The 133,132-nt window shown below is 38.4% G+C and overlaps 1 protein-coding gene and 1 non-coding gene across 6 annotated transcripts; one reads left to right on the top strand and one right to left on the bottom strand.

Moving 5' to 3' along the window:
• Nucleotides 1-16,049: 16,049 nt before the first annotated feature.
• HOMER1 (homer scaffold protein 1) lies at nucleotides 16,050-127,045 on the bottom strand. Of its 5 annotated transcripts, none has more exons than XM_045197841.2 (9): nucleotides 126,974-127,045; nucleotides 85,031-85,187; nucleotides 81,402-81,533; nucleotides 77,974-78,066; nucleotides 64,408-64,547; nucleotides 32,948-33,104; nucleotides 30,870-30,980; nucleotides 30,108-30,188; nucleotides 16,050-20,230 (listed from the first exon to the last, which is right to left on the bottom strand). In XM_045197841.2, coding segments are annotated over exons 1-9 (1,062 nt in total). In that variant the 5' UTR covers nucleotides 126,976-127,045; the 3' UTR covers nucleotides 16,050-20,041. The 5 variants fall into 5 exon arrangements, with proteins under 5 accessions (XP_045053776.1, XP_053768225.1, XP_053768223.1 ...); XM_053912250.2 differs by lacking the exon at nucleotides 126,974-127,045 and adding an exon at nucleotides 116,897-117,179; XM_053912248.2 differs by lacking the exon at nucleotides 126,974-127,045 and adding an exon at nucleotides 89,393-89,893.
• LOC112307578 (U6 spliceosomal RNA) lies at nucleotides 24,951-25,058 on the top strand. The gene has a single exon (XR_002975064.2). It is a non-coding gene; the product is annotated as a U6 spliceosomal RNA (small nuclear RNA).
• Nucleotides 127,046-133,132: the final 6,087 nt, after the last annotated feature.

The following is a 133,132-nucleotide window of genomic DNA, read 5'->3' as shown; positions in this document are numbered from 1 at the left end:
CGGTACATTCAGTAGAGCCCAGGACTTGCTGCGTCCATGCTGGCTAAGCAAAACATGCACCGATGCTACAGGGCTTCTGTGGGGAGACGGGTCTCTCTCCTCAAGCATTTACCACTAGGATCTCCACTCTACACACTCATCTCGTGCCCTTCCACCAGCCCAAGCGTCGGTCTGAAATGCTGCTCTCATCTACCACCATCTAACGTCTATCCACGGAGTGCTCATTTGGAAAGCAGATGGGCAATGTGTGTGGCTCTCCCCGTGTGTCAAAATTCTTAATCAGAACATTGAAAGAAGGAAAATAAGATGTGAAAGGAGGAATTACAGAATTTGATTTAACCTTCACAATTCTACAAGTAGTACTGGCCATTTGAGGTACAAGAAAGAGGGTACTGAGTTGTCCACGGTGACAACTACTAAGTGGCAGAGAGATTTGCTTAACACCCTCCCCCCCATAACCCCCTGTAGCTCCTTCACCTTCACTCAGCCCTCTAAGGTCCAATTAGTGCTCGGCTTTCAGTTCAGATTGTCTTCAGAGCTCTTCTCATCCTAACTAATCTCTTTCCCACATCTCTAAATGATATCGGTGTCATGACAATTCCCAGTTTTGTATTTTAAATATTTTTCTGGCCAATAACTTAACCTCTTCTCAGTTCACTACCTCTGTTATGTATTCAGCTGCCTGGTGATGTCTTCATTTGTGCCTCATACTTGTCTCAAATAGAACATGTCCAAATAGTTCCCGTACCCACCCCTTCCCGGCTTTACTCTTCTTTGACAAGTCATCCAGTTTTGCGTTTAGAGCCTGGAAGTTATCCTTGCTGCCTTCCTCAGCCTTGCCCTCCACATCCAATCTTCAACAAGTCCTATCAAGCCTGCTTCCAATTGCATCTGGCACACATCCACTGCTTTTTCTGTCTCTTACTACCCTCTGGTCCAGACCATCTTCACGTCAACTAGACCAACACTCTAGCCACTTACCTAATCTTTTCACTGCTGCTCCTGTCTCCTTCCGACTTAACTCTCCACCCAGTCAAAGCGGTGAGATCGCGGCGCTCTCCCCTGTATAAGCCCCTCCAGTTGCTTTCCATTGCACTTAGAATAAAATCACAAATCTTGAGTAGGCAATTCATAAAAGAAAAATAAGTTACCTCATTAGTAACGAGGAGAACATGAACGAAAATGAGATACCATTACACTTTCAAGAATGGTTAAAACTGAAAAGGTTGACAGTTTGAATATTGTCAAGGATTTAGAAGAAAACTTTCATACACTGCTGGTGGTGGTGTACGGATACAACTATCTGGGAACACTGCAAGGCATTAGCTACACCAGTGGATGTGTGCTCACTCTGTGACCTAGCTGAAATATTTGGGTCAGGAGTCACCTGCAAGAACAGCAGCATTCTTCACAGTAGCCAACAACGAAAGTCACCTAAATGTCCACCCACTGAGGAACAGGCAGTTGTGGTGCGGTGTTCCTGAAACGTGGTGCCGCACAGTAGAGTGCTGCAGAACAATAAAAATGAGTACAGCTACACAATTTGGATGAGTCTCACTGACAAAGTTGGGCAAAAGAAACCAAAAAGAATATGTGATTCCAGGCGTATAAAGTAAAAAAGCAGGCAAAACTAAACTGTAGTGTTTAGAGTATTGTTTAGGCAATAAAACTTTAAAAAGCTAAGAGATGATTACCATAGAAATCATCGCAGTGGTTGGGTCACCTTCGGGGGAAGGGGAGCTGCTGCATGACTAGAAGGGGCGCGCGGAGAGCTGCTTCGGCGGGACTGGGCCAAGGCGGTGCTGGGGAGGTCCGCTTCACAATAACTCTGTGAGCTTTACATTTATGTTTCTGTATTTTTCTGAATAATTTCACAAAGTTTTTTTTTTTAAATCCTAATGTAAGGTTTTTTTTAAAATAATTCTAGAAATTGCTTCTAAAATACAAGCTGCCAAAAACTTTCTCTCCACAAAGTACTTTGCATGCTTGTTCCACAAAAGAAGAGCAACAGAAAAAACAGTTCATCTCAGACTTCGGCCCTACAGCGTTCCCTGCACCCTGTGCTTGGCTGCGCATGTGCGTGTGTTACACTTCCCTAGGTGTTTTACTATTTGAGTTTCTTGTGGGGAAGCAGGCGGGAAAATCTTTTAAAATTTCATGAAATAAAATGCCACAACATAGCCGGCATGGTAGTTAAGGCAAGGGCTCCTGAGACACCTACCAGCTGTGTAGATTTGGACAAATTTCTACGTGCTTCGGTGTGTGCATCTGTAATACGGAAGCGATGATTTCTGCTTCATATGGTGGTGGTATGGATCAAATGCATAAGTAAATGTTAGCTATTATTCTGAAGATAGAATACCAAAACTACTCTCTCTCACACACAAACCACAAAGATTTGAGTAATTTAGGAGGAAGGACGTCTGAAACTAGACTAGATGCTCCTGGACAATCTGAAAAGGCAGCAAGAATCATCTACATTTCCTTCTTTAATAGAACAATTTCATTCACAATTCACAAAATGAGTATTTTGCAATAAGCATTTTAAATTAACAATAAACCTTACCTTTACGTTTACTCTTTGTAGGAAGAATTGGGTGCAACTGAAAAATTCAGGGATTTCTATTTGCTGACTCACTTTATGTGGAAATGCAATGCTAAAGGATCAAAAAATAATCTCGGGTGTGTTACAATGACATCAAGCATTCAATGAGTAGTTGGGATGAATGTGGTTTTTTCAATTAAATTATTGCTTCAGTCAGTATTTACATGGTGAGTTGATTAAACTTTGGGTCAGGTTTGGTTTTTTTTTTTTTTTAATAAAACGTGACTTCTGAAAAAAATCAAAAAGTAATCCAAACACATTGTCAATGAACTTTCAGTTAAACATGGTGGCTTGAAACATTGATACTCCTTCCTAAATTCCTAACATGGCAGTAAAGGAGTAAAAAACAAAAGATTATGCACAAAAAATAAGATGTATGGGACGTAACTGACCTGAGTGGAGGGCTAACCTGAGAGTCTGCAGCAGCGAGACACGGAGAAGCAAGGCAAGTCCCAAGGGGGTAGCTTTGGGAGGCACTCTGCTCTGTGAAAGGTAGGGATGAGATGTAAGTGTGAAAAGCAGAGAGAGAAAAAGTCTCAAACAGAAGCAACAGAACCAACACCCAGCCCCACATCTCCCAGGCCCTCTTTTCCCCGCTGCAAGATTCTACAGAGGTTCATCTTCTGGATAAAATGAGCCAGAGAAGCTCAGGACTTAAATAGCAGGTATGAGAGGAGGCCAGAGTTACTGCTGAACACCTGAAGATTAAGTTACAATCTTTTAGAACCACAAGGATCCTCGACTAGGCCTCTACACCCCAGTCCCCAGATGAATCTAGAAGATCCCTCTGAAGAAACTAAATGGCCCCAGAGAAAAGAGGATTAATTCGGCTAATCAAATACCCGATTAATGCCAGGAGGAAGAGAGAAGTGGAGGGAAGAAAATTAGTGAATTATACAAGAAACTTGACGCAGATCTTGGCCCGCAAGATCTGCTGTTGAGGTTTCAGTATTCCAATACACATACACACGGACTACAGAGGTCCTGTGGGGGAAAAGGGACGGCGAGGCCACTCTCTCAAGAGGAGAGTCCTGAGCGCCTCGACTCCCTCAAGGGGCGAGTGCCCCGACTACTGCCTTGACCAAGCTTTTTTTGGTTTTCCCGGCCCCTTACATCAAAGAAGGTCCTCTTTTACTATGCAAACGTTTGTTTTGGGTGGTTATCTTTGCAGACACAGGAGAGGGTGTGGCTGAATACATCAAAGGAGGACATTTGCAATGTAAAGGGAGAAGTAGCCCAAACGGCTATGTCCATACCTGGAAGGTCTAGCCCAGATTTTAGGAAGATAAAGATACTCAGTAAACATTTGCTTGCCTCAGGGTGAGAGAGGTTTTTTTCTTTTTTTTAGCAAGAGTAAGTCTCATAGCAGTCTAAGTACAATGCAGGCCTGATTTCCCACTGGAGAACTTATCCATGGACGTGGGTCCTGCCCACCAACCTCGCTCCCCACTGGCTTTTCTGAGTGGGGGCTGAGCCACATTTCCCATGCTTGGAACGGTTTCCCACAGAAACTTACTGTTTTCTTTGCCACAAATTGAGTTGGGTGTTCTCCCATGCACAATAGAAGGATTTTCAGACGGGCCTCTGAGAAGCATTCCAGGCAGGTGAGAACTCAGAAATGCTCCCTTGAATGGGCCACAGGGCCCACTTTTGGTGGAGGCGTAGAGCAGAAGCCAGAGTGGAGAAGTCTGCAGAGCACATGGAAGGTTAGAAAGTGGAGAAAACTCATGAGTACGCCATTCTTTCAAAACATTTTCAGTGAAAAGAAAAATCAACTGATAGCTCTAAGGATTAAGAGTGCATTTTTTTTTTTAAGGTAAGAGACACTGGAGCATGCTTGTATGCTAATGTACTGATAAAAATAAGTAAAATTGACTTGAAATAACAACTGTATTATTGTTTCTTAGGTAAACAAAAAACTACATTTATAATTAATAAAAAGAAAATGGAGGAGAACATTAATTATCCAGTTCAGATATCCCAAACATCTGTGATCTCAATGATAGGCACGATTTCAATTCAAAGGATTAGAGCAGACGAGGAGCGTATGATTTACTTTCAAGCACACACCTCAATTCTCCATGGGTATATAATACACATGCAAATAGTCACAGATCTAGTCTGGTCATTAATGGATTTTGTAGAAAAAGGGTCTCCCACAGCGTTTTCACTGATTTCTTGTCTGCTCCTAGCACACTGATTTGATCAGTCCACGTTTAAGGCCAGTGCTTACATCATCCACTTGCGCAACAAGTAACTTATCCATGCAATAGGATTCACTGCACACCGACATCGTGCCGCGTGGATACGCAGGTATCCGCCATTCCTGGGCATGGAAACAGAGTGCACAGAAAAGCAAGTCTCTGCACTCACAGGGCTCGGCCGCGCTAGACCAGTGTTAGACCGTCCACCGCGACGCCACGTGTGAAACAGGGTTTTGCGGCAACACATCGTGGCCATCAGGACGAGACCACGTGGCCCAGAAACAGTCCCATTGGGAAGGTGGGGCCTCACCACTGGCCACACCTCCAGGAAGTGCCATCCTGGGTCATCTAGGAGTCCCACAGGGAAGTAGAGGAGCCGTTTCAGTTTAGGGGATTCTAACCTGAAGTCATCTTTAAGTTACCGTCCTAATTATTCTGCCAAACTCTGCAACTGATATTCCGGGGAATTTGCACGAAGAGCAAAGCACGTTACCAGCACAGCAGGCGATCCCAAGGGCCAAGACCCCTGCTAAATTACCCAGCTGCCATCTTTCTCCCTGGTACAGCACCAGCACCCGCACCGCGGCGCTGTCCGGACACCGGCGGGGGAGAATAACACAAACCCGGGGGACCGTTCCTGCCCAGGCGCTGCGGGGCAGGACGTGAGAGGAGCAGGCTGGGCACGCTGCCGGGACCCGGGCGTGCCGGAGCGCAGTTCGGAAATTTAAGAGCCATGCTGGTCCGAGCGTTAGTGGAACTTCCAGAAAGACCTAATTGACTCCCTGGCAGAGGTTGCTTCACTGGAAGAGTCTGATTCAACTTCAGTCAAGAATTTGCTGTTATGAATGCTCCCTCTGTATAAAAAAAAATCTGCCATTTCAGTTGCCATCAAGGGACTATATATGATGAGTAAAAGGATTAGTAACAACCAATAAGCATTTCCTATCCAACAAGAAATAACTTTATTCTATTTTTGCAAATGCAAATAAGAATGGAAATTCAACATGAGTATTTTCACCATGGAACAGGCTTTTGTCATTGCTGCCAAGTTCTACAATAATCATAAATGCCTCTTATTCATTCCCATGCTGAGGTCGGTCCTTACATTTCCTCTAAGTCAGTCAGAACTGAGAATTTGTTGCCTTTCTCTCAGCTAGACTCCAACCATTTTACAGCTTTGATTTTTTTTTCAAGTGCAGCAAGCTAAGAGCTTGGATTAGGATGTGGCTGTAGGCAGCTAGACGTCATAAGCTGCATTTTTGCAGAGAATTGTGAGCAAGTCTAGCGAAGTGGAAAGACTCCTGGAGGGCAATGGTTCTGAGTCTGCTCTGGCTGTGTAAGCTTAGGCCAGTCATTTACCTTCTCTGGACCTCAGTTTCCCTCCCTCCCCCTGCCAGAAGCTGGACAGGAGAATCTCTGAGGTCCCTTCCAATTCCATATCTTGTGGCTCTGTAAGTGGTGTCAACCAAACTAGATCACTCCAGGTGGCCTATAAGGGAAGAATGTGCCCTACAGCTTTGTAGTTTCTGAATAGAACATTCAAAAAGAATGGAATGTACCGGCTGAGCAGACGCATGCGGCCTCAGGCAGAAGGAAGAAATCTCTTGTAAGGAAGCAGACAGGCCAGAACTGAGGCTGCCTGCCACTATGACTTGCCGTTGCCGCTGAACAAGGGACCCACAGAGGGCTGGAGAAGGAGAGCAAGCCAACCCAACCAGCCTGTTCCATACTGAGTCCCAAAGGCAGTTCTCTGTTCTGTGGTTTCCCTGAAACCAGAAGATAAATTATTTTCCTACCAACTCACACATGCTGCCTAGAAGCTAAAGGTCTTTCTAGAATGTTTAAGATTGTTCTCTTTGGTTCACCAACCCTTTTTTTGATATCTTGGCCTCACAAAATTTATCTGCTGCCCATTATGTATTTTCTTCAAGCTTCAAATTTTATAGTCTAGAGCTTACAAAAAAATTTCCCTAGTAGCTCTGAGAAGTAATTTGCAGAACAAAGTGTTTGATTTGATGAGTGTGGACAGTTGCCCACATCTGCAAAGTGCCATCACAATCCAGACACAGACATTTTGTCACCACCCAAAGCTCCCTTGTACCCTTCTGCAATCCGCAGGCTCCCACTGAGCCGCTTCCCGTTGCTCTAATAGATTAGTTTGCATTCTCTAGAATTTTACATAGATGGCATCATACAGCATGTACTTGTGGCTGGCTTCTTTCACTCAGCATAATGAAATTCATCCACGTCGCACATATCAGCAGTTTGTTCCTTCTTATTGCTAAGTAGGAGTCCATTGCATGGAAGGTATTACATTTTGTCTATTCATTCATCTGTTAATGGGCATTTGGGTTATTTCCAGTTTGCAGCTATTGTGAGGACTTTTTTTTTGTTCTTCCAAGTAAAGGAGTGGAATGTCTGGGTCATATGGTAGGTTTCAAGAAAGTTCACAAAATGTCAAGACAACAATAAATGATTGCCAGGCATACCTTTGCCCTCAGATGAGAGAAACCTTAGTTTCCTTAGAGGCATTGATTTTTCAGCCCATCCTCTTAATATTTTGAACATTCTAGAGATGGAAGAAGAGGATGGAACAAGTTATAGACGATTTCTCTCATTCGCAGAGGAGGAAATTGGGGCCCGCAGAGATGAGAAGCCCTGCCACAGAAGAGTCGCAGAGCACGTTAAAAGACGTCAGCAGGCCCTGGCTGCTGTGGGCCAGTGGGTGGGGCCCCGGGCAGTGAACTGCAAGGTCACCGGTTGGATTCCTGGTCAGGACACATGCCTGGGTTGCGGGCCAGGTCCAGGGTTGGGGGCGTGCCAGATTTATGTTTCTGTCACACATCCATGTTTCTCTCTTTCTCTTTCTCCTTCCCTTACCCTCAATCTAAAAAATTAATAAAATCTTTAAAAAAAGACATGTTTGAAGAGTGCTGTGCGGCACACAAGAGTGTAGAATTCTTTGTGGAAGGGCATCAAGAAGAGATGCACAGCTCAGGGGCCTGGCTCCCACTGCACTTGTGGACTGTCGTGGTCAGAAAGGGTCTAATCATCATGTACGCGGGATGACATATGTTCTGTACCTAGGTTCTGGTGGGGAAAAATAGGTTTAGCAAAGACCCAGAAGCCCCTGGGACTTACCGACCCTGCGCAGAGACCACCACTTCTCCCAAGGCCAACATCGCCCACTCAAAGAGCTGGGCAACATCGCTGTGGGCACACTTTACACCCATCCCAAATGCCCGGCCACTGGTAATGAACTTGCCTTGAATTCACTCAAGAGGAATCTTGTGGAAATATCTGTTCCCATTTCTTACTTGTTTGCAATAAAAATGGAATAAACTCATTGATTGAAATCCACATGTCTTCCTTAATCCAAAACATAACCTAACAAAATTCTAATTAAGAAAATTCATGTTTGTTCTCGACTGTCAATACAGTGCATGGTTCTTGGAGGAATATTTGTAAAACCATCTTAAGCAATAACAGCAAATCTTACTCTAGATGGGATGGCATTTTAAGTGTGGCAATCAGGTAGATCAGAAAGTGTGTATTTAAAGGAAAAAAATGTGTCACTTGAAGGCACTTAAGCATAACCCAACAAATAAAATTATTTTCATGTCTCTCAAAAAAATCAAACAACTTTGAGAAGAGAATTTGTGATATGAAAAGAATATTTTGGCCAAGTGTTTCTCTGTATGACTTTTTTTTGACACACAAAGTGAAAAGAACTGGAATGAAATTCAAAAATTCTTTGAACCAAATAATAAAGAGGAAGAACTGGCAGCTTACTGAAAAGTGTCATTTATTACATTTATAAATTTGTCAGTTTTCTCAAAGGAAGCTCCGGCTCAGCAGAGAAAACAAAGTCCCCATTATCACTGCAGAGCTTTTACAGCCTGAAGATTAAGATGAATCGCAAAAGCATGTCTGTGGTTTTCATGCTTCAACCACGCTGCACGCTTTTAAGGAACCGACCCATAAGCATCTGGCTCTGAGGAGATTGCCAGCTCCCAGTCTGCAACCAAAATCTGTCTCAGTATTCAGAGGAGGTGGAGCTGAAACCTTCAGTTTGAAATCTGGGAATGGCCAAGAATGCCAAGAATGCCGAGAACGCCAAGGTGGAAGGGCATTCCTAATTGGAGAATGTGTTTGGCGAAGGCTAAGAAGGTTCTCTAGGTGGGAATGGGGGTGGGTTGTCACCTTTCTCACTACTGACCCCTCTTCATTTGATCTTGACTCCAACAACCCGGAAGCTTTCCAGAGAGATGTGGAGACAGGAGTGGGGTATTCGGAGGAGTACTAACTGCTATCATGTTACTGCCAGCATTTTAAGCTTCCAAAAGGTGTCCACATGAATTAGCTGAACCTGCCGCAGCAGGAAATTGTACTTAGAGGACAGTTCAGAACTTCTGCATGCGGTTACCCTTCACGTATGAAGTAGGCTTCCCAGGAATCAAGGCATCAGACAGGAGGTGTGTGAACTGCACAGACTCCTGGCTGTTTTTCACCCCAAAAGTCACAGCACAGTCTTGGGATCAGATAGTAATTCAGGGAACAGAAAGGACTGAATGAACCCTGGTCAGCAATTCAGGCATCCCCGCAAGGACCCTGCCCTGGAGGCTCCAGCCTTGTCTGAGCCTCTTCCACAGCTGTCAACGCATTGTTTTCCTTATGTCCATCTCTGGGATTGCTGAGGTTGGCTAAGGAGAATACGCCTCTTAGAGAAGAATAGGAGCTTTCTGAGCTCAGACTGGATTCTATCCTGAGCTATTTACAAGGCATTGGGTGCTTATCTGTGAAGCGGAGCCACTAATCGCCTTCCTGCCACTGCTGTTAGGGCCAAAAGACTAACTTGGAGAGCGCCCAGCACGTGACGCCGTTAGCGTTTGCTTTCTCCCCTCTTGCAGCCGTGGCTCTTTCAAATACAATGAAGTGATTAAAACTAGAATTACAGTTTTGAGGTGTCTTGGTTTGAGGAAAAAATCATTAGCCAAAAGGAGAGTTTGGACCCTTTCTCCTTGTTGAGACCCAAGCTGATATTCAGCAGGCAGTGGCTGAGGACCATGGCCACACACAGCTCTGTGACAAACGTCATTCGAAGGAGAGTCTCCTCCAACTTTCAGTTCAGGTTACTCAAGGCCATTTAGTCGAATTCATTCTTGATACTGTGGCCAGTATTTGCTGTTTCTAAAATGTAAGTCCAATCACGCTCCTTCCTTCCTCCAAGGTTTTGGTGACTTCCCACTGCCCCAGGAAGTCAGAACTGCCAAGAACACGAAGCATGGTTTCAGTCTGGGCTCTGTCCACCTCATCTGCTCTGGTGCCCAGGCTAAGCCACTGATGGGTCCGTCAGGGAGTCAGACTGAATTTGATGTATGGCTCTTTGTTCTTGTGAGGCATCCTTTCCCCTAGGCTTTCTGGCCATCACCTGTCTTCAAGGTAGCCATCTATTCATCTTTTACATCCTAGCTCAGATGTCAACTTTTCAATGACCACTAACGCCTTCCTCTGTGTATTCACTGGAAGCTATGACTCCTTTTATAATAACATTGTCTCATTGCACACATTTAACACATGTGCTTTCTTCACTAGACTGTTAAGTTTCTTGAGAGTAGGGCCTGTGTCTTAGATCTCTGCATTCCCAGTGCCTAGTAACATCGTAGGTGCTCACAGAAGATTTGAATGAACAGTCAGATGGCAGGGGATGCTACTAGGAGCAAAGCCAACAATAAGGTGACAAAAACTTCTGTCATATAAGGGAGCCATAGTTTGGGTGTACCATAGTTCAAGAATCTCCCTGGTTCTCCCTTCCTTTTTAAACCTACCCCTCTCGTCCCTACTTTGAAGGTTATAAAGCACAGCACTTTGGGTTTGTCCTGCATACCCTTGGAGGTCCCCTAGTCAGCCCGGCGGTGGACCAAGTCACCAAGCAAGGTTAAAGTCGCAGTGGGCATCCTCTCTTTTCTAAGGCAGTAAGCATATTCAGTTATTCAGCACATTTACTGAGCAACTATTTTGTCCGAACCATGGGCTAGGTGTGCTCATATCATTTAGAAATATTTTCATCAGGATCAGTTAAAACATTTTTAGAAAATTTCAGGAAAACTTGTCCAGAGTTTATCCTGATTTGGGATATAAGAGGCAGTGTGGGACATTTATTAACTGGGTACTAATCAATCCTGAATACCCCTAATATTTTACAAAGTAGCCTCATGGTCAGGAAGAACGTGGTGGGATAAAAAAGGTAAGAAAAAATATGCAAATGCTTCAACTGTGACATATCCATAAAATGCCATATGTACTATGAAGGAGTAAAAAAGGGTGAGGTAGGTCTGTATCTGTCAACTTAGATATATCATCCAAGAAATTTAGTACAAAGTAGCAATTGTAGAACAAGACATGCCACGTAAAATTTAAGTACTCCTTGCGCCCAAACGGCTAGACATAGCTCAACAAATGCGCATGCTATATAAATGCATATAAAAATGCTGACAGGCCAAACATAGCTAGATTAGAGTAGCAATTTCTATGGATGAAGCTGAGAGGTGAAGGGTGACTAGTGCTTTATCTGTACTATTATAAACATTTGCAAAAAGAAATCACATAAGAACCACTTGCATAATTAAGGTTTTTTTCCTAAAAAAACCAAAAAGTAGGTATGTAAATATTCAGACATAATATTACCCTAAAATGGAAAACGATTTTTCTCATTGAGTGGTAGGTTGTTAAATATTGTGAACAGGTAAATTTTGTACCTGTGCCCCCCTTCTTAGAAAAGGCCTGCGGTCGCTGGCTGAGGCACTACAGTGTGCCACGGGCACAGGCAGGGGGTTAGGGGGACCTGTGTTCTATTCCTGGTTCCGCCTCTTACTTGGCGGACCACTTAATCTTGCTGGGTCTCAGACTGAAATCTGTAACAAGGGGTAATGAATACGGTTAAGTCACGACACTGTCGTGGCCTGCTGCGAGATGGCCATGTGCCACCGGCTGTGAAGTTCTAGGTTGTACACTCCCGGACATAACACTGGATTTTAACGCACAGAATGTACTCTAAATAAAGGCTCTGCTAAAGGAGCCCGAGGTTAATCACTAAATAGAAAAATATGAACAAAGCTTGTTTAAAAGTTAGTTTATTTGACAATTCACAAGTGACTTGTAAATTTTATGGATTATTTGGAGCCAAATTTGAAAACCAGTAGCTCCTTTTTTTTCCTGGAATGTCTAACATGCTCTATTTTGCCCAAGTAGTGCAAGTCGTGTCTACTCGAGGAACTCAAGCTCATTTTAACTTAAAGTAGAAATAAAAATCAAATACCACACAGCAGTCTGAAACCAAATACAAGGAGTACTTTGTGGGTTTTGTTTGAGCTCATTTCTACCAGAGATAAGTTGTATACAGTTACCTGTTTATGAATCAATATAAAAAGAAGACCAAGATAACTGCAATGTTCTCTCTCTCAAGTTTTCTCTGGCCGTACGAACACAAAATCACCTGGTCCTAGTGGTGAATTCAGTACCAATGAAACACATTTAAAAAAGATACATGGAATACACATAAGACTCTAGAACTTGACTTTCAGGAGAGGCAGGTGAACCACAGAAAGATAATAAGCCAAGTTCTACCAGGAAAATGTTAACTTCTTTTTGTCTGTAGCCTCCCCCCGCACTTCTAGAAATGATAGTTACAGCTACATGGAAGTCCAAAATGTTAACAGAAAGAATGGTAACATTTAATTTTATCCCCAAGTCCATAAGCAAAGTGAAGTCATTTCCGTAAACATCGGAGACCGGGTTTATAGGAGGGCAGTTCTGCCTGCAGCCCCCGTCTCTGCGCCGTTCTGGACGCGCAGTGTCAGGAACGCCCGAGCTCCCACGAAGCGCCGGCAGCTCCTCGACAGCCCACCTGGAAGCACCGAGGTGCTTGCTCTTCAGTTTAGTTTCCCAGGCACCAGCGGCCTTCTCGCGGCCGGTGCACGAAAACACTTAACCTGGTGCCGGTGTCTGCTGGGCTTCAATGTTTTGAAAGGTTATAAACGGTGTATTTGGGCTTCTGGGTGTTAACTTTTGAAGTTAAAATATACTTCAAAATCAAACATGAAGATCTCAGCAGAACAGTTTGAATATCATTACTTCAAGACACGAGTTTATTTTTATGCGCAATCTGCTTTCTGAAACTCCGCTCTAGGCTTCCACGGGTCCCCAACTTTGGCTGTCTGCTGGCCCCCTTGGCCATGCCTTCCGTGTCTTTCATGAGCCCTGTCCTGCCCTGCACTCGGCCCTCAGTGACACTTTCACCTCGTGTCCTCGGTTAACAGTACCTGCGCTGACAGGCCCCGCGTACGCAGCTATTTCTCTCCCAAGCTGCACTCAGACTCGTATCCCCACTCGAACACTCTGCGGACATCTTGAACTCAAAAGAGCACTCATCACTCATCTTGCTTTGTTTCACCTCCCCCCAAACTAAGTCCTTCCGCCTCTTGAAATCACTCTCTCAATAAATGGGATTGTTCACAGGATTGTCCAACTCAAGAGCTCTAGGAGCCACCCTGCATTCTTTTTTCCTTGTCACCCACGTTAGCCAATCAGTCCTACTAATTCCACCTCCCAAACACTCTCTGAATCCGTTCCATCTTCTCTGGTCCCATTGCCACTGCCACGATGCCGCTTCTCAACAGGGATTATTGTAATTTACGTAACTACCTAGACTTATAAAACGTATTTTTTGTTACATCATTTCTTTACAAAAAAATCCTTAAGCCCTGGCTTGTGTAGCTCAGTGGATTGAGCACAAGCTTGTGAACCAAAGGGTCGCAGGTTCAACTCCCAGTCAGGGCACATGCTTGGGTTGCAGGCCAGGTCCCCAGTGGGGGGCGCATGAAAGGCAACCACACATTAATGTTCTTCTTCCTCTCTTTCTCCCTTCCCCTGTCTCTAAAAATAAATCTTTTAAAAAAAATCCTTAAGTATCTCTGTATTACCTTTAGAATAAAACCCTATTTTTTCACACCATTTACACAGTCCTTTCTAATCTACTCTTTGCCTGCTTTTTCATTATACTTGACAATTCTCTTTTACTTCTTTTTCTGCTAGCTAGCTCCTACTCCTGCATTAAGCCTCAGCAACCACTTTCCCTGGGAATGACTTCTCCACCCCACGTTGCCTCTGGGCTCCCTCGTGAGTGCTGCCCTTATCACAGCACTCTGCACTGTGAAGCAACCCTGGCCGGCACTATACATTGTGAGCTTCGCTCTCGTTTCTGTTCCCAAACAGGGTCTGAGACATAGCAGGTGCTCAATAAATGTTTTAGTTACAAGAGTAAGAGACATGACTTAGAGGCCAATGGCTTACTCACTTAGAGGTCAGTTAACAAGACACGAACCCCACAACTGGTTTCCCAGTGAGACAGCACCTCACTCTCTGAATCGTTTCAATTAAGCCAATTGAAACCCAATCCTCTTGGTTCCTCAAGAAGTTAACACAGAATTACCACATTATCCTGCAATCCCACCCGCAGGTGGAGATGAAAACAGGGGCTCAAACACTTGCTCATCGATGTTCACTGCGGAATTACAATAACCGAAAGGTAAAAATGACCCATGTGTCCACCAATAACTGAGGGGATAAACCAAACGTGGTACATCCCGTTAATGGAATATTATTCAGCATTGAAAAGAATGAAATTCTGATATATACCACAATATGGACAAACCTTGAGAACACTATTTCACTTAGTGAAATAAACCAGACACAGAAAGACAAATATTGTATGATACTACTGACACGAGGCATAGTACCCACCCAATGAGTCACATCTGTGGCCGATCGAACGACCTGATCAACCTGGAGAGGCCTCAACTTCTGTGGAGCCAAAACTGACCACACGCTCCCCCAGTACCGACAGCAAAGCCCAGCCCTGCTGAACTATTTCGTGATGGGGGATGAGTTTTATGGGTTCACAACTTGCTTCACTGGAGAACCTAAGAGACGACCTGCCTTCTTCCCAAGGCCTTTATAAATAGTTTGCTGCTTAAATTTTATAGACCGAATTCTGCATATGAAACTACTTTCCTTGTTACGTGAAGCCCATAAATTTAAAAAAAAAATGGGACTAAAGCATAAATTTGACACCTACAAAATGACTTACACCTGAATGATAAGTATTGTAAAAACCAAAGGAGGCTGAAGGGAGAAGTTCAAGGGGAGCGAGTATAAAATAGGGAACTGAGAAGGGCCCCAGCGGAGACACCCAGACAGGCAAGGCAGGCCAGCTGGAGGGAAGCCCGCACCCGAAACACGGGCAAGTTTCCCGCCGTCTAACTGCTGTGCGGGCCCACCGGCCCAGGACTGCGGCCATGCAGCAGGTGCAAGCGTCTGAGCCTCTTCCCTCCCTTCCCCACCCCCCTTCAAAGGGACACCTCCAAACGGCCCCTACACTTGGCCGTGCAATGTCTAAGTCATTGCAGTGCCTGTCATACAGCAGACATTCGACAAACACGCCTTCATGTTCCGCTCACACTGGGGTCGTCGGGAGAGCGTCACCCCAGCCTGCGCGCTTTCTGAGTCCGTCCACCTGGGGTGTAACAAGCAGATGATGTCGCAGACGCGAGTCACACACATCCGACTTACCACGTATACGCGTGAACAGTACCAGTCACCGCAGGTAACAAGATGAAGCCATCAGTGTTGCTAGAAAATATACCGACATAGGACATTTTCCTATGCTGCGGAAATGGGCTTCATTTTGCATTTATTAATTACCCATTACCACCTCAATTTGGTGTCAGTAAAAGGAAGCAGAGTAATATATCTGTCCCTGGTAGATCTGTTGTGAAAATAACTGACAAAAACATAGGTCAGAACCCCACAGAATGGTGAGTTTTGGATGTTAGGTGTCTTATATTAGGTTATAATCCTGACAAGACAAATACCAGGATCTTCTGAAAGCCTCTGAAACTCATTAGGGAAATCCCTACTCATTTATTATTTTAAATCAGCAGCAAGGTGAGAATTAGCACTTTATGCGCCTCTGGCTATCCTGCCGCCTCTGGCCTCTGAAGTCCCACAGACCCTACTCTGCTCACAGGCTCTGCTTTCTCCCCTCCCCCAAGTCCCCTTCCAACCCAGAGGGCTCCGGGGGCCCTAGGTCAGGGAATCAACTAGAAATCTGTTGGACCCTTTGGCCCTTTTCCTATTCTGGTCCAGATGTAATTTCTCTCCCTACATCACCTGTTTTTGGTCAAAATGACATACAGCGTTTCTTTTTCATCTAGCGTACAAAGCAGTCATCACTAGGCAGTGAGTGCTGGTTGAGTTTTCTTTCCTTCGATAAAATGGCTAGCTATTTCATGAGGCAATATATAAACAAAAAATGAAAAACATTTTTAAATATTCAGTAACAATGCTTCAATTTGTGTGACATCTATATATCAGTTTCCCATAGAGAAAAACTGTCATAAAAATTTAAGGTCCAATATGATGTGAATTATTAGGAACATTTTCGCAATTTAGACTAATGTGGATGATTCATCTGTTTCCATTCTAAAATGGAAAATGATCCTTTCTTAGTAATTTTCAAAATACTCTCTCACATTGAAAATCATCTCAACAAATTATGGTATAGTATGCTACTTGAGAAATTTTTAAAAATATGTCATTCTCAAATACTTCTTACCTGGAAGTTTTCTTCATTAAGCTCTATATAAATTAATTTACTTCATGATTGATAAAAGAACAATGTTAAATATACAGAAGACAAAAATTCATTGAAGACTTTTATAACTTCAAGCACAGAATGTCAGGATGATAAAAAGTATTTGATATCCAACACACAAAAAATTTCTTAAAAAACAAAAACAAAAACAGAAAACACTGTCGCCAGACAAATTTTCCCTCTGGCCTGCCTCTGCCTCCCGTCCCAGCACAGACAGAAACTCAGGCCCACAGAGGAGAGCACTGAGCTGCATACCCCAGAGTTGAACAAAACATGGAAGACTGCAGCACGCATGTCAAAGAATAAATTTAATTTTAACAAAGACTTTAATTCTTTAACAAACAAATGAGTTTTAAAAGGTGGTAGTGGTTTCATTTTGAGTGCCCCTTTTTTAGTTCCACTTGAAAAAAAAAGTATAAGTTTTTTTTCTCTAATTGCTTCCCAACAGTTCAATGACAGCAAAACATTAAATCTATGATGGTGCTGGAGTTCTTCCGCAGGGCCAGAGATGCGACTTCCTGAACTTTGTAAAATCTGCAGTGAGAGAGAGAGGGGGAGAGCGAGAGAGAGAGAGAGAGAGAGAGAGAGAGAGAGAGAGAGAGAGAGAGAGAGAGAGAGAGGCAGGCAAGAGGAGAGAGAGAGAGAGAGAGAGAGAAAAAGAGAAAAAGGAGAGCCAAAAACTAATTTTCCAGGCTGGGAAATACTTATAAAACCTTTTATGTCAAAGTTAGGACTTCACAAGAGAACACACTAATGCAAAATCCAATAGCACCTGTAAGATTTAAGTAAATGCTGCCATCATGTAAATGCTTTTTAAAAATATCTGTAAAAGACGGAAGGAAAAAAGATAAAGTACATTCTCCAGAGAACAACAAATGTATTTCAAAATAAAAAATGTATTTTTGTTTTTCTTTTTCTTAGTTGCTTTTTTTGTACAAGAATTCATAGTCATCATATAATAACTTATACACAATGGGCTCAGTCTCTGCTGTCCTTCTCTGCGTCACTTCGAGTCCACATGTTCAGGCTACAGTCCCCAACGTTGTTTTCTGACCAATATATCACCACAGTTGGAGCTAAATATAGATACATTATATAATATTTGTCTCTGGGAAAATCAAATTTTAATATGAAAACTTTTATTTTTATAATACAGAAATGGAGAAAACTACAGTAGGCACACAACCTAATTATGACTTCTAAGTGATGATTCCAGACACTCTCCTACTGTAAATTAATGTTTAAAATAGTGTTAAGATTTTATTTATATGTGTACTTGTGTCCACTTCATCCCATACTCTGTACACGTCTAATGACACTCTGGGAATTTAAAGGTGCAGCCCTCAAGAAATTGTTAAATCACTTTTTTAAAAAAGAAAAAATTAGGCTCTATTGGACAAGGAAAAAACTCACAAAATTTCCAATTTTAAATTTCATACCAGTAGGAAAATATTAAAAATAATTTTCTGTATATACATATGGGGTATATGTATATATTGAATTATACACACCTCACATATCAGTACAATTCAAGTGGAGACATTTTGATGAGTTATTTTCCCATTAAATAACAACTATGTCAACATTTAAAAATATCATATTACATCATTAAAATAATTCACTTACCATTTCAAAAGCTTACGCTCTTTTCAATTTTTAATTCTTCGTAACTATATTCCCTGATCCCTAGAGTTAAATCCTTATTTAAGTCAAAATCTGGTGCTCTTTGTTACTCACAAACTGATGGGTAAAATCACATCTATTTCAAAATTCTAACAAATTTTATTACCTGATTTATCAGAGAAATATCTCAGCTCTGAGCTTGTGTACCTACATTATCTTCCCTATAATACAGAGGTGAGAATATCCTAGGACAGATGGAGGTAACTTATGAAGTTACAGCACATATAATATGTGATGATTAAGTATCTGATAAAAACTTTGCAGAGACACCTGTGAGAACTCACTTTAGAAACTAACTTTTAAGAAAGACCATTTATTTTTCACTCTAATATAAATTAATATGTATGTATTTCCATACATACACATATAAAACAAAATCATCTATGTTGAGTAGCTGTTTGTGAGTGAAAAAATGGTTACAAATAGATTAGTTTAATTTTGTACGTAACAATTCCGTCTTTTGGGGGTACAAACAAAAGGTCAGTGCATTTCTAGACTCCCAGGATCGGAAGCCCGGCACGCGCCTCGAAGCCCCCGCCCCACACCCAGGCCTGTGCAGCCTGCACGGACGGACTCGGTGCGCTTCCCGCTCCCTACGCAGGCCCGACCGCGCAGGGCTTGCTTTTAAAATAGCCTCTTAAAAGAAATATAGAAAGAAATGCATCTTTGCTAAAAGTCTTTTAAAATTACATCAAAACGACATTAAAATCTGTTCGCTGAGAAGAGCCTATTGAGTTGAATTCCGGTAGTGAAACGCCTAGGTAACAAACAGCTCAGAGTATTGCCTCGTGAGGTCTGACTGCAGATGGGGTGGCTGTGAAGGTCCGGCGCACACGGCTCAATCCCCGTGGTCCTCTGACCCGCGTTTCATGGACACGGATCCCTTTTACAACAGCTGTACACCTTAAAGTGATCCAGAATAAACAGTTCCCCGATAACCATAATTATTTGTAAATTGAAATGCATTGATCATTCAGAAAAGATTTCTTGCAAAATATATAAATAAAGGTAACTGCATATTCTGTAAATATACATCACATTGCTAGACCAGACCGCCAGTGACGGCCTGCTGTATTTCAGTACTGTCAGATTTATTAGAAATTTAAAAAGAAAAACTTCGGAGGGACACAGCTGCCTTCGTTAGTTGGCTTTAAAATGTGTAATAAAATGGGAGACAGTATCTTCTCATAATTACATGGAATCGATACGGAAAAGAAACTATACAGTGGAAAAGATTAGAGAACACCAGAGTGTACCAGAGTGGTCACCAAGTGAAGCGTCTTCCAGTATAAAAAAAGGGAAGAACTCTATACACCCAGTTATACTAAGCATGTTTCAGTGAAAGATGCAGCTCCTTCTCACTCCTGGCAAGAATTAATTGGTAATGGCACTGCTTCTCAACAATGCAAAAATATCCTGAGAAATTATTCAGATTATAACAAAAGACAAGGCTTTCATCACTAAGTTTTTGCACAAAACACAGCTTTAGATATCATAAATAAATTAATGTGACCCAGACATTGTTAATTTTCCATTGGCTAATATCAGGGAAAAAAAAAGGATTGCATTAAGTGTCTATAATTTTCTAGTTAACTATGGCCAATAATATACATGGAGGTAATTTGTAGTTCAAGTGTTTCATCTCTTTTTTCCCCAACTAGCTACAAGCTGAATTCTAAAATTTACACTGAAATATACAATTCCAATTTTCAAAAATTCCTCCTCATGGAGGGGCGGTATTTAAATTTTTTGTGCAATCTTGATGCAGAGCCCAAACAGTCCTATGAAGAAAGACAGTGTATTTTTTAATCAATTGGCACTGAAATTTCACTTTCCTTAGCTGCATTCTAGTAGCTTGGCCAAGTTATCTCGTAATTCTGTTAGTTCAAATATTTTTCCATCAAGAATTTCTAAGAGTGTCTTCAGATTATTGCGAAAAGCTTCTTGTTCATTCTGACTTTTCTCCAGACGTTGCTCTAAGTCAGACAGTTGTCCCTCCAGGTCTTTGTTCCGAATTTCTACTTCCTTTAGAAACAAAAGTGTGATACATATACATGTCAGTTCACAACATGGAAAACAGTACAACTTCTGTTATTAGTAACACTGAGGTAGTTAATGCAGTTTGACCATGAGGATGAGCTTCTGAATCTCAGGTTCACACAATTTCAGATATTTACCAACTGGTTTGTTCACAAATCCATCCATCCAACCCAACAAGACTTTCCCAACTGCTTATTTTGTGCCAGGTGACTCCCAGAGCACTTCAAATCCCAAAACAGCACCGAAGGCCCACTAGGAAGGTTCTCTACACCTGATTGCTATTTCTGCTCCTGTGCTTTTCCCAATGCACAGCTGTGCACAATCTCAGGTGAAAGCAGGCAGAGAAAAAGAGAGAAATTATCTTTTTCTCCTTGTTGGCAACTCTGGAGAAAGACTGAAAAGAAAATGACTCCGTAAGATGAAGTTTTAGGATCCTCTGAATATGTTAATTATTCTTTGTTTTGCCTCTTGAGTGAATGAATGCATGTGGTAGAGAATATAGCTCAATTGCTAAAATAGAGATATCTAGTAACTATACATATAAGAATTATAAAGCTAATAACTCCAACATACTGCAAATCAAGGAAAGAAAAAGAATCACAAAAAGAAAGTAAGTTCATGATAAAAAAAATTTTTTTTAAATTAACAAGAAATTTTGGCACACTAAGCAGTTTTTATAGCGCTAAAATGTTTCTAAGTGTGACCAATATAGTAAGTAATTCTGTAAAATAAAATGACACAATATGAGCTATAGATTTAATTTTGGTAAAAGATCAAATTGAGAAAAGGAGCAGAAAACCAACTATTATACTTTAAATAAACTACTCAGATTAGCAAGGAGTTGGAAGTTACAGTAGTTCCCCCTCATGTATGAGGGGGACATGTTCCAAGACCCCGAGTGGATGCCTAAAACTGTAAGTACCAAACCCTATATATACTATATTTTCCTGTACATACATACCTATGATAACTTTTAATTTATAAATTAGGTAGAGTAAGGCATTAACAACAATGCAATAGAACAACTTTAACAATATAGTGTAGAAGAAGCGATGTGAATGTGGTCTCTCTCTCTAAGTGTCTGACAACTGAGGCAGCTACAGTGACCAGCGGGTGGGCAGCCTCGCACCACACGGACCGCCAGGCAGAGAGATGGCTGACGTTCTGGTGGGGCAGAGTGGAGAGGCTGAAGATTTTGTCCCGATGCTCAGAATGGCATACAATTGAAAACTTATGAATTGTTCATTTCTGACATTTCCCATTTCCTATTTTCAGACTGCAATGGACAACATGTAACTGACACCACAAAAAATAAAAACGTGGATAAGGGGCGACTACTGTATATATCCTTTCGGGAAAGTTCACTTTTACCTCTGAGAAGAATTAAGTTGAATGACACAATTTACATTCACATATGCAAATTATATGGAGAATAAAAACATTTTCATTAGTAATGCAATATGAATCAGCCTCAGAAAATATATTTCAAATGTCAATACATCATTTAAATATAAATCTCTAAAAAATCCCCATTAAGTCTAAAGGAGAGTGGAAAAAATTTAATAACTGAAAGACAATTTGGCCAATAAAAAGAGCAGTTCGTGCGTGAAGCAGCACGCCAGCACCTGGGCAAATCTGCATGCACGAGGACAAAGAGAGCAAATCAACGCACACACAGGAAACAGGACCTCGCTCAGGGTTTGGGGATTATGGGTACTTTTTCCCAAAATTTGTCTTAAAATACCTTAAATGTTAAATTTTTTAGAAAAATAACTGGGAAATGACTGGAACACATATTAAGAAAGTAACAACTGATTTAGGATTTGAACAAAATGTTTACAAGCTTTCACAGAAATAATTAAGATCAAGGCTTAAGCAAGGATGCCACAGATGAGTCGCAAGAGCCTGGGAAAATATAAAAGAGGAATAAAGCAGCTATAATGACTTATAAGTGAAGAATTTAAGGAATCCCAATCTAATCTTGTGTCAGGTATGTTTCTAATCTCTTTCCTTTGAATAATCTGCAAGATGAAGATAAGTAAATTGACAGCAGAATCTGAAACCAATAAAATATTTATAAATTCAAAAGCCAAGTTCATGGAGGCTCTAAACTATGAGGGAGGAAACAGACCCTGGGATCAAATCTAAAAACCCCACTCATGACTGCACAGCATGCTCTCTTGCCCGCTAAACAATAAGCTTAAGAGTTGAAAGTTTCCAACTGCAAAAATAGAGGAAATGTCCTTCACTAGAAACACCAGGCACTGCCCAATTTGCCCTCCAAAGCCTTCGCTAGAAATGAAAGGCGTTCTTGTTCTCCTTGCCAATCAATGAAGCATCCAAACATTTTCGATGGAGCAAGCAAAACACCAAATTCCCTCAGCTATTAAAATTGCATTGTTCTCTCTAGAGGTAGTCTCATACTCAAAAGCCATTTTTCTGATTGGAGGAATTTTACCAGACAGATAGCAAAGGGATCCAATACAATGCTGACTGTGCTCGTCTATTCTGAGGCACGGAATGTGATCCCAGGGCAAGAATAGACAACCCAGTGCACACGGGCCGATGTGAGGCAATCGGAGCCCTGGATGGTGGCACTTCCCAGTTTTCTACCTTCTGTCCATTTTTTTCAATCCTCTCCTTCTTGCCTTTTATTGTTGCTTCCAACTCATTCTTCTGTTTACTATCATTTTTTGTCCTACTATTTCCCCCTTCTCCTTTACAGACATGTAAGCAAGTTACAGGACACCCAGAGGCCCGGTTCGGCTTTGATAAAGCACTAGAGGCCAGAATGTGCTAACTCCTTTTCAAGTGCTTTAAAGGGCAATCACTGAAAGTTATTCCTAGTGGGCAAAAGGTCAAGCTCTGTATTTGTTAGATACAGGCCTAAAACAATAGGATGATTAAAAAAATTTAAACAACTACCATCACCAATGGGATCAAATCAGGTTCATTTTCTATGAATTTAAATCCTGTATCATTTAATACAAATAAAAGCTACAAAAGAGTTGTCTTTATTGACATCTGATTCCTATCTTAAGCTTTTACAAGTTATATTATTGCCCTGTTAGATTAATGTTCACCTATAACAGGACATATAAATCATAAAAACAAGTGTTAGTAATTCAGAAAACAGAAAAGTACAAGACACAAATTTTGAAGACTATTCAATAATTATTTACTGAGCATCTTCTATGTACTTGGATTGAAAATATAGCCGCAAATAAACAAAGATGGCCCCTGTTTTAATGCATCCTGGAAGGACGCTGGCATGAAGACGTAATAACAGCAGACTTCTGGGAGCCCAAGATAATTGTGACTGGGTACACTAATATCTCCCAGCCACCCTCCCAAACCATATCAACCAGTAACGAGAAAAAATAAAACCGCACCAATCAGACTTCAATGAAACCAGAAGAAAGAGAACAATATACACTTCAAATTACCTACAATTAGGAAATACAAGCACCAATTTCTAGCAGAGAGATTTCTCAAGCTCTCACTCTAACCCTTTGCAGAGGGCAAGGCAGGGTCCTGGAGGCGATGCAAGGAGAGGGAAGAGGCGAACAAAAGGCCTAAGACTGAACTCTAGTAACCCTAAGCAAGAGAAAAGGCCACGGAAAGTGCCAACATACTAGAAAAACAAGTAAACAAGAAAGTCTTGGTAGACCAGAGCAGACTACAAGAAAGGGTCTTAACCATGCATGAGAAGCAACGTGGAAAGGCAGTACTTCTGAGAAGAAGGTCAAAGGAAAATGAGAAGGGATCCTGGTGGAACAATATGGTCAAGGGAGAAGAGAAGGAACGCAGGAAAAGTTAGGATCTTCCAAAACAAAATTAAAATAGTGAAGGTCACACAACCTCTACTCCACTGTCTCCCTAAAAAGGGGTGGTTTTGAATTAAGAATCTGTAAACCACCCAGAACTGCCACCCTATTCATTAATACAAAGGTGCCCACAATCTTCATCTACATAAACTATCATAAGATAAAAATATAAAGTGATACTCTAAACACTTCAGTGGATGAAAATAAAAATCACCCCCCAAAACCAACTATGAAACACAAGAAAACTCTAACAGAAACCTCTACTCTGAATTAAATATTCTCAAACAAATATTCAAAGAACAAGCTTGAGTCAGGTATTCAGATGCTACAGTAATGGGCCAAAAAAACTAAAACAGAGGAGAGTTGACTAAACCCATGATAGTAATGGAAGAAAATGGCAAAGTCATAACAGAAATAAAAACGGAATTATGAGATACTCAAGGAAAAATAAATTTAAATAAAATTTTCTATTCAATATTACTTACAAATGGAAGGGAATTAAAGCGGGATAAAGTAGGGTAAACAGAGAGGAAGTAGTTGAAACAGACAAGAAAAGACAACACCATTACATATCAATGGAGTTCCTGAAGAAGAGGAACACAAAAATGGGACAGACCTCATATGTAAAACTCTTATACAAGAAAACTTCCTGGGAGTAAAGGAAGATCTGAGTCTACAACTTAAAAGGCCTACAACACACCTGGGAAAACTGACCCCCCTCCACAACTGAATCTGAGAAATTTCCTAGTAAAATTTTAGACTTCAAAACTGAAGCAACAATCCTCTGGGAATGGAAGCAGAAGGAGCCCCAAACTTTGAAGGCCAGAGGATTAAACTGCAATTGGATTTCTCAAAAGCAACATAAAAACAAGGCAATAGTGTTCACTTTGGCAACACATATATTAAAATTAGAATAATACAGAGAAGATTAGCATGGCTTCCTGAGCAAGGATGACACATAAATTCATGAAGTGTTCCCTATTTTTATATGATTGTCTAACCACTATGCAGTACACCTGAAACAAATACAAAATAATACTAAATGTAAAGTGTAATAGGATAAAAACAAGCCATGATAATAATGAAATGGCATTTTCAAGAAACTCAACTAAAAAAATTATGAACCAAGGAATTTATATCTAGCTGTCATCTAAGTGTTAAGTCTATTAAAAAAAAACAACAACAACAGCCTAAACATGCAAGAAAACATGTACCCATGAATTCTTCTGGAACATTCTACTATAGGATAAGCTTCATCCAACCAACACATTACTGTGGAAACTTCAGAAAAAGGGCTGATTGTGACCACTTACTAAATTTAATGTTTATCAAAGACACAAAGGTGGATGATGATTAAAAAAAAATAAAATGTATTTATTCTGACAAGATAAAAATAATGCAACTGAAAATAAGGAGCAAAGAGGAAAGGGAAAGAGAAAATCAGGGTAAGTGTGTTATTACTGAGTATGTAATAGATCAAAGAATACCATTAAAAACTAACAAAACACTAAAAGTTTAAATATGAATATAGGCTACTAGAAGCATTTTTAAAAAGTGTAATTTTAAAGGCAAGTAGAAATAACAGTAGAAATTCCTATGGTAGAGGAAATAAAAACAGTGACACTGGACTTCCAGCCAAGATGGAGGCTTAGGCAGATACACTTTGCCTCCTCACACAACCAAAGGAAGGACAACAAATTGAAAAACAAAAAATAACCAGGACTGCCAGAAAATCAAACTGTACAGAAGTCCCACACACAAGGAGTTAAAGAAGAAACATTCATCCAGACCAGTAGGAAGGGCAAAGATAGGCAGCCAGGGTAGAAAGTATTTATGGCAAGATGGTGGATTGCGGACCAGGCGGTTCCACATTCGCATGTGGATAAACTGGGAGGAACAACTGGGGCGAGGGACAGACTGTGCAACCCAGGGTTCCAGTGTGGGGAAATAAAGCCTCAAAACCTCTGACTGAAAACACCTGTGGGGGTTTTGGCAGCGGGAGAAACTCCCAGCCTCACAGGAGTTCACTGGAGAGGCCCACAGGGTCCTAGAACATACACAAACCTACCCACCTGGGAATCAGCACCACAAGGGCCCAATTTGCTTGCGGATAGCAGGGGAAGTGACTGAAAGCTGATGGAGAGCTGAGCAAGTGGCATTGTTCCCTCTTGGACCCCACCCCCACTGACAGCACCCCAATGCAGCGCAGGGTGGGTTGCCCTGCCCTGGAGAATACCTAAGGCTCCACCCTTACTGCATAACGGGCACACTAAGACAAAAAAATATGGCTCAAATGAAAGAACAGATCAAAGCTCCAGAAAAAATACAACTAAGCAGTGAAGAGAGAGCTAACCTATCAGATACAGAGTTCAAAACAGTGGTAATCAGAATGCTCACAGAAATGGTTGAGTATAGTTGCAAAATAGAGGAAAGAGTGAAGGCTATGAAAAGTGAAATAAAAAGGAAAATATACAGGGAACCAATGGTGAAGGGAAGGAAACCGGGACTCAAATCAATGGTTTGGAGCAAAAGGACTAAATAAACATTCAACCACAACAGAAAGAAGAAACAAGAATTCAAAAAAATGAGGAGAGGTTTAGGAACCTCTGGGACAACTTTAAATTTTCCAACATCCTAATCATAGGGGTGCCAGAAGGAGAAGAAGCAGAGGAAGAAATTGAAACTTATTTGAAAATATATCGAAGGAGAACTTCCCTAATCTGACAAACAAAATAGACTTCTAGAAGTCCAGGGAGCTCAGAGAGTCCCAAAAAAGTTGGACCCAAGGAAGCATATAACAAGGCACATCGTAATTACATTACCTAAGATTAAAGAGGAGAGAACCTTAAAAGCAGGAAGAGAAGAGAGTTACCTACAAAGGAGTTCCAATAAGAGTATCACCTGATTTCTCAAAAGAAACCTTGCAGGCAAGAAGGGGCTGGAAAGAAGTATTCGAAGTCATGAAAGGCATGAAAATCATGAATGACCTACATCCAAGAAGACTCTATCCAGCAAAGCTAGCTATCAGTTAGAACGGAAGAGCAGATAAAGTGCTTCCCAGATAAGGTCAAGTTAAAGGAGTTCACCATCGCTGAGCCCTTATTATATGAAATGTTAAAGGGAGTTATCTAAGAAAAAGAAGAAGATCAAAAATATGAACAGTTAAATAACAATAAACTCACAACTATCAACAACTGAACCTAAAAAACAAGAACAAAAACAAAAATGAAGTAAGGAAACAACTAGAACAGGAACTATAGGGAACTGTTCTGCACGTGGGAAATGTAGCCCAGCCCCCACTTAGCGAAGCCAGTGGGGAGCGAGGTCTGGCATACAGGGCCCACACGCACGGATAGGTTCTCCCGTGGGTAATCGGCCCTGGATTATACCTAGACTGCTATGAGACTTGCTCTTGCTAAAACTCCCTTACCCTAGATTGAGGCAACAAATGTTTATTGTGTATCTTCAACTTCCTAAAGTCTGAGCTAAACCTCCCAAGTATGTAGAGTAACCAGTTCAACCACTGTTCCCTTTGATCTGTAACATCCTTCTCTTTGAAGTAATTAGCAACATTCTTTCCTTTGTTATCTGCAAAAGGTAATCACCTACAGTGAACCTGTGCATAGTAAATGGGGACCATCCTCAATGTAATGTGCCCAGAAAAGCAGTAAAAGCCTGTCCAGGCAGGGGTCGGGCTCTCTGGCCCTCTCACTCTCTCTGTCTTAGAGAACGACAATGCCGTCCTTTTTTCTTCACAGGATTTCTATAGTCCATGTGAATTTGTCCATTATAGCCATAACACACAGATCCCGCGGGCCAGGGTCTGCATCAAGGAACAGAATCACAGAAATGGAGATCACATGGACGGTTATCAGCAGGGAGGGGGCCGGGGAGAATGGGGGAAAAGGTACAGAGAATAAGTAGCATAAATGGTAGGTACAAAATAGACAGGAGGAGGTTAAGAACAGTATGGGAAATGGAGAAGCTGAAGAACTTATATGCACAACCCATGGACATGAACTAATTGGGGGGACTGCTGGAGGGACAAAGGTCAATCTTTACCTTAATTGAGTCTATTATCTTTTTGCATCTATGATAATATACTTTTGGAATGTTAAGTTTCCTTTTGCTGGAACCCTCAAAGCACAGGCACAGCACCAGAGACAGCCCATAAATCTCAGCACTGTTATTGTTATGGTGTTAACTGCCAACTGTTAGCTATCCTGTACCCACCTGTGTAAAAGAAGTATGTGTCTATCACTCTAGTTTTTATCCAATCCCAGAGGTCCTGACCCCAGTGCTTCACTTTCTCCCGCCTCACTAACCTCTCACCAGTGGATTTCATGTAACCCACTTATGCTTCCTCTTTCGATTGTAATGTATAAAATAAGGTGCAAAACTGCCATTTTCCAGAGCATTTTCTCAATCCATTGAGATTCTCCTTCCTGGCAATTGTCGTCAGTTTGGCTCTGATAAACTCACAAAAATTCTCTACAGGACTCAGTGTTTCTTACATTGACACAGGTAAAGAGATCAACATAGCTGTAACTTATTCTCAAACATTTCAGGAAAAAATAGTATGAATACATACAGACAGAGTTCCAGAATGATAACACAAAACAAATATGGCAAAATGTTAATATTTGGGGGATGGAGGTGAAAGGTATATGAAAATTCTTTGTATTTGTATTCCTGCAACATTTCTGTAAGTCTGAAGTTACTTCAAAATAAAAAATTTAAAAATAAAATAAAGAAGATCATTTTATGTAGTGGTAAGTGCTACAAGGAAAATAAAATGTGGTAATATTACAGAGTTCCTGGGGTGGGTCAGGGTGGAGACCTGCAGAGTAGGGCTTTAACTGGGAAGTCAGAGAAATTAACATGTGACCCAGTTGAAAACCACTACTTTCCACAGATGATTAAAATGTAGAAACATTTAGGCCCTAGCAGGGTAGCTCAGTCAGTTAAAGCATTGTCCCGATATCCCAAGGTTGTGGGTTCGATCCCTGGTCATGGTACATACAAGAATCAACCAATAAATGCATAAATAAGTGGAATAACAAATTGATATCTCTCTCAATAAATAAATATTTTTAAAAAATAAAGTAAAATGTAGAAACATTTAGTAGGGCAAACCAAAACACGTGACCTCATTTTCCAGGTTACTGAATGTCAGTGATAGGAAAGGGAAAAGGAAATACTCCATTTCATGCAATGAAACTGTTTTCTTTATGAGGGCTCTCTCTTGTCAGATAATTTGACTGTCTCCATTTAAATGTAGGTTGGACAATTAGCTTATCCAAACCTCTATTTCCTCATTGACTCATATAGATTAAATGCATAATATAAGCAAAGCACTTAGTACGGGTGTGTCTGGTACTTAATAAATACCAATAAATGCTGATCATTCTTATTATAACCTAGGCACTCCTAATTCCGGGTTTTCTTGTCCCACTTAGCCTAACCCTTCTTGAGGGTGTAATAAAAGTGTCTGAGTTGGTGGGAGGAGACTTTGGTAATGAATTTTGAAAAATCTTCCTAACCATGGTTGACTACCAGTGACACAGAATATATGTATATAAATGAGAACTGTACTATTTATGCAGAAAAAAGTGAGTAACATTAATTAGACCGAGGAAGTAAAAAGAGCACTAACTTGGCTTCCATTAGGGTACAACTATTGCTTTAATTCCTACATTAATTCAATGTAAAAAATGAGCACAATTTCTAAACTGAATGAAATCCATTTGAGAAATTTTCTTAAAATTCAGAATATTTTTATGTTAAAAAGTAGAAATTTTTTAAATAATTTACTAAAGACAATTTATAAATGAATACCTATGATGATTGCAAGCTACCTAGATGGAATGACCAACTAATATTTGAAAAGTCTAAGATTAGGCATGAATCAGAAGTCCTGGAAAAGAAAAATGACCAAGAACCTACAAAATGGAGGTTCAGAAAAAAAGCCATTACTATGTGAAAGACTGATGCCTCTCTATGCAAAAGTGCATGAAAATTTTATTATAGCTCACCTGTAGTTTCTGCGTCAAAGAGTCTCTCTGTTCCTGGAGTTCTCTGGCATTATCAATTTCTTGTTTTAATCTTTCTATTTCCTAGAAAAAGTAGAGCAATGTCTTTAAGATTTAAGCAATATAAGGAAAAAGAAGGCCCCATTTTCCTCTGAAATTAGTCTCAGTCCTTGAAAAAAAATGAGTTAAAGAACATTCCTTTATATGGACTTTTAGAGAGGTGACATCATCTTTTATTTGATTGCTAAACTGATCTTTATTAAAATTAGGAAATTTCATCCACCAAAAGTGATCATTATAAGAACAAAAAGTGGTCACAGTGAATTCATCTTCATAGGCGTGTTGTTTGGTACACAATAATCTTGAGAAACAAACAATGGTATAGCACTGCTGAGAAACAATCTGAACATTTCAAGGTTTCAAGTTTTGTGGGTGTAAGACTTTCCTGGAATGTTAAATCTTTTGGCTGAATACCAGAGAAAGCTACAGCTTATAAAATGTAACTTCTAATAGTTTTCTGTTGATCACATGAATACATAACTCTCATGCAGAAGGCAACAAGTGGTATCTCGTTCTAACTGCCTCACCATAGTTCCTAACGACAGAAACAAGGATGCGGGAAATATGAACAAGGTTAACATCACTCAGGAAAAAGTTCATGCTAAAAAACCCCACATAACCTCACCTTATTCCATAAAGTACATGTCTTTAATATTTGTACATGTATTTTAGCTAGACTACAGGTGAGTGAAAAGTAGCAAGTACCTCTTCCTTCACTTTCAGTGTCTCTTCCAGTTCCTGTATTGTCTGATTTAGTTCTGTCTTCTGGGTATGCACAGCATTTGCTTGGCTACTAACACATTCAAGCTCGGTCACCTAAAATTATATGAGATCACAGGTTAAATTATAAGACAATTTGAAAGGCTTTCTTACTCAAGAGATAATAGGTCCTTGATAGGTGAATAATGAATTTTGAATCAATATATGAAAATTAATTTTGAGAAGTAGAAGAATAAATAGAATAGATTCTTTAAAGATGTGAACTTAGGACAAAAAAAGCAAAGAAAACAACTATTTACGTGACTTGGTTATGAAAAGGTTAGGAAAACTTAAGTGATTAATGTCAGCAGAGAACCCCTATCATGAAAGTCTTTAAAAATATCTTCTTAAAACATTTGAAATCACATATAGTCATCTGCCTCCCATCTGTAGCTTTCAAATTAAATTGAAAACTGGCCTTGCACAAGTGAGAAAATTTTCAAATACAGTTCCAAAATGTAAGAGAATCTGGAAGAAAAGATATGCTTAAAATAACTTGAATGATTCAATACTAGAATGTCTTCATATTAATAGTGTCTCTTATGGCAAAAGACAGTTCTCCCATCAATATGAATTTACTGAGGGCCCAACGGCAACACAATGTTCAATAAGCTCTTGCTATTTTTTGAGAAAACAGAGAAGGGCCTTGTCCCTAAAAGTTGTACCATCCCTAAAGAGTCAAAGTACAGAGTGGTCAACATAAATACACGCCCCGCAGCATCCCAGCTTTCACACAGAACAGAATCTGTTACATTTTGACTGCCTAGAATACAGTACATTCGATACTACTGAGGCAACAGAGCAGGTCTTTCACATTTTCCAAATACTGAGTTAACCACCACATTCTCTCACTTTCTTCCTTTGTACTTATGTTCTAACAGCCTTGTGCAAACCCTTACCATCCAAACCTATAAACGAAAGCAACAGCCTGCCGATGGACTTACTCACAATCTTTGTTCACTTTTGTGGCTTCTCTAAATGGCTAACATTCATTTTTCATTGTGGGAATTGAACCCACAACCTTCTGGTATACAGGATGATACTCCAGCCAACTGAGTCACCAGGCCAGCATGTCATAAGCTAATTTTTTTTATTGTGGTAAAAAACACAATATAAAATTTATCATCTTAACCATTTCTAAGTATACATTTCAGTAGTATATACTATATTCACCTTGTTGTAAAACAGATCTCCAGAACAATTTCATCTTGCAAAATGAACCCTCGATACTCATTAAATAACAACTTTCCTCTTCCTCCGCATAAATTAACTTTTACACTGAGGGTTGAGTATTTCCCAGGTTTATTACACTACCTCCTGTCCCTGTTCCACTTCCATCTTACTTCCCCTGTCATCCTGACCCTATCACACTCCTCAGATTAAGCTCTGGCACTCAGCCCATTTCCTATGGTCTGTGGAGGTCACTTCCTTAGCATCCTTAAAAGGACATTAGTGGCATTTGCTTCCCATTGGGTAAATGCACATGCTTTGACTTTAAAAAATTAGTTATAAGTGATTGTTTGGCTTTCTGATGTTAATGGCATTGGGATTTATGACTTTTATTTTTCTGCTCTGTATATTATCAACTTTTATAAAAATTTCATTTTTGTTTTTTTCTTTCTTTAAAAAAGAATAATAAAAGTAAAAGCATTATCATTAACTCAGTGAAATTACCCGTGAAGTCAGTAACTGTACAGAGAATATATTATTATTACTATTTTATAAACAAAAACACTGAGCAGAAAGAGGGGAATAACTTACCAAAGGTCACACAGCTAACAAATGACAGAACAAAAATTTAAAATCAGGTTTTACAGTTCTGAAAGTTGTATATTCTTAATTCTCACTAAACTGTGGAAAACATTTGTCTTAACCAATAAACTCACATATAATATAGCCCATACATGTTCTGAAAACTCATGAAAATCTCCAAACGATGTTCCTATGCTGAGCCTCCATGTGATTTCCTCTGATCAAAGATATTCGCTAGCCATAAATTCCACGGACATCAGCCCTGAACTCACCCGCTTGTGCAGACGTTCTGCTTCCTCTTGATACGCAGCAAGTTGCTGTTTCCATTGTTTCACGTTGGCAGTGGACTCCAACAGGGCTGCCGTGAGTTTGGCATTATTTCCTTTGAGGGTAGCCAGTTCAGCCTCCCAATGTTTGCTGATTGCTGAACTAAAATAAAAGAAAACTCTATCCATTACACTGAATATTATTACATTGGATGGACAGTGGTACTCAGTTCTATTATTTGGGTTACAGTCCATGAATATTTCAAAGACAACCCAAGAAGAATAAAAACACAAATATTTCACTGAAATGTTCCTAGGGAAGAAAACCTAGCAAGTGAAGAAATATAAAAATTCCCAAAGTAGTAGCCTCAGTATGGAAAAGTTCTGTTCACAATGACAGATACAGGTATCTATGGAAGAGTTTCTACCCATTCTCTTTTGAGGAATAAACTATATCCTGAAAAATATCTATAAATAAAACCTAACAAAGTACCATATATTTTTAAAAGACTTTATTCATGTATTTTTAGAGAGAGGGGAAAGGAGAGAGAAAGAGAGGGGCAGAAACATCATTGTGTGGTTGCCTTTCACGTGCCCCCTACTGGGGACCTGGCCTGCAACCCAGGCATGTGCCTTGACTGGGAATTGAACCAGCGACCCTTTGGTTGGCAGGCCGGCACTCAATCCACTGAGCCACACCAGCCAGGGCTGTACCATATTTTTAAAGAGCATTATAGCCTGAAGTACAATTTCATTCCTTCACATAAAACATTTGGGCATGTTTCAATATTTTAATAAAGTTTGGGACATACAATATAGTATTTAAAGTTACTGTTGATTTATTTCAACTTATTCAGAATTTTTAAATGCCCAAAACACAAAAAATTACTGCAATAAATTGATTTCAGGTCACATGACAGGTTAGACCTAGAAACTACTGAGTTCATTCCTGACAGAATTCCAGTGTCACTGATAGAACAAAACTTACAGCAATCAGCCTTTCCCCCGTTTAATGTTCTACTTGATAAGTTACCCAAAGTTAAGTATTTCAACCAAGACGACTTTCTATTACAAAGAAAATTCTATTAGCTGGGGAGCCCCCCTCTTGATAATTCCTTTCTTAACTTTATAATGAAGAAAGAATTGCCTCATTGGAAGGAAGAAGGTGGGTTCTCTTTCTCATTACTGAACAGTTTATTCCTATTACTGAAATTCTACTAACCTCATCCCTATAACTATCTAGTGATAATAGCTTTCTTTAATCAGATATTTCATTTTTGATGTCCGTTGCATCACAGAACAAATGTTTTGATGGACTGATATTTTACAGCAAATTTAATATCTATTAGATAAAAGAAAGCAGAGTTTCTATCATCAAGATTTCTAAATCTTATCACGAATAACAAGACATATCAGCATTATGAGATCATTCTTGTGGTCTTCTTGCCAAAAATGCATAACTCTCATCCCAATTATGAGAAGACATCCTATAAATCCAAACTGAGAGACAGCCTACAAAACTGACTGGTACTCTTCAAAAGTGTCAAGAAGAGAGATTAAACTGAGAAATAGAATGGAGGACACTAAGAAGGAATAATTAAATGCAATGTTAGATCCTGGATAGGTCCTAGAACAAAAAAAAGGGACACTGGTGATATCTGTAGTTTAGTTAGTAGTAATGTATCCATTTAATTTCCTGGTTGAAATAATTATGCTACCGTTATGGAAGATGTTAACATTAAGCGAAGCTGGGTGAGAAGTTATTCGGGAAGTTATTCTTTGTATATTTTGTAACTTTTTATATGTCTAAAATTAGTTTAAAATAAAAAGTAAAAAATTTCTAAACTTCACTAGGAAAACGTCATCAGAACATGAAAGAACAGAATCAAACAATCAGTTAAGCTATTAATTTAACAACCCATTTCTATCCTTAAAAATAAAGTTCTTTCTGGTTCTTATTTTGTGGAATGATTTTCTAAATTCAGATTTTCTGAAAAAATCTTGCACTGATTCACCTGTTCTAACTAAATTATAGATTTTTTAAAACCACCTCCCAATTTTTCTGCTACAGAGATCAGTTTTAGTTAAACGGACCCTTCAATCTGACAACAAAAATCTTATTGAACTAATTTAAACATTTGATATGTGCAAATATCAAACACCTTAAATTAAATAAAAATAATTTGGAATTTTTATTTCTAAAATCCACTTGTCAAAAGTTTTGCTATTATAAACTAAGATTACCATGTATTTATAGCAGGAAAAAGAACATAAAAGAAGGTATTTTGCATTTTATTTCTCCAGGGTTTTTTTCAATACTCTATAGGGAACAAAGTCCATTAAAAAATTGAGAATCCAGCCTACTTCACAATTGGTGCAATAATTATTTGTGTGATCTTTCGATAATCATTTATGTGATAGACTAGTCTGTCAACCACTTTGATCTCACTTCTTGATATGTCAAATAAACGGATTAATCAAATCTTCAATTTCCAAATGTTAGCCACTAATTGGATGTGGCCATTTTAATTGAGATTGCTCAAAATTAAAGTTAAAAATTCATCTTTTCAGCCCCATTGGGCACATTTCAGGTACTCAATGCTCACACAGGGCTAGTGCTACCACACTGGACGTCAAAGACAGAGAGAGAACTTTCCAATATCACAGATAGTTCCCCTGGATAACACTGTCCTACAGGAGCTCTACATCTTGGACTGCTTTTTAATTCTATGTGTTACGGGCTGAACTGTATCATCTCCCTGGCCCCCAAAATTCACATATTCAAGTTCTAACCCCAGTCTCAGGATATGACGACATTTGGAGATAAAGTCTTTTTTTAAAATAGTTTATTTACTTATTTTTAGACAGAGGGGTATGGAGGGAAAAAGGGAGAGAAACATCAATGCGTGGTTGCGTTCACATGCCCCCTACTGGGGACCTGGCCCACAACCCAGGCATGTGCCCTGACCGGAAATTGAACCAGCAACCCTTTGGTTCTCAAGCCAGTGTGTTCAACCCACTGAGCCACACCAGCCAGGGCTGGATATAAAGTCTTAAAAGAGGTAAGAAAATAAATTTCTATTGTTTAAGCTACTGGGTCCGTGATATTTGTCAGGGCAGTCCTAGCAAGCAAACTAATACATACAGCTTAAAAAAAGAAAAAATCCACACCATGTATCTGTGATACTGTGATTTATAATAAATACGTATTTTGGTCTTTGTCCATGGTTCCTGGCTCACAGCTCCCCAAACCCTTAGGATTTCCTAAGCCATAGGAGCAATGAGAGCATCTTTTGTGACAAAAATAAACAGAGAGTTGGAACTTTTAGTGCCTCCCCCAGATTTCTGGGAAGGGGAGATGATCTGAAGATTGAGTCAATCACCAATTGCCAATAATGGAATCAACCATTTCTATGTATAGAAGCTTCCATAAAAACCCATACAGATAAGGTTTGGAAAGCTCTTCCAGGCCCCAAACTCCGCAGGGACAGAATCTCCAGGAATCCCTGGATGAGGGAAGTGTTTACCACTGTGGGAAAGCGCAGAGCATGGCCAGGATCCTTCTTTACTATGGGAAAAAAGGGCCTTATGCCACTGGGAAGACAGCAAATCTTGTCACCCCTGCCTCCCACCCTCCCATGCACAGGTGAAGACCCGTATGACCTAGGGAAGAGTAGGAGAATAAAACACCATAACCCATGTGAGAAACAGAAAACACAGCCCTGCTCTCAGACATTAGAGGTCTCTAACCTTGGGAGATGGGGCAGGAACGTCCTGGACAAGACCCTCAACTGTACAAGGCTGAATTTACCTGCCACTGGGCAAGGAAGAGGATCACGGAGACAGCCTCCTCCCTGAGACCCTGGGACACAGGCTCTGCCCAAGAATGAGGGCGGACAAGAGTAACAGAGAGCCCTACCCTGCCCCCTACCACCAAGCTGATAGCAGCCTTCTACTGCAGGAAGGTCAAGAGTGTAATGGCAGATCCCCTCTAAGGTAAAGGTACAAAGAAGACACCAAAAGCTGAGGGTGAAGCAGAAACAATGAGTAAACCATCTAGCAATCCAGCCCTAACTCGAAGCAAAAACTAATGCGTGAGGAGTTTAAGCCTGTGATGTACTCACAGAAACCACAGAAATAACAAATTCCAAATCCAGGTCAACCCCAGTGTAGATTGGCTTAACCTTCATGCTAACAGTCTAGCAGAAGAGTCAGGCCCATTTCCAGGAGTAAATAGTATTTAACTTTACTGTAAAAAATAAACACCATTTACCTTTATTCAATGCCTTATGTTTAACATTCAATAAAAAATTACAGAAGATAGCAAAAAGGAAGAAAAAAAACCTATGTCAAGAGAGAAAGCAACCCACAGAGTCATACTCAGAGATGACACTGACGTCACACACATGGAAAAGGAATGTGAAATAGCTATGTGAAATGTTAAAGGTTTAAATGGAAAAGGAGGACACAGGCACCATCACACGGTGCATTTCTGCGAAAAGATGGAGAAATAACAGGCAAGTGGAAATGCCAGGAAAAAGCAAAACAAAACATGATAAAAGAGATGAAGAATGCTTGACATGGCTGCCTAAAAGTCAGTGAATTTGAAAACCTGCCAATATAAATTATCCAAATTGAAATACAGAGCAAAAAAACCCCCCAAAAACCCAATAAAAAAAGAAATAGGGTATCCACGCCATGGGACAGCAAATATCAAACTGCCTAACAAATCTGTAACTGGATTCCCAGGAGAAGAGAGAAGAGGGCAGAAAAAAACATTTGAAGAGCTAATGACTGAAATTAAAAAAAAATATGACATTAAACCAGAGATCCAAAAAGCTCAAAAACATTAGCAGTGTGGTAGCAATGAAGTGGGAGTGCTGGAAGAAAATAACTCTCAGCCCAGAATTCTACGCACAAGGAAAATACCTCTCTAAATGAGGGTGAAATAAAGGGTTTTTCAGACAAACAAAAGCTGCGAAAATTCATTACCAGGAGATGTGTACTAGAAGAAACATTAAAGTTATTAAGGTGAAAGAATATGATATGATAGAACCTGGAATGTCCACAAAGGTATAAAAGTACCTGAAAATTATTAAAGATAATTATAAAAGGTCTGGGGCAGTTCAGAGGAGAAAGAATAGTCTTTTTAAACAACTGTTGCTGAAACAACTGAACGACCACAGTTAAAAAACAGGGGGAAAAAAAAGAATCTTGACTCTTCCTATACAAAAATAAACTCAAAATATAAAACCTTAAAACTTCTGGAAGACCATAGAAGAAAACCTTTGTGACTTTCTGTAGGTACAGATTCTTTAGATATACAACATCAAAAGTGTGATTTATTAAACAAAAACTGATAAAAAGGATATCATAAAAGTCAAAAAAATGAAAAGATTCTGGAGTGCAAGGATGGATCAACATTAAAATCAATGAATGTAATATACCATATAACAGAATAAAAGAAAAAATAATCGTATCAACTGATGTAGAAAGAGCATTTGACAAAATTCAACACCCTTTTGTGATAAAAACACTCAAATTAGAAATAGAAGAAAACTACCTCAACATAATGAAAGTCATAATGAAAAGCACACAGCTTACATTAGACTCAAAGGTTAACACGGAAGCACTTCCTCTAAGATCAGGTACAAGATGAGGACGCTAGCTTTTGCCACTTTACATTCAACATAGTACTGAAAGTCCTAGCCAGACACATTAGGCAATTACAAGAAATAAAAGGCATCCAAACTGGAAGGGAAGAACTAAAATGATCTGTTTGCACAGGGCATGATCTATATGTAGAAAACACTAAAGATTTCACTCACACACACACACACACACACACAAAGTTAAAACTGACAAATGAGCCCTGGCTGGTGTGGCTCAGTAGACTCAGTGCCGGCCTGCAAACTAAGGGTCTCTGGTTTGATTCCCAGTCAGGGCATAAGCCTGGGTTGCAGGCCAGGTCCCCAGTAGGGGGCGCATGAGAAGCAACCACACATATCGATGTTTCCCTCCCTCTCTTTCTCCCTCCCTTCCCCTCTCTCTAGGAATAAAGAATAAAACCTTAAAAAATGAGAGAGAGAGAGAAACTTAACCAAGGAGGTGAAAGACTTGTACACTAAAAACTATAAAATGTTGCTGAATAAAATTAAAGGCGGCAGAAATAAACAGAAAGTTATACCATGTACATGGATTGGAAAGCTTTCTATTGTAAAGATGTAATACAACCCAAAGTGATCTACAGATTCGATGTGATCCCTGTCTAAATCCCCAGTGTGTTGGGGAGAAATAGAAAAGTCCATCCTAAAATGCATATGGCTTCTCAAGGGACTCCGAAAAGACAAAATAATTAAGAAAACAACTAAGAAAAATGTTTTCCACAGTTTTATGAAAATTAAGAATATACAACTTTCAAAACTGAAAAACCTAATTTTAAATTCCTATCCTGTCACTTGTTAGCTGTAGGATTCAGTATTCTCATCTATAAAATAGGAATAACAATGTACACTCTGTACAATTATTGAAGGAAGTCCTGTGAGCTGTTATCTCAGATGTGCTTAGCACTTTGTATACAACTTTATAACTCTACAAACTTGGCACACTTTTGCAATTCTGAAGAAACAGTGTTCCTTTCTTTAATGTACAACTCTAGATAGATATCACATTCCTCCCCTGTTAGACTAATTTTTAGCAATAATTAATACTTTGGGGTTAATTCTGATACCAAAATTTTAAGTTAGTATCTTACATTTCAGGAATGTTGTGTAAAACATTGGGGTGCCAACTGGGTCCTTTTTTACAGGTACAGTTTTGACAGTTTCACATTAAATAAACAGCTTACAAAGAAACACCTAAATTGTTCAGCTGGAGACACCAGCGAGTCAGAGACATTGTGAAATATCACTATGATCTCATGTCTGAATGCCGGAATAAGGGCAAAGTAATTCTTTCTTCTCATGACTAGTTGGTAAAATTTCCCTTCAAACAGGACCAACTGGTTTCCTGTTGGCTCTTCAGACCTAGAAGTCAGCTGAAGGAGTTCACAAACATTCCAAAAACATCATTTGAAAGGTTCCTTAAGCTGGAATTTTACATTTTTCCTTTATCTAAAGTCAAAGTTCTGCAAGAAAGGAGTAAACTTTGTTAAATTAGCTATGTAATATCTAGAAGAAAAAGTGCTTCAAAAGTATCATCTAACAAGGAGTTTGACTAGTTAATAAAATTGAGAGTTGAGTGCACAAGCAATGCACTCATGTACCCTGTGGGGTAAACCCATACGCCGGTGGTCAGTCACAGGACGTAAGAAGGCTCCCTCTCCTCCATGGACCTCTCCTCCAGGAACCAAGATCCACCACCAGTCTCTAGAACGGGAGCCCCTTGCATGTACTTCCTAAGCACGTTAATTATGTAAAACCGTGAAAAATACCCAGATACGCTTTTGAAAGACTTAAAAATAGACTACAACAGGCTTCCTTCTGGACATTACTCTCAGTGTTGATGGTGAGGTCACTCCCTAACTATGAAAGGCAGAGGACTGACTTGCAAGCCCCTCACAATATTGCCTTGTCTCAGGATCTGCTTGTTGGTTTCTTGTCACTCCCCATCACACCTGAGAGTGCAAAAGCAGCCAACATGGACTTCAAGGCACTCCTGTGCCACTTTCTGGGCTAAGTGCTCGCACGTCGGCTTGCTGGCCCCAGCCTAGTTCCACTTAGAAACTAATGCTTTCTTCAATAGTTTAGGGAACAGGTGGGCAAACGCAAGGCCCTCAGGCCGAATCCAGCCCTCCACCTTGTTTTATCCAGCACCTTGTTTCTACCCAGCCCCAGCGCCATAAGGAATAGTTAGTTACATTTATACAGTCCTAAAATTACATTCTATCCTTCGAAGGCAACCGTGAGGATGAAGAGGCCCCTGGTGAAAATGAGTTTGACACTCCTTGGTTTAGGGTCTAAACTTGTGTTTCTTATTACAATTTAAGTTACCCTTTTAAAGGGAAGAGATAACTTTCAAATGAAAGCAAAGTAACTATGCACTGTTTATAATCAGTATTTTTTCGACAAAAGAACTTCAGTGAGCAGGGATTCCAGGTCCTGCCAGGCAAACAGCCTAGTATACGAAAGGATTTTTCTACTAGATAGGGCTAAAAGCTTTAATTTGCCTAAATGCTTAACAAGGTGTCTCTCCCAGCTGACTGTAAGTTTGGCAACTCTTCTGGTTAACTTTCTTATCCTTGAGGTCCCCTTATCAGATGTTCCCAGGGTTCTGTTCCTGGTCCTCCTGCTGGTGCCGGCTTCTAAAGGCCCCTCCTCTGACTCAGGCTTGCAGCGTGTGCCTGAGAGTCCCCCAAGCCTTCCTTTCCGGCTCCGATTCCTTCCCTGCCAGCCTCACAAGCCATCATCTTTGCACACAGCCTGCATCTCTGGACTAACACACAACACAGAAACTGATGGCTAGAGGTAAACAGATAAAGATACATTTGCTGATAATTTTAAAGACAGTCCCTGTAGTAGACTGGAAATAACTTGGTCGTATTCTGGGAAACATGGTGTTTCGAACTGAAGTGGGATTTAAGTATTAAAGCTTTTAATAAACAGTGGCTTGGAAGAAAGTCTCAGACACAAGAGGGAGGCAGTTTTTAATGAAACACTGTACCACCACGTTCTGACAGCCACGACACTGGGTTCCAAAAAGTGGACCCAAGAGTCAAAAAGTCAGTCAGGAGAGCTGGACTCTGAATATTACGAAACTATTAAATATCTTAACTATTAAGTTAAAACTACTGAACATCTTAAACCATTTATCTTACATGTATTACCCGTGTACAAAAGTAGTTTCACAAACACACTGACATCTATGTCTGAGTAAGTCTGAGAAAGCTGTTATAGCCAGTGTAATTGACAATATTTTTTCTTGGTAGTATATAAAATAATGGTGTCTTATCAAAAGCATCTGAAATCAGATAAAATACAGAATTTTACTCCGGTAAAGAAAATGAAACATCACTGAATTTTCTGAGGAAGTTATAAAGTTAATCTGAAACAAATAACTTTGAAATGTGTAACACTTTATCAGTCTATAAATAGAAATTTCTGAGTTGTGAAGAATCATGGAAATAAAGAACAAACTGAAAGTGACCAGAGGGGAGGGGGAGGGGAATAACGGGAAAAAAGGGAAGGGTCAAGTCAAGGAACATGTACAAAGGACGCATGGACAAAGACAATGTGGGGGAGGACTGAATGTGGGAGGGGAGGTGGGCAGGGCAGGGGAGAGCAATGGGGAAAATGGGGACAACTGTAACCAAATAACAATAAAAAAAATTTTTAAAGACTATTGTTGAATATATACATTAAGCAAGAACCATATGTGAAGCAGTGGTTAAAAGTGTAGGCTCGGGGCCCTGGCTGGGTGGCTCAGTTGGTTGGAGCATTATCCCATACACCAAAAAAGTTTGCAGGTTTGATCCCTGGTTGGGGCACACATCTGGGCTGTGGGTTTGATCCCCCACTGGGGCATGTGCAGGAGGCGACCGATCGATATTTCTCTCACATCGGTGTTTCTCAATCTCCATTTCTCTCTCTCTCTCCTCCTCCTCCCTTCCTCTCTTCCTTTCTCTCTGAAATCAATAAACGTATCCACTGGTGAGAATTTTTAAAAAACTTAAAACATATATATAGGCCCAGGTACACCTACAACTAAGACAACATTATATGTCAATTATATCTCAACTTTTTAAAAACGCATAGACTCAGACATCTGTTTGACTTGGTTCAAACTGTGGCTCCAGCCATTGGCTAGATATGGGACCTTGGGCATGTTACCTGCCCTCATTAGGTCTGTTTCCTCATCTCTAAAATTAGGGTTGCTACTAACTATCTCCACTGGGTGACTCTGAGGAATAAACAGACCATATAAAAGTACCTTTGAAGAAAGCACACAATACATACTCAAATGTTAGTACCTTCCAAACACACAAGCAGTAAAGAATCTTTAAAGAATCTTCAGTGAGATATGAAAAAGCTAAAGACTTAACATATTTTAAGGGAGATATTTTGATTAGTGATGTACATAAATAGATGTAATTTGAGTTAAACCCACATCAGGTGTGCGCACAATGGATTCTATCATCATCCTTAGGTACTACAGATGCACTATTTATAATAAGTTTAAATCTTTGCTGTAGACTTTAGAGTAAATTTAGTAAGTTAATGGAGAAAATAAGTAAATACAAGTGATTCTCATAAAAGTGGTAAGGTTGATTTCTGATTTTAAGGGGGGAGAGAAGGCAAGGTGAAATTTGAGTCTGAACTACATTATGTTTCCCTCATAAAGACATACCGCACTTCTGGCAGTTTCCCATTTGATTTTACAGGGCACCAAAAGCCCAGCGTCACCGCACTTTCTACTCACTAAGATGGAGGGACCCATAAATCCACTAAAGAGGCCTTCAGAAACTCCCTGGCTCCCATGCCTGCTCCCGGCAGTGACAGAAGTGTCTCTGCGTGCTACAGAGCAGCTCCCACTGGAGATGGCTCTGCACTGTGACATCCCCTCACATGCCATGGCCAGCGTGGCACAGTGCCTTCCGTGGTCTTTGCTTTAAGGTAGCTGTCACCAAGGAAAGGAGATAAAAATGTAAGGAACCACAGGAGGTCGCAATTTCACTTCCGCTTTTTACCCTCACTGCAGGACCCTGCCCACAATGATTTAAAATGAATAAAGAGACTCCCTTTGAAAATTTACAGTAGCCTATTCTAAGGTAGGAGGTGTGGATACCAACTTCTTGCTCAAAAGATATTCACTGTGAAAGGCTCAAACTACTTCACAGGCAGTAAAAATATTTTAATATTAATCATACTTTCCCTACATCAGTGAATTTGGAGGGTTGGGTGTAGGACCTAAGGGAGGGGAGTGAAAAGCTATGCTAGTTCATAAGTGAGAAAACACTTATTCAAGGTGATATTGTGAATTATGTATCTACCACCTTCATACAAGTCAGTATTTGTGTTCGCCCTTTAATAAAAACTGATCAGTGACTAAAAACTTTCTTTGGCAATTTATTCAGAGCATGATGTTAGATTATCCTATTGGAGAGATGTCTTCACTTATCTTAAACAAGTGAAGAATTATGTTTCTCATTTCTAATGAATATACATCTATCTTTTGCAAAGAGTAAAACCAATTAATTTTAAGCCTGTGCTTTTATTTATAGGGTAAGAGCACTATAATCATTATAGTTTATTCAACACAGAAATGAATATTTTTATATGTCCATCCATTATTTAATTTTGGAGGCTAAGGTGCCTCTATTTCTTTGCAAAGCAGATCACTTAAGGAAAATCTATCCTAAAAGTTGCTTAGCACAATATTTAGCTAAACATTATAGTTAAATGTTAGCTATACTGTTTATAGCTAATAAACAGTAACATTATAAATAAGACAGTAGAATGCACTCTGAATATCGATAGAATGTAAAAGATGCTATTAACAGAAACTTTTTGACAAAACTAAAATTGGGTGGAAATACATGAATAATTTTACAATAAAATCTCTGTTTTCCAATTTCCTGTCATGAAAATTTTTCATTCTTTCAGGAACCAGTTGTAATCAATAATTTGATTGACCATTATTTATACTCAGAATCAAAGAACTTTTGCATTTCGTTTTTAAAGAGAAGGCCAGAGTCAAAACATATACCTTCCAATTATTTAAATGTTGGTTATAGTATGAGCAATACTCTACTTGTAACCAGTATTGTCTGTTAGTTGTGGCAGATCATTACCAACTTCATTTATTTAATGCATGTATGAGCTTTGTAAGTAATATGCAAAGGTAAGGGCCCTGATCAAAATGAACTTTAAGGAAGAGGAGATGGTAAGTGAATATAGATAGCTCAGAATTAATAACAGCTCAGTTCACTACTGACTGGTTGGCTATTATCAAGAGGAACTTCTCTGGTTTTCCCTCTAAGGCCTGCCCCATCAGCCTGGATGGAAGCCAAACTCTGTTCGAACTCTGGGGGCCAACTTTACTGGCCATGGTGACGAAGACTGGCTCCAGATTAGTTCAGCAGGAGCCACCACTTTACAGTAGATGATGCAACTGAAATCTCTGTTAGCAGGCTGTTTGCTCTGTGCTGTTTTCTAGTAATGCTGACAGATTTGAACATATCCATCCCATAAGCTTTATTTCCTTTGATCGAACATCCTCTTTTGTAATCTGTGACTTTGAAAGAATTTTTATCTGTGTGAAGCTACCACAGACAAGACGGGACCACCCTCTAAAAAAACCCTGGACTTATCTTCTAGAGGGAGGGCTGCTCGTGGTACAGGCTTCCCCAGCTAGGTGAGTATTCTAGGAACCCATCTTTATCAGTGTACCAGCTGGCACTGTTGTGAGAGGCTGCGTTTGGCTACAGCGAATTCTTTTGAAGACTCAACATGTTTGCCTATTTCATGATAGGTGGCTTAAGAGCACACCTGCCCACACTGCATGAAAGTTCAGCAGTTTTTGGCCTAAAACAGCATGACCCCTGTGCCCCACCCTCCCTATTTACCCAATCTCGCCCTAAGCAACTTATTTTTTGTTTCCCCAGATGTAGAGAGTCCTCAAAGGGAAACGTTTTGCTGATGTGGAAGAAACCAAAAACAGCAGAAGCACTAAAATGCATCAAAATCAACAAGTTCAAAAACTGTTTTGAGCAGTGGCAAAAACGTCTCGTTAGGTGTAATGCATCAAAAAGAGAGTACTTTGGAAGTGGCTAAAGTTTAAATGTCACATGCAAGAATACATAATTTTTTATAAATAAATTCTGGGTTTTTTTGTGGGTCCCCCCTCATATGACATCAAAACCAGTGGGTTTCACGTATACCAAGCTTCAGCAACAAAACTACTTAACCCAAACTACCAAATCCAAATGCTGCAGTGGGTGGGGACTTTCTGTCTTGCACACAACAAACAGCAACAGAGCTAGGACTCCACTGAGACTCCGGCCTTAAGGTTTTCCCAACTTCACTGTAATGTCTTTCTTCTCATGTGTTCGCAATGACTGATGACTTTTTCCCTCACCTTACAACTAGTTAAATTTTATCCCCATGATTATTACTGGTTTATAGAAAACAAACCAAAGACTGTGATCCCATGTTCATTGCAGCATTATTCACAATAGTCGATATATATGGAAACAACCTAAGTGTCTGTTGATGGGTGATAAAGATGTGGTATATATACGCAAGGGAATATTATTCAGCCATGAGAAAGAAGAACATCCTGCCGTTTGAGACGACTCGAATGGTCATTGAGGGCATTATGCTAAGTGAAGTAAGGCAGACAGAGAAAAACAAATACTGTTTGAGAGCACTTAGATGTGGAATCTAAAAAAGCCAAATCCACAGAAACGGAGATTTCAATGGGGGTTACAAGAGGCTAAGGGAAAAGGGATCCAGGTGCTGGTCAGAGTACTTTCAGCTATTAGATGAGTTCTGGGGATCTAATGCACAGCATACTGATTATGTAGTTAACAATACCTGAAATTTGCTAAGAGAGTAGATCTTAAATGGTCTTACCACAAAAAAAGAAATGGTAATTATGTGACTTGACATAGGTGTTAACAAAAGCTATGGTAGTGATCATTTTGCAATATATAAGTACACCAAATCAATCCATTTTACATCTTAAACTTACAGAATGTTCTATGCCAAATTACCATATTTTGCCATGTATAATGTGCTCCTTTGTATAATCACACCCACATTTGTGCGCATTATACACAGAGTTATTATACCCATGGTACATAATCACTATGCCCATGTATAAAGTGCATCCTTATTCTTCCCTCAAAAATTCGTGCAAAAAACTACGCATTATACACGGCAAAATACGGTACCAGTTTATCTCAGTAAAGCTGGAAAAAAGACGTCGGAGAAACTGCATGTAAATATGGATCTGGAAAGCTACAGCTAGTTTCCATGCTCAGTTTCTTCAAGAACTATATTAAAATAACATGATTTGTGGCTACCTTCATAAGCAACTTAATCTTTCGAGAGTATAGTTAAATGACTTTCCTATGCATTTTTTGTGAAAGTGAATAGAGAAATTGAAGTAGGAAGAAAAACTTAGTTTAGATTCCATTTACTGATACGACTTAACACTGTTCATAAATGATCGTGACAGACAGTGCTAAGTGACGTTCTGGGTTTAACACAGTCGTAAGTGCCTCTTCTTTAAAATTTTTAGCAATTAAGAACCATATGACAAATTCTATAAAATTTGGGTATTTATACATCTTGGCTCTTGGGTTCTATTTGAAGAAGAAAGACAAAATCAAGGAAGTGTAAGTTCATTTTATATCACTGCAGTATGATTTTCATTTCCAATTTGTTTAGTCATGTGACACTAGCATTTTGGTAGTTATTAGCTAACTAAACAGGCTATCAGTTTGTGTAATTTCTCAACTTAATTCAAGCAATCAGTGATACATCAACCGTATTTATTGTCTTTTATGTGTCTAGTATTTTGAGGCACATGACATTTTCCTCATCCTCAAAAGAACTTCTATTCTAATTAAGAAAAAAATCCTACATAAGGAACAATTAACCAGTCACCTGATATAGAAGACCGACCGTTCTATGTGGCACAGACCCAGCTCCCACCTGGAAATGCCAGTGGGGAGCGAGGTCCGGCTCACAGGACCCACACCCACGGATAGGCTCTCCCATGGGGAATCAGGCCTGCATTGTACCTAGACCGCTTTGAGACTTGCTTTTGCTAAAACTCCCTCACCCTGAATACAGGCAGCAAACGTTTACTGTGTATCTTTAAAGTAACTTTCTAAAATCTATGCCAAACCTTCCAAGGACCAGTGTAACCAGTTCAACCACTTTTTCCTTTACATTTGCAAATATCCTTCTTTTTTGATGTAATTAGCAACATCCTCCCCTTTGTTTTCTGTAACCACCCAAAGCCTGTACATAGTAAATGAGGATCATCCTCAATGTAATGTGCCCAGAAAAGCAATAAAAGCCTGTCAGGGCAAGGGTCAAGGCATTCTCCTCTTGAGAGAGTGGCCATGCAGCCCCTTTTCCTCCACAGGATTCCTTGTAGTCCCTGTGAATTTGTCTATTGCAGCCACTACACACGGCTCCCGCGGGCTGGGATCCGCATCAACCCGATCAATAAATATTTATTACACACTATGTATGAACTACCCTACTAGATGATGTGAATTCAAGAACAAATAAATATGGCTACTGCTCAAAAGCGCTACAAGGTAGTGGACTAGAAATGTCTTTAACCTTTCCTATCCCCCTGTTCTCTAAGTTACATAATGAATACTTCTTCCATCCTTGTCTTTCTCTATAGTTTTTCCCACTGTCACAACATGACCCCAAATGAAGACACTGAACACCTAACCACTTCAGGGCCAAAGCAGATGCTCGGGTGGCTCCTTTCCCGCTCTCCTAGGCCTGCTTTTCTCAGGAAGGACGAGTGATGTGTAACTCCTCAAGAAGGCCTCCTCCTCTTCTCTGCAGCCTTATCACAACCCGCCCTCTCCTTCTTTCTCTGAGCTCCTCTTTCATACTTTCCATAACAGTCATTGTGCAGGTATTTATTTATTATTTTTCTTGCTCCCCCACTTAAGTTTAAACACCATGAGAACATAGATGTTTTTCTTGTTCATGGATACATCCACAATGCCTGGCACTTGAACATGTCGGAGAGTGTAAAGGTAAATATGGGAGCCAGGGAGAAAGCGGGGGCTCTCCGGGGCTTCCAGAGCGCCCACGAATCACTGCCTCTCTCACCATCGTGGACCACTGTCATTCTGCGTATGCAGTCTACTGCCTCACGAAGCTCCCGAGGGCAATCGCACTTTACTGTGGCACACAGACGTGCAAGACAGATGAGTTTCAGTAAGTGAGTATTACAATGGACCTAACACTTGGAGAATTGCCAAGAACAACTGGTCATGCTTAGTTAGACCACTGATTGCTTTTGTGTGTGGCTCCTAGAGATTTTACATATATAACTTGTTAAATAATTTCTAAGCCATGTGGTTATATATGCACATATACAATGCGGATTTCATGCATATGAAACCAGTCCACAAGGACAACTGTGCCTCCCAGCCTCTGACCATGGTTTTAAGAATCATTGGTTTACAGGTTTAACCTCCTAATCTTCAAATAAAACTTTGAATCTACTTTTTGAGCTATTCAAGGGCTATTGCCATCTTTTGCAAAATACTTCTGAAGCTACTTGCAAGTTTCAACTTGCTCCTCCCAAGAAATGACTTGTTCTGAGGCCCCCTCTAGATGCGGTTCAGTTGCCGTACCCTTACATGCAAATCTGAGAACTCTTGGGACAAGTGTTCTAAGTGCTTGCTCGTGCCGTGACAGTTTTGGCAACACGAAAGTTAGCTCTAAGCAAAAATAAAACCATTAGCCAGCGACTGAGTAAACACCCAGGTTGTAGTCCTAACCGTATTACTATATCCATAGACTAGAGAGCAAAGAAAGCATATAATGTCTAAGTTTACTCTGTGCTATACTCGTACAAATTATCCAAACATAAGATCCCCTAATAATATTCTTTTGTTTGTAGCTATATAATCAGAAATACCATGACTACACAGCACACACACGTGCGTACATACTAAATTCTGTTATTTGCCAATGTTAGTAACTATAAAATCAACATCACCATGCTGACTTAACCTAAATACATAACATGTACCCAAATGAATTAAACGCCTATACACCTAATACTTATTTGTGAATTTCAACTGCACATTTAAAGATTCGTAACATTTTTTTAAGTTTGGTCTCCAAATGGAGACTTAAAATTTCTTTAAGATAAATTAGGGAAAGAATGGGGCAGAGAATCAAAGGGTTAGAGTCAAATTCTAATTCTGTTATCTATATATTTTGGAGAGATTCCCCCTAATCTCCTTACATGTCAGTTTTTCTTTCCCTGAAAAGAAGAGAAATTGTATCTGTTCTACTTTTCATGAGACAAGTACAAACCAAATGAGTACAGATAAAAACATAAAAAATAAAAATTATAAAAACATAGGTTTAAATATACACCCATCTAGGCCTGACCTTTAATGGGTAGACTTCCATCTGCACCATACCACCTAATCTTTAGAAGTACTAACGACAGTGCACAGAGCCCAGCATTCAGAGTTCTAGACTGAAATAAATAAATGGACAGTTATAAAATAATCTCTTGAGGAAGAAAGATGAAGAAATGAACAAAAGTGATCTGTCAATTAGTATCACTGAACTTTAGTGAATTTCAAAGCAAGGACTTTCCTTCCCTAGCCTTTCTGGGTATAATTCTTTCTTTTTACAATTAGTCTAGAATTTGCATTAGACTGTGAGGTGTCACTTCCAGGTGAGACATCAACAACACCATTTGAAGTGCTAAATGCCTACACTATTATTTCCAGAGACAGCAATATATTACTTAAGTTCTTACATCTTACTTTCCCTCAAAACAGCATGTCAGACTTCACCATTTTTTATTGGTTGATAACATGTTTCAAAGACAGCCACTACACAGAGCAAATTTCTTTCAGTTTGCTGTTATTTTATTTTATACTGCTGAACTCCACCTGCAAGTATGTAAGATTTCGCAAGTATAGAAGACTTAATATCATTATGGGTTGCAATCTGTAAGTCTACTTACTGGACAGCAGTACAGTTCAGGATTGATCCCAGTATAATAATCTATTCAAGGACATTACAATGTGATGTTATCTATGTTAGTGCTCTCATTTCAACTGAACCTATGGTTGAAAAGTAATAACTGATGGATCACATATTTTGAATCCAGAGTGTCATCTGGAAGGAAGTTAAACAATTTGAATTATGTGTGCACATAATACAAAAGCGCAGGACACAATACTTCTTTTTCTGAATGTTCTATTTAAAGAGATGACTAATTTGACTTAGGTAATAGATTCCTTTATGTAGCACAGTCACATACCAATGTTTTTAACTGTTACAATTGCAGTACTAAATCTCCTGCCCAGCCACAGAAGACCACAAGGAGACATCTCATTCATTTCCTGGACTAAAGGCAAGACCACGTTAGATAACCAAGGAAAGGGCCTTAGAAATCATTACTCACTCCCCTATTTTACTTAATAGATAAGGAAACCAGCTCAGAGAGATGAAGTGATTTGCCTAAATGAGCACTACTTGTGGCATGGCCAAAAGAACCCAAGTTCACCCCCTTTATTTTTGAGAGGAATATGATGGTAAGAATGTGCTTTATTCTTAGAGACCAACAAAATAATCACAAAACCATTATTTTATACACATTTCCTCCCAGGAAGCTATCCTTTCTAGAATTGCATCAGGCTCAGGATGCATTCTATGAACTGCCCCCGAAATACAATGGGCACTGATACAAGATAGCCCCTCTGAGTTTTAAAGATCAGAAAAGTACTGTTGTTAAGGTAATGACTAATACTGTTATATTTCTTCATTATTTCTGAAGCATATGTTCACCAACTTTAGTATTTGCTTTCTATGACAGATTGGTTAGAAAAACACACATATTAAATTAGATGTAATCATATTTGGGGGGGGAAAGAAAGCACTCTTACTCTAGTTTTTGTTTTTGTTTTTGTTTTTTAAGTCAAAAAATAACCTCTCGCCTTGGCAGGTGTGGCTTGGTGGATTGAGTGCCGGCCTGTGAACCAAACGGTTTCCAGTTCGATTCCCAGTCTAGGGCACATGCCTGGGTTGCAGGCCAGGTCCCCAGTGGGGGGCGTGTGAGAGGCAACCACGAATTTGTGTTTCTCTCCCTCTCTTTCTCCCTTCCCCTCTCTCTAAAAATAAATATATAATATTGTAAAAAAAATAACTTCTAGGTATTAGATTCCACTTTGGTGTTAAAAACTTAGTAGGGGCAACAGAAACCAGGTTCAAAATTAATTTTCAAAGGAACTTCATTTTTATTAATGGTTATACATAAAATTTATCAATAATTTCATAATTATCCTCAAACTATTTCAGTGTTTATGGAGTGTTTTTCTCATTACTACGAGGTTAGGTTTTCTAAAATATTATTCTTGCTGTGTATATGAGCATTAAACTGGATAAATAATAATATAACATGGACCAATTTACATCATTCCTATCAGCAGCATTAGATGTGAAAGCATGCATAAAATACTGAAAAGAGGGCAAATTGTGAAAGTATTGGAAGTGGGGTAATTACAAGGACAAACTGAGTTAGCCAAAGAATGGCCCCTTCTGTAGTTCCCACCCCTACACACACGAAATGAGTTAGCAAATTAAAAGACCAAAGTGAGTGAATTTTGTGGTATATATGATGGTAGGGGACGGTAGAATGTCTGGTGAAATGAAGGGCGCAAGGTTCATCCAAAGTTTTGTGTCTTTTTTTTAAGTGAGTCATATAACAAAATTCTAATTTCAAATAATTTCTTGATCCCAACATATTTAACCTAGGACTAAGTCCATTCCCATTTTTTATAGTGTACAGAATAAGTTATAAAACAAAACATTTAAATAATATGGTAAGTTAGAAAATATTTTCTAAATTATTTGTTTACAAATACCAGATTATCAGCTTGAATCCCTACATTCACTTGGAACTGACTTGCTTTTTGATATTGTTCCACAGTGAGAACAAAGCAGTTGAGAGCAGACATCTGACAGCAATTTTCAAATCTCACTATGGGAGCCATTATCTGATAACTTATATACTATATATAAACTCTGAGTTGCAAAAATCAGGTTGGTTGATTTATATGGAACAGAAAATGTTATACAATTACTTCCCATAATAGGTTATAAAAACAAAATTATAGAAATGAAACAAAATTCTGCAGGCTATCAAGAATTTTCTATGCATGGATTTTAACTCATATTTACAACATTTTTCCTTTATTTAACATAAGCAGATTTTCTGCCTCTTATCAAATGTCTATTCCTATAGCAACCCTATTTTTAATGAAAATATTACTAAGATCTCACTTCTACCTAATAACTGAGTTTTATCCAGTTTTTAATCAAAGTCTGAATTCTGGGCATCTCTACATGCTTGAACCTCATTTTAAGATTTTCATTTTTTTCTTTAAATTATATCTGTTTCATTGTATTTTTAATTTTTTGAGTGTTTTTCATATTTTATTCATTAGCATTTGATGAGTTGAGTTACCTTTTATCTAAGAATAATGAATAATTAAATCTCAACTAAATAAAAGGGGAAACCAGACACTTTTACTTTAGCTTTTCTTTAATTATAATTGTATAAAAGCTTAGTTGAAAAAAAATCAATGCAACATTTCATGCAGTTAAAGTATTTACAAGGAGCTCATTAATAAATCAAATATAACTTCATTATCTTACTTCGATTTTAACACACCTAATATCCATTCATAGCTGTAGGAAAGCACTTGCAAATTTTAAAATAAACAAAATCTTATGAATATAGGAACTATCAATGAAGAGACAGGCATGAGTTACTAACGCTACACTTTTCTTAGAAGCATTGAAAATGTGCCTCACAACAGCCCTGTGAGGTGGGGGATAAAGTGTTCTCATAGGACAACAAAAGGAATGGGCCAAGATATGAGGGTCAGATTGCATGTAGGAAAACGGCCACATTAAGTTGTAAAAGAAATGGCATCTATGAACCAGTTCTACTTTGAAGTCCAGGAAACTTAGGTTGCTTAATTTTTCACTATCTTTATCAGGAATAATAGCTGTTTTGATTTTCAAGAAACAGAAAGTTTTCTTCCTCCAGGGCTTTAAAGTCTTCTGGAAATTAAATGGAACATGTATAATAATGGTAATTGCCAAGGTAACAAAAGACGAGACGCCATGCCAGACCATTTCTTTCTTCTGAGGTACGTCAATGCCACATAGCACACACAGGCGTTCACGTGGTAAAGTATCTTCGTTCGAGGGATTACTTCTTTTGACTCTTCCAAGTTAACACTGTGACGACTGGGTCTTTCTAAACTGTCACATTTCTCCCACGCTGCTGACTCTCTCTCGGTCAGGGCCTACTTGAATCTCTTCAGTTAGGGTAAACTGCAGGTCCTCTTCTTCCATGGGAAATGGTGACTCCGTTAAGTTCCAGAACTAAATGTGGTTACAAAAGTCATCTACCAGGGAAAATGGGTTGTCTCCACAGTAGGAAAAAATCCAACTTGGAGAACTGATCTTTTCTGACTTAAAAAAAACAAAAACAAAAACAAACTATCCACTAGGTATCAGAATGTAAGGAAGTAAGGAAATCAAGCTTTTCCATAAAAAAAAAGTTCAAGCAGAAACTTCTTCAAAGTGCAAAGTTGGGGAAAGGGAAGGGAGTCTATTTAGGTATGTGATTTTTCTTTATTATTTCATGATTTGTCTAAAATATCTTTTTCTCTCAAAAAAAAAAAAGTGATGATATGCCTAGTACTAGTTTAGGGCTTGACCCCTAGTAGGATCCGGTGGGTTGCCAGACCTCTAAGGAAAAGTCCATCTCCTGTCCTTCTTATGGAAACTAAGACTTTCTAATCATATGTAATAATGACAGAATCGCTGAGCTACACTTTTGAAAAGAAGCTGAAAAGGTATGCCTACTCTGCAACAAGGTAACACCCAATGGCATAGTCCTTCACCTCATTTAACAAATTGCTAATAACCATTCACTATAGCTCTAGAGGAAAAAAATCTATTATTTCGTAGACACAGACAGGCCTTAGGTCTTTTCTTTAATAGCAACTTAGCCTGTGAGTAAAACATCCCTAGAATGATCCAATTACATAAAAAATACTAAGTCAAAGGACTGAGTGTCCTTTCTAAAGACACTTTTGCTAACATGTTTTCCTAGTAACCTCATACTATAGACTCCAAAGTAGCTAAGAAGGTAATCTCTTTATGTATCTATGTCTAAGGTTTCATATTAAGTATCATGGAGAACTTTTATTGATATAAATTAAAAATTTTTTAAAAAGCCTTTGGTGCCCCAGATAAATGAAACTAAAAAATTTGGCTTAACTTAGTGATCTAATATACTACATTGTATGCATAGGCAGCAATTACAATGTCCCAAAACATGATTACATCCTTATACTGTTTAAAGGTTAATGGACAAGTTTGCTGAACTCTCTTTTAGACTGCATGCATCCAGAAACACAACCCCTGTTTGATAAACTAGGTAGAACACTGTTGACATAAGACAAGTGTTGATCGCATAATCGCTGTGATTGAAATAATCACCAGCTAGCATTTCTATATAATGCCAATAAGCACATGAAAAAATGCTCAACAACATTGACCATTCCCACCAGGGAAATAAAAATCAAAGCTACAATGAGATACCTCTTCACACATACAAGAATGTCAGAAAGACAGATAGTAAATGTTGTAGGGAAACTGGAACCCTTAGACACTGCTGGTGGGAATATAAAATGCAAAGCCGCAAAACAATCTGGCAATTCCTCCCAAAAGTTAAACGTAGAATTACCACATGAGCCAGCAATTCCACTTCTAGGTATACACACAGAGAAATGAACATGTATGTCCACACAAACACTTGTACACAAATGTTCACAGCAGCAGTATCATAACAATGGTGAACTTTCAATAAGGGGCCCACACCATGGACTACTATTTGGCAATAAAAGGAAATGAAGTATTTATACAGTCTACAACATGGATGAACCTTGAAAACACGCTAAGTGAAAGGATCCAGTCATAAAGATTCGCATGTTGGATGCATCCATTTCCACAGAGACAGAGAGTAGATCCCTGGAGTGTGCGAAGGAGAAAAGGGGAGTGACCGCTAACAGGTGCAGTGTTTGAAGGGAGCTGATAAAATGCTTTAAAGTTGATGGTGGGGATGGTTGAAAAATTCTATGAAAATACTAAAAACCACTGACTTGTACTTTAAATAGGTGAACTGCTTAGTATGTGAATTACATCTCAATAAAACTGTTATTAAAAATATTAATGGGACTATTAATAGATAAGTTGTTCCTGTGAGAACTAAAAAGGTAACCTAGTTACTCTTCCTATCAGTATCTTCGTTAGCCTTGTCTGGTATGTGATGTATTTTTGACGCTAATGATCAAGTTGAACTAACTTATTTAACCCTTTCTGTCATCTCAGTTACAGTAAAAGCATATATATTTATTCACTCAACCAATTTATTCATTATATCCTACATACCTAAATGGCTAGAAACTATAAGGGATACCAAGAAATGTAAGTCAACCAGGCTTAGTCCAGAAGCACCGAAGAATCCAGTAGGGGAGTTTAGCAAGTAATGATAAATGTGTGTAGAACAGCGATAAAAACCAAGATGGTAAAGTGTCTACAATGTGATACAGAAAATAAACCCTCCCGGAGTTTAGCAGGCGAGCTGCCTCAATCAGAATGGCCCCTAGTCATCAAGCACTCTGCAGACCCATGTCTCCGGTCTAAGCTAGCCATTAGCAAACAGCGATGCTAAATACCCCTTCGGTGGACATATTTCCACTTCCATAAAATGAAGTGGCTGGACTATGTGATAGAAAAAGTCCCTCTTATCCTCAAAGTTGTAATATCAATGTTCAGAATTCAATTTAGGCCAAAGGAAAAAATTTGACTATTGGATATATGGCCAAGCTAAACTGTCAATGGAAAATGGCAAACTCATAGATAACAAAAGTAACACGAACATTTACTTAAACTATTTAGTCGCATCTACATTTCCCACCTCCTACCAGGAAGGTAGCCCTTGGAGCATGACAGCTTCAACACATTTCGGTGGTTAACTAACTGTCGGCTTATTTTCATGGGAAATGTGAGGCTAACGTCTTATCCCACGAAGCAAGAGTTGGCCCTGTGTACATTCTGCCAAATGTACATAATACAATTCTCAGTTTAAAAAAATCTATTGTCCTTAAATTCACTTGAGTTAAATACTTGTGCTGACTTTTATAAAGATGAAATTTTCAAAAACATAGTGATGATTGGTTTAAAAACACAGGATACAAATACTGTCTATTTTCATAGGAAACCCATCATTGAATCACTCTGCACTGCTTTTTAAATAAGGAGAATTGGTTATTCTCAAGAAAAGAATCAAAATTATTCTATTAAGAAAATGCACATTTTATCATCTTTCATATTATTTAGGTACTTAACAACATTGTTTATTATACATTATCTTTAAAATTTCTTTATACAAACTAGAAAATTTTGAAGAAAATTAGATTAAGTCAGTTAAACTTAAGTTTGATAACAGTGACTGACTTTCAAAGACTATAACTAGTTTTATATCTTTGCTTCAAGGTCTTACAAACCTGTAGGTGTAACGTTGGTTGGTAAGTACCAAGGGCATTCAGAGCATGCACTCCATTTCTGTGAGGTAACTGTTTTATTCATGTTTATTGAAAGTCTACCAGGGATGCACCAGGGATACAGATGAATAAAACATAATCCTTGCCCCAAAAGTGAGCGAGAAGTTAATGTTAACCTCCATATGTCAGTTCAAAAATAAAAGGGCTTTAACAGAGGAGGAAACATAATTCAGGCTGAGGATATGAGAGAAAGCTTGCCAGAGGTGATGCTTACAGGATATACAAGCCCCTCTGGAGCTTATGGGATATATGTACAGGGTTAAAAAGTTGATGGTCCAGTTAGAGGCAGATACGAGGCAGGAAGAAGGATGGATTGTGTGAGGGTCACGTGCATATGCAACCACTGCAAAGAGAAGGGAGAACATTCCAAAAACAAGGAAGCAAAAAGACTTGCAGATGAGCAACAGCTGGGCTGCTCTGTTTCGTGTGGAGGAGTACAAGCAATTTGGAGCAACTGCTGCAGAAGTGCAAGGTGGCGAGGCCGGGGAGGCTTCGTCTGAAGCCCATGGATTGGTCTATACATACCACGCCACCAAAATATTTTAAGGAGGAAAGTGACGTGGTCAGGTTTTTGAGTTTGAGAAAATTACTAACATCTGTCCGAGTAATATGTCACCAAAGAGAAAATATCCAGTATTCAAATCTGTAAACCATCTCCTCCCAAACACCTACACCAGGAGTTTAGAAGGGTGTTACAATAGATACTACTAGCTGGGAATCCTTACTCTGGGCTAAACCACATGAAAATCACAAAGATTCACAGTTCAAAAATTATGAAGGTCTAAACTGGAAACCTGATGGGTCATCTAGTCCCAATCCTTCTGTTTGTATTTTTAAAAGCTTTAATATCACCAGGTGACCTCGGCCACTCCCCTTTACTACAGACCTCACCATTCCTTGTGGTCACATGCACCACAAATTTCACACATATAAGTGGCTTGCTTGTCCTCCGCCTATGTTTACTTGTGCCTTACTACTCTAGTAAGAGGAAAGATGGAAAGCCAAATTCAAAGGAAGAACATTTTCCTTCAGTTGTAGACCACAACGGCCCCTATCGCAAACCTCCCTTCCACTGGAATCCCCACTATGATTTTCAAGAACAAAAATGGAAGGGAAAAAAAGGAATTTTAAAAAGCCCTCTACAGAGTTCATGATTAATCTAGGGTCAATGTGAATAACCATACCTCTAACTCCAGCTGTTCGTCTCAAAAACAGAAGTTGACAATCATAAGAGGTAGAATGGTGAACATTCTTTGCCATCAATTACAATAATGTCTGGGAGGAGGGGCAAGGACTAATCCCTATTGGAGGTGGTTAGGAATGTCTTTATAGCAAATGATTAGTATTTTTTCATCTTGCAAATAACCTATATTAAGTTATAATATCTGGAAAAAAAGCTTCAGCAAATTTTTATGCTTTCTTCAAAATTTTTTCTAAGACATTAGGAAAGAATAAAGGTTAGTTTTTTTAAAAATTCAAGATAGGATATTCATAATTATTTAGAAAGCTAATAAACACTCTTGGTCACTAAAGTGTATTTTTTATTGCATCTTGTTTAAAAATGTACAAATTGGTTTTCACTTCCTAGAGAATGCAGAAGAATATGTGTTACCAAATTACTATAGTACTTCATATGAAATGCTGTTTAAAATTATGGTAAAGGAAATTCTGACAGCTCTAAATTGTTGTGTTGCAATTGTTCACAAATATCTTGGCCTTCAAATTAATTTTTAAAAACTTAATCTGCCCTGGCTGGTGTGGCTCAGTTGGCTAGCCATCGTCCTGCAAACTGAAAGGCTGCTGGTTTGATTCCTGATCAGGGCACATGCCTGGGCTGCGGGTGCAATCCCTGGTCAGGGCGCATGCAAGAGGCAACCAATTGATGTTTGTCTCTCGCATCAATGTTTCTCTCCCTTTCTCTCTCCCTCCCTTCCCCTCCCTCTAGAATTAACAAAAGAAAAAAAGCATAATCTATTTTTGAGGTTCAATGGTGAAAGATGCTTAAGTCAACTGGAACTGCAACAGTAAGAGAAATCCTACAACTTATATTTTTCATCTGCAGTTATATTAATGACAAAGTGCTTCTTGTGAAATTGAGCTTTACATACAAAGTTTTATACCAACAAACCTTACTGCCAAAATTACTTCTATTTTAGTTCATATCTGTGATTTTATAAGCTCGCTTTACTATTTATAAAAAAGAGAGATGAATGGCAGGGTATATTACCCCAGAGCTCTTAACGGCCATTCCCCTTTATCCTCTTTGTACCATCTTTGAAGTACAAACTGTTTTTGATTCAAGATAAAGCACTTCTTAAAATTTTAACATGTAAGTGAAATGGTGTATAAAATTTCTGATGAAAATTAGTTTTTGACACTGTAAAAAAATCCTTAAGTCAGTTTTAAAGTAGTAGCTTTCTGAAACTCTGATAATGAATGAAGAAATCTACTAAATACTCAAATATATAACAGCAGTTATTATTTTTATTATGCACATACATTACTGTATATCTGAGAATCATAAATTTATAATAAAATTAATAGTTTTAGTTTTCAGTATTATGTTCTAACAGCACTGGGTTACTATAAAATTGTTTCCAACAGAATTTTAGATAGCTTTAAATCTTAAAAATAAAGAAGGTCTTTAAAAAAGTACTCAGAAATAATAAGTAATTTTCAGAATTCCATGTAGCTGATGCCATGAAGCAAACACTACTCTCTGGAATGAGAGAACAAACCCTCCCCGATATGTATATGCCAGCCTATTAGTAGAGAGCTACTTTATTCAGCACACAGCTAACCTAAGACTACCGTCTCAAAGGGTGTGCAGAACACGCCAGTGACTCAGAGCCTACACCTGCTCGGTCTCAAAAGGACATTATCATTTAGTTTAAAAAAGAATTCAGGTAAAATTTAATATAATTTCCCCAAGGAAATTAGTAAAAATTTTCATCCTCTTTTTCACATCCCTAAACTTTAAAAGCATTAAAATAAATACACTAAAAAGTATTAATTGATTGAAATTTATTCAATGAAAATGCTTTTGCATAGCATATGACAAGGACATAAAATAGTACTATAGCACTTGAACAAGGAGTATTGAGGAGCCAATTCATTTAAAAATTTAGTTACGCAGTGTGATTAAAAAATCAAAGAACAGAGTAATTCAAGTAATCCTATAATGCCGCTGAGTTACATGGAAGATAAAAAGTTGATTAGCTTTGTAAATAAGTTTTCAAAAAGTTCAAAGTAATTGTAAAAAAGTATTTGTGGATGAAATTTTATGTCCAGGATTTGCGATAAAAATAATCCAAAAGTGGAAGAGTCAGTAGGGATAGAAAGAAGAAACAAGAGTGATCATTTTTTTCGTAACTGCTGAGGCCGGGTGATGCATATGTTCATGATAGTTCATAACAGTATATTCTCTCTCTCATATAAATTGGAAAATTTGTATAGGTTTAAGGAATAACAAAAATATTTGCTTTTCTCTTTAAAGCTAAATAGTACTTTTTAAAAAATACACAAAGCTAATAGGAAAGAACAAACTATAATCACATTACTAAAGTTTTCAGGGTCTCCCCAAATGAAAATCAGGGTCTCCTTTTGGTATGTTAACTAATGAATTCACTAGATTTAGTCATCCAATCTGAACCTTTAAGGACAGCACAAATTGGACTGGTAAGTAGCCATTACTACAATCAGCCCTTAATTAACTTGACTGACCAAATCACTGTTCCCTAGATCCTTGCTTTAAGAAAAAGACATTTTAGTGATTATGCTCCTTATTTATCAGTAAAATGGCATCAACCAGAACAGGAAAAATGTTGGCAAAATGTCTTTTTTGCTATTCATTCTTTTCCGTTAAAATAAGTACTAAACAGGGAATATAGTCAACAACACTGTAACAACTACACGTGGTGTCAGGTGGGTGCTAGACTTATGGGTGACCGCTTCCTAAGGTGTATAAATGTCTAACCAGTATGCTGTACACCTGAAACTAAGATAATATTAAATGCCATCTGTAACTGAAAAATAAAAGAAAAAAATTTTAATGTACTAAGGAAGAAAGACAAAAGGTCTAAATAGGCCTTAAAAGAGATTTTAATTGACTCATTTACCACAAAAAGAATAGTGTATCAAGTTTAAACACTTGAGAGTTTCAGATTTAACGAGTTATTTTAATATCCATTCTAATTCATGAAACAGTGATCTTATCTCTACACAGGTCTCCTAGGATAGGAACAGTTAATCCAGCACACATATAAATATGTACATTACTGAAACAAAGTTTCTACTCTTAATGTGAGTTTTGCTCTGAAGTTTCCTATTTGGTTTCATTGTATTCAGAATTCCATATATAACCTAAACTAATATCAAATTACCACAGTTTGGAAAATCCTAGATTATACCATCTCTGAGGTTTCTTCTAATTGATATTTTGGTATTCTAACATTGACTACAAAATACATCATCTTTTGTCTCAAGTAGAAATCAAAACGAGGTCAGAGAATAAGTCTAAAATCCTACAGCTAGAATATTTTTACAATAATAAGAAAACTGTAAGATTATGTAATGCCTTTAACATAATTAAAAGCTTAATAAATTGATCTGTTAAGTTTTATTTTCAGAACTCAAATACCTCGATGGCTAATCTACGGATCCAGTAGTCAAAGAAGCTCTATCTTCAAATCAAAGTAAATAACTCCTATTAGACTCCTAGGAACGGAGAAAATCAACAGATGACCAATCCCAGTTGGAAACTCCAAATACCAAGGATTAGCAAAACAAGAAACATTCAGAACACTTTTGGTGCACGAAGTAAACTAAAATAGCATTTACAAATGTTAAATACAAAAGTTCTATTTCTAAATGCCACAGTATTCAATGCACATGACTCAACTGTTAGCCAAAGAAATCAAGTTTAGAATTATGCTCAGTGTAATTGTCTACTTATTAAATGGATATGCTAAATATAATGTAATAGAAAGGACATTTTCCTCCCTCAACATAAATATTTTAAAAATTTCATATTAATCACATTGCTCTTTAATTGTAATTGCATATTTTAAAAACCTATATGCTTCACAAATCATATAGTCTTTAGATCAGAGGTACCAGAAGTTTTCATGTGTTCATTTTTACAGCTATAGAAAAGAGAATATGCTCCTACTGCAATAGTTAAGGCAGGATCTCCATGACAATTCCAAGGTATGTGCACTGTTTACGCAGATCAGTGTTTTTAGAAATAAATTAGAATAGCCTCACTATTAAAGAGTTTCTACTTATTTATTCCTAACAAAACAGACCCAAACCTCATTTCTTCTTCCTGAGCCTGACCACGAGGTCCCTCAATATCAGTCTCCAATATGTTTAATCCTATGCCCCTAATAGTCAACATTCTACCAAAATTAAGTTTCTCATGAAAAAGAGTTTGGAGGAGCTCACATCACAATTCTGAATATGCTAAAGAAATGATGTTTTTAAAATTTATCATTTATCCTTGTATTTATATAACTAAATTTATTTTTCCTTTTTATTGAATTTCTTGGGATGACACTAGCTAACAAAATTATAACAAAACTTAAAAACTGGTTCCAAAAAGATATGCACAACAAAGAAAAATTTCCTTTTTCTTTTCTTTTTGAAAATTATTGTTAAAAAGTTTCTGCACAGCTAAAGAAACCGTCAGCAAATGAAAAGGTACCCACTGTATGGGACAACATATCTGGCAATGATACATCAGTCAAGGGTTTAATCTCCAAAATATATAAAGAACTCATGTGACTCAACACCAGGGAGACAAACCACCCAATTAAAAAATGGGCAAAGAACCTCAATAGACATTTTTCCAAGGAGGACATACCAATGGTCAGTGGACATATGAAAAAATGCTCAACGTCACTAGCCATTAGAGAAATGCAAGTATGAATGACCCACAGACATGGACAACAGTGTGGGGACTGACTGAGGGAGCAGGGGTGGGCTGGGCAGAGGAGGGCAAAGGGGGGAAAATTTGGACAACTGTAACAGAATAACAATAAAAACTTTTTAAAAACTATTGTGATTTTTATTATTATTATCACACAGAGAAATCTAGTAATCCTTTTAAGGGCTAGTTAACAGTCTACATATAGCAGTGACAGTTTTTTTTTTTGAAAATTGTTTTCTTAATTTCAACTAATACTACCTAGTCAAAAGTTTCCAAAGAAGCATAAAAATTAACTTTAAGACAATGACTGATATGTATTTGTTTACATTCACAACACTGTAGTTACACAGACCTCCTTACATCCTAAAAATACCACAGTCGGGCCCGAAATTAATGTAACTGGTTTGGAACACATTTAGGATAAATTGTAGACTTCTGGTCAAAATGGTGACATAGGTAAACACGGCTCCCCTCCTCGCACAACCACATCAGAATTACAACTGAACTACAGAACAACCATCACTCAGAACCGTCAGAAATCAAGCTGAATGGAAGTCCGACAACTATGGAATAAAGGATAAATTGTATCTGTTTAAAGTATCAAATTCTCTTAAAATTCATTACCATGTGGAGATTTATTTTCTGTTAGTTGGTATGCAAAAATAATTCTGATATTAACATTAACATATTCATTCTAGAAGTTACCCCAATAACTTGCTTCCTTTTGTGAAAGCATACGGTGAGGTCACCTCTAAGACTATGGAAAAGCTTATCAGAGCAGGAAATTATTTTTTAAAAATTATAACCCTCAAGAATATACAGGAAAATGGAAACCAGGTTAACAGAGAGGGCCTTTCAGTGAATGTTATTAAAAAATAAGAAGAGATTTATAATAACAGGTATAGTGTTTCACTGTAAAATGATTTGTACTGTGATTAGCTCAATAGCCCTTTTTCTATGTAGATAAAGGAAATGTTCATTCTAGTCCATCCAGGCAACTATAAATTATTAAATGATGTTAACAGAAAAAGTTTAAAAAGTCTGACCTGGAATTTTCACTTAAGGTTGTTAACTTTGCAAGATTTATCCGAAGCGCAAATAACTCTCCATATTTACGTATTTTACTTAATCATGATGGTTGAATTGAATTTGTACCTATGTGAAAATGGCAATGCATTCTGAGTTGGTTCAGCCCTTGACTCTGAGTTCTGTGTCACATCGGGTGTTCTTTCATCGTCTGTCCCATTGATACTTTCTGGTGTTAAAGGAGACTGAAGATCCCCGCCTGCTGATTCCTTGAAAACAAAGGGAGGGGGGAGGGGATAAAGTGTTATATTTTATTAAAATACACAAGATCATCTTAAAGTTAAAACTGACTCTGATATACGCTTACTTATGAACCATCTTTCAACTGAAATTAGAATCAATGACTTAAAAAATGAAATTTGAAGGAGAAATAATTTTTTAAAGCAAAGCAAACTCTGAAACATAACACAATTTAGAAATGGAGTTTCAAAGAACTGAAACACTTTTGGGTTTACATAAGCAACTAATTGGTTAGAATAAAAGATACTAAAAAAATTACTTGAGAAGGAAAGAAGATGGCAGAAAAATGCAAGCTGTGATTTTATTTGGGAGGGTAGGAAGGAAAAGGGGAGAGGGCAATCTTTCAACAAGTTTCAATTTTTTTATCTGCCCTACTTTTCAATTCCTAGAAGTATTTAGAAGTGCAATCACAAATATCTCTATAACATATACATAAAGATTTTAGTGTATTTCAGCTTTTGTTGCCTGCTACTCAAAATGGACTTATATTTTGTCACAAAATTTCCTCTTTGTTCTACTTTTAATTAAGATTTGGGTTCAAGATACATTTGATTTATCCCTCTGGAAAATAATGGAATTTAAAACCAAGCTCAAGCCGACACTTATTCTTGCATCTGCCATTATCAGATTATCCAAATTGGATATTAAAAATTGGAATGAGGGGTCATTTGCTAAACCTGTCACCCAGCTGAGGTCCTAGCACCAGATACTAAGGCACAGCTTGGCAGACCCCTTGTGGTCTCTGGGCAGTACAGCTTTACACTTGAAATATTAGGCTACTGTTAGGGAAGAAAATGAAAATATCAGTAGGGAACTGGTTAGGTATGGTCACGGTCTGCCAACTTAGAAGAATACGAGATTTCCTCAAATTAAAAAAAAGGAGAATATGTACAATACAGGAAAATGCTTACAATTAGAAAAAACACATGAGACTATGAGGAGATACCTAGGTTATGATAATTTATATACTTTACATAAAAATACTGCATGTGAAGAAGTGTCAGGAACAAATACGGACAACATCCCTGTGGTGAGACCGACTTTCTTGGGGGGGCTTCTGGTTTTATACTGACGTGTGTATTTTATTTCACATTTGAGTAACACCGTGATGCTATACATTATATAAGCTGTCAAAGATGAAAAGACGACGCTGATTCCACATTATCACTTACCTATTTTTCAATTATTAGTGGAACCGCTATTTCAACCTTTAATGTCACTCGTGAAATCTGTCCCCTAAATCCTCTGTTTCCACATCAATACACGGATAAAGTTTAGTTATAAAGTGACAACCTAAGTTGTTTTACAACAAAGGCAAATTCTACTAAGTGAATAATGAGAACAATATCCAAAGTGACTCTTTCTAGGTCAATTTTGGACCATATCAATTAGCAGAAAGTTGAAGCAGCCAGTAAGAAACTATGTGTCATCTTTAGTTTCAATAAATCAAAACTATTTTTCTCTAAAAAAGGCAAAATCAAACTAAAATAATCAAGGTCAGCTAAGCAGTATGTTGGCCAAGACCTGAATCAGTGGAAATGATAATAAACAAATTACCTTGTTAACTTGAAAGGACATAAGCACCATTAGCAATTAGGGATTCACTTAGAGATTTTTGAGAAATGATCGATAAGAGTGAGAGGAACAAAAGTAGACTAGGATTACGAGAGGAGAAAGCCCTGGCCAGGTAGCTCAGTTGGTTCGAGTGTTGTCCCAAAGCACCACAATTGCGGTTCAATCCCTGGTCAGGGCACATAAGATTCAACCACTGAATACACAAATAGGTGAAACAGAGTCACGTTTCTGTCCGTCTGTCTCTCTCCCCAATAAATTGAAAAAGTAAAATAAAAGAGAGTCTAAAAGAGAGGGAGGAGGAGAAGCAGCAGTTTGATTTCTGGTTCTGACGACCTTCAGGAGGAAAACTGGGAGGGTTCTGAGGCATGGCTTTGCGGAGGCTAGAAACGCTCATACCACGGAAGCAGAGAGACTTGTCAGAGGCAAGCTGGAGGGAGGAAGGAGTGAAGAAAAAAGGGATAGCAGTCGCAACAATTTCAGTATCTTAGCACAGCAAGCTTTTTTCCCGGAAAACTTGAATATTAACTATATTTAACAAAAGGCATATTTAATCATCTTAGATTATTAAAATGAAAACAAAAGGCCAAAGCATGGCTTTTAAAAACATATTTTAAAAAAATTAGTATTTGTTCATGAGAACAAGAAAATGTCCCAAAAGTACATAAATAGGGCATAAAAAGATGGAATGCTCTCGTCCTCCAACCACCCCACAGGTAGCCGAAAGTATTTGGTAAAACAATCCAGAAATTGGTATCTATGCTAAAAATAGCACCTGCTGAACTTGTTTTATTTAACATATTCCAAACATTTAGTTCTTTATAACATAACTTACAATTCTGTCAAAATCAACTTTGTTATTCCTTAAAAAAAAAAAAGCCTACACCTTATATAAAACCAACATTTATATTTTTAAATCAAATATTAAAATAAAAATTTGGAAGTATACTAATTAGATAACAAACTTTGGAAAAAGAAAGATAATTTTCCTTTTCTTCTTCTTCTTTTTTTTAAAAGATCTTACTTATCTGTTTTCAGACAGAGGGGAAGGGAGGGAGAAAGAGAGGAAGAGAAACATCAATGTGTGGTTGCCTCTCGTGCACCCTCTGCTGGGGACCTGGCCTGCAACCCAGGCATGTGCCCTGACTGGGAATCGAACCAGCAACCCTTTGGTTTGCAGTTCTCAATCCACTGAGCCACACCAGCTAGGGCAGAAGGATAATTTTTCTTTAGAGATTCCTGACTTCTGGTTAAGATGGAGGCATAGGTAAACACGCTTTGCCTCCTGGTGCAACCACAGAAGGTTAGAACTAGATCTCAAAACACACACCCAGAGTTAGAAAACCAAACTGCATGGAAGTTTGATGACCAAGGATTTAGAGAAGCCACATTCATCCAGACAGGTAGGAGGGGCAGAGACATGGATACAGGAGGAGAGGCTTGGATGTATGGTGTGGCACGGAGACACAGCAGCAATGGCAGCAGAAGGAGTGGTCCCACATTCACGGGTGGCAGGTAAAAATTGGGAGGGATACCTTGGGAGCAAGAGATCTCAGCCACAGGCCAGACACACAGCCCAGTGTTCTAGCATCCGGAAGATAAACTCTCTAACTTCTGGCCATAAAAACCAGTGGGGGTTGGGGTGGTGAAAGAAACTGCTGGATTTTCAGGACACTCCACTTAAAGTGTAGTGTCACAGACTTAAAATGTACACAAGTCCACCCTCTCTGGGATTCAGCACCAGGGCAACAGCTCGAAGGGTGCTAGTCACACAGGGCAAGTGCCGGGCAAACTTCCAGAAGCCAGGCAGTGGCCTTGTCCCCTCTCCAAGCCCTCATCCCACACAGAGCCACAAAGCGGTGAAGTGGGTTGCCCCACCCTGCCAATTAATAAGGCTCTGCCCCACACAATTTACAGGTGCCTTTTCTACAATAGGACACACTACTAAGACAGGGATTCAAAGCAGCTCTACCTAATACACAGAAGCAAACACAGAGAGGCTGCTAAATTGAGGAGACAAAGAAATATGGCCCAAATGACAGAACAGAACAAAACCCCAAGGAGAAAACTAAGCAAAATGGAGAGAGCCAACCTATCAGAGGCAGACTTCATAACACTAATTATCAGGATGCTCAGAGAACTCCTTGAATTTGGCGGAAAAAAAAAAAAAGGAAGAAATGAAGGTTACACTAAGTGAAATAAAGAATAATCCACAGGAAACCAACAGAGAAGGGAAGGAAGCTGGGATTCAGACCAACGATTTGGAACATAAGGAAGAGATAAACATTTAACCAGAACAAAAAGAAGAAACAAGAATTCAAAAAAACTGAAGATAGGCTTAGGAATCTATGGGACATCTCCAAATGTGCCAAGATCCGAATCATAGGGGTGCCAGAAGGAGAAGAGGAGGAGCAAGAAATTGAAAACATATTTGAAAAACTAATGAAAGAAAACTTCCCTAATTTGCCAAAGGAAATAGACATACAAGTCCAGGAAGCACAGAGTCCCAGATAAGTTGGACCCAAAAAGGACCACAACAAGACACATTATAACTACAATGCCAAAGGTTAAAGATTAAGAGAAAATCTTAAAAGGAGCAAAAGAAAAGCAGAGAGTTACCTACAAAGAAGTTCATATAAGACAATCAACTGATTTCTCAAAAGAAATTTTGCAGGCAAGAAGGGACTGGCAAGAAGTATTCAAAGTGATAAAAAACAAGGACCTAAAACCAAAATTACTCTATCCAGCAAGGCTATTATTTAGAATGGAAAGGCGGATAAAGTGCTTCCCAGACAAGATAAAGCTAAAGAGTTCATCACCAAGCTTTTAACATTTCATTATTACATGAAATGTTAAAAGACACTTATTTAAGAAAAAGAAGATCAAAATTATGAATATTATAATGGCAACAAATTCATAACTATCAACAACTGAATCTAAAAAAACAAACTAAGCAAACAACCAGAATAATAACCAGAACAGAATCATAGATATGGAGATCATTTGGAGGATTATCAGATGGAAGGGGGAAAGGGGAGAATGGGGAAAAAGGTGCAGGGATTAAGTATAATTGGCAGGTACAAAATAGACAAGGGGGTGTTAAGAGTTGTACAGGAAATGGAAAAGCCAAAGAACCCATATGCATGACCAATGGACGTGAACTAAGGGGGGTACTGCTACAGGAAATGGGGGTACTGGGTGGAGAGGGCAAAGGGGGAAAACTGGAACAACTGTAATAGCGTAATCAATAAAATATATTTTTTAAAAAGAGATTCCTAAATTAATACAGTTAGCCATTTTTATAGTAAATTTTTAAGGAAAAACATTATGAAATAGTATCTCCATTGATATGTGTATGTACCTGTGCAAATGTATACCAAAGTTGATAAGAAAAAACTAAAATACAAAACATAACTAAAAACTGAAATTTAATGACCTTCTATCATCTTTACAACCTTATTTTAAGAAATAAAACCACTCACATCTCACTTTGTTTCAGGGAAACTTCCCCTACATCCCATACCAAAAGAAACAATTTGAAAAAGAACAATTGCAGTCAAGTGAATTTTTGTATTAATATTTGAGAGAGTATCAGGGAAGCCAAAACTAAAGGATGTGATCATATTGTTAAAAAGGAGCCTGAGCACAGATGTAAGATTCAGGAAGTGCTGCATCTTAAGAATTATCTCTTCCTACCCATTTGTGAAGTAGCAAGAAAGCCTCCCACCCATCAAACAAACAAACAAAAAAACCTTAGAAATATTCTGAATTACATGAAAAAGACATGACCTTGGCTCTCACTCCAGGCCTGGTCTTCAGGGTAGTATCATCAACCTACTCTAAGGTGTATGATGGGATACCCCCCCAAAACCCAGAATTTATTTATTAAAAATTGCGTACTTATTCTTACATGTTTAAACTTCAGTCACCTTCAAAGTACTCTCCATTTAATGCAATACCTATAGAGACGTTTTTCCACTGCTCAAAACAGTTTTTGAACTTGATTTTGAGGCCTTTTAGTGCTTCTGCTGTTGTGTGTTTCACCTTGTCCATCAGCAAAATGTTTCCCTTTTAGGACTTTTTTCATCCAGGGAAACAAAGAAAAAGTCACTCGGAACAAGATAGGGGCATGGAGGTCATGCCTTTTTTTGGTCAAAAACTGCTGAACACTCAGTGCAGTGCGGGCAGGTGCACTTGTAAATCAATGATCATGAAATGGGCAAAAGCACTGAAAACGTCTTCAAAACAATTAATTGAAACCAAATGCAGCCTCTCAACACCACCACCAGCTGGAACAATGAAACAGATGGGCTCCTAGAACTCTCACCTAGCAGGGGAAGCCTGTACTACAAGGGGCCCTCCCTCCAGAAGATAATTCTGGTTTTGGGGGTCCTCCCTCGTATGTGCAATAGCAGGAGGGTGGGGTGAGGCCGGAGGGATGTGGCAGCACTGACCGTCTCCAGTAGGCCAAATACCACCAACACTTTCCATTTAATTTCAATAAAGCCTGAAATTAAAATTCCTGCTAGCTTCATCCTTTTGGACTTAAGTAAACATTCTTGCAAGAATCACTCTATTTTATAATCTTTTATATTTAAGTGAAGATGAGAACACCACTCTTTTCTGGACAGAAAGCCTCTGATAGGAAAAACTGGGTTTTGTGTTCTCATGGCTATGGAAATGGAAAGAAATGCTAGGAAAGAGACACAGAAGAAGAGCAAAAGGATACAGAAAGGAAGATGAGGCCAAGGTCAAGTGTCTACTGACGTAAGCCATTCCCTACACCAGTCACTATCTACAGCCACTGTCTCTGAAATCCCATTTCTGGTAAACATGGACATTCTTGTAATCTGACTCTGGACTAACTCACGCTCTGCGTTCCTTATGTAAAAGTGACTGAGGCTCGGGACTCTACATTTTTTTTTCAGTAATTCCAGTTTTTATTTTTATTTTTTGTTTAATCTTTATTGTATTTTTTCCCATTACCACTTAGTCCCCTTACACCCCTCTCCCCACAGCAATCACCACACTGCGGTCCACATGCATTAGGACTCTGCAGGTTTTGTACCACTAGGGGAGTTAAATTCTTCCCAAGTCATTTGTATTTATATAATTATATAGCTGAATTAAATATTGTGTAAACTAATGAAATTTGACTACACAATTAGAATGGTTATATTAATTAAAACCAAATAAAAAAATAAAACAGACAACCAAATTAGGTATATATAATACATTATTATATACCGTATAAAATATACTACCATATAATATCATAAAAATGCCAGAAAAATCTATTAACATCACATTCAGAATTCTTTGCAAGTGCCAGAGTTAGCTCTACTATGAGGAAAAAATACACAGTAAATTGCAGACAATTATCGGTATAATTTATGTAAGAAAGACAACTTGGAATTTCATTCAACAAATTCATATTCAAAGAAAAGGCTTCAACTGTAAATCAAAATATGGATGAATAAACATAATACTGAATTTTAATTTATACATTTAAAAGAATCTTTTCAAAATAATTCTTCACATTAACGGATTCTTTAGATTAACTCATCAACTACTGGTCTGATTCCAACAGAAATAAGGGCTTGTGTGGTGCACCCTCCTGTCCTCTGACACAACCTCTCCCCTTCCACCTGCCCTTCAACCTCCTCAGGACTTACCATCTCTGGCCCGTGCAAATATCATGCTCTGTCAGGCTCAGCCTGGCTTTATTTCCCTCCATCCACCAGAAGGCCAGTCACCTGAATTATACTCTCACTAGCATCATCCCTTTGCGGGCTTTCTTTACCTTCTGCAACCCCTACCTTGTCCATTTCTAGTTTCATACAGAATGAACCATCGTTCCCTATTCTTATGTGCCCAAGCTACCAAGAGCTATGAGAGAAAAAATACTCTTAAACATGCTGATTAGTGCCACGAAGATAATTTTGAGCACTGACTTTAATTATGCTCCTGAAATGCTGAGTAATCTTTAATTTACCTATTCCCACTGGGGACTCTTCTCTTTTTCCTATCTAATAGATGTTCCAAAACTCTGTTCAAGTCTTTCCTCTTTGCAGTTGTCCTTCTTCTCAGCGAATTATCTAGTTCTTCTTTCACAGAGAAAATAGAAATAAACTGGCACAGACTTCCTCAGTCTCCCTCCTGTCTGCACCTTCCCCTCCTGTTTCAGATACGGTGGCTGATTGTTCCCATCCTCTCTCCTACCCCAACAGCAGCACCTTCTGCACAATGCTCCATCAGCGATCCTTTCCTTCTATCCTTCTTTCTCCTTCCTGGTCCTTCCTTACATTTAAAAACATATTCAAGTCACTCTCACACATACAGTCTAGAAAAAAATTCTTAGGCTCACATCCTCCTGAGATTACCATGCTAACACTTTTTCTCCTCATACAGAAAAAAAATTGTTAACTTACATTCTCACTACCAAACCTTTTGGTATCAAGAATAGCCTGAGGTCACTTCCTTTCATTTTAGAAACTACTTCACAATGCCCTTCCTTCACCAAGTCCACCTATAATTACAGTGAGGTCCAGTTTATTTGGTTGAAAGTCCTCTTAAGTCCCATCCTGTTGGAAGTCTGCCTCTGACACTGCCAAACCTTTGCCTCCAACTTAAAATGCTCTCCTCTTGAAATCTGTGCTAACATTCTCTGCTGGTTCATTTCCTTCTACTCAGTGTCTTTCCCTGTACCTCCCTCAAATTTCTTAAGTGACAATCTTTAAGTGATAATTTTGACCCTCTTCTCTCTTCTCTTTCTATTCTATTCTCTTTCTGGATGATACCATTTTCACCTACAGACTGAACTTCTATGTATCTACTGATGACTCTTTTTTTAATTGAATGTATTGGGGTGACATTGGTTAATAAAATTATATGGGATTCAGGGATACAATTCTATAATGCATCATCTGTATATAGTATTGTGTGTTCACTATTGCAAGTCAGGTCTCCTTCCATCACCATTTATACCCCCCATACCTTCTCCTACCTCCTCCCCTTCTCTTATTGATGACTCTTGAGACTTAGCTCCAATTCCAAATTTCTAACTACCCACAGGACATATCTACCTGGGTGTCCATTAGCATACAAATTCAACATCTGAAGTAGATATCCTCTTCTGAAGTTCATGCTGCAAACTAAGAAGTTTAAAAACATCTGACTCCTACTTTAACACACCCCCTCTCACCCTCACCACTCCCTCAATTCCTACATTTTCTCCACGTTCTGTGAATTTCCCCACTGCTATGTCTATTCCCTCCTCTCCACTCTCACTGCCAATGCCTAGTAGGTAAACTCAATAGAGAAATGAATAAACAGTATACTAAGGTAAGTAACAGGATTAGAGACACTTAAGTCCACTGTCCTTACTTTGGACAGCAAGCAACAACAGCCGGTGAATTCTAGTGACGCTTTCCTGAGGTTGTAAAAGTTGTTATTGCAGTATCCGATTCAGTAAAATCGCATTTGTTACATGATACTAAGAAAGTATCATGTTAATTTATAGACATCCCCCAATTCTAATGGTACATTTGTGGGATAGATACATAAATAATACAGTTCAGGGTAGTAACACTTGGCTAATATAGAGCACCTTTCAAAAAAATCATTTATGTCAAGTGATACCCTTGTTAAAGAAAATCAGAAACACTTGAGAGTTACTGAACTTGCATTGTCCTAAGAGATCGTACAGTTCAAACCTCCAACCTTGTGGGTTCAGGAACTGCAGCCCAGACAGGTTGGCTGACTTCCACAGGGTCAAACAGCTGTCACAGGGACCCTAGTAATCAGTTAGAATAAACTAGTGCCTCATTTGGACAAAACAATTTATCATTAAAATAAACATGTAAAAATTTGGTGTTTGCAATAAATCTAAAGAACCTTTGCTCCTTCTTTACATACACACGCACACATATTTCACTTTTTCTATAAAGTGAAATCTTAAAAAGCTTGAGGAAAATACTAGATTATTAAAATATAAATCAAGACAGCTACTGCAATATATTAAATGCTATTCAACGTGACAATTTTAATGGGAAAACCCCCATAACTTCTGTTTGGCTGCAGACAACTGATGGAGTAAACCCTCAACTCAATTTAAAAGTCTTAGACAACTGACAGCTAATTTTTTTCCTAAACTCTAATGAAGAAAAATGTACCCTAACCCTCTGATCTTCATTGCATACTCTAAAAGAACTGCCTAACAAGTAAACTAAAATGCAGTATTTTTACTGTGAACTGAATACAAAATTTCAGGAGTAAAGCCAATCAAAGTCTTGATTTTACATAAAATTGTTTAAAAGGTTTTCATGAGGATACATGAGGGACACAAGATCTTCAGCAGAGAAAATGTTCTCAATTCACGTCTATGATTTAAAGCGGGACATGAAAGAAACTAACAATCAATATGTGATTCAAGTTACTCCTAAAGATGCAGCATTAAGACGACCTGACATAATCACACATCTACGTCACGTGTACAGCCTTACTCAAGAGGCTAGGAGTGGGGAAGTGGAAGCCTTTGTTGTAAACGCCAGACTCCTTTCCTCACAGACCTTTGGAGAGGTGAACGGTTGGTCTACAGCACTGCTTCTCAAGTCAACAGCATCAGCACCACCAGGAAACTTGTCAGAAATGCAGACTCTTGGGCCCCGTGTCAGCCTTACCGAATCAGAAGTGCTGGGGGTGGGAATCAGCAGTTCGTGTTTTAACAAGTCTTCCAGGGGATCCCCAGGCTTTATTCAATTAAGGAATGTGTGTTTTTCTAAATGACTGTTCGAGGCCAGACGGGTTTGTACGGCATTCGGGCGGACAGAAGAAAACTCGCAGAGCCCCCAGGATGTCTGATAAGCCTTTATTCTGGGGTGGGGCAATCCACACAGGCCATTAGCCACAGGCTGCACTGGTGTCCCCCCAGGGGAAGTCCCGACTCCCTTACATACTAAGTGCACACAAAGCTGGCAGGGTGCCAACACTGACCTTCAGGTCATCTAACAGCCTCATGCTACACACAGGGCCCTGCTCAAGGCCACGTGCACACCGCCAAGCCACAGCCGCCTGGACATCTGGGCAAGGGAGTCTGACTGACTGCTTTTTCCCTACACCAGCTGCTAACATTTATCAAGCATTTACTATCTGCTAAGCACTTTGTAATCCTCATTTAATTCTTACATTTTACAGATTTTTAAAAAATAGTAACTTAAGTCAGAAAGGTAGTATGGGTAGATCTCGGAGTCAAAGCCAGACTCTACTGCCATTATCATATGACACCATCATAATGCCATTTGTCATAATGACATTGTCATTATCTTACTTATTCCTCCCAACCATCCTATAAGGCCAGCAATGTAATACTCATGTTACAGGTGCACAAGCAGTTTTCACAAGATCACAGTGACAGAAAAAGGATTTATGTCTAAGCTTGTCAGACTCGAAAACCTATACTCTTACCTGTTCGTTATCCCTCCTCAAATAAAAACAAAAGCTATGTCCAACTAAGTGTATATTGTTATCAATTATGCCATTTAACCTCCTGATCCTGCTGCTGAATTTCTAAGTAATATTCTATTCTCCAGGCAGAGCATTAAGTTAGCAGACTGGGTTAAAGCAGTGAGAACCAAGCTCTGTTGTCTGGCTGAATAGGAGCAGAGTGGCCAGCCATCAAACATTTCAAACTAAAACAAATACTAATGACATCTACAATGGACTGGCATAAAACGGGGAGAAAAGAGAAATGAAATGCCCCTCCCCCCACTATTTCTCTAGCTTCTGTGCATTAAATTAACAATCAGACTTCAAATGTTTTGAAAAGATAAATTAAAGTCAGTATATTTTGGTTCTCAAAGACTGATGAACTTAGGGTATTTCTTTATCCCTTACACTTCACAGCATTATCCAAATAAAAACATCTTGGATATATCCCTTCGATGGAAATAAAGGCTGAAAGACATTCCTTCTGCCAAAGTGGAGCAGGTATCTTAGCAACCTGTAATAGTTCACGGCCAATTAAACAAAAACAAGTCATGGTTAGAGAAACAGAAACGAAGTACAATGGCAAAGCGTAATCCGTTACAATGTTACTGGAGTCCTTTGAGTATTCGTTTACTGAGTGTGCTGCAGCATCTCCTACAGCACCACAACCATTCATCTGATGAACTGGGAGTGAAGTTCCCAACATGTGTTGGTACGAAATTTTAAATGGGATTCTATGGTTAAAATGTTACCGTACCATTAGAGCACTTAGGGAATACAATACAGATTCAAGGGAAATTTCAAAATGATCATTCATGTTATTCCAGGTCACTGTAAGTACAGAGGAGGTATAATGAAGTTTCAATCCAGACTATACCCTTAGTCTGTGAGGAAATCTGTACTTTAAGCATAATTAACAAAGCTCTCCTTTTCTTAAAAAAAAATAAAACAAAACCCCAAAACTCTTTATAACTGTAGGGTTTGCCAAACAGAGTTTTGTGCCAGGGTGGGGAGCAAAGTGAAGAGAGAAGTTTTCTAAAGTGCTGCAATCACTTGACTAGTCACTAAATTCCAAGGCAATTCCTATTTAATTCCTCAAGGAAGTTGTATGTAAATCTGCTACTTCTGACATTCCAGAGAAACATTTGTTACATTTGATCTTCATAACCTGAATAAACTTCGAAAACAATTACTATAGAGAAAAACTGAGGACAAACCTGAACTCTACTCTTAAGAAGACAATTAAAAGTTAACTTTAGAAAAGCTGGATATTAAAAAGCAGAAATAACTGGCACTCTTTATGAATCATACTATGTACAATAACATCTTTGCAAAAGTACTGAAATACAACTATTTAATGAACTTCACTTAGAGATGTAATTAATTTCCAATTGGAAAAAGATTATGATGAACAACTAAGGTATTATTAACTCGTTTACCAAGAAAAAAAGTGACACTTGTATAAATCCTATAACCTTTTGGTCTTAATGCTGGGAATTAAATAAGATGTCCTAACTATCAGACTTAAGTACACTTTAAAATCAAGTAGAACAAACTGTACTGTTAAATTTTTATATACTCTCTTCATAGTATGATGTTTTGACAGCTTAAAAAACCTTTCTGTCTAGCCAATTCTTAGAGATAGCAAGGGGCTAAAGTAGGAGCTTGCCTTTGATGTAAAACTCATGAATCCAGAGCTACACATCCTCTATTTGGCCCATGCACCCCAGGAGGCAACACTCCCCTGCCTCAGTCATCCCAGAGCTTGGTGCCAGGCACTAGGCACCATCCCACAGAAATTACTCAAACTAGCAAGTCCTAAACTGGTACCCTGCCCTGCCATTCCCGTGGAAACCCCAGTACAGGCTCTACCCTCAGCTTTCCCGTGTCCCGGCTTTCTGCCTCCTGACCACCCTGAGCCTTCCCTGTGGGCCTCCCGTATGTGGGACCTGTGAGTATAGTAAGCTTTTGTTTTCCTGAGCCTCTCCTGTGTCTCCTCTAGTAGCTGTACCTCAGTGACCATCACAGAACACAGAATACAACACAATAGGCCAATCTATGCTCTGTACGTACAATTGCTTTTAAGTTGTATGCACATTAAAAAAAAATCTGAGTTTTAACTGCTAAGGTAATCCCTCCTTTTGACCCAGATTCTAGTAGACATTGGCATATAGGACAAAAAATTTTTCTCCACTGATACAGATTAACTCAACAGTATATTTCTATGTCCGCATTGACAATTACCTTAATTTTGCCACTATTTGCTTAACTCTGGCACAAAGAATGCCATCTAAAATGAACAAGGCTCATAAATGAGAACAGCAATTAAATACCCACCTGTGAAGGTGTACTGGTAAGTTCCATCTTTTCTTGTGATTTCTCCTTTGCCAGCCGAGCAGCTTCTTTAAATTCCTGAAACTTTTCTGCAAACTGAATGTATAAAAACTATATACATTAACCAAACAAAAATAAGTTGCAATGCTCACTTTTACCTTAGTTTTCTTTTATTTTCTCAACAACTGACTCTTATACGAGCAACCTACCCCTTAGATCCATTACAAGTGAAATATGAAAATGACAGAAAAGGAAACCGAATACCAAAACATTTGTACACTGTAAAGTACTGTGACAAATCTCATTCAAAACCATCACAATATAACTAAGTTAGAATCTGGTGTCCACTAGCTTACTATGTCCCTCCTTGGTTGTTCAGATGTGCTTTCCTAAGACCAAGGTAGGGGGAGTACAGGTTAGAAGTGGTATCAGTAAAGATGGGCACACTGTGTTTATCACAAAGAAAATTTAACCTCTTAAGTATCAGCTCCTCAGCATCTCAGTATCTGGAGCATGTTTTTAACTTTTACTATAATATAAACTCTTGTATTATGTAAGATATTTTATTTTCAACAATACAAACAGCAATTTACTATAATCACTAACTGGCATTAATTAAACTTCATTTCTAAAGATTCCTGACAGCTAATATACAGCAGCAGAAGCAATATTACATCTCCGCAAAGGTCTTTGAGATTGATAACTATTAAAAAAACAAAACGCCTATTAGAGTTGGCAATAAACATGAAATGACAGTTCCCTCCTCAAACCCCATAAGCCAACTGTCATTTCCATCTGGGAAGGAAGGCTGTGGTAGGAAAGGCTCGTGACACTCTGACCTGCCTTTGGGAGATGGAGGAGGGTCAAAGTTAACGTTGTCACTATAGCTTTTCCTTCTTGCCTCAAACTTTGTCACCCCCACCTACAACTTGTAGATCTGGGAACTGAATCCGTATCACTATACTGCTCTAATTAAACAGAGTATCTCCTTACAGAAAGAAATCTGCATACAAGTCTTAAAAGGTCTTAGCACATTAGTGGAAACAAAATAAAGACAAAACCATACTTAACTTCTCTTCATATAATCTGTATTACAGAAAGTTCTTCTTAAACTAATTTAGCATTCCAAAGTAGTTAATGTGTAAACCCCTTCTCAACTTCATAAAGACCTATGCTAGTGTTAATTTTTGAGGGCTTAGGTTTCCATGATAACAAAATATAACTCAGCAAGCACTACAATCACAGATGTAATTTTCCTCGCATGTCAACCTCAGGAGACCACACATTTCTTCTAATGTTGCTACTCTCCCTTACTTTTGAGTTGTCTTTGTCTAGAATGGCCTTCAGAGCCTTCTCCGCCCCCTTACAATGCTTTGCATTCATTTATGCATTTTGATGATGAAACAAGCCAAAAAATTTACATGTTTGCATCATTTATGTAAAACATTATAAACTCCTTTGGGTCCTCTACAGCCTATAAAGCATCAATATTGGTCTTCAAGAGAGCTTGGAAAATAATTCATGATTTTCTCATCTTTGGACCAAAACATCCTGAAGAGACTAACTGTAAACTCCTGGAGCCGAACATAATGAATAGGTGAGCTAGGCGTGGCTCTGAGAGCCAACAGGCTGCTTCCTGAGAGTCAACCCACATGCAAAACACGAGGATTCACTGTCAAGAGGCTGGTCAAAAGCGTATGCTAATTTAAGAAAGAAAAATAAAATTCTTGAAATATAAAAGCCATTTTGACAAAAAAAGATCAAGTGAGACAGTATAACTGACAGAATTTAATAAACGATTCCTTTATTATATTAGCTACTTTCCCAGAAACCTGAAAGACACAATGAAAAGCTTAATTTACAGTCAAAATTACTTAGACTGAAAAATCATTTAATGTAAGTTTATTTAAGATGTTAATCCACAATTTAGCTACCCTGTTGTCAAGTAATTTGGAAAATGGAATATAATTATAGTTTTAATTTTTTTGCTACAGTTGATGATTAATAGATGATTACAAAAAGAAAAGTTCTAAAAAAGTTCTGAGTGACGGCAAAAGTATTAGGACAAACGTATAATTTCCTAAGGGAACTGTCCATGGAGGAGGGACAACGCCCAACCACGTGTGGACACTGTCATGCCGAAACACTCCGAAGGTAAACTCATACTTTCACCGCAGTTCGTTAAATGTAGTTAGAGAACTAGATGGCGTACGAGAAACCAAAGCAGATAACCCTTCTTTGTTTTAATTATCCTACACAGAATGACTTACAATTACCAAGGCAAAAGTTAAAAGTCACTAAAATTGACTTTAAACTACAATTTATATGAAAAAGCCAAAAACATTTGAAAACAACAGTGTGAAGGAATGTTTACAACTAAAACAAAAGGAAACAAAGTAGATTATTTCATATTTATTTTACAAACTCTTTCCATGTGACATCCACTGAACTATCTAATAATAACCTCAGTTAATTATATTCACAGAAGTGTAAGACTTTTAAGAAGAACTCATTTTTAAGAATCTGAATGACTCGAACAATTTAAAGTCTCAATCCATCAGATCCTTTGTATACCAAAACACATATAAAGTGTTTCAAATGTAGGATTATCCTGTTAACTGAATGCTTCACAGGGGTTTTAAGTATAAATCTTTGGGTCTGGTGAGCACAAAGTTTAAAGAGGAAAAATGAGTAATACTCATCTCCTTCACCATCTTAGTATCCCGAGATTGTTCCCTTTTCTCCTTACATACTCTTTCCACGTGACATTCACAGAACTCAAGGTGCTGCTGGTACGAACACTGCATGGCTGTTGCTTACAGGCATGACAATTGTTTTACTATTAATATTTAATCTGGTGATGCTCTGTATTTTATTGGCTTTTCTGACCATAGTAATTCAATTGGTCAGTAGGTTCCAAGAACTCCTCATAATCTCTACTGAGTCTCTGAATTGTATCAGAGAGCTCAGAGTAATTCTCACCCAGACAACGCACAATTTTCCCTAAACATAGTAATTTATGTGAGTCTACTGTCATGTCAAAAAGCTGAAACCTGTATCACTATCAGCTCGAGTTTTCACAAATCAGAAGAGCTTGGTGTCTACCCATCTTGCAGATCATCTCCAACTAAGGGTATAAAGTCCTGAGCAAGGCCCATTCTGAAGTGATAATTCCCACCTTTTCTTTCGTATCATACACACAGCTAACCGTGCAAATCCTTCTCAATCAATGGTGACTATTTTTAATCTGTGCAATGAATTTTCCGATTGACAGTAGAATCCAATGATCCCTTCTTGCTCTAAAGTCACTACAGTTCTGAGAATATTAAACAAATTTCTCCTGTATTTTATACTCTCTGTTTGCTACTATGTATTTAAGGCATCTGACCAGAAGATAAAGATTTCCACTCAGAACTTATGAATTAACTTACTTTTGAAAGATGATGCTCAGAGGAGAATCCCAGTCCATAAACAGTGTTTGCCCGGCTATCGGCCCACTGGCCAAACTTCTGAGATGTTTTAGTAAATGTCATATTTGGGGTGATAGTGCTATTAATTATTGCCTGAAAAATAAAACAAGTTGAGTAACCTTCCCCAAATTAGCAAACAGACATTTAAACACAGGACTATTTAATTACATAAAAACGTAGGATTCTTAATGAGCTACAATGTTAATATATAGTTATAAAAATAGTTTATATTATTGTAAGTCACAGTGTGGAAATAAGGTAACTACTAGAAATATAAACATAATGCTTAAATTTCAATACTTAACAGTCGAAATAAGTTTGCTTATGATGTAAGAAATTTTAAAGAGCTTGTAATCAGTTTCTTTCCTTTGAATATTTAGGATAAATATCTATTAATTGTTTTTGTTTTTTTAACATATATTAATTTTGGATAATAGTCACTAAAAGCAAGGAAGTTTTAATAGTTGTTTCTTTAAAAGTAAGGTCCCACCCTCCAAAAAATCTCTCAATGATGAATACATCAATAAAACAAATTTTCTATTTGTACTATTTTCCAAAGCTGAGTTACCTGAAATATATTATTATATAGAAAAGACTTTCAATCATTTAATACTTTTTCCTCTACTCAAAAGAAATACAAAACCCCATATATATACACTTTATTTCTTTTCTCATAAAGTGGTATGAATTCATGATATTGACAATCACTGTCTTTTTTCCTACGTTTGCATAGGAAAAAAGTCAGTACTACCTGTGGTTGCAGGCAACCACTCATGGTCGTGGAAGTACCCCCTGTGGGTACAGGGGGACGCTGTTATTAACAGATAATAAGGAATCATTTGGTTATTCAACTACTTTATTGAGTGCCTATTTAATGCCAAGCCCAATTCTATAAACTTGAGATATAATGAGGCAATGTAATTGTGCATCACATTCTAGAGCAAGAAGAGTCAGTTAATGAACAAGCAACTGCAGAGAATGGTAACTGCTTATAAAGACGGTAACACCAGGGTGTGATCGAGGCTGAAGCACTAGAAGACAAGGACTACCAGGCACTATTTTAGATCAGATGGTCCTTCAGTATTCCCTGAGGAAGGCACATTGGAGCTAGGATCTAAGTGTTTTCAAGAAGAGAAGGGCATTTAACATGGGATCCTAGTAACTCAAAAAATGAGGTAGCAATAGGTTTTACAGACATCTAAGAAAACGAACTATGACCAGTAGGTCACTGACCTTCAGTTTTAACTATTTCAAATGAACTTCTTTCTGCTTTTAAGTTTAAGAGTTTCATTTTAATTCCCACTCTGAATCTTTTCCTAAAAAATTATTTATTAGACTTCCTTGAATGGAATGCTACAATGAGTCCACTTAAAAGAAAAATTTTAGTTCTATAAAATAAACATGTGTCTCTATCCCAAAGTTCTTGTCCTTTCCAGGAAAAAGAGGTATAAATGCTGTGTCCTTACAGATCATGTAGTGCCCTGCTCCTGGCCCTTAGCCAAGGTGAAGTCCTACAGGATGACGAGAAAAACTTTAAGCAAACTGTATATGCACCGTAAAGGTACTAAGTGAGAACAAATGGACATTTTCTAGTCAGGGGCACCTAAGGCCTTCCAACTCATCATGTAGGGTAGAAATAGAAGAGAGAGTGGTTAAGAGGAAAAACACCTGTTTAGCCTCATCAAATAAACCACTACTGCTTAGTAAGAAAACAATTCCTTCAGGAAACTGCAGTAGTTAACAGCATCAGCTTAGAAAAGTAACTAGAAAATGGAAAATGTGATAGAAAAATATAACTTCTATAGAGGATAGATTTATTAAAAGAAACAAAATTTTTTTCACAAGAGTTACTTAAGAGCCTAATAATTACAAGCTGCAAAGTATATTCAAAAAGGGAAATGCCAGAAGCAATAGTTCACACCGCTTCAGAAGGAAGAACAGAGGATTATCTAATCACATGGGACTACTTCCCTTGAACTTTACTTTGTATATCATTTAACTCGCCTGTCTAATAAAATGACATTTTATCTGTGGTTTGGGCCAAGAGAGAAACACATGTTATAGAGAACTGAAGGCTTGAATCAGAGAAAAGAAATAAATTAACCACTCTATAGAGTCCGAATTAATAATAACTAATAACTGTTAATTTCACTAGTTACAAAGTACAAAAAATTATTCCTCATTAAAAAACCTTCTTAGAAATTAACTATTACCATTTCCCAAGTCCTTTAAATCCTGCAAATAAAAATTAAAATAGGATTAATTATTCGAATAAATACATATTAGTCACTAATGTACCAGACCAAGTACAAACAGGCCCTTGGGTCCTATAATCTAGTTAAGGAGATAAGAAATGAGCACACGGAAAAGAATGAAAGTTAAGCACTAAATTAAATTTTCTTTTATTCTGCCAAACTGCTGTCATACATAATTAATAGCCTAAAAATATTAATAATGATAACAATAACAGTTAAGTATTTGTATAGTGATTACTATACACCCTGGAAGTTCTTTGCCTAAATTAATTTATTTAATCTTCACAGCAATCCCATGATATAATGATGGAGGTAATTTATTAGTTCCTATTTCACAGATGAGAAAACTAAGACATTAAATATCTTCCTCCAGGTCACATGGCTACTAAGTAGAAGAGCAAAAATTCAAACCAGACAGGCTGACTGTACAGTCTGTGCTCTCAATTCCTACATTGAACTGCTAAAATTTCTGGGGATAGAAAGGCCTTATGGCTTCGTAAAAGCTTAAAGAAAAAGAACAGAGCCTTCATTTTTCTACACACTTTATATCCAGAATCTGATGTTTGGTATTCTTTTATCTGCTTGTGCTGTTCAAAATTCACTGATGAAAAAGTGGACTTTCCCCCTCTTTTGAAGGGTATACTATTTATCAAGCACTGATCTAAGTGTTTTTACAGATATGCTCATTTAAGCCTTACAACTACAGGACTGAAATGAGAACAATGAAGCTCAGACAGGTACAGTAACTTGCCCAAAGTCAAAAACTTCGTAGATGGCAGAGCTGTGAATCCAGGTGGCCCCCGCTCTTAAACATTAGACTATCTGCCTCTCCTAAAATAAAAATGTAGGTCCTGTCCATACACTTCTCTTCAGAATAAGGGATGCGGAGCGTAAGCTTTAGCACTGGGAGTGACGGACTTCATAGGATTTAGGATCTCGAACTGCACACTAGTCTGCATAAGTTTCTACGTAAAGACTGCTAGTTCTCACTTGACTGCACGCTCCTAGAGTGGAAACTGTCCTCTGCTCACACAGACTCCTAGCACCTGGCATAATGCTTGACATATAACAGATAAAAGCAGTGAATATTTATTAAATAAACTGACCTCAAATTTGTAGAATGTTTTGACATGTAACAATATAAATAGGTAGTTAATCTAAGTAATTTGGCAAACAAAAAAATATTGCTCAAAAATGATCAACTTTATTTTTTTTAAAGTTAAGTTTTAAAAACTCAAAAGGAAATATTTTAATGAAGATAAAGTTCCTCTAAAGCTGGAATGCTATACTTTATAAAGCAAAATAGCAAGATTAATTAAAGTAAATGTAACTTACCTTTGAGCCATCTAAACTGATTATCCTATACACGTTTCTTGTGCTGTCATAAAAATAAGACACAGTCACTGCATGCTTGCTGGTGGGTACCCAGTTCTTCTTTGTGTTTGGGTCAATCTGGAAGACGTGGGCACGAGTGCTGAAGATGGGTTGTTCCCTGGGGGGAAGAAAGAGAATGGCAGACTGAAAGCAGCCAATTTTATTCCACCGAACAGCAGAACATGAAAACTGTAAGATGTCGCCACTTAACCAAAAATACCCCACATTCTGAAGGCAAGAGAAACATTCTTTCAAATTCTAAGTATTCAATCATAAGCTTCTTTAAAACAATTACAGCCAATCCTCATTATTCGAACATTCTGCATTTATGAATGTGCCTGCCCAGTAAAATGTATTTGTAACTCCAAAAGCAATACATGAGGTGCTTTCTTAGTCTTTTGTAGTGGAAAAATGTGTGTCATATGAAGTGCATGTTTCCGTCTGTGGCGGATGAAGGCAACACTCAGCCTTTTTGTTCCAGTTCTCACATTATAACCAAGTGCCCTTTTTAATGCAATGTAGTTGGTGTCACGAGTTTTGCATTTCTGTGCTTATTGTTGGTGCTTTCACTGTTTAAAATGACCCCCAAGCATAGTGCTGAAGTGCTATCTATTTCTGGGGTGAGAAGGATGTGATGTGCCTTATGGAGTAAATCTGTGTTATATAAGCTTTGTTCAGGCAGGAGTTACAGTACCGTTGGCCAGGAGTTCAATGGTAATGAATCAGTAACATATATTAAATAAAATACCTTTAAACAGAGACACACATAAAACAAGCTTATGTATTGATTGGTTGATGAAAATGCTTTGACCAGAGGTTTGCAGGAAAGTAACCCTGTATTCCCCCTGGGAACAATAGCTCAAAATTTGCTAATTCAGTGTTCGTGGTGCCTTTATAAGAAAATAAATGGGCAGAAGAGGGCAAAGGGGGGGAAGGAGGGGAAACTGAGACAACTATAACAGAGTAACAATAAATAAATAAGAAAGAAAATAATTATTTTGAATAATGAGAATTGACCCTGTTAAAATAGCAATCTTCTATTTGACTCTAACTAGGTTAAAAGTTTTTACTCATTTAAAACTACATTATTCTGGTAATAGGTAAATAACTTACTGAGAAACTTACAACAATACGCTCTCTATTATATTGAAAAGTATATGGAAAACAAAGTAGCTCACCACAACAGTATCTTTTATTAAGATGAAGTAGGGACTTAAAGATATACAATAGAAATTTAAAAAATTATAATTTCAAAAACCGAAACTATTAAAATACATATATTTAAAATAGGATCATAACAGATTATTTTACAGTCTCAAAAACAAGTATGAGATTATCTGTATATAATAGAAGCATTATAATGCAAAATTCTCCAAGTTCTGAGTAAAATTTCTTTGGAAAACAGCAGTTACCAGGCTTTTTTTTTTTAAAGCCCAAATAACACAATAACACAATAACACAATACCTTTCTTTCCTAAAGCAGCTTAAGGTCCTCAAGAAAAGTTTGGTATTATTTAATATTTAAAATTAAATTAAAAATTTTTCATTTTAAAGAAAAGAAAGAAAAGTATGGGAAAAAGAGAACTTAGAAAACAGGCAAGACAAATCTGGGTCTTTGACAAACTGGTCGCCCGGTAAACAGTCACAGGCCATGTGCCACATGCCTCCTATAATCCACACCAGTCCTCGGGGAGCTGCTGTGACAGGGAGGCGCCTTCTCTGCAGGTAACCTGGCTCTTCCCAGTTTTATTTCTGGAAACCTCCATAACAATGTTTCTCATTAAAAAAAAATCTCTTTTGAAAGAAAGTGATATATTTTAATGCCACTCTCTGAAAAGTGACAGAAAGTCATCATTTTTGGCTTAAATGCCATCTTACATGGATTCCTTCAACAAATAATTATTAACAATCTAGCAAGGCACTGCGACAGAATAAAGAATTCTTCTGAATTGGGAGTAGGTCATATTCATTCCTTCTTTCCCCATCCTCAATTCTTGACTTTCAGTGAGGTTGTGCTACACTTGAGTTACCTTCCAAAAGTGATACAACCTCTAGTTATCTTTTTTCAACTTTTAATTAAAGTCCTAGGGCCCTGACTGGTGTAGCTCAGTGGACTGAGCACGAGCCTGTGAACCAAAGGGTCGCCAGTTCAATTCCCAGTCAGGGCACATGCCTGGGTTGCAGGCCAGGTTCCCTGTGGTGGGCGCACAAGAGGCAACCACACACTGAAGTTTCTTTCCCCCCCCCTCTCTCTCTCCCTTCCCTTATCTCTAAACATAAATAAATAAAATCTTTAAAAAAATGAAAAAAAAAAGTCCTAGGTATAAGTGTAGTTGGTCAACTGAGTCTGATTAATTCCATTTCACAGGGAAATCTCCTCACACAAAACTGTATGTGTTAAGGCGTGTAAGGAAGGAGAAGTGGGACACTTTAGTCTTTACTAACTTGATGAAAAAATTTTTCTTCATTTGACAGGGGTAAATTCCTAAATAGAATAGGCTGGTAATTATAGAAATGTATTCTAAAAGATGTATTTTCTAAAAAACTAAAATAGTTGTTAACACAATGATACTGCTTTTGCAATTATCAAATCCTTATTTAATGGAAATGCAGTGTTTTGAGTTCAGTAAATAATTCCCACATCACATTAATTAATTCTATGTAATTAATCTATACAATTAACCCACAGAATGTAATTCCATTCTAAACAAAAACCTTTACAGTAAACTAGCTATTTTACAAGGAAATGATATTTGATATCAACTAAATGCACTGCTTTCTTCAATTCTCTTCTAAATAGCTGATTTCTTAGAGAAAGTTATAGTTCAAGTTATCTGTGGTCAAAAGCCGACCCATCAATAACGGATAACAAAGATTATCCATCTGGATAATAAAGACTACAAATATATACAATTTCACTGCTGACACAGGGAATGAGGATGTTATCACATTTCTCAGGACACACGAATAAATAATGCAAACTTTTGTTGAATATCTACTACATGCCAAAGACTGAAAGATGGTCCCCCATCCTTGAAAAAGTCAATTTGGTGAGGGAAGACAGATATGTTTAAAAATAAAGTGCTCTTCACCATGATAGTATCTTAAAATGACCAAGGGCTACCATGAAGAAAATGATGCCTAAAAAGAGTGTAGAGCACAGCAGCAAGAAGGTCCAGTACATTCGTGCGTGTAGCAAGAACTGTAGCGGGTATGCGTGTCTTTGAAGAATGAGGCTAAATACAAAGAGAGAAGCCAGCTCACGAGGGTCCTGGCTGGAAGCTACTTAAAGATGTAAATACAGAACAGCTTTGCATTTTAGAAAGATTAATTTGGCGTCACTGAAGAGGGTGGATTGGAGAGAAATAACATTGGACAAAGGCAGGCTGGTTAGACCCTTACAAGAGAACCCCAAGTATTAAAAAAATAGAGGATAGGAGGCAAGAGTGGGATAAAGATGTGAGGAAGGATTCAAGGTAAATTTAGAAAGTAGAGTCAATATAATTAAGTAACAGATTGGATATGGAGCAATGGCTCTCAAATAGGGGTGATTTTGTCCCGCAGGGGACATTTCAAAACGTCTGGAGACATTTTTGGTTGTCAAAACTGAGGGAAACTGCTATTAGCACCTAACGATAGAAGCCAGGGATGTTGCTAAACATCTACAACGCACAGGACAGCCCGACTCAATAAAGAATTATCCAGCCAAAAATGTCAGTAGTGCCACGGCTGAGAAATCCTAATGCAGGAGATGAAGGAGAACTCTGAGTCCCCTGGGTTTCTGCTTTGGGCCACTGAAAAGACAACAGCACCACTAGCCGGGAAGGGAGACAGAAAGTCAAGTCTGGGGTTAGAGGGATAGAGCAGGAGAGGATGGGCTCGGTTTTAACTCTGTTCAGTTCCCATGCACGTGAAACTGTCAGCACAGGAACTTAAACTTGTTAGTTTGGAGCTCAGTAGAAAGAAACCAGCCTGGAATGAAAATCTGGGGGAATCATCAAAAGACCTTATCACTAGTCCATTTCAGATACATTTTAACACTAAGCACGTGGATGGATTTCATTTTCGAGAAAAGCTGAAGAAGCAGTAGAGAAACTATACCTGAAATCTTAAAGCTCTTATCTCTTAAAGGATCTGTGAAGTATCTGTCCCAAGTTAATACTTAAAAAACTTACTTAAAGTTAATACTTAATACTTAAAACTTAAAAAAAAGTTAAAGTTAATACTTAAAAAACAACAAACCTGAATGCCACTCATAAATAAAGGTTGTATGTACTACTTCCTTCATAACAGATCATACAAATACTAACTGCATCAAATTACCAGCGTTTTCCAAGTATATTCTGGGGAACAACAGTCCTAAAAATGAGTGTCCCATGTTGAAGTAAGTTCTGCAAACACTGTGTTATGGCCCACTCTGAAATATTAATAACTCGCATTAGTATATTAAAGAGTTCTGAGAAGCCCTCCAGTAAAGAAACCCATTTAACCCTGAATAACCCAACATCTGGCAAATTATATGACCCTAAAATTCTTTTTCATGTAACACTTTAACATTTCAAAGGACTTATAACCACAGAATGAGAATCAAAAGATAAATTTTGAGGTAGATATGTTCCACAGAAAGCTAGTCTGGATATTCTATCACCTCTGCTGACGTCACTAATTTTCACTAGAAAATAAAAGACATAATACAAAATTAAGGCCTTAGCAATGACTACAGTACAATTTCTTAAATAGATAATATATAACAACAGAGTAACTCTTCCAAGAAATTAAACATTATTCCAAAAATCAATTTTTAAAGCAAATAGATTTGGCATAAAATGCTTTTAAACTAGCTTAGGAAAAAAAAAAGAACTAAATGCATAGCACACACACAAACACTAAATTAATGCTAAAGAATCATCGACTTTGTAAATTTCTTATACCTGTAATCAAGACAATAAGTTCGAACAACCTTACTGTTATAACAAAAGCTTACTGGAATATTTTCCAGTTGTTTCATAAAATAATTCTAGAAAGCTGGTATAGGAATAATTTAAAAGTTCCTTCTCTTGGGCTAATATTCTGTAAAAGTGCTACATATAGTGATGGAATCTAAAACTTAATATAATGGAAAACTGGAAGAATGTTAAGTATAAGATGACCCTGAAAAAAATGTAGTAAAATCAGAATTTTGTTTTATTCAAACTCATTAGAGTTGACATAAAGAATTAAAATAGATTTAACTCTCTGGCAACTGTGTAATAAGGAAGAAACGAGGATGATAAAAAACTGAAGCAAAACAAAAAACTACTTTGCCAAAAGGTAAGTGTTAACATTTGTCATTTGGATAGCTTTGATTTAAAATAAAAACAATGATAATGCTTTTAAAAATTACTACTGACATCTAGGGTTTTTCAAACATCATGTGATTGTTCAATAAATTCTGTTCCAAGGAAGTACAAAGGTGTGGGTCCAATAAACACAACCAAAATCAGGGGGAGAAAGAGAAATTGTACATTTCTTAGTCTTCTTTTAATATCTAGCTTACAAACCGCCTTTTCAGATATGTAAGAACAATTACATATTGTAGCAAAAGGGCTATAAGGGCTGTAATTTAGTTCCTACCTAATTAAAAATCACAACCTGGCAAAGGTGGAAGAAACAAGGTGGATGATGTTTACCAGGAAGCACCTGACAATGTCAGACACTGTTGTCTCCTTGTCACCCCCCCCCCCCCAGCACACCTCAGACACTGTTCTGGTGCTCCGTCCTCCTCCACACAGCTGTGCGCCTCACTGAGATCACACGACAATCCCTTGTACGGTGCCAGAGATTCGGTCTAGGAGTGGACCTCTGAAACAATTCTCAATCCTCATCAGTGAGATAACCAGGGAAAGTTTACTGGAAGCTTCTGGGTATACCTCAAAGAGATACACCCAGAAGAAGGGATGTTCTCTTAGGTAATGTCATGGCTGGAATGACACGTGAACCTGAAGAAGTCATATTAGCATTGTGAGGGCAGCCAACATGAGAACAAAGCCAACACTGTTTGCTAGGAATAGCAGATGGAAGGTTAAGAATCTGGTTCCTTGACTATGTCACTGAATCAATAAATCAACCTCCAGGCTTCTTACATGGTAAAACAAGTTTTCTAATTGCTCCAGGCAGTTGGCCTTTTAATTATACAAATAATAATCGAAGAGCCTTATATATAATAAACTCTAAAATAATGTGCCCTCTATGTGACTGGTCCTCTTCCAGAACTCCTAGCAGGCCAGCCACTCCCTAGGCATCCATTAAGCATCCTAACACAACCTCAAGTCTGCACAGTTAGAATTTGGGGGACCCATTTGAAATTGTAATCAATGAAAAATAAGACATACTCCACTGAGATGGGTTAAAGGAAGAAATATGGAAATGGTAAAAGTTTACTACCAATGAACTTTCTGCTCTAGGGATTTAACATCCAAAACTTTTCATCAAGAAATAGCAGTGTAAGAGCATATTAGAAATACGGAGGCAACCACCAAGAGAAACAAAAACTGGAGTTTTTAAAAGCAGTTGACTCTGGGGGAGAGGCTAGGGAAGGGATAAAATAGGGAACTGGTACTTGTGTGTAACCTTGTACAGGTAATAAAAGGTTTTCTTAGACGGCACTGTGGAGGAAACTACACTTCCGTTGCAATTAACACCGAGAAAAGAGTGGTTTAGGGGCCACTTTTGAAATTGCCGAAGAACCACAGAATGGGGCGATTTTTAATAGCTTTGGAACTCAACCACTTAGAAGCACATGGTATGAAGGTGTTTGCTATTCAAACAAAGGAATAAAGGGAAAGGAGGAGAGAAGCTCAGATCCAAACTTGCCTCACTGCAGGACCGGACGTGCTGAAGATGTGTTCACTTCCGGTGAAAATGCCCTCCTTCACTAGACGTAAACACACAGGAAGCCCAACAACAAACAGCATCTTCAGCTTGGTTTGGAGTTTGAAGTGGCAAGAGAAGATGGACAGTACTTGATAAGGCCAAAAGGACAAGAACAAGGGTAAGACAAGAGGTGGACAGACACTAATGACCACGTAACTTCAGATGTAACGCCTAAAGAATTTAACTTTGGTGCATTGTGAGGCGGCACAGCCTGTCATCAGACAAGCTGGAGCTCGAGCACTAGACTTTCTTCAGAAGAGGTGCGCTGTACAAATTAATAATATAAATTGCAATTCCACTGGATTATCAGGGAACCAGTTTAACTGCCCCCGCCCAGCCCTCCAAAGCAAAATTGGGACTGCGTGTTACCCACTATGTATTCCTATTACCATGTCACGTGTTTAGTAGCTGACTGCTCATACGTTTAGGATGTTCTTTTCTCTTTTTCTTTTTTAAACACATGCTTACCCTGAGGAAAGCAAAGATTATTCGACTAATGGCTACCCAAAACATAGTTGTACTGCGAGAACTCCATCTAGTGATGAACCAAAAACATAACAGGCATGTGTTTTTTTTAAACTTCCAAGTCACTATATAGAAAATACAAAATTGTAAGTGACGTTGCTGTAACAGAGGTATACAGACATAAAATGTGACACCACCAACTACCAAATGTCTCTTCTAGAAGGATTTTCAAAAATTGTATTATCCAAATTCCTTGGTCTTTTAATTGGTTCAATACACATTCAAGTGAAAGATTAATTTAGAAAAATCATTGTTTGCATCACAACAATTAAAACATAAAAATTATTTTCAGTGAAAAAGGGAAAGGGATTACAAAGTACCAATTGGCAGTTAGAAAACACTCACGGGAATGTGAAGCACAGCACAGGGAATATGGTCAATAATGTTATAATACCCACGTGGGCTGCTGGGTGCAGGCCTTTTAGACGGGTCCGTTCCTAAGTTACGTAAATGTCTAACCAGCATGCCGTATGCCCGGAAGTAATACAATACTGAATGTCAACTGAAATTTGAAATTTAAAATAAAGAAATACTTTCATGACATCAAGTATTTAATTGGCATATCTAAAGAAAATATCCTCAAGTAAATTTAAATGTTTTCCACTTGGAATTTAAGATTATTAAATTATAAAACTATACTTAAACAGTGACAGTACCATTTATACTCCTTATGTACTAACCCTTATTTTAAGAGTAATTTTTATCCACCTCAGTCCTTTCATTAGATCACAGCACTAGTTATTAAAATAAATTATGGTACTTATTTACCTTGGGTACTTTAATTGGTATCTACATTTAGGAGATCAGGCACATACAGAATTCATTGTAAAGATCACAAAACCTACTCAATATCCATACGAGTATTTATGCAACATCTCCAATTTAATAAATAGTGAGCTCAAAAAACCTAGCTTGCTATTTATTAAATACCTGCCAAGTAACATTATCTGTCCCTCCTCTCCATTTAAAACCTTATCCATTTCAGATAAAATACTAAGTGTTTAAAAATATACCAACCTATATGCCTGGTAACTCAATCACATTTAAAATTAGTACTATATTTTCAATTATATTAGCCTTTAAATATTTTTCTCTTCCCAGACGATTTCCACTAAATTCTGAGAACTGACTATATACACTAGGGAAATCTAAGAAAAATAGCCTTTTATTGATGAGAATTTATTTCTTATTAATATAGGTAGCACATATCTAAAAATCTAAAATAAGTAATTTTCTAATAGACATCCAATTCCTAAAAACTTTTAAAATGAATTAAATGTTATAGTAATTGTTCAAGAGTAACATGAGTAGTTGAGTAGTGGCTTCTTTTTCTCCCCATTTCACCAAAGATCAAACCAACGTGTGGTCCTGAAATAGCACAGTTGGAAAATGACATGCCTGAAGGGTAAGGGAAAAGGTAGAGAAAAAAACTAACATTTTGCTGAATTCCTAATGCATGTAAATACGTTATATATATATTCTCATTTCCACCTCAAAACAACCCTAAGAGATAAAAGAAGTCAGATTTAAAAAAAAAAAAAGACTTGTTAGAGGAGGGTTAAAGTTTAAATAAGTGGCTGAAGGTCATAGGTACTACTGGTATTTCTGGGATTTGATTCCAAGACTAACTCCAAAGCTTAGGACTTTTCACTATTCTCAAAAAAGAGATTGGTATCTGGAATATAAACTAGACATTGTTTTCTTTATTTCTGAATAAATCAGGGACCAATTTAAAATCTTGTTAAGTTATAAATCATTTTTACTGTCATGCTAACAAAATACATTCTATTTCCTCCCTCCAAGACAAGCATTATAACTATTCAACTTATTACCTCCCTGTGAATATTAGAAAATATCCTACCTCTTCTATTAGGCACTTCTACGAGAATATTTAAAAGAATATAAAAATATTCAGCACTCAACAAACTGCAATTCTAAATAGCAAACATTCAGAGACATAAAATACAACCCATAATGAGCAGAAAAATCAATGAACAGAAACAGACCCAAAAGTGACATAGATAGGACTAGTATAGTAGACAAGGACATTAAGATAGTTAATGGAACTACAGTCCATAATGTTCAAGAAGGCAGAGGAAGCATAAGCAAATTTAGGGGAGATTTTAAGATATATAAAAGCCCCAAATCAATTTCCTAGAGATGAAAAATAAACTGGATGAAATAGCTAATTAGACAATGCAGAAGGAAACTAGTTAAGTTGAAGATATATAAATAGAAACCACTCACAATAAAGCACAGAGAAAAAAGATAAAGAGTACCAATGTGCTTATTATGGAATGACTTTAAGGAGCCTAATATACATGCACCTGAAGTCCTCAAAAGCAGAAGGAATGGAAAAAATACTTGAAGAAATTATGGTTGAAATAATTCCCAAGAAGCTCAACAGATCCAAAGCTATGCCAATGGACATCATAATTAAATTGCTTTATACCAATACTAAAGAGAAAATCTTAAACAGAGTCTCAAGTAGACTTAAATACAATCATATTAACATCATATTAAGTGTACATGGTCCCAGCACCCCAATCAAAAGTCAGAGATTATCAGATACAGCAACACCCAACTATACGATTCTTGCAAGAAAGTCATTGTAAACATCATTAAAATATAAAGGCACATATGGATTAAAAGTAAGATGAAAAAGATATACCTTGCAAACACTAAGCATAAGGTCCACTCCCAACCCCAGACTGCAAGCTCTATGAGGTCAGCAACTACGTGCATTTTGTTCACCCTGTGTCTCCAATCCCCAGCAAGGTGGCAGGCAGTATTTATAAAGTAATTCCTGCCTTTATAATTTGTAGAAACTTCTACCCCACATTACTATTCCCAGGCTACAATATGTGACATATCAACAGCTGTTCTTGCTCTTTTCTGTACCCAACTTCCAAAGCCTAGTCTTTTTTCCTACCAGTTCAGTTTCCAGGTGCTGCAGCCTGGTGACCAATCTTGTCAGATTTGTGCTGAAAGAAAAATAACCCCAATCCTAATGAGGGCCTGGTTAGCATTCCTTGAGTAAAGTACATCTGTTTGGCTGCTCCCTGAGTACTGAATGTTTTCTGAGGTCATCATGCTTCTTTGTCAGACCAGCTAGAAGCCTCTTGTCATGAACTGGATACTAGAAAAATAGAAAACTAGAAAAAAAATCTGTGGTTTGGGGTGTCAAAAGTATAGAAAAATGGGTAAGAATTCAGCTATTTGAACTGCTTATTCCTCCCACCTCCTTTCACCCATAAAATTTATACATACATGTTACTCCTCTCCACCCCATCCTCACCCTGAGCTCATCAGTAGGACATGAAATATGAGGATTTAAAGGACTCCTGGTGTTTCTCTATCTCTGTTCCTTTCTTCCCCCAAAGTTTGGAATATGCTTTCCCCAGTAAAAATGTGATATATATGGTGTTTATATTTGTAAGTTACAAATCATACATTTTAACATTTCACCAGGCTCTATGTAAGGTACTAGGAATATGCAGGCCCTAGCCTTCACAGATTTAAAGAGATCATTGCAAATTATGATCACTGTTGCCAAGGAAAATAAAGTGCTAGAGCAAGAGAGTACGCAATGGGAATGGAGGAAGAGAAACATAATTTAGATGGACAGTTAGCTAAAGTGTGGCAATCACTCCTTAATGTTTAACAGTGTTTCATGATAAGACAACAAAGAGCATGTACGTGGCAAAATGCATTTTCCAAAGATAGCTGCAACAATACCTCCTGTACCTCTTCTACAACCTTGTCATCCCCCTATCAGGAGGTAAAGTCTATGTCCATTCCCCTTAAACTTGAAAGGACCTTTGTGATTGCCTGGACCAAAATAATGAAGCAAAAGTGATGCTGCGTGATTTTTGAGTCTAGGTTGTAACAGACCATCCAGCCTCAGCTTGGTTCACTTGGGCACTCACTCTTAGAACCCAACCACCATGCTGTTATGGAAAGCCAAGCAGCCTGCAGAGAAGCACCAAGACCCCAGCCTTGGCTGACTGCTCAGCTGAGAGCCGACACTATCTTGCCAACCATAGGGGTAACCCATTTAAAAATAGATCTGCAGCCCCTAGTTAAGCCACCTTAGGCAATGCCATGTGGAGTGGAAATGTGCCATCACCGCCAAGCCCTGCCCAAGCTGCAAACTCATGTGCTAAATGATTACTGTTGCTTTAAACCACTAAATTTTGGGTGATTTTTCTATGTAGCAAGAAATAATCAGAACAATGTACAAAGATCTTGAGGCTGGCAGGATCTTGGCAGTTCCAGAAACTGAAAAGTACAGAGTGGCTGGAACACAGAGATAAAAAATGACAACACTAACACCGGCACCAACAGCTAACATTTTGTATTTATTATGTTATACAGGAATTGTCCTAAGGGATTTGCATGTATTATTTGTTCATTACAATTCTGTTGGTAGATATTCCTGATTTTAAGTACGGGAAGATGGAGGCACAGAACAGCTAAATGGCATTTGGGCAGTCTAGTGGAAGAGCCCATGCTATGAATAATGTCATACTCCCTCCCGAAGAACAGAATGGCATAAAATGAGGCTTAGAAATGTGGAGCAAGCCCAAGTTATGCAGCTTTTTAAAGACCATGGTAGGAAGTTCGGGTGTAGTTTATGAGTAATGGGACACTACTGAAGCCTTTTAAGCAGTATAGTTTGTGATCCAATTTTATTTAAAAGATCATTCTGGCTGCATGTAAAGAAAAGCAATTATGTTTGACAGCTAGGTATTCCCGAAGAATAAAGTCAGGAATAACTAAAATGTAATGGTTTCACTGAAGGAACATAATGGGTGGATCAAGCTGATACCACTGAGCCCCGTGGCCGACTTTGCAGAGAGATGACAAGGCACTGCCACGCGCATTCTAGTGTAATGCTGCAGACAGAAACTGCCGCCCACCACCTACGACATTTTCTGGGTGGGGGGTGGCTAAGGATAACATCTAAGAATAAAATCTCCTCAAGAGTTTTGCTTTCTCATTAAAGAATATGCTACACAAAGCAGATAACCAAGTTAAGTTAAAAAGAGGGGTTTATGGGCAGTGGTTAGGCAGTGCCCCAGCACTCTCCAGGGACGAGGCGCCTTCACATCCATGCGTGGCAGCTGAGGATCGATGCATGAGACTCCGGTAGCACTAGACATCCAGCCAACTACCCTTACTCACCACGTAACTTTCTGACTGCAATTTGGCTCCCACCACGGCATTTTTTTTCCAGGAAGAAGACGTATCTCTAATGACCTGTTAATACATTGCCAGTGCAGTTTACATACCAGTATCTCTTGAATTTTCATAGGTTAAATGAGTCCATAGAGCTCCAAATCCAACTTCCTGAGTAAGTAATTAGTAAAGGAAAAAGCCCAGACTTTACAATCTGATGACTAACATCAAAACATCATCAACTTTTCACAATGGATCTTTCCCTATGCTATTATCTATTCCTTAAATAGTAATAGAGCGACCCACTGTTACTAAAATATGCACATTTATCATAAGTAGAAAATAAATTTCAAATGTAACAATTGTTGCCATTCGTCGAGTGGCTATTAGTACATGAGTCACTTGATCCTCTGTATACATTTCAAGTACATCTGAAAACTGGATGGGGCACATATTTCCATTCTACAGATAAGGAAAGCGACATTAACTGACCTATTAAAGATCTTGTAGCCAAGTCGAGAATGGAGCCAGAATCCAAGCCCAGTTCTGAAGCTAAGCCAAAGAGCTTCTTCAATTGTTGTAGACTAAATAGATTCTAGTCAGTGGGTGTGCATGGTTAACAAACCCAAAATACAATCTCGTTGAGTACATGTTTAATAATCTGAGTACCTAGTGAATGTTAGGCATTCTGTTAAGAGCCTTGGGGAATATACAAAGAGGAACCATACATACATTCTATTATTCTCAAAGAGATTACATCTAGAAAAACATTTTAATAGAAGATAATTACGTAAGCATAGGAAGTGATGAATGCCATAGGAGAGCTGATATAAAGTGCCACGAGGATTCAGAAAAAAAGACAGACTTCGGAATTTCAAAAGGCAAGAAACTCATAAGCTCATCAAACAACCCATTTTTTTAGGTTGGCTTATAACAATGGATTAGTGTACTACGTGGTAGATCTTTTGTTTTCTAAAGCAAAGACACAAAGCTAAGCAATAAAAGGCTAGGCTCTACCAGCAGCTAGTGCTGGGACTTTGGGTAAAGCCCTCACTGATGCTTCACTGATGCTGATTTATAAAAGATTATTTCTGAACCTGAACACAAACTAAAATAAAATACCAATTAAAAAAAAACAGAATGAATTATCTCTAAGGTTCTTCCTCCCATCTACATGAAAAATCTACTTGAAAAAATTAATATACTACAATTTTTATCTTATATTCAAATTTGACCAAATACTCAAAATTACTAAGAGAGAAAAACAGTCCCTCTGAAGTCAAACTAGTGTTAACTACTGCAGAGATGCAACATGTGTAGATGAGGTGAGACTGCACCGTGCTGGTTAAGACCCTCCAGGGGCTCCCGTGACTTACACAGGCTGACTTATAGAGGGGACATATGAAGCCCCCGAGCATAACTGGATTTGTAGCCCCCAGCAGCAACTGGCTAGGCAAGGGACCTAGCTGCATCACTACACTCAGCCTCTGGAGCAGCTAAAGGGTGCAGAGGAAAATATTCTTGAACACTTATTATGTGCCAAGCAATGCAGCTGTAACTCACAATCTCATGAGGACAGAGATTATATTTGCTGCTGTATCCCAGCACTGAGAAGAGTGCTGGGCACACAGCGGTTGTTCAGTCAACATTTGTTATAGAGAAGGCAGTCCCTGCCTTCATGAGACAGTCTAAACTAACGCTACCCTAAGAATTTAGAAACATATTTTAAGTAATAAATATGAGCATGTTTTGGTTTTGTATATATTAAACTTTTTATATATTAAACTCCAATCTGAGTAATTTCTTAATATCTCATTTTAAAGATTCCTGTAACTGGTGAACACATTTAATAAAAAAAAGACCAAATCAGATACTTATGTACATTCTGTAGACTTAAAAAGATAATCAATATGACAGCTTAACTACACAGAATAGTTTTCATATAAACAGAATCATTTATTTAAGTGTATCTTTTAAAATGTATTATGTTAGAATTAGTGTTACCCCTTTCATATACAATGTTTAAACTTCAACTTCCTGAGAAGTAATATTTTCATGGTTCCATCCAGGTCTGCAAAATCACAACATTTCAAGATAATCAATGAGATTAGGATATTAAGCAGATAAATTCTTTGGACATAAATTATAGAGGGGGGGAATTTTAATGGGTATTTGATTAGAAGAGGGCAGATAAAATCTTCACATTTATTGCTGGCCTTCAGTATACAAAACTTAATTTTTTTTTCATATTCTCCATTTAGAAGTTAAAAAATAAAATTCAGCTGAGTATCAGAATTGTAATTGCAAAAAACGATAGTAATAATTGATGTGAATGAGTAGTTACTATGTGCCACAAAAACACTGTAACCTCACATTTTATCCTTTAATCTTCACAATTCTATCCCTATTTTAAAGATGAGAAAACTGAGACAGAAATGTAAATAACATGGGCAAGATCAAAGAGATAGGAGGATCAATAATTTAAATGTGGCCACCAGCTGGCTCGGGACACCTTACTTGACTACTAATCCGCGCTGCCCATCCGGTGCTATGCCACACCACAGCTATAGCTTCTGTGGCCTGAATCCATCTCCCAAGGTTAGAAAATGTACGAGTCCCATCAGTTTAGAGCTTGATGATGAAATTATATACTACAAAATAAAAGTTATTTCATTGTGAAATACCTTTTGATTCTCACTCCTATAAAAAAAAGAAAAACACCACTCAATTCACTAGTTAAGACATAGTCCTTTAGCACGAAAGTCCCCATAAAAAAAAAATGTTCACCCTGGCTGGGGTGGCTCAATGGACTGAGCACCAGCCTGCCAACTTAAATCTAGGTTGCTGGTTTGATTCCTAGTCAAAGCACATGCCTGGATTGCAGGCCAGGTCCCCAGTTGGGCACATGTGAGACACAACCAATCTATGTTTCTCTCACACACTGATGTTTCTCTCCCTCTCTTTCTCCCTCTTTTCCCGTCTCTACAATTAAATAAATACAATCTTTAAAAAAACCACAACAATAAAATGCTACCCAAGCTGTCATCATCATAAAATTAGAATTAGTGAAGGGGTACAGGTAGTTTTAATGACCAGGAAGAAAACAGAAGCTCACCCTGTCTTGAAAGACTAAAATTAATTTATATTCTTTAAGAGTAAGAAAGATAGGATAATTTAAAGTTGCAAAACTGCTTCCAAAACAGTAACATACTGAGTTCTCAGTAGGAATCAGAGCAATGTTCAAGGGCTCACACCAATCGATTAACTTCTGTGACATTCCCAGGTATAAAAGAAGACAAAGACTTCTTAAAGAGCCCGCTACACTCTGGTTCCCCATGACCGCCTGCGTGCTGTGTGTGGTGTGTGTACAGGGTATCATAAGCAGAGATGGGAAGATAAGTATTAAATGTCCCAGCCCTCAGGCGAGCTCCCAGACTTTTCACAGGACTAGGTTTCAAGATGTTTTCCACAGAATAGATATCAACTGTTAAAAAATTGGTTGCATTCTAGCAAACAATACTTACTAGGTTGGTTTCCCAAGATAAAAGGATGTTCCCTATAGAAGGAAAAGTGCAACTGAAGGGAAAAAAGTAGTATATTACAATAGCTCTGAATATAACACTACAAAAATTGAACATACGTCTCTCGTGCTTCATTTTAGCAGAATGGAGACCATGAAAACCCTTCTAACACAGTTCTCTGCTCCTTGGGTACAGCAGTAACCTAGATTTAGAGTGCTTCAGGGGGAAGAGCACCAACCTCAGCTGGGCTCTCTAAGCCCCTTGTTGTTCATGGTTCTTCCCCTTTCTTCCCCAGGCTCTGACCAACCTTCATTCCCTGCATTCTCAGCAGATGGCCTTGTCTTTTACCATTTTCTGGAATATATGCCCATGAAGGCGGGGCTCTTTGTTCAGATGTATCTCACAACAGTGCCTGACACACAGTAGGCACTTAATAAATATTTTGTTAAATAAATCAAGGAATGAATTGAGGAAATGGAGCTTAGGAACTCCCTCCCAGACTTCCACCCTATAACCACAAACTTCACCTAAGCATATTCTTCCTTACACCCTTCCCTTAAGTAGGATTACCTCCTACTTAACGTTAACTACTCTACTTGTGCTCCAAATTGCATTCCCTCCCATCTCCTTCCTCCATAATTACCCCTATTGCATTTTCTCTCATCTCTTTCCTAAGTAATCATCCTTCTTTACTGTAATTTTTAAATACCGCTAAGCTATGGACTCCTTCCCCAGGCCTGAAAAAGAATGCTTAATTCCATTTTGAAAACAAAACCAAAAGAATCTCCCAAATTCTAGAGTTTGCTATTTCAAAGTCTTAAAGGAGAAGCCTACACTGCTGGGCTCTGCTTCCTTCTTCATCAGCACCATCACTCCCTGGCAATCGGGCTTCCATCGCCAACTCACCAAACTTCTCAGAGTAAGGTTGTTAAAGGACCACTATTTACCCAAACTAATAGGTGCTTTTGCCTCATTTGATGTTTCTGCTACATTTGATCCTGGCTACTCAATTCCTGAGACTCCCTTTCTTGGCTTTTTGACATTGTTCTCTCACTGTGTTAGCCTGACAGCTCTCTCGGCTCCTTTGCCTGCCCCTTAAATGACTACTATTCCCCCAGAGAGATCCGCTCTGCTCTTTTCTGTAAACACCCTGAATGAGTTCATCCACATTCACAGTTTCGGCCAATACTTATATATTCTAATATTCTCAAAACTCTAGCCTTAGCCCAGTTCTCCTTTCCTGAATACCAGACCTGGGTATCCAAGTATGACATTCTCATGTGGATGGCCACAGACACTTTCACTTTTCAATCTGTCATCTCCCCTGGCTGCAAACTCGCGTCTCTTCTCCTGGCTCCCTATCCAGCGCATGGCTGACCCAGCCCGTCTCCTTACTCCTCTAGAGCCATGCTCTTCACTGTCAACTCCTACGGACACTACTCAAATCTCTTTTGATTCAGTACCTGTTCTACTCTATCTTATCCATGCCATTATTCTTGACTATGCGGCTGCAGTTAACCAATTACACTATTAAATTTGAGGGTCTCCTAGACCCCCACCCATTTCACACATATACATACCCCTCCCACGAGTCCAATACTTCCTCCGTATTGCAGCCTCAGTCGTTAACCTAAAACACAAGCAATGGCCTCTAAAGTGGGTTACAGGAAGAAGATAGTTTTCCCCTATTTCACATCTGTTTTTGTGTATGTTTTATAATACATACACATACAGTAGGACACATGATTTATAAATATACATACAGGAAGAAATATGCTCAGAATCTTTCATTGACACGGGTCCCACATGGAAAATATGAGGAGCCCACTCACTGATCTAGAGGAAAAGTACAGTCCTCTAACATGACGCGCAGTCACCCTCTGGTCTGGGACTAACTTTCCAGTCAACCCTCCTCGTACACTATCAATGAGTTTCGTCAAACTACCTTAACTTTCTAACTAGCAAATGTCAGCTTTGTACCTTACCTATGGCCCCTGTGCCCAAAATGCCCTAACAAGCCCCTCCCGCATTTTCCCTCTCCCCACTGCCACGCACACCCCATTGACCCTGGTTTGTTCTCTAAGGCTCAAAACAAAACACTGGCTCTGTGAAGCTTTCTCTGCCCCTCCCAGGTGGAGGTGGGCACTTCCTTCCCTGTGCTTCCAAACACAGTGTGCATCCCTATTACAGCCCTGAAATCACACATGTGTAATTTCTCGTTTACGTGGCCGTCTACGCATCTTTGTGTTGCCGGTGCCTACCATGGCTCATGACACAAGTTAGGATTTTAATGTTTGTTACAAGTGCTCAAGGAAGCATAGTGTTAGGGCATTAACTGTAGCAACACCTTAGTCACCCAACACAGTTGAGAGAGTAAGTGCTTTGTTTTGCTGAGGTTTGGAGATGATCAGTTTTAACTTTTTAATTTTAAGATGTGCTCACATCATGCATTGAGTTTTCAGGTGTTGGTAACAGGGAGAGATTTTTAGGAAGCCAACACTTTATCATCCACTAAATTCTAATCAATTAACCGTCAACAGTGTCAACACATTCTGAAAGATGCCTTATAGAAATTCGAATGCTAAGCCTTGGTGATTTTGGTCAAACATGGAAAATTAATTGCACACATTTATCTTCCTTTTCTGAAATTTCACTAAAATGAAAGTGAAGGGGACAAGAAGGTATAAACTGATAACACCAAAGAACAGAAACGACACTAGCGCACAATTTTAATACAGTTTGAAAGAAGGACTACTACCTGACTTGGCAAAACCAAGGAAACTGTAAAGTACCTGCAAAGAGAGAACTATAAGTGAACAACTTGCTGGCCAGAATTTAGAGGCAAACGGACTACAGAACAGGCTATGAGATATGGGGCTAAAATTGGAGAGTTGATCTAAAGTTTAAATAAGAGAGCAGTGAGAATCCCCTTTCCCCTTCTCACTCTTCATAAGTGAAGCTACTACCTTTCCCAACAGCATAAGATAATTGGCCTAAAATAGGAGCACTGAGAAAGAGGCTGCAAACAAAACCCCGCCCCCTCAAAACCCCTCCCCTTCATTGTTTTCAGATTATAGCAGGTAATATGTCTCCTAGGTATGTAATGAAAGAATATACTACTTACCTTGCTCCTCTCAGAATGCCAAAAAGGTGGGGGGGGGTGTGCAAGAGAGAGAGATAGTTCTCTAGAAAAATTGAACAGTGTCAGAGAAAAGACCAAAAACTCAGGGAACAGATCTCTACTTACTAACATCTAATGTCTGGGGACCATCCAAGGAAAAAAGTCAATCCGCCACCTAAAGGAAGCCCACTGGTGACAGGCCTCAGTGAGTCAGAAAAAACTTCTAACCAGCTTTTTAGTATCTCACTCTTGTACATAGCTGGGGATCACCAGATACTCCAGAAATGTTTCCAACATGAAAGACAAAATTAAACAAAAAAGAAACACAAAAGAAATACAATTTAGGGAAGATAAAACAAAGCCTCAACACACTATAAATGTCCTCCAATAAATGAGATACTGAGTGAGAGGACTTGGAAAGTAAAAGTTATGTGGAAATTTAAAATCCAATAGAAGTATTAGAAAATGAAGTCAAGGAAATTTTCTTAGAATGCAGAATAAAAGAAAAAATGGTAGACAAGACAAAAGGGCCTACTTTCCAACTGACAGTTCATAAAGTGAAGAGAGAAAACACGTAAGATGCTTAAAAAAAACCAGAATAAAAGCTGCCAAACGCTGAGGGTTGATAACTTGAAAGGACCTAGCAGTGACCAAAATAATATATGGTTAAAAAAAAAAAGGCAAAACGTAAAATCAAAAAAACATCAGCACCATATCATCATAAAATTTTTGAGCAGCAGAGGAAAAAACAAGAAAATCCTAAACCCTTCCAAGGTGGGGGAAAGTCACACAAGAAGGAAGAGGAATCAGAAACGAGCGGCCTTCAGCAGGAACCCTGGAAACTGGACGTCAATAGGTCAGTATCTTCAGAGGAGTTAGAGGGAACTATATCCCTTCTAGAGATTGACACTCGAGTTAAGGAACACTGGAGGGAGGGAAGACACTTTCACGTATACTACGACTCAAAAAAGCTATCTCCTACCTAGCCATTTTCAGGTCACTATGGGAAAACAAGCCTCGCTAAAACAAAGGGGTAAATCAAAAAATAAAAGTTTTGAGAAAATGCCACCCCCCCAAAATTTATAAGGACTACACAGTATGCCTAAAGAGTATCCAATACATATTGGAGCAGGAGTGCAGAAGGCCATAGATTCTTAAAAATTAAAAAATAAAATGGACATATTGATAATTGAGCATTTGGAAAACATCCATAGCTATTTGATTATTTGATGTGGTATCGAAAGCAGAATTCTAAATTGGCCCCCACATTACCCCCACCTGTTGGACACTTTCTGCACAAAACTCTCCCCTCGAATATTGGTATAAGGGTTGAAAAAGATGGAATAACACGCCAGGTGATTGGGTCACTAATCTTCTGACCTTCAATTAATCAAAAGGGAGGTTATCCTGAGTGGCCCTGACATCTGAGTCCTTTAAAACAAGATTAAGCACCAAGAGGGGCTCCTCCTGGTGGCCTTAAGGGCACAGCCTGTTTGAGTTTTGAACAGCAAGGAACTAAAGGAACTAAATGCAGCTAACAGTCACACGAACTTGAAGACACTGACAGATGGGACTAGTCCCAGCTGCCACTCTGACTGCAGTCTGGTGAGACCCTGAGCAAAATGCCCAGTGAAGGTGCCCAGACTGCGGACTCACAGAAACTGTAAGATAAACGGGTGTTGTTTTAAGCCACTAAAATTGTGGTCATTTGTCACACAACAATAGAGAACAAAATTAAGCAGAATAAATAACTTAGAAGGAAACCATACTTCCTTCAAAAGCATTAAACTTCAGGAGTCAAAGCAGTGTCAGGCAGCTTTAAAAACAATACAGTCAGACATTCCAGAAAGCAGAAGGCACTCTGAATGAGAAGTGAGCATAACTGGTAAGCGCTGCTGAAAGTAATCAGGTTTAAGGAGACAGAGATCAGTGTCAGGTTGTCCTGGATCTTTTTACCTTATAAAAAATAGATACAAGACTCAAATCAGGGTTTTCCTCCTTAGTTCAAAGTTCTAATTTTTGCAAATTGCAAGCAGGGGAGATAAGCTTCAAGAACCACTGAAGCTTTTTAAGAGACAAAGTGTCTCACATGTGTAAGCTTCGTTTATCGAACGCATAGGCTCTTAAAGTTAGATCCTCGGACCAGCAGCATCAGCATCACATGGGAGTTTCTAAGAACAGCAAATTCAAGAGCCCTACTCCCAGTGAATCAAACACTTGGGGTGAAGCCCAGCAAGCTGTGTTTTCAACAAGCCCTCTAGGTGACTCTGATTCAGGTTCAAAATCGAGAACCACTAACCTAATGTTAGTCCTGCTATGCTCTGGTCTTCTTTTTTTAGTCAAGAGTTTAAGCATTTCCAAACTTAATTATACCTGACCTAGATTAGAGTGTCATAGTCACTAGCACATAGTAGGAGCTCAAAAAATGTTTGCTAAATAAATAAAAGATTAGGCTTCAGATGTGTTTCTTTCACCAGAAAGTTTCTGCAACACATTGGATATAAATGCCTTTAGGCAGAACATGTTCTCTTTACCTTCCCACAGTCTGCACCAATCCCTACTGTCTTCCACCTTATATGTTCACACATTTTTCTGCCCAGCCAATGACAGCATCAGAATTTGGGACCTCTGAGGAATATAATTCAGAAAAAATAGTAATTTTAAATCTGTATAAAATATAGACCAAGCTTTTCTCATGAATTCTATGGAATCAAGTAACTTACAGCTACATCATGATACAGAAATTGTACAGGGCGCTACAACTGGTTCTTCCACTTGCGGGGTCTCTCGATCCAGCGTTAAGCCCTAGGAAAAGTGTTACAAGGTAAGATCACAAGCTTTTGCTTTCTAATCTGAAGTCTGCAGAGAAGTAGACCTTGCCTACTTAAGTATTCCATTGGTTCATGTGCCCATCAACAAGGGCATTTAAAAGAACTTTGAGTAATGGAATTTACAGTTTAGTATCAACTTTGGAAACTCTATACCAAACACATGTACATCAAATCATTTACTGAGAAAGACTTCAATGTACTCAAAATATATGCACCAAGCAGAGATTTAATGACACTAAAATCAGAATGCAGTTTCTTTCAGAACCATCTAAAAGGTAAACAAGATGTATTTAATGAACTCAGCACTAATGTCCTAAGATTGCACTAAACCAGAGTTTTTTTTAAACTATGAGGAGTCAGAAACCCGTCTCTAAGTGGATCTCTGCGCGCGGGAGCACCCGTCTAGGATCTCCTACACTAGTGGTAAGAGGCCGAGGAGCTGGAGGACCTGGCACATTCTGCCATCTCACAGCTGCATAACCTCTCGTAAATCACAGTTTCCGTACCCTTACCAGAAGAAGTGGAGATTAGTATTAACACTCTGACAGCAGATCTACTCCTTACACTTAAATAAGAAGCCACTTTTGCTATCATTAGAGTAACTACTTCTTTAGCCAATTTTTAAAAGAAAAATGAAATAAAATTTGAGATAAGCAAGCTAAAACTGATATAGACACGTAGTGTCTATATACAGGAACAGGGATTAATCCTGTAATTTTGCACTGTAGATAACAGCGTTTTTAAAATATTCCTTACCCTTAAAATCCAAGATAAGTTCTAATACTTCATATAGTCATCATAGAAAAACAAAAAAAATTCAGACTAAAAAAAAATCCAGAAATAAATACGGTATCACCTTAAGGAATTTCCTTCAAATATTTTTATGCATAGACAGAATTCTTTTATACAGTTGAGGTCTCAGAGAACATGCAATTTTACATCCTGGTTCCCAACTGACTACTGTGCCATCTTTGAAAACATTCCTTGGGCTAGTTTTCTACTATGCGAATAGCCTATAGTTTAACTACCCATGGATCATATACTAATTACTCAAAATATGTTAATATACCACAAAATAAAACTAAATAGCAATGATGTAAATCAATGTGTTAGTATTTCCATCATACTAGCCATAGTAATGGCAATAAATATCAACTTGGCATTAATAAAATACTAAATAAAACAATGAAAACAGACAACTATAATTCTACATATATCAGTGGAATGAGGAAAAAGGCAGCCTGCATAATCTAGAACTAGTTTTCAAGACAGATGAGTTTAAGGGTACCTGAGGAGTCTTCTCATTCAGCCGAATACATACAGATCCCTGGCAGTACTGAGTGAACAAGAGTCGGTGGAATCCTCATTCTGTAAACATTTTGGGAGCTAGCACGGTGATTAAGCAAAGCACATGAATTTTAATGTTAAAAGTCATGTGACAGAGATTCGTAACAACAGAGTAGGAGAGAAAACAACAGTTTTACAGAAGAATAAGCCAAAGAAAGCATAGAAAGGTAGAGGCTAAAGCATAGAAAGAAAGGCTAGAAAGGCAAAGGGACAGGCTAAGCACACTCAAATATTACAGCAGGCTCCGAATAATTGTGCTATGGAAGTTTAGTAACGTACAGACTGACAGAAATTTTCTAATGAGACTCTGGGCTCTTTGATAGTCAAATCCACTTAAGATTAATTTCCTAGAGACTGTTATTAAGAGTCTAATGGCAGAAACTGAAAGTAACTAGAAAATTCTAACTCACAAAAAAAAGCCTTACTCAGAATAACCCTCAAAACTTCTTATCTGTAAATACTTAAATGAAACAGGAGGAAGACAGTAACTACTTAAGTAAGAGTGAGGTGTACATAAATGTAAAGGTGGAAGAATCTACCTAGAAAAGGTAGAACAATTTACCTAGAAAAATTATCAGAAAAATAACTGGTACGACCAACTGTGTATTCAGTTGCTAGGAATCAGGATTTTCTGCATACTAAAAATGGTACCTAAGTCCCCAGACCCCTTCAACCTACACTGCATGTGTGCTATGCTATGAAGTTGTGTCTAGCAAGTGCAACGTATGGTACCCCTGGAAATCTGTACCAGCGTTGTGGCTCTCAGTTCCTGGCTATTAAGGCTCTCTTGCTAAAGACAGGGACAAATTAGGAGCGCGCCCTTCCATGGGGTGAGCTGGGAGGGGTGGGGGGTGAGGAGGAGTGGATTCAAGGACATCTTTCTATAGCTGCCTGGACTCTTGAGGCCTGTGAACACAGGGATCTAGACGTGCCAATAGACAGCATGTAATAAACATAACTTAAAATGACCTTATAAAGTAACGAAAGCTGCTTTGGTATCTGTGGTTCCGCAGCACAGTATTTTGTTTGAGCTTAATTTCTATCTGACTCTTGTTTGGTAATTTTACAAAAAGCCTTCAATTCTTACAACTGCTCTGCCTTAAGGAACTGATTGTCAACCCTTTTCAAAAATAATACAGAAAAATTTCATGTTTTATTAAAGAATGTTAAAAGAAAATGTACATAAAGCAAAACTATTTTTCAAAGCTAGTACTAGGTATTAAGGGATTCGGGTGATTTTTTTTTTTTAAAGCCAGGGAAAGTGCAAAGGTAAACTGTACTATGAAGAGAAAATATTGATTAGATGGTTGAAGTGTTTTTTTTATTTCAAAAGTAACTATTTTCTGATACAAGAAAGAAAACACTGACTTTCTGCATTCCTCCAGTAGCCTACCTTAAAAGAGAAAAGATAGTTAAGTGTAAATGAAATTCAGTTCTTAAGTCATATGTTAGTTCTATATATTTAAAATTCTTTTAGCTACACAAAAGCCATACTGGGCTCACAATCCATTATTGTTGGGGCCGGGGGACCTCATGAGAAAGAAGAGGTTTGTTTTTCTTTTCCTTTGCAAGGTCACTAAAGAGATGTAAAAGTAATTCTAAATTATACTTACCAGACATGAACAGATTTTTAAAAACTTTTTAAAAGAAGATGAGAAATAATATACAGTGGAGGGAAAAGGCAAAGCATAAAAAAGACATATATATCAATAATTTTAACCTCTTCTCTCAGCAATGTTGCTTAAAACAAGCAGCACTGACTCTTCTCAATTTCATCTTTTTCCCCCAGATATTTCCTCTCAGTAGGGAGCATAGAAATGACCAACATCACAGATTTATGATGAATGGGAGAAAGATATCAAGCTACAATCAGGGCCTAAGTTCACTGATGGGTCTGTCTCTATTAACAGAGAATGGCAATGGGTGTTCTAATTTTATAGTATACAGAGAGGTGTGCTATAAAAGTTGAGATTTTTTCCCTAAAATTAAGATTCTAACTATACTATTTTATTTACATGCTGAAGACCACTGAATGATTAGCTTTTTAAAAAATTTTACCTACTCATACAACACCCATTCAGTAAGATGTGAAAATTTTTTCTCAATTCTTACAGATAAGCTAAAATTCATATACTTTTATCACACGAAGACTGTTTTGAAATAAAGATACTTAATGAGCTTGAAATCTTAAACTAAATTTTTCAAAACTGAACAGAGAAGTCTTTTTGATCTTAGGAAAATCTTGCTTATTCCATGAACACAATCAGCTTCATGAAATACAGGCCCACTTTGCGGGGTAATTACACAGGTGCAATGCAAATGCGAAATTGCACATTTCATTCAACTACACGAATCCTACTTGAGAAATACGGCTATTTAAAATGTCTTATGTTCAGTCACTTAAAAAGTGTATGAGGAAATACTAAACATTTGGAACTCGTTTTCCCTACTCTTATCCAGTGAACTGGATTAATCCTAAATAACAAAATAAGTATTTAAACTAAACACCAGAGGTCTGAAAAAAATAAAGATCACATGGCAGTAGGAAGGTTAAACCTTTTGAGATTTAGCCACCTTTTTTATGAGACATTCACTTAAAACTAAACTGAGTTTACAAACAATGAATAAAGATAGTTTCATCTGTCAATCCCTTAAATGCCAAGAATAACACTTCAGGTAATCAGACTAAATCAACTTGCATGATCCTCTAATCTCCCCAAATAAAAGTCACACTAATCAGATTTATATTGTGACTTCTTTTCAAAATTATGAAACAAATAAATTACAGTACTGAACCAGAATTAAGAGACTCCCTTAAACACACCCTTTATATATTTATATTTTGAGAAGGATTTTTTTGTATATACATGTGTTCACTCATAATTGGCTTGCAAATTTGTTGTGAAAGTTCAATAGCTCTATTCAAGAGCCAGGAAATCAAATAAAGAAAAAAATTACAAGTGGAAGAAAGAAAAATAGGAGCAAAAGGATGTTTTTAAGAGATTAATGTCTACACAATATGACTAATCAAAATGACATAATACACCTTGCTTTCAAGAATTACACAATCACATCTTAATGTGCTACTCATAATCACTATTTCATTCTTATAAAAACCTCAGGCCAGAGCCAAAAACACCATGTACCACATCCACTGTCTCCCAAAAGATCCCAACTCTAATGGTATTTGCTCCTCCGGAAAGTTAACTCACATAGGTACTTAATGTAACCATTGGGTTACACGTAACAATGGTTAATGTTTATATTAACCATTGATATAAACACTGATCAGTTTATACAGTCTTACTAAGAGATTTGCACAAATACTCAAGTACCATAACCTTGATTCTCCTCCTTTCATTCGATTTGTGTCCTGCTGAATATGAAAAACTATTCAAAAGTTTTTATTTTCATTTTTAAAATTCTAGAGTCAAATCTAGTTTTTTAAAAAAATACATTATAAAACATCTTATTTATGAATTTAAATAATTATATCCTACATCTTGGCAATGGTAAATCAACTTGCTATCTCATATAGAGATCATGTTACCTGTCAGTCGAGAACAGATGGCCTACCCACCCCATCACCACCAGATTTGGAAACGAAATTTCTCTTCCTCCTTCAATTTTTTTGGGGGTATTAGAAGCGGGTCTCTGATGAACACTGCCAATCTCAACACTGAAGCAAACAGAAGCTGGGAGGTAAGGAGAAAATTATGGGAGCAAAGTCAGGAAGACAGAAGTTTGGGTGTGAGAGGGGCCTTGAAATTTTTCCACTACAGTTAAGTGGGTAAAGGCATCGTAGCCAGCGGAGAAGTGCCAAGAGTTCACTGCTATTACCCCTGTCCACATTACCCCTGTCCACATCACTAGGACAAGAGAAAAGAGGGTAAATTCACAAGAATAAAAGGAAATAAAAGAAAAAGGAACCAGTTCAAAGTCCTCACTATGTGGGAAAATAGATTATAGATATAATAGGCTATGGATGGAGGGAAAAAAGGACATTTGGAAAGAGCAAGAGTGTCCTCGTCCATGTATAGTATGTTAGCTCACAAAAACCTAAGAACAAACAAAAAAAGTTATTTCCAAATTTCAGTAAGAGTGGGGTGGGCTCAATTATTGCAGTAACATATTCAAAAGTAAACCTATTCTCATAAAGTCCTCATCACAAGAAAAAATATTTGTAACTATATACAGTGATGAATGTTAACTAGACTTACTGTGGTCATCATTTGACAAATAATATATGTTAAATCATTACACTGTATACCTTAAGGTAATAGAATGTTATGTGTCAATTATATTTCAATAAAACAGGGGGAGGAGGGACATATTCTCAAAATATGCCAACTCTCCTATTCTTCTTATGGTTGATATCCTCCTAATACATGTTGATAGACATAAAATTATAATACTTTGTGAGTCAGAGGACAAATAACTTTTCAACTTACAAGGGAAATCTTACTGGCAACTGCAAGTACCCCGTAATTACTTTCTTGGTAGAATTTTGAAAGTGTTCTCATTCTTACTTTCCATGAAGTTAGCATGGGAGCTAGACAGTCTCTTTTAAAGGACTTCCTTCAAAGTCCCAAATTCACTGTTTCATGGCCTGATTGAGCAGCTCTGCTAGGAATATACCGTGCCGTTTCCTACGTTTTTACCTCTGCACATGAAATGCCCTAATCCTGAAAAAGTCCTGCTCAGACAGCCTCACACAACTCAGCACCATCCGGTCCTCCCTCTACCATGGAATTTTCCAGGGCCTGCCCAGCTGTCCACTTCCCCTACCTAGAAAGGGTTCACTGCTCTGGCTTGGTGTTTCCACGGGACACAACATACAAAACCAAATTTTAAATGATTTTTAAAATTGTTTTCTCACCTTATTTCCCTGACCCTACATGGAACTACTCTGCTTAAAACCCTCTAGTGGGTCCCACAGCCAAGAGCAGTGTTTTTCAAATTACCAGTTGTTACTGTCGTCATTTTCTATTCTAAAAATAGAACAAAATACAAGAATGCATCATACAAAGTGTATCATTTCCTGACATTTTTATCATTTACATATGTGTGCACTAGATTTCGAGGTAAAACTGTCTTACTATAATGGACCATTGCCAAAAGAAAGGTTGAAATACACCTGCTTCTGTTTGGTCTACGAGGTCCTCTAACCTGGCCCCAGCATAAAGCTCTAGGCCTGTCTCTTGCTACACCGTAAAAAGCCGAGTTCACCATGCCAAACTTTTGAAGTTCCATATCTCAGTGTAATCATACTATTATCTCTGCCTTAAATGCCCTCTCATTTGTCTGCAAGGCCACCTGTACTCATCCTTCATTATTTAATACATTAACTCCTCCACAAATGCTTTTTTAGCCTTCCCTCAGCAGCTAATGACACACCCTTTGTACCTCTATGAGGAATTACAACCTACATTATAGCTCCCTAGACATTTCACTGTACTTTTTAATTTGGGGTTTGACTATCTTCCCAACTTCTAAACTATAAACTCCCTGAAGAAATACATTTTACTGTATTCCTGTCTCTGTATCAGCAGCACTGAGCTACTGTACATGCCATATGATGAGGGTTCAAAACTGGTAAAATGAACAAATAAAAAATTAAGGATTTGCATCTAACTTCTCTAATGTTAGAAATGATTGCCTTTGCAGCCCTGCCCAGGTAGCTCAGTTGGTTGGAGTGTTGTCCCGATGCGCTAAGGTTTCAGGTTCGATTCCCAGTGAGGACACATACAAGGATCAAGTACTGAATGCATAAATAAGTGGAACAACAAATTGATGTTTCTCCCTCCCTCTCCTTCACTCTCTCAAATCAATAACTAAAAATTTTTTGAAGAAAATAAATGATTGTCTTTGCAACAATGCCTGTTCACATTGCAGTGCTGGATCAAGATTTCCTCCTTTTTGCTACGGTAGCTCCCAGAGAGCAGCACCCAGTAGCCTAAGGCAGAAAAAGAAGGTGTCCGCTTTCTCTCTCAGTAAAGGGATTCAGTTCAGGTTGCAATGCAGCAGCACCTACTTCCAGGCTTCAGGAAGTTATCTAGGGAAAGGCAGAGAAGAGGGTTTCCATAGGTTCCCACAGGCAAGTGAGATAAATCAGAAACAGCATTAACAACCCTCATTTGCAGGGAGAGTCACATTAACTCTTTAGGGAAGTGGGAGGGAGGATTTTCTATTCCTTCGTTGATGGCACTAAAATGCCAATATATGAGCTAAGCAAAACAAAAGATGGCATGAAATAACTCATTGAAGTCACTTGGTTTCTGTTGCCTACTGTAATAGTTCTGAAATAGCACTGACTCACTGCTCTCATTATGAGATAATACTTGGAGGACTGGGGGTCATACCTAACAGGGGCTCCTTACCCAGGCTTTGAAGCTTTTCATAGACTTTATCTTACATACATGAATTGCTCTAATTCTTGGGGTCTGATACACCTATTTCACAAGCCAATACTTCCACTGCCTTCACTTAATTAAAACAGTGCAGGCAGCATCCAAGATACTTTGATAGACTCGGCCAACTGTCAGTTTCAGCTGTTCTTTTCCGTTTCCACCATAGTTGATAAACTACTACTACAGGAGCCAAGTTTATTTCTGCCTGAACTAATCACTCATTTTCTTTAAAAATAATTCATTTTGCTTAAACTTTGCCTCTAGACTTGCAACTTTATCCATAATTAAGGCAAAAATAAATTATTATAACAACCTAACGTTGGTCAAAAATATATTAATAAAATGCGAAACTCTTGACCCACATTAAATTTTAGATACTTGTTAGAGGAGGTTAATTCATGACTGCCTGGGTAGAACTTTACAGACCATTTAAAGCTCTGTTTCCTTTTGTCTTAAATAGGTGCAAAAAGCTATGCTTATTCCACACTTACTAGGTATAAACACCTACCAAGTACAGAAATTTCCACACTTGGGGCTATGCCTTCCCTGTGTGCTCTTCTAATTCCGCCCACCCATCCTCTCTTGACAACTCTGCAAGAGCAAGTCTATCAATGAAAAAGAAGCATAGCCCTAAATATAGATGTTCAGAAAATAATGTCATAAACACTCCTTTTCCTCTCTATTCTACCTTTAAGACTTATTAAGAAAAGGGCAAATAAATTAGTTTATAAACAAATTTAATTACACTGAAGTATCTAAAATGTGAGCTATGTGTGGGGGCTTGTTTTCAGATATTAAATACCAGTTCCCTTAGTATTAAATTCATCCCAACCTTCCCTTGGTAAAATGAGGAGCATTCATGCAGATTTAAGGTTGTGGAAAAACAATTTTCTTTCATGATGCCACCACTCCACCGTCTAGAGAGAATGCAGCCTCCAATATGAAAAACTGCCATTTGATTTCTTTTCCTCCTGTTTTAAACAGAAGAGCTGTAGATTCTTAAGAGAAGCCATGTTTCCAAGGTTTTTGAATAGTATTTTTCAGCATATTCTTTTATTAAAATTGGTGCAATTCATCCAAAATATTTTTCAAATGCCATTATTTTCAGCTTACATACTTCGTGTAAAAACTGCTTAGTGAAAACGATCTCTCCATTTGAAAAATTTACTTCAAGAAACTAGTAATCAAAGTAGAAAGAGAAGAAAATAATTCACTTTTATAGTCTGAAAAAAAATTTTAAACTCATCTAAGTCCTTCATTTTACAGATAAGAAAATAGAGTCCATACAGGTTAAGTAATTTGCCATAGATCACAAAGCACTAGACTGAGATATTTTAATTGCTCTTAGCAGTACCCCAAATCATGCAAGTTAGAAATGTTCTCATCAATTGTCATTTAAATTTTAAAATTATCATTCTTTCTCATTAATTCCTGATGAAGGACTCCTACAATACATGTTCTACATTTTCAAACTTGTTAAAGTAAAATGACTTCGAATTCTAACCACAACAAAAAGGTAGTATCTAAGAACTCTCTTCCAGAAGTTTCAAAAAAATAAATTTAGGTGTGCACACCCATAAGCTGTCATAATGGGTTTCAAAGCATATCCTTTTTATCGTTGTCTCCTAACTACATCTTAGACGTGTTTGTTCAACCACCACGAAGAAAAAGAGAGAAGATTCTAGAAGTTTCTCTTTGATAAACAGCATCAACAATCTGTCAATGAAATGATTACACGATTACTCCATCAACATATTATGGGTTTCTGGCTTAAATTGGGAAATCAGTAGCATTTTATCAATTTACTGAGTGAAGAGTTAATAAAAGGTTGGAAAATGCACTCTTAGTTTACTTTGGATCTGAAAGAAGGTGAAGATCCGACATTGTTAACACAAACTGAAGCCCTGAGCAAACAACAGAAGAAATGAACAAGTTCCTTCAATAAAAGGCTCTTTCCTAGTCAAGTTCTGACTTCTTACCAAGTGCACCGGCGCTGTGGAGACTCCATCAGTAAGACTTTCTTATTGTCATTTTCATGCCCCAATAAATCAATTCTGCACATGTGAGCTTTGGATATTCAAGGGCAAAGCAGAGGGCACAGTGAGGGGAACAATTTACATTGGATCATTTTCAAGGACTGTAGTCTAACTACTCATTACTTTACAACTGTTTCTTTGTGCAACTGATTATTCTCAAAGTACCGAGAGAATGCAGTGCTGTACTTCTCTGAAAGACACCGGCAACACAACCTAAGAAACCATGATTCTGGTTACAAACTGATGCGGCGGTTTGACAAGTGCAGTGTGCGTTGTCTTCTTAAATAGCATTAACGTCTGTTTATTATGACCTCCGGGTGTCACACCACAAGAAAGCAAACAGACAAAACACTTGTTAAAAGGTTAACATACCTATACTTTTAAAGTCCGGATAGCTTAGCAAGGTGGTAAATTTGTCTGAACACACAAAACACGGACAATCACTACCACGACTCAGTCACACACACTCTCTCTCTCTCTCTCTCTCTCTCTCTCACACACACACACACACACACACACACACACACACACACACACACAGCTGTGTTAAGCACCAGAAATCCTTACCCCATTTTGGCCAATGAAAACTTGCTTTGAAGTTTCTGCTGTTATGCTACGGAGTAACTTCCAGGGGAATTTCTCCGTCTGCTATTTCGCAGTTGCTTTTCCACCCCCCGAGGTCCTTTTCTGGAGGTATTTCAGTAATGCTGACAATTCAATTAGTTCCCTTATGTAAAATGACCTCTCTCTTGTAAATACCAAAACGTTCGAACAGAGGTGGCATTTGATTATTAGAGTTTAAAATGCTGCGCGGAGGAGACAGCGGTTAACTCTATTCCACAAAATGAGTCTACGTGTTGGAAAACGCAGAATCCAGCTTCACAGAGTCCTATAAAAAATGAGTTCGGTGGTCATTTCGTTCCTGCCCTCCTCTGCTCAAGGAGAGCCAGGTAGCTCGGTCTTTTCAGTGCTACTAAGGCTGCGGGTTCAAATTTCTCTACCACACCAGGTCCCGGGGGTGGAGCGTGCAACCCAATGCGACGTGCACTTTATAGAGAGCCCTACGAGAAAATAAAAATCCTAAAGCAGTAATGTCACCGCTTCCCTGCACTCACATTAGAAAAAGCTATATAGAAAAAAAATCGCCTCGAAGTGCAAACCCGGCAGCTCGCGACGTGCACAGCACTCCACATTGGAATCTGTCTTTTGAATGTTTTCGCCTCCTAAGACTCGGAGCACAGAAGAGGTGGGGAGGAGGAAGAGAAGGCTGGGCAGAATCGATTCATTCTCCGAAGAATAAACGGAGCCATTTCCAGGCTGGCAGCAGGCTGGGGGCGCAGCGCACGCCGGAGAGCAGGGGGAGGGGGCCCGATCCCACCTCCCTCAGCACCTTCCCGCCTCCCGCCGCCGAGCACAATGGAGCCCGGATTCCACCCGGCCCTTCATTCGCCGCTGCCCACTCTTCCCTCCTCTCCAGAGCACAGCAGGTCCGAGGCTCCCGTCGGCGGAGAATGAATGAATCAGAGAGCCAAGCCCCACGCTGCCCCGGGCACCCTGCCCCCAGCTCCTGGGCGGGCAGAGAGGTGGAGGACGAAGCTGAAGTGTCCACGGGAGTCCGCCCGAGTCCAGGCAGGAGGCTAATTCCGCGTCGGGGGCAGGAGAGTGGGGCTCGAAGCCCCGGGAGAGCCGCTGCTCCAGCGCCCCCACCCTTGCTCCTAGCCCCTCACGCTCCGCGCCGCCGCCTCGCGCCGCCTTCCAGTGCCCGGGCCCCGCCGCCTCCTCACACTTCCATCACCGCCCGCCTCCGTCGGCCTCCAGCTCCCGCGCGGCAGCGCAGCGGCGACTCGGGTGGCCCTGAAGCCCGCCGCTGCCTCTGCCTGCACCGGAGCGTCTCCGAGCGGAGGGCGCCCCTTCCCGGGTCAGCGCCGCCCGCTCGAGCCCAGCACGGCGGCAGAGCGGGCTGCGGAGGGGAGGGTGGAGACGGGGCGGGGAGAACGGGGGCCAGAGCGGTCCCTCCCCCTGCTCGCGGGAGGAGGCAGGAGGCAGCCGCAGCCGCGGAACCGCGGCCAGGCGCTGGGAACGGAGGCGCTGACAGGTCCCCGGGGCCCTGCTTGCAGCAGGAGGAGGCTGCAGCGGGGAGGATGGTGGTCCCGAGCCGGTCCGCGTGGGAGCTAGTCCGGCACTCAAGTCCGTCGGTCCGTCCTTCCCTCCTTTCCGTCCCCCTCCCCTAGTGGCCGGCGGCGGGCGGCCCGCGCGCTCTGCTCCTCCGCTGGCTCCTGGCCCCACTCCCGGCTGCCACAGCCTCCTCCTCCGCGCCCCACACCAGGCCCTCGCGCTGTGTCGCCATCCTCCCCGCAGGAGGACCTTTAAATAGCAACGTCAGCGCGCTCTTCTCCGCACACACGTCACCCGCCGCTCACGTCACCGGGGTGCGGGGGATGATGTCACGCGGCCGGAAGTACTGCTAAATTAGGGAAGGAGCAGGGGGAGGAGAATTCGGCGAGCTCCTCTGTGCCCACCTGTTCTCGATTCTCCTTAAAGGCCAAAGCACAGGAGACATCCCGAAAGGAGCTTGGAGAAGGAAGCGGCGGCGATTTCCTCGCAACACGGGTGCCAAAAGCGAGTGAATCATTCATAGCAACAGTGCGCGAGTGTCAGGCGGGTGATATCCTATCTCCCACTCGCACCCCCGTTACAGCAGCATCCCCGGGCTTCTTAAGTCCCCTAGCACGGAAATGTGGGAGGAAAGCCTGATCACTGATGATGGGTTATTTCTAACAAGACTAGAGAAAAATCACCTTAATTTTCGAAAGAGTTATTAAGTGACAATTCTGGATATAGGAGACTTTAAAACTCCTCCCCCCCCCCCACTTAGTGGTTACTTAAATCACGAAAGAATAAAGAGCAGAGCAATGAACAAACGTTAAATGTTATAAAGAATAGTAATTAATGGGGGAGAAGGGAAAAGGCCATCAAATGATGTAAATGTTTTTATTTAGAAAACTGATATTTTGGCATTGGATAATGAGTCAATCTTAACTTAGAAAGTTTACTCATAAGTATCATCATAGGTATAGCAAATGCCAGTATGCCCTCTCAATTCTGGTTGTCAAGAATATGTGTTCCAGTCTATGGAAATTAAAAATAAGAAAGACCACCAAATCCCTTTTTTATTTTTGAATATTAACACAAGCACATTTAGATTATTTTTGTCTTCCTTAGTTTGAGCTATATATTTACAATGCCTCTTAAAGATGTTGATTTTCATTTCCTACGTGGTAAGAGTGAACAGCCATTTATAGGTTTACTACCTGTGTGTATGTGTGTGTGTATAATAAACTATATTTTGACTGTTTTTCAAATTGCAAATTACTACAAAGTTTTAAAATGTCTTTATTATTTTAATAACTTATTAGGTACACTTAAATAATGAACTTTGATTTTGAATCATGACCCAGAAATAGAATTACGACTAATGCCAAAGGCCATTGCTATTTCAGAGTTAGTCTGTGAATTCAGTGACCATGTTTTCCAAACCAAAATCCAGACACATCATTTGACAATAGACAAAATACTTGAAATCTGAAGTGACCCAGAAAATCCAGGAGATAAGTTTACTAACCTTAAAAGTGATTATTAGGAGAGCTACAAATGTACATCATTGCAGTTGAAGTTTAAAAAAAAGCTAAACACTACAGAATTTATACCAGGTGTAGCTTTTCAAAAATGTTTTTAATGTTAAACTACTAACATGATTCCTAAGTGAGGAATATTGGTTTTACAGCTTTCTGCATTTACATTTTCTTGGTCAAGCTAGGAGCCCATCTTTAAAGGACACCAGACAAAACAGGACCAGTGTGTAACTAAATCAGGCTTTCGGGTTATCTTCACATTATAAAATCATGATCTTGCTTGTAATTTGAAATACTAAAAATAGTTTTTGAGGATTATAACAAAGGTTAATAAAAAACAAAATCCTGTTTGACAGTTTGCTTAATATACATTATCATATTGATAGAAACTTGTACTAATTTATCTTTCATATAAATGGAGCTTCTTATGTATAAAATATTAACAATAAAACTGTCATCCTTCAAATGTCATCCCCTGGCTGTTGTAAATTGAAATACAAATTATTTCCTTTCTGAACTAAATTACTTTTCTCTCTCTCCTGCTCTGTCTGTCCATGTTAAGTAAAGCTCACTTTATCGTTATCAAACACTTCATTCTACCCTTTTTATCATCACTTCTGCTTTACAATCTTATTCCCCCTCATCTTCACCCAACTGTCAAAAGGGCATATCAGCTGCGTCCCTGCCTTTACACTGCTGACCCTTTGTTAGCGTCTCTACTTTTCAAAACTACATGATCGCCTCTCAGTTGCTCTCCTGTCAACTGAAAACTGAGAGCAACCTTTTTCCTATATAAATTTAATGGTTCATTGTAATATAATTACTCAATGTTTATGTGATTATTTAACTTCAGCTTCTGCTTTTAATGTAGAAAATTCTGCCAATAATTGTTCAACTTTTTTTCTAGTTTGTGTGGGGATTTAGTGTATCAGGGAATCTATATATCCATGTACCCAAAGGAATAAGTAAGACATTTTATGTTTCACGGAATTCCTGCTCAGACATAAAATAATAAAATAAATGTTTTTTCTCCTCCCTTGAAACAATTCTAGTACAATTTTGGGAGGAGTCAGAGAAACAGTCTATGGTTTTACATCAAAAAGTAAAATATCTTTTCTCTTAAAACTGGGCTGAGGTATCCCAAATGCTAGCTGTGAATTTCTAACCCTAATTGCTTTGTGTGTTTTTTAGAATAGTGAGCTTCCTAGAGAGTAATTTTTTTTTTTTTACCGGAAGAGACAGAAAGCACTTTGGTAGAGTTTCAAAATTTTAACAGTTCCTGTTTCCCACTACACTCTGAAAATTTGTGAAGAGGTTTATGAATACCCTCTGATTTTAGAAACTGTGGGCGAAGGCATCTGTTTTAGTTACAGAGTTTACTTCCATGCCCTTAATAGGAGATGGCAATATTCAATGAGTGTTCATAGATTGGTTCATGAGGTTTGCCTTTTTCAATGAAAAGGCATCTAAGAGACAGAAAAACTTTGCAGGAAAGACAGTTAAAGCCAGGTTTTATTTTTTTAATTGCTTATATTAGATAATGGCAACTCCTTTTCAACTTCCCTCTTTTTATTTTTTAATATATTTTATTGATTATGCTATCACAGTTGTCCCAATTTTCCCCTTTCCCCCCTCCACCTGGTACCCTCCTTCCCTCCAGCAATCCCCCCGCTTGGTTCATGTCCATGGGTCATGCATATAAGTTCTTTCACTACTCCATTTCCTATACTGTTCTTACCATCCCCCTATCTGTCTTGTACCTACCAATTTGTACTTCTTAATCCCTGTACCTTTCCCTGCATTTTTCCCTTTCCCACTTCCAGGTGACAACCCTCCTAATGATTCTGTTCCTGTTCTTGTTGTTTGCTTAGTTTGTTACTTGGATTCAATTATTGGTAGTTGTGAATGTATTGACATTTTAATGTTAATTGTTTTGATCTTCTTTTTTTTATATAATTCCCTTTAGCATTTAATATCATAATGGCTTGGTGATGATGAACTCCTAGCTTTACCTTGGCTGGGAAGCACTTTATATGCCATTCAATTCTAAATGATAGCTTTGCTGGATAGAGTAATCCAGGTTGTAGGTCCTTGCTTTTCATCATTTTGAATACTTCTTGCCAGTCCCTCTAGCCTGCAAAGTTTCTTTTGAGAAATCAGCTGATAGACTTATGGGAACTCCATTGTAGGTAACACTGCTTTCCACTTGCTGCTTTTAAGATTCTCTCTTTGTCTTTAGACTTTAGCACTTTAATTATGATGTGTCTGGGTATGTTTCTTTTTGGGTCCAACTTGTTTGGGACTCCCTGTGCTTCCTGGACTTGTATGTCTATTTCCTTCGGCAAATTAGGGATGTTTTCTTTCATTATTTTTTCAAATAAGTTTTTGATTTCTTGCTCTTCCTCTTCTTCTCCTGACATCACTATGATTCGGATATTGGTATGCTTAAAGATATCCCAAAGGTTCCTAAGCATATGCTCGTATTTTTGAATTCTTTATTCTTCCTACTGTTCTGATTGAGTGCTTTTTCCTGTCTTGTGTTCCAATTTGATTCACAGGCTCATCCCCTCCACTGTTGTTTCCCTGTACATTTTTCTTTATTTCACTTAATGCAACCTTCATTTCTGCCTGGGACTTTTTTATACTTCTGAAGTACCCAGTGAGTTCCTGGAGCATGCTGATGACCAGTAATTTGAACTGTGCATCTGATAGGTTGCTTATCTCCATTTCATTTAGTTCTTTTTCTGGATTTTTGTTCTCTCTCTCATTTGGGCCATATTTCTTTGTCTCATTTTGGCAGCCTCCCTGTGTTTGTTTCTGTGTTTCAGGTAGAGCTGCTTTGACTCCCTGTCTTAGCACACCTGTTAAGTTGTATGGGGCAGAGCCTTTGTTCATCACTAGGGTGGGACAACCTGTGTCACTGCTCTGTTGCTCTGTTGGGGGGAGGGTTCACAGGGGGGACAATGCCACTGCCTGACCTCTGGAGTTTTGCCCAGGAGAAAGCTATCTCCCCACTCGTACTTCACTTTCTCCCCCTATGCTACTAGTGCCCCTCAGCTGTTGCCCTGGTGCTAAATTCCAGAGGGGGTGGGTCTGCGTGAGTCCTCAGTCAGTTTCAGACCCTTTAAGAGGACACAGTTTCTTTCATTATCACCCCCCACTGGTGTTTACAGCCAGAAGTTATGGGGACTTACCTTCCTGGTGCTGGGACCCTGGGCTGGGTGGCCTGGACTGGGGCTGGGATCCCTTGCCCCCAAGGTATCTCTCCCATTTTTTATCCTATACACATGGATGTGGGACTGCCTGTTCCGTCTACCTCTCCAAACCTCTCCACATCACTGCTCCTCCTACCCGTCTGGATGAATGGGGCTTTAAATCCTTGGTTGTCAGACTTTCATAAAGCTTGATTTTCTGACAATTCTGGGTGTTAATTTGTTTTGTAGTCTGATCGTATTTTTTGATTAGTGGTGCACAGAGGGAAGAATGTTTACCTACAACCCCATCTTGACCAGGAGTCTCAAGTTTCCTCTTTTTAATGACCAAAACACCACTATTGCTTCAAATAAAGTCATAGGTAGAAATAAAAGATCTCTCTGCATACAATAGAAATTTCAAGATTCCTAGTTTATGCCACATAGTCATATGAAGAAACTAAGTAACCAGGAAAAACTAAAAGTAATAAGAAAGGAATGAAAGGGTTGTTGGGAAACAGAATTCATCCCGTTGATCTCCCAAAGTCATCCCATATCCTCTACAATATAGCAGATACTGGGTGCTGGTAAAAAGTGTTTAGCCAGTTCGAAACCATCCTTCACTATCATCAATAATGTTCTGAACAGAAATAGGGTAGTTAACAATCTCAAGGATGGGAGTATAAGTGGCATCTCCAAGGCAATGACTTAAGGACAATTTTTACTCTGCTGTGTGTCTGCACTATTTTACCAGAGGGCTGGGGAGTGGTGGACAGAGGGACATTAGAGAACTATTCTCAGGAAATGTATGATATGGAGTACATGGGAAATAATCTTATAAAACTTTCCTTGCTCTGATTTGTACCGTGAATTCATTATTTGTTTTCTAAATATGGTTAAAGAGATGCAAATATAATTCCAGACATATGAAAGAGCATATAAGATAGCTTTCAGTTGGTGCTGTAAGAAAATGATTGTACAACTATATATGTAGATTTTTTTTAATATTCAGAAAAGAAGGGGATATGGTGCCTTTGAAAAAAATTATCTGGCTTAACTGCTAGGTTGTTTGTTTGGTTGGTTGGTTGTTCTAAACAACAATTACAGAGAACAGGCTGGAAAAAGAAGCAGGTCTTCAGAGCACTACAGTAAAGAACATAGAGTAGAGCTTGTGCTACACCGATACAGTTACTTAGAATGCAATGCTGTGGAAGCTGATTGCCATGGTAACCCAATCATCTTTTTTCATGAATGGGGGAACAAGACAACCATGAGGAAAATGTTTTAAATGAGCTACCTTATTTTGTGATTCTTTTGGTGCCAGTTAGGGGCAAGACAACCTCCTAGATGAGCAACACCCTTATGAAAGGAAGTTGCCTTACTATCAAAGAGAGAAGACTAGGACAAAACATTGGGGCTGTTTCAAAGAGAGAGAGAGATTTGAGATGGCAGAACATAATTGGTAGAGGCTCTGACATGGCTGCAGTGGGCAAACACAGTACCTGGAAACTGTGCGAAAGGTTCTTCCAAAAATAAAGAGGTCAGAATGAAGATTGCTAACATTTGGGAGATTCAGCCAAGATACTTCATGAGTTATTTGTGAAGTTTTTAAAATTTCTTTATTTCTCTTAATCTGATTCTAAATAGTAATTTCTCTAAAAATTAAAATGGAAATGGTAAATACATCTTTAGCCAGTAGCTATTCTTTTAATAATGAATTGCATTCATGATAAATATGAATATATGGATATAGATATGCCTGTATTGACTGGATCACCTGCTAAAATGTCTTACCCTTAGAATGAAATGCACACTCCATGTCTTGGCCTAAGAGGCACTGCGTGATAGGCCCCTGCCAACCTTTCTTACCTTGATTACCATCCACCCAGGCCCCATTGCTAGTGTGTGGGTTAGTATATCGACTGCAAGGAACAGAAATCCCACCTACTGGTGGCTTAAGCTATAAGGTTGTTTTTTATTTGCTTATTTACTTAACAAGAAGTCTGAAGGTAGGTGATTCTACAGTTGGTTCGGAAGGTCCAAGGTGTCATTAGGGTCCAGGCTCTTTCCAGCCTTTCACTTTGCCATTTTCACGTGTTGCCTTTTAAACCTGGTTTCTTGTCTCCTGGTTGTTAAAAGACTATTGGATTGCTAGGCATCACAATCTCACAAAAAAGCATCCAAAACAGAGAGGGAGGGGAAAAGACTGAGGAATTTTCTCCTTTATGTCTGTTTCTTACCAAAGAGAAAAACTCTCAAGAGGCCCCCAGAAAATTCCCTTTTATGTCTCTTTGGCCAGAACTGGGTTGCATGCCCATCACTAAATCAATCAGACTTTTATGATTCACTTACACAAATGATGGTTCATCCCTTGAGTCTACACATATTGTGTCTAAACAAAATTCGAGATCTCACAGCAAGCAAGAAGAGGCAATGGCTATTGGGTAAGGAAACCACTTATTTGCCCTACAAGCCCAAAACCACTGTGGTGTTCCTACTACTCTTAAGATATGATAAGATTGTTCCGAATACAGGGCCTTTGCCACCTGTAAAACATATGCCCAAGATCTTCACACTCCTCATTATTCAGTTTTATGCTCAAATTGCATCTCCTGAGCAAGATGTCCTGAACATCCTGTATAAAATTTCTCAATATTCATAGCCACTCACTCTCAGGTCTGTATCAATAGAATTAGTTGCCCAAACAATCACTGACTTAGCTCTTTATCATTATATGTACTAAAGCAGAAACTAGCCATTTGACCAATTGTTGGGGTGATATAGGAAAGATGGTTGTATCATGTAAGTGGTTGGATATAAGACCCTTGAAGTCATTTTTCAGTCAAAGATTTTATGACTACTCAAATCTGAGCTGATATCAAAGCAGTCCTTCACCATTAGGCTTTCTACATTGCCTTCTTCAGAGAACACCTCCTCTCCTCTGCTGCTAATCATTTCCACTGCACAACTTACTTTCTTCTCTGTCATACTCCAATCTCACATCTAGTCTACTGAATAGCTCCATTTGAGGGTTCTTGTAAATCAAAATGGCTAAAACAAATTAAACTCCTAATCCATCATAATTGTCCTCTTGGGATTTCCTTATTTCTGTAAATGATAGGTCAAGCAAGACTAGCAGATTTGCTGGAGTGAAAAAACAACAAGCTTTTTAAAAAATTAAACAGCTAATTACTTACATAGAGAGCAAAAGCAGGAACAGCAAAGGTGCCAGCTCCCTCTGTCTCGTGTCCCACAGAACAACACAGAAAGGAAAGAGACAATGCAACATGAGTAGTGGAATATCTTGTTGCTTCCAGCAGCTAGTAGTTTTATAGCCCGCAGGTGTACACTAAAGGATGGGGGAGGGGTTGTTATATAATAAAGAACAGTAGTTGGCCTTTGTTTCTGGTTCCTGGGAGTTAACCTCTAAATTCTTGAAATTCTCCAAGAGATAAAGTATCTTTGTTATACATAGTGGGCACCTGAGTTTATGCTAATAAGAAAACTCAGGATGGGGGCTGGTCAGCTGAAAATATGAACTATGTAATTAAAGGATTGGGGCTTTGATCCAGGTGATACCAGCCCAACCTCTGGGGAGAGATTGAGTTTTATCATCGCGATAATGACTCAATCAATCATGCCTACATAAAGAAATCTCAGTAAACACTCTGGACATAGAGGCTCAGGTGGGCTTCCCTGCTTGGTAATCATGCATTGATGTATAGGAGGGTTACATGTCCTAAAGACATGGGAAGGACGTGGGACCCTCCTGACCCTGAAGGACATGGGACCTTCTAAGAACTTTCCCTATGTGTCTCTTCTATTGGCTAATCCTGTTGTATCTTTTATGATAAAACTATAATAATAAGTACAGTGCTTTTCTGAGTTCTAAGAGTTGTTCTAGTGAATTATCAAACTTGAAGGAATAGTGGGAACTCCTGAATTTGTAGCTAGTTGGTCAGAAGTATGGGTGTCCTGGGAAACCCTGAGCTAGTGGCTGGTGTCTGAAGTTAGGGCAGTCTTGTGGGGAACTGTGCCCTTAACCTGTGACATTTGACCTAACTTCGGGTAGTAAACATCATAATTGCATTATAGAGGGGGAGGCAGAAAATCTCATACCTCTTCAGAACCTAGGAGAGGATGCGAAATTCTCTGACGATACCCTCCTGGAAGATACGGAGACAGTGAGAAATGGCCTTGAAGTAGTTTCTTGCAGGCTTCCCATGGTTTCATGTTCCAGGAGGATCATAAGATATTTGCTAAACTTAGATCAGCTGTACTTACGCTTTGCATCAAAAAGGGTCTGGAAATATGTTTACCAAAGTGCTGGCAGTTGTTATCCCTGAGTCATGGAATCAGAAGACTTTTGGCTTTCTTCTTGATGCCTTTCTATTTTACACTTTACGGAATATGAAAAAAAGATGTAGGGACTTCTTAAGTGTGGGCTCTGGAAAAATCCTTCCTGGGTTTGGATCTCAACTCTGTCATTTGGTAGCCACATGTCCTTGATAGTAACCCATAGCCTGTCCTCCTGGTCCATGGGTTCCGTTAACTCCAGATCCTCTGAAATGTGCATTCACTCCTCCTTTACCTTTTTCATTTACAAGAACATCGTGTGGAACTCATTGTTTCCTGAAATGAAGATATAATATTTCCGTGGCAAGGCCCTAATTTATCATCATTGTTTTCCTATTTAAATAAACAACTCAAAGAACAAATAAAAACCATGTTAGTTTGGCATGGTTTTCTTGGTAAGCCAAGACCTCAAGCAAATTACTTAGCTTCTCTATACCTAAGTTTTCTCATTTGTAAATGAAAATAATAAATAATAGTCCCTACTTCACAGAGTTCTTGTGAGGATTAAACGAGTTAAAATAAACAAAACTTTTAGAACAGTGCCTGGCACATAGAAAGCACTGAACAAATGTTAACTATTTTAATACTTGTGTGTGTTATTTTATTTGTATACAGTGGCCACATATTATCTTTGTAAACAGGAGAAAATCAAATTAAAACATGCAAAAATTCAAATTTTCTATTATGTATAAATCACATTAATTTATTTTTTGAATTCTTGGCTAGATGAATTGGCCAATTTTTTGCTTATAGTCATAACATTTCATAATCACCCTGAAGAGAATTGGGATAGCTTTTGAGAAAGTATTTGAAAAGTTCAATGAATATCTTAAATAAAAATATAAATAAATAAAATAGATATATATAAATATTTAAGTTATTGAAATTCTTCAGCCACCCTCAAAAATAAGCCTGCTAATATTTTGATTCATATTTATTTAAAGGAAAGAAATACATTAGAATGTTCATCATGTTTTATCTGTGGATAATGGAATTTTGGGCCCCCTTTTTACTTATACCTTTATACATATTCTAAATTCTTTCAAGTCATCACATATTACTTTTTGTAATTAGAAAAAACATTATATTTAAAGATAAAATTGTTTTAGTAGAATTCTTTTTGCACTTTAGAAAGAAGAAAGTGGAAACAGAAAACCTTGGAGACTCAAGTGACATGAGAGATTGCTTCTGAAACATTCTGAAATTATATTTTTATTGGTTTTAACAAGATTTACAATCCTACTCAGAAATGCAATAGAGTGGGCACCTCCAGACAAATCTGTGTGAAGGCTCTGGAACCAGCACACGGATAGCCGTGACATTCAGCAGCCGGTCCCTGCTGAACAATAGTTTTTGTAATCTGTAATCGTGGCTGTTCCACAAACAGAGTAAGTTGCATGCAGAATAAAATGAAAAGATTTAAAAAATAGAGATTAAAGATGATTAAAGACAAGAAGTATTTTAATGAAACTTCCTTTTGTTATGTTAATACAACTTACAATCAAATACATACATGAACTTTAAGAATACCAGTAAGTTCTTGAGTAGACAAGGTCTGTCCAGAAAGTATCCAGCCATACCATATGAAAAATAGAGCTATTTATTGAGGAAGATACAAGATACAAGAAACATTGTGCATAGGACAATGACACCTCAGTCCCCTTCAAAGAAGGCATATTGGGACCTCACCCAGTTCTCCCAATTGCCATCAGCTGCCCCCATCTCATTGATGCTCTGATATCTTTTCCCTTCAAAGGTGATTTTAGTTTGGGGAAAACTCAGAAGTTGCAGGGTGCCAACTCTGGGCTGTAGCGGGGCTGAGTCACCTGGGTAATTTGATGTTTTACCAAAATACTCTGCATGCAACATGATGCATCAGTGGACACATTGTCATGATGGAGCTGCCAGTCAGCAGTTGCCCATAACTGGGGCCTTCTGAATCATCCCAATAGTTTCTGCAGAGGAATGTTCAAGCTTAATGTAAAATTGATGCAGATTCATTACTCTACTTGCTCACTCACTTTGAATGTATCAGCCACACAGTACACATGCTCACCTAACGGCATCTACTGCACTCCACTGACTAGTACAGTGAAGTCATCATTGTTCACTCATGCACATTCCAGTCCACTCTCCTTGGCTGCCCGGTTACACTGATGTTGTGCAAACTGTTCTTATTATATTAACAATGGTTGGACTCTTTCCAGACAGACCTCGTATATACAGATATATGTATATGTGTGTATATATTTTAAGAACATGGACTTTGGAATCAGGCAGACTTTGAATATGAGTCCTCTTGACCCAACCAGGTAGCACTGGGTAAGTTATTTAATATCTCTGTGCTTCAGTTGCCCAGTCTCTAAAATGTCAATAATAGTACCTGAAGGACTTGCTATAATAATTAAATGAAGTCCAAAATAATGGTATGTTTAAAACACTTAGTCAATGTGCTCTTCATACATAAAAGACAATGGTCTGTTTTTGTTTCTTTTACTGATGTGAAAATTAATTGCTTTCTGTCTAATTTCATAATTAGCTGTTTAAGAGGAACTTTATAAATGGAAAAGAAACATTGAACTACATAAGAACTAGGGAAACTGACTTCAAAGTTATTTTCAAAATGCATTCTTTTCCTTTAAAACGTCCAAATCTTTGGAGTTTTACACAGAGGCATATCATACCAACTGATCTCATGAAGCACAAAAAGAAAGCAAAAATAGAAACCTTAGCATACAAACACGTATGTTCTTACATCATGCCCATGATCTCTGATCTTTGTGAACTACTATACTTTAGGGTCTTCCATCTATGAAATGGAGTTCATATGATCATTGACTCTAAATTTATCACGTAGATGCTGGAGTATACTCCTGGCCTTTTAAGAGTGACATTTTTTTGCACAAAGGCTTATGTCACCCTTCAAAGTCCTTGGAAGATTTCAGTCAAAGTTGGCTTTGTGGCCTGCCTATGAATTATGTGTGCCCTTGAAAGTACTTTAAAAAATGTACTTTCTACAATTTTCATCTAAACCTCTAAAAAAACATTTTTAAGAAGAAAGCCTCTGTTCATACTCCTGCCCATCCCACTCCTACAGAAAGACGGCTCAGAAATGACAAAACATCCCACCACGTGGACCCAGAGAGAGAGTGGGCCACCTCTACCCTTCACCCAGAACCCAATTTAGAGTGAGCACTGAGACTTCAGCTACACGGAGCCTTCCTCTCATCCGTGACACTCCCTTAGCTAACAGCATCTCTCTGTGACCCCCCATCTAAAAAGGGGGTCAACACTTGTCAGCTTCAAGTGTAAAAGAATGAGAACATCTACCTTTCTACTGAATTACTAAAACTGTCAGGTTTTTCCTATAATTTCCCCCATTGCTAGCATTTTCTACTTGGAAGAACTCAGTATCATCATATCTAATATTCTGTCTTTCAGATTACTTGCACAAATTTAAAATATATTTGTTCTAGCACAGAAAGGTCCCTGAACTGCTACTGTTTATGCTTCTCCAAATAAAGACAAATTTATTGAATCATATTCAATAAATTGTTTCATTTTAAGCCAGATCCCATCCTTTTTTTTTTTAAAGGACTGTCAATCCAAAGATGTCCCAATACAATTTCTTACTAAATAGTAGTAAATACCTTTGCCTATAATGCTTTTAGGGAAATTTTATATTTATAAATTTTATCCACTACCTTTGCCTTTGGTACAATAGTCATTATTTCTTTAAAGACTTTGTAATATTTCTGTATGAATTTCCCTTACAAGCTCTGGTACCTTTTTCCCTGTAGGTTGTTTATACATTTTTCAGTGGTCCTACCCTTGAATTACAGGTTCAACTAGTTTGTCTAGTAGAGTGTGATAGTGTCTGTAGGTTTCCACAGTTATGCCTGCAATTTTTCTTTTAGATAGAACTCAGATAGGCAATTTATCAGTCCCCTGGCAAATCCGCCATGACAGGGCGCACCCTTTGCTAGCAGTTGCATGCTTCGACCCTTGATATTCTTTAAAAACCTAGGTTGGCCAAGTTCTGTTGATTCATCTCTTTCGGGTATGTTAACTTTGATCCTTGGCACTTCTCATTATTTATTCATAAGAATAATACCACCTTCCTTTTTAATTGAATTTACTGGGGTGACATTGGCTAATAAAACCATACAGGTTTCGAGTGTACAACTCCATAAAACTTTATCTGCACGCTATATCATGCGCTCACCACCCGAAGTCAAGTCTCTTTTCATCCCCGTTTCTCCTCAGTTTGCCCACTTCCCCCTACCTCCGACCCTTTTTAATATCACCACCTTCTTTCTGTATGATATTTTATGTTTATCAAATATGTTCAACTTTTCAGTGGGTCCAATAGTATTACTCTCTGTGAGTCACAATAATTTATTTTTCTGTAAACCTAAGACTAGCTTAAAAATCTATTAATTAAAAAAGACCTATAATTTACAAGTGGAACTCTTGGTAATGTTTCCTTAGCAAAAATGGAGGAAACAGTAATAAAACCGATATATTTACTCTATCAGGACTGTTGCATTCCTTTCCACCCCAATTAAGTAGTTTCCTTTATTCTCTACCTCTTCTGACCAATGTAAACATTTTTTCCCAACCCCTGCATAACTATTCTTCTTATCAACTTTCATCTATGACTAAATTATCAGTTGATTTTCAAAAAAAGAAGAAAAATTTTATAATGACTATATAACAACTTTTATTTATTGGGTGACTACTACACACGAAACACGGTGCTAAACATTTTATGCGTATTTTTCCAGTCCCCCCCCAACAACTCTGATGGGAGGGGTTTCCTGTATTCCCCCCAGCTATCCAGAGGAGGAAGTATAAGGCTCAGCAGGAACTTCTCACTTACCAATGGTCCCACTAGATCTAAGTCCAAACCTTTGCCCTGAATCCCTATGCTCTTTTGCCATCTACCTGAAGCTAATCAAGCGTTTCTAGAACTACGGATGACTAGATTAGGATGCAGA

This window comes from Desmodus rotundus, chromosome 1, assembly GCF_022682495.2.
Source record: "Desmodus rotundus isolate HL8 chromosome 1, HLdesRot8A.1, whole genome shotgun sequence".
Taxonomy (NCBI): domain Eukaryota; kingdom Metazoa; phylum Chordata; class Mammalia; order Chiroptera; family Phyllostomidae; genus Desmodus; species Desmodus rotundus.
This window is presented reverse-complemented; position numbering and strand designations above follow the sequence as displayed.

Bases quoted from the DNA above. Each gene is read 5' to 3' on its own strand.
- HOMER1 (XM_053912248.2), bottom strand. From the start codon at position 89,508: ATGCGAGTTATTAATATTTCAGAGTGGGCCATAACACAGTGTTTGCAG. The intron at 81,534-85,030 runs GTAAGTTACATT...TTTATTTTTCAG, and splicing joins TCAGTTTAGATGGCTCAAAG to GCAATAATTAATAGCACTAT. The intron at 33,105-64,407 runs GTACAAATTCAA...CTTTTATTTTAG, and splicing joins GCATTGCCATTTTCACATAG to TTCAGCAATCAGCAAACATT.